Genomic DNA, 124,218 nt, shown 5'->3' on the forward strand with positions numbered 1-124,218 from the left:
TGTGAAAGATCAATGTTAATTCATCTAAAAATATAATTTTTTTAAATTTAACACAAATAAATCTTGCTAGTTAGTTCTGTCTTGCATATGATCCTTAAATGCTGGAGAAAAAGTCCCTCTTGCTGGGACCCGACCCTAACTTCACGCAATCAGCAATTTACGGGAATATATATCAATTATTAAATGAGGAATTACTTACTGCTGGCATTATACACAAACAAAACTCACAATTTACACATACAGTATTCTGTTTTTAACTGTGTGGAAAATGTGCCACTAGATCTCAGATGATGTGTTTATATATACAGTATTTCAAAGCTATGCATATATATACTGAGGTGTACATGATGGGCCTGTAGAAACAGTTCAGTATTTTTATATCATTTGTATCGTACCATTCATGAAGGCTCCAACATGCATTCATTGGCCATAGTCACCTAATGGTGGCTGTCTATGCTGCTCAATCTCTGCCAGCCACCCTATGACCTTGTCTCGTATTTTTTTCCCAGTCTGCCTCACAACCCTACCCCCGAAATTCACACTTCTCACCTTACGCACCCAATTGTTATAAAATTGCGGTGCAGGGCAGACACCTTCAGGTGGTGGCACTGATATAACCAAGCCATGTCCAGTGAAAAGGGCCAGATGCTCACTCACTGACCATTTAAGCCCCTGGAATCCTGACTACCTCACATATTTCTCCCTACATAAGTGCTTCAAAATTATCAACTCCAGGACTTTCCTATTCCAGACCAACACCACTACAATACCAGCTGGTGTTCTCAGTGCCAAAAATCCCTCGTGGCTAAACACACAGACACAGGACAACAAGGGGACTCTCAATGCAGAAAAACACGAACACATAAACCACCACCACAACCCAACAAGACCTCCACACAGAGTTATAAGGCTGCCTCCTCCCCCCAGCCTCACTATATACCGTACCTCTTCATAATAACTAATCCCATGAAACAGTGAAATTTTTAGTACTGAGACAGGAATGAGTCTCCATGATTACTAGTTCAACTGACCCTCCAGTCTGGCTCCACTTTGTCAGAGGAACATAAAAGCATTACGGCCATTCAAACCATCAAGGAAGTTGTACTAGACCTGTTACTTGACCACTGCCCCAAATTAGAAAGTTACCTAAATCCAAATAAAATGTGCAACCATTTTAATTTTTCCTCCTTTTTTTCTTATTTCCTTTTTTTTCTGTTAATAATTTATCCTGTACATACTGCCTACCTAGCCACTACAGCCATTCAAAGCCTATAACACTGCACGCCAGCACTACATTTCACAAGATATAGTCAATATTTTTTTTCTCGCCCCTAAAACGGCCCCCATTCAGAAGGAACTGTGCTGTGAAAATACATGGAATTTCACAGTACAGGTCATCGGCTCCGACCACCTGCACTTGTCGCAGTCCGCCGATGGCTGTGGCCGTCAACCTCTTATTTTATTTTTTATTTTTTTAATTCCAGTACTTTATTATTTCAGAGTGTACACAGCTTTTTTTTATAAATAAATATATATATATACAGTACTTTATTTTTATTATTTCACACTGTACCTAGCTACCTATACACACAAGGCCACTACAGACATCCACAAATCTGCAGCCAAACAGGACCCTTCAAAAACCATCACCAGACACCCACCCTTCACAAACAACCCTACCCAGAGAAACACGAATACACCTACTCTCTCTCACCCTCTCTTTACTCTAACTTTGTCTAAAAATGCCTTGTGCTCTCTCTCATGGATCTATCTATCTATCTATTGCCAGACGCCTTAATCCCGTACGGGATGGCCACAAACGTATCGCCTCTCTCATGGATGCTGGGTTGTAAGCATAGTATATAAACACTAAAATACGATGCTGGTTATGAAGAAGAGCTATGGAAGGCATGTACTAAAAACCTGCATTACAGAAAGTACTTAAAAAAAAATCTATAAGCCAAGAAACTGTTTACAATGCTGGGTGGTAACCATTTCATCAAACCATATGTGCTCCCTATGTGTCAACAAGTGGGTTGGTGAAGGGTTAGTGCCCCTCCCCATAAATAAAAGTCAAATGGCCCCCCCTTATGGGATTATGGCAGCTGGCAGTAGGCAGACAGATAGATAGATATTCTCATCCTATACCCAACACTAAAATTCACAAGGATACATATTTTCTTTCCTATCCCCTTAAAATGGCCCCCATTCTAACAGAACCATACTGTAAAAAACATACAGAATTTCACAGTACAGGTCACCGGCTCCGTCCACCTGCAATACCTGTAGCCGAAGTGCAGATCCACCAGTGGCTGTGGCCGTCATCCACTTTTTTTCTTTTCTCTTTTCTAACTTTATTTCTACTACTTCAGACGGTACATAGCAACTACCTAGATATACATGGCCACTACAGCCAAACAGAAGCCTTCAAAAACCATCATGAGACACCCACCCTTCAGACACAACCACAGCCAGAAAAACACAACCTATACTCTCTCTCTCTCTCTTTACTCTAACTTGGTCTAAAAATGCCCTGTGCTCTCTCTCATGGATGCTGTATTGTAAGAATACAGTATATAAGCACTAAAATATGACGCTGGTTTTGAAGAACAGCTATGGAAAGCATGTAATAAGAACTTACATTACAAAGAGTACTTACAACCTATTCTCATCCTATACCCAACACTATTCTTCAGAAGGATACATATTTTTTCCTACCCCCTTAAAACGGCCCCCATTCCAAAGGAACTGTGCTGTGAAAAGCATATGGAATTTCACAGTACAGGTCACTGGCTCCGACCATCTGCAATACCGGTGGCCTAAGTGCAGTCCAGTAGCCCAAGTGCAGTCCGCCAAGTGGCTGTGGCCGTCATCCACTTTTTTTTTTTTTCCTTCTTTTTAAACTTTATTTCTACTATTTCAGACGGTACATAGCTACTACCTAGATATACAACAGAAACCTTCAAAAACCATCACCAGACACCCACCCTTCAGACTCAACCATACCCAGAGAAACGCAACTCTAACTTGGTCTAAAAATGGCTTATGCTCTCTCATGAATGCTGAGTTGTAAGAATACAGTAAACAGGCATTAAAATATGATGCCTGTCACAATGAAAAGCTATGGAGTGAATGCAGGTCTAATGTTTTGTTTCTGCCAGTGGGACACGTTAAAAAAAAAATACCAAAACATGAAAATTTGTGCCAAGTTAGAGTGAAATGAGTATACCCAGACTTCAACACAATCATCATCTTTCTCTACTTCAATGCCAACACAATACACCACTCACACACAATGCACTATACCCACAGTGTAATGCTTCCTGCCACACCACACCACACTCACATTTACCACAGTGTAAGGCCTCCCCCCCTCACCACAACACACTACTACAAACACTCACCACCTGTACCCCAGTGTAGGCCTCCTCCCACACACCACACCACACTACCACAACAGACAATCCTTCAACATATACCTTTGGGGCTGCCACGGTTTCGGTAGTCAGTCAAGTGGGATTACAAGCCAAGATTTACTAATACATAGTATATAAATATTCTTCAAAACAGCATAATTTTGATATAATAGGTTTATCATCCACTGACAAAGGAATTCAATTGATCATGAGAAGTAATTTGCTGGAAGGGAAGGTTGTGACGGCCAATACAGGTGATAGGAGGGTCAGAGGCATGTAATGATTTTAGCACTACAACAACAGGGTCTCTCTATCTCTCATGACAGAAATATTTGAGGTGGCAGCAAAGAACAAAGAATAAACAAGCATTAAGGGAGCCAACTATCAGTACCATGCCTAGTGAAGTGGACTAATTATCATCTTCGTAACCAATTATTTTTCAATCATCGTAACTATTTTTTTTTTCTTTTTCAAGCAGTCACTCCTAACCTGTTTATTTTTTTTTTTTTACACATGGATAAAATGCATAGGGCCCATAAAGCAAAGAGGAAACCCAAGAGAGAGTGAAACTAACTGCAAGCCCAATGAAATGGCTCATACACTCATTCACTTACCATTCAAATCCTAGCATCTTACACACACACACACACACAAAACCATGGGGACATCACACATCCTTGCTCTCTCTAATCATAAACCACGACAACCCAACCCAGCAGACATCAACACCATCACAAACACCCAAACGATACACAGACCAAGAAAACGCAAGAAGGAGAAATATCAACAGCATAGCCTAAGAATCAGCATAACGATAGTAATTCCAAAAACGTATCAACCATTGGCTGTCATGTTGGAGACCTTGCAACTTTATACAACATCGTCTGCCATCATCCAATCCTATGTCACCCCATAAGGAGCGTATGAAGCCAGGGCTAGGCATACTGCACAAAATTATCTGCTCAACACATAATACTGCTGATTTCTGAGATGCCCTGGGTTGAAAGACGATAGAGACCTGACAGGCAAATTGGTTCTTGCTCATGCTTAGGAAAATATGGCAAATGACTGTGTGATAGGAAGAGATATATCAAAATAGCTTAGTCTATGGGCACCCTAGGATCTCTCCCTACCTAACTATCAATCTATCTGTAGCCTGACGCCCTAATCCATATAGTTATAAAATTTCAAACACGAGGCACAGTTTCCACCATACCGATAGGAGTATAACATATTCCAATTCAACATATGACTATAGTCAGTTTATTTCCATCTGACAAAACAAGGCAACTTTTAGCACTTCAGTACGCCTTAGTGATGGGGTATGGATGAGTCTCCTTGGTTATTAGTCAAATTAACTCTCCAGTCTGACTACACTTGGCCATAAAGCTAACGGTTATGAATCTCTGTCAGGTGAAGCAAACTGACTATAGAATAAATCAACAGAAATAAAGACACCAAAAAAGCACTCCCACATCAATATATAAAACACAGTCAGCCCACATGAAAAAAAATATAAAAAACATAAACCGTATTAACGATAAATGTTCGGATATATGTAGGGAAAAATCTTGTTAATCTCACCTAAATGAAGGGAATCAACTGCTATGTTTAATGAGGGGAATAAACTCAGAATGATTGTTATTCTTGGATATAAATGAAGGGAAACGACTCAAGTTGCTCATCAACCTTTGACATAAATGGTCGTTAACTAAGGATGCTTGTTAGTTTTAAAATCTCAGTGCTATTTAGGACAATACATTTTTCTTTTTAATGCAGAGAAGCAGAAAGTGAAGAGTGCAAGAAATAATACACAAAAGAGAGCCAAATGCAAGACATCTTACATCTGAAATTCTGGCACACATTGCATTTACAAGACTGGAGGTCACAGGCAGAGGGAAATAGAGATTGAGAAAAATAAATTCAATTTGACCTGTTGCTAATTACAATCAACCAAAGAAGGACAAGAGTACATATTTTTTTCAGCATATTTTTTCCTGTGGCTGACTGTGCAGTACATCACAATGACATGGTAATAATAATAATGCAAATATAACAAGAAAATGGGCATAACAATTGGCGTACAAATACAATAGCCAACATCAACAGTTCAGGAGGGATAATATATACAAAACACCCATTTTTATTGCTGGGTAAACAAGCACTATGGCTTTTTTGCAGAGTCCTTTTATTTGCCACAGTTATTTACGATCTTTTGGGCTGATAATACCTGCTGTTGTGGTGGTCCCTGGCTCATTTTAATTACTAAGAATCAGAGTCAATGCTGGAGAAACTAAATACTGGAATTTAATCAAAGAAAAGAGGCAATAACAGCTCCAAAATTCTTACAACCAAGATTAGCCTCCAAATATTCTTCAAACGTGTGTGTGCATCTTTCAGGAGTTTACTCTGGAAAATGACACGCATATATCCTTAGCAAAGTTTCATAGCTCATTTAGCCACATCTCATTCAAGAAGGTAGATGATCAGCACACACAGATAAGCTACAACCAACTGACACTGTTTTACTTAGGCAGCAAATACTGTAATGGCAAAAATGCTGAAATTGATGCTATGTTGGTTCAGAGAAGTGGTTTGATTACACCACTACTACACAGGCATATCCAAACACCTGCCACTGTCCTACTTAGCCAGGAGTACAGGACCACAGCAACAGCAGCCCACAATTTACTAAACCAAAATACAGGGCTGCCCATATATATCTGGTGCTGTCGGCTCAGTCTGCGGGTATGGGGGAAGCACATACTTTGACAACTTAATTATGCTCCGTTTAACTGGGTATTAAATTACCATCATTCCTTTGTAAATGCTAGTTGAAACATGACTAATATGGTGCTAGTCATGAAGAAGTGCTATGGAAAGGATGTTGGGCCACAGTGCTATCTTATTCTGCCAGTGACATGAAGGAACTGAATCTGCACAAGGACAAAAATCTTGTCTCTTTGTGTCATGTTTGTGTCATACCTTGTGCCATGCTTTTGTGTGTCATGTCTGTGTGTGTCGTGTTTCTGCATGTCATGTCTCAGTGGCTGTTCAATTTGTATATGGATGAAGCTATAAGAGAGGTAATAGGAAGGAATGTGAATATATTGGTATCTAGTGAGGGAGGGTAAGATGTGGAAACTTCCTGAGCTGTTGCTTGCTGATGATACTGTATTGTGATGAATGTGAACTGCAAGGCTTGGTGCATGAGTCTGAGGATGTAAGAAACAGAATCCTAAAGAGAATATACGTATGGGTAAAGTTATGGTCTTGAGGGAAATCACAGCATACAGAGTGAGACTGGATGGTGAGGAAATAGATAATGAAGGTGCATCCAAGTACTTTAGAGTGATGAGTGAGGATGGAAGGATGTGCTTGAATGGGTACAGCAGGGTAGAAAGGTTGCTGGATCACTGAAAGCTGTGATAAGACGTTGAGAAATGAGGCTTAGATCCTGTTGGAAGGGCACAAGAGTGAGAGCAGTGGAAATGACCTGAGGAATGTGTGGAATTTTATGGACAGACAGATATACAAATGAGGAAGTGGAAAAGTGCTGTGGTGCTATTAGAAGAAATACTTTTGAGATAGTTTGGCCATGTAGAGGATGGGGAATGAGAGAATGACTAGAAGGTATGTGTATGATGTGAAGAGGAGGAGAGACCATGGCAGAGACGGAAGACTGGAGTGGAGAGATACAAGGGAGGGAGGTGTGAGTTGGAGAGAGGGCAGTCAAATAGCAGATAACAGAATGACATGGAGTTAATTTGTTTGTGGCCTCCCCTTATGGGATTGAGATGTCTGGCAATAGATAAAAGTCAGTGGAGGGTAAAAATCTCTTCTTACCAAAATGAGTGAACTTTAAGGAATTACTGAAGCAAATGCAAGAGGAGATATTAAATTACTTGATAAAAAAATGCAACAAGAAAGGGTTATGGGAAACAGAAAATGATGCAGGGTAGTGATGGTAAAGCCGACTGAGCCTCCACCATATCAATCATCAAATAATCAAAATCAATATAATAATCATCATTCATTATTATTAAAATCATCACTGCAATCGTCATCATCATCATCCCAGCCTCTTCTTCCCACCTAAGGATGGGGTAAGGTATGGTTCAAAATGCAACAACAAAACACATGGGATCAGACATGTTATATATGAACCACCCTGTATTTTTTAGCATCTGTGGCACATAACCAGGACTTAACTGCATCTGTTTGTGATGTACAGGCATGTGCAAAAGTATGCCAACAATACTCTGCCAGCACTAACTTGTATTTCATATTTACCACTCTTCCCCAAATGACTAGAGGGTAACATTCCTTCTGTTGCCTGTTTTCCTGATGCCAGGAACAGACACCTTCATATGGCAATGATCATATATTGAATGTCAGAATAAAATAACAGCCTTCAGTTCCTTTACTATCCCCATACAGGAGAATGGTGGACTAGGAAAGAATAGTAACGTTGATGTGCAGTCCTTACCACATAAAATATTTCAAACAACACCTTCCATTCCTACAGCTGGCAGAGAAGTGTCTACATACTTTGCTCATGCTCAGGACAGGATTTATGCAAAACATTTCATAGCCAATGGTTGTGTAAGGCTGGCCAGTTGTCTATAACCTTAGTCGCTTTACTCGAATCTGGTGAAGACGTCTTCTTTCAGAGCTGACGGCAGCAGGTAAAGAAACTGGTTGTTTGATACAATTACTAATCAAAGTGGACATCTCGTGACTATCATGAGTGACAAGCCAAGTGGCTTCTGGCTACCCAGGATATAAGTTACTACACTTGGTGGTAATATACAACTAGACAGTCACATGGTGGTGTAAAGAGTTACAGCGCTCCAGCTGGATGTGGCAATATCCGGTATTAAATTAGTCAGTAGCTAGTCCCAGGTCTCTTCACAAAATGGGGAAACAAAACATTGGTGAATGACTGGGTGGCTGTGAATGTGAGGTCCAGCATCTGATAGATGTGAACAAAGTGTGCAACGTCTGGCTTGCAATATTCACTTAAGAACGTATGCCCAATCCTTGAGGCATTGCCTAGGCTGTAAAAAATAAACAAAAAAACTGGCCATCAAACACAACCCCCTCATAGAGCATTCCGCCCCCTTACTGTACGGCCACAACGTGGTTATTGCAAGCAAGGCCTGAGTGCATGTTTTACTTATAGAATCATCCACCTGTGTGCCACTTATCCTTCCAACATATGCAATGATGGACTCCTTCTCACTGTCCGACAGCCCCCATTACCGATGTCAAAACGAATATATAACATGGCACACAATGGTGGGTTGTGTGTGCTGTAAAAGTATTGACCCAACCCCCCAGGCATCCCCAATCCCCCAAAACCCCACTAGTACCAAAGGGACTTGGGGCCACGCTACACGACAGTATTATGGCAACTAATTCGGCACAAAATTTTTAAAGTTTATCTTTACGATGCAGACTTTTTGTTCATTTACTGCCGGCGTAAAACTTTAATCTCCTCAGTCTGACTTGGCGTTAATTTTTTTTAAAAGCATACCAGTACTTAGCATTCCAACTTCCACACAGAGGAATCGATGGGCCGAGGTTCGTAAACAATGAGTAACGCCAGAACTGCAGGGTCGATTGGTGTGGGTGATTTAAATGGACAACATAGCAACAATATACACATGTATCAAACAACTGGCCAAACCATAGGCTATAAAAAAATTTGTCCACTGTGCATCAATTACAATACAAACATCAACAAAATAATCAAGCAATAATCATATGCATAATTCACTTGGGTGTCTTCTAGGTGGCTCAGGAGGCTTGCTAAGAAATCACGTTAGGAAATCACCCCAGCCAGAAAGAAGACAAGCCACTTTGACTGAACTAACACCAGACACTGTTCAACTGAGAGAAACACTACTAGCAAAGGCATCAAAAATAACATGAGGAACCTTTCCATCACAAAATTCTTGCAGTATATCTATCTAGCTAACACTTACTGCAATATATCTACTATCTATGTGTATCTGTGTAGTGTTTACCTATCTGTGTACTTTATCTATCAGCTTGAGATATTGCTAAGCTGAGGCAACACCTTAGCAAGGAGACATGCTAATCATGAAGTGCAGGGGAAAGGTTTCAAAACTATCTGCTACTGGTAAACCTGGGGCATTTACTTACTGGACTCTAGTTACTCTACCCAGGCATAAAATAAGCATCTTAGCAATAGTTTATCAAGCAGAGTGCTAGTCATGAAGAAGTGCAGTGGGATGGATGTAGACATGTAGTACTGTGTTATTCTACCACAGAGATATATGAAAAATGCAGGTGAATGGACAAATCCCAGGCCACGTTACGGTGCAAGAAGTATGATAATTGAGCATAGACGAATATAAATAAGTTAAAAATCCATCCAATCCCACGTCGCCCCACAGAGGAGCGTAGGAACCCGGGGCTAGGCAAGTTGGTCCTGATATTTAAGATGAAAATAAGTTAAAAATAAAGCTCATTATTATCCTTAGACCCCCAAAGCATCACTCTCAGTTGAATAAAACCATCTGGTGTTAGCTGGAATAAAGACAGTTGCTCTCCCACTTACGAACAAGAGCTAACAAGAATTGCTGTTGAGATTAAACATTTACCGGCTTGAGATTTCATTCGGCTGTGTGGTTGCCAGCCTGATAGTGCCAGAGATTGACTCCTGGCACTGCATCATCCTAGCTTATCATCAATCATCGTCGTCGTTGATTGGCCAGTAAAATCAGCACCTAGACTAAGTTAACTGGCCTTCTATATCCTAGTGGTGGAATGATCTAGTTATGGAGCCTAGCACTAACTATTCTATCATCAATCATCGTTGTCGTCATCAATAGGCAAGTAAAATCAGTACCTAGACTAAGTTAACTGGTCTTGTATACCCTAGTGGTGGAATGATCTAGTTATGCAGCCCAGCAATGCCACTGATCATAATTAAAATCATCATTAGGCATTATCATCATCATTCCTGACTCCTCTTCCCACCCAATGATGGGGTCAGGAGTTCTCTATTAAAATATCGTAAGTAGGGGTGCAACTGTTATACTCTGTCCATCTCAACTTGGCTTAAAAGTGATCTGGAAAGGATGCGAGCCACAGTATTGCTAGCCTTGTCTTACTCTGCTTCTGTGCGATGAAATTAGACTGCCAAGGACAAAACTCTCCGCCAAGTCAAGGTGGACCAACCAAAAATTTCTAACTCACATTTCAGACGGGTGGTTGTGGCTGTAGTTGTAGTAGAAGGAACTGAGATGTGGACAGGTTTTCAAGACCAATGGCACTGGGAACCTCTATATCTATCAGAGGTATTTCCCCTGAGTTTTGTGGCCACTATTTTTCAACATTCACCACACAATCTTGTATCGCCCCATAGGCAGCGTAGGAGAACGGGGCTGGGCAACTTGGTTCCGACATTCAAGATGACAGTGACCAGCCTCACTCATCCCCGAGTGGCATTACGTTAACGATAAACCCCAACCACCCTTGGGTATAGCCACAGCATAACGAGAAAAATTCAGACAGCACCACCGGCTCCAGCAGGCAGCACCACCAGGATCACCTCCAGCACGGCAGCACCACCAGGATCACCTCCAGCACGGCAGCATCACCTCCAGCATGGCAGCACCAACACAGCAATCGCAGGAACAGCAGCCTGATTAACACAGACGGACCCTGAAAATAAGGCAAGGTTTTAGGAGATAATCTCAAGTGTGTTCATAACTTAATCCTTTTGTCTGTGGAGGAGTTCAATATGGCTCTTATTTAACCCCTAGTGTATTGGTGCTGGATGGGGGGGGAGGCCTGCCTGACTACATTTACACTTCTCAATGCCACAACTGTCCCGCAAGAGGAGAATGATGGACTACAGAAGGGTAACTCAGCCTGCAGTCCACTGGGATAATGTTCTGCTGTGCCTGGGGTTGAACTACTACTAGTACACAAGACCTAAGATGAACAAATCCATTTTACATCATCTGTCTGGCTCAATTCCCTGGTTATAGTCCCTCAAGTACTTCCTTATTCCCAGCAGAACAAGACAATCCTATGGCTCTACATTATTTACCGAACTCTTCATGACTGGCTTTATTCCTGTGTTAATCTTTTGTTACAACTCAGCACTGAATAAGGACAGATGGCAGTTTAGACAGATAGATAGTGGGAAACTGGGTAGTAGATAGATTCCTTCACAATGATGGCCGTCTCCTAATATAAATGAAAGAGTCTGGTGGTAGCAAGTATATTATGACAAGAGCAGAAGGCCCCATACTACAGGTCCCTTTGGCAAAATTTAAAAAACTCACAGCAGGACACTTACCTGAGCGGAGGCAGACGGTTGGTATTACCGTGATTTGGCAGCTGGCTGATATTAATTTGGCAGCTGGTTGTGGTTTTCTTCTCCCCTTTCTCAGTCTCTGTTGGCAGTTTCCACAGCTGGGTCAATTAACACACCTGAAAAAATAGTACACATTATTCTTTTCCTTGCAAACCTTGATTAACAAAAGTATCTGGTTAGCAGCAAGAACAATATAACCTGGGAACAGTAAGGTTTAATTACATGGCAGTAAGAATTTACAAAGTCTGTAGTAATAATAATAATAATAATAATAAATAATAATAATAGTAATAATAACAGTAATAATAATAATTGTTTCATTTTTAAAGGCTCCAACATGCTTGCATGAGTCAGCCTTGGTCACCTAATGGCAGCTCTCCACGCTGCACGATCCATTGCAGCCTCCCTGTTCAGTCCCTTAACCCTGAGGTCATACTTAATGACCTCGTCCCATTTCTTTCTCGGTCTACCCCTCATAACCCCACCCCCAATATTAACATTTCTCACCATCCTCACCCAATTATCATCCCCCATCCTCTTCACATGCCCAAACCATCTCAATTTACCTCTGCTCATCACAACACTAATACATTCCAGTCCCATCCTACCTCTCAACTCTTCCATCATAAACCCAGCCCCCCCAGGCCTTGCACGCAGGGACACACTACACATCCACCTAATCATTGTCATTTCTGTAAGTCTAAGCCTGCGAATATCCTCCTCCTTTACTGCTCAGGTCTCACTACCATACAGCATGACACTCCTAACACATGCTGCATACAAAGACACCTCTTAGCATGTAGGGAGAGTCCTCTCAATGTCATGAGTGGCAAGAGCTCCCTGAACTTCTTCCAACCACTTCTCACCCCAGCCACAGAGCTAGCTCCAGCCCCACCTCCAGCACACAACATGTCTCCCAAATAACAAAACTCTTCCACAAACTCAAGAGTTTCATCAGCAAGATCAATCCCTTCATGCCTGACAATCTCCATCTGCTCTCCCCGACACGCCGTACACATAAAATCAGCATTATCTTGCAGTCTGCCTCTGACAGCACTACATCTCTTGCACCCCCTTTCATTCTCTGCAATCAACACCAAATCATCAGCATGCAACATCTCCCACGGGAATCCGCTTTTGAAGTCACGTGAGAGGGTTTCAAGTACCATGATAAACAACATAGGACTCAAAACTGACCCCTGACGCGCACCAACGTTCACGGAAAACTCATCACCCAATCTCCATTCACTCTTACCTGGGTGTGAGCACCCACATACATAGCCATAACCAACCTAACCAGCCACTCCTCCTAGTCAAGCCTTCTCATTGCCCACTTTGCCACCTCTCTAGTGACTCTGTCAAAGCCCTTTTCCAAATCAACAAAAACAAATTACAGATCCCTTTTCTTACCAATATATTTTTCCTGAAGCTGTTAACAATGAATATGGCATCAGTGGTCCCCCTACCTGGCATAAACCCAAAATGCATCTCATCAACATTCACTCTCTCTAATCATACCTTCTAAGACTCTCTCCATTACCTTCATTATCTGATCTAAAAGCTTTATACCTCTATAATTTCCTCTTTCCAGGTCATCACCCTTCCCTTTATACACATTTACAATTACACTCTTCAGCCAATCATCGTGTGTGTGTGTGTGTGTGTGTGTGTTTCCTCGTCCTCTTACGGTACTCCTCCTCAAGAGATACTAATCTCAGGTTGTATTCTTAAGACGTAGGAGGCGCACATAAACCTCTTCCTTAGCGATTTATTTTGCATATTTCATTCATTCACTCACCATCCAATCCTACATTGCCTCATGAGGAGCATAGGAGCCCGGGGCTAGGCAAGTTGATCCTGACATTTAAGATGAGAGTGACCAGCCTCACTCATCCCTGAGTGGCATTACATGAGCAATCAACCCCAACCATCCCTTGGATATAAACCTTCACCGGCTCAATCCGATTGGAGCGCAATAATTACTCACTAAACCACCAGGCGCCAAAATTTGGTTATATGGTTACCACCCAGCGCAGTAAATGGTTTCCTGGTGTAGAGGAAACATTTGGCTTGTCACTCAGTGTAGAGTCACCCACAGGCAGAAGGAAGAGGAAATATTTATGGTAAAAATTTTAGTTTTGTTTTAAATCAGCATCATCATAATTTAATTCTCCATTTTTTATGTATATAAACATATTCACATATATTAAACAGGATGGTTACTAAGTTAAATAAAGAATACAATCTGCAGATTTTAACCATGGATTTAGTATATCAGTCATTTTAGTCCCAAGTGTCTCATAATTTTAATTCCTTTGCTACACTAACTTTGTGATACTTCAGTAATGCGTCAGCTTTTGAGAGGAGTGCTAAAGTTGTGTCTCAAGAAACACACAAAAACCAGTGCTCAAATATAGGCTTTAAGGAACAAAGAAGACAAACCATAAATGCAGTAAGGCCTTGATATATGTTGCCTCTTTTTTTATGCCTTCCCACTTTTTTTTTTCTTTTTCCCAGCACGAGAGAAAAAATACTGACTGTTAAAAGTTCCTTGGCCACTATTAAAGCTGACTTACCAATTTCACCCAGTTTACATTAATAGTTAAATTAAAAAAAAAATTGTGGTATTATGAAACATAACCATGACATGTAATAACGACCTACTGTATCTAAGACTAATGAAAAAAGATTGTGAAACTGCCAAACTAGCTTTAGGGCAATACTGAGTTCCTTTATTTTATTACTTTATTTATATTTTTTTGAACAATTTTAGACGTTATCACTCCTACCTGAACTGAGCAACCTAACTGCCACTGCCTAACAAGGTCTTGGCACAATTAGTTTTTCTAAAAGACATTTTTCTTAAATTTTTATATGTACAAGTATACAGATGTAGTATATTCAAGTGTGAAGTAATCCCCACATTGAATACCAATGAATGTGATTCATGTGAGAATTACTTCATGTGCAATACAACTAGAGTTTTATACTTCACATGAAATACATCGTGTTTTTTTTAACCATTCGAAGGTTGTTTGACATTGTTTGACATTGTTATAGTGGCTGTACCTAGTGAGTGAGAGCAATACAAAGCATGAATATCACCAAATGTAGTTTGTTTATCTGCTCACCATCCTCCCTCCTTCCCCTTAAAAATAAATAAAAGCTACATTCTCATCAGTGTAGAAGGCTAACTTACACCTCTTCCTTACCAGTCAATTTCCACAAATGGCATGTTATGAAAGTCAGCCAAGGGAATTCAATAAATTCTATTATTGCTGCCTCTATAAAACTACATTCAACTAAGGATGACTTTTTGAACTGGAAGAGCTGCATATAGTTTTCATTAACCCCTTCATTACTTGGGAATTTTCTTGAGTATATCTGTCTTGCAGTCACAAGAATAAAAGATGTCCTCAGACTGAACAGGTTACCAATCTCCTGTGTGCTATTTATGCATTATTAGTCCACAAAAAAATAAATACAAAGACAAATATTATATGAGAATATTATGGTAAGGAAGAGATGCTAGAAAGTCTCATTAGCTGATGGAATACAACATGTAGTTTGCTTACCTCCACACTGCCCTCCAACCTTCTCCATATACCGTACACCCTGCAGGCCCCACCACACTGCACTAAATACTCCTTGACCTTGAATCAGCATTAAGCACATCTTGACTGCTGCTGTTGCAATTGAGTGCTCCCTGGCTAGACACCTGTGGAGTAAGGATGAACTTCAGCACTTTTTAGTACATCACACTGGCTATGAGGGCCCCACACTCTCAAAATGAAATGAAATATTTTAAGAGCTATTGGCTCTGTACATACTAGCAGCAACATACATTTGAAATTTAATAAAGAGGTACATTACTACTGTAGAGTAATATTTATGGTTTGCTCCTATCATCTGTCAATTTATTATTCATCCTTTGAGTGATGACTGTTTACCTCTTTCATATTACCAATCAAAAACACTCTCTCATTCCTTCCAAACTTTTCCATGCACACTTCCACATTTGTCCAGAACTCTTCTCTCACTCTTCTTGCACGATCTTGCGTTGGCGCATACACGCACACAATTGCCCACATTTGTATTCCAACATTCAATCTAACCCACACAATCTTTGAGCCAACTGATCCGTACTCTCTTATGTTCTTCTTCAATCTTTTACTCACAACAATATACACTCCTTCTTTTGCCCTCTCATTGTCACCTACTCCTGCACATATATCCCATCCATACCCCCATTGTCTCTCACTCTCACCTCTTCATTTAGTTTCAGTTATTCCACATACATCCACTTTCGCACACTGAAGCACCTGACGGAGTTTAGGAAATAACAGAGGAATTAGCTGGAGAAGAACAGGAAAGCTTTAGGAAGGGAAGAGGTTGTGTAGATCAGATATTCATTCTTAGATCTTCAGTGGAAAAGTTTCTAGAGAAGGGAAAGAAGTTGTACGGTAGGCGGCCTTTATGGATTTGGAGAAAGCATATGATAGGGTGGATAGACAAGGATTGTGGAAAGTATTACGAATATATTGAGTAGCTGGGAAGGTGTTGAATGCTGTGAAGAATATGTATGAGGGTGCTAAGGCTGCAGTGCATGTGGATGGTGAACTGAGTGAATTTTTCTCTTTGAAGGTTGGGTTGAAACAGGGATGTGTCATGTCTCCATGGTTGTTCAATCTGTATATGGATGGGATTAGATGCAAACTGTACTTTAACCACAAGTATATCATTGCTTGGTGAAATTCCAGTAATTCCCATAATGTCTGTCACTTCCTTACACGTGTAATTCCACCCTGTCAGAATAAGAAGTTACATTTCTGTATCTACCCTCTTCAGCCTAACAAAGTTAGATTCATCCTTTCTTTCTGCAATGATCTTACCACACACTAAGATTGCAGTCACGGATGGAGGTCTGTCTTCCTCCTGTTTTGTGTGCTTAGAGGTTGTATTATCTCGGTGAGAAGCAGTTTTCTTGTGTTTTGTTAGCCTCTCTTCGTCGCCCGAACGCCTATGCTTGGCGGGGGCGGCCATCATGGACACCGGGTTATTTAGTTTTAACACTTGTCATTTGTCAAACATAGCATTAATTTGAAAAAATGTTAAAGGAAAGAAGAATAAATTTCTTTATCTACACTCGAATGATAGAAAAAATTACCATGCGTTTTCGGTCTTTTTAAAGAAAGTGGGTTATTAAACACATATGGAGAGGCCCTACATTGGTCCCTACTTTACACACTAAGGAAAGCACGAGCAAGCCCTCAATTTTTACATGGTATGCTAAGAGAACATTAAGGGAAAGGGGGTGGTTGGTAGCCCTGCGTGACCAGTTGGTACGTCGGAGGTGCTCTCGTGGGAGTCGCCGTGAATATTCTTATCCAGACGATGTCAATCAGCACAAAATTAAAATAATTTTCAGTCATTTTTTTTTATATCAGCACTTATTTGTACGTATACTTTATATACTATTATAGTAGTAAACTTTTCAATCAATACTTATGTTGTAAATATGATAGCGCTGGAGATAGGTCACGTTAGGTTAGGATAAATTTGGGTAGGTTACCTTAAAAACTGGTTAGGTTAGCTTCAAACAAGTTAGGATAAATAAGGCAGGGTTGAATTAGGAAAATTTATGTTAGGTTTGGGTAAATGAGCACTGATAAAGGGCAATTTCGCTGAAAAAATAGCGTTCTAAGATGGCGTTTATCAGACTTCGCGCACAGATTAGGATAAGTTTGGTTGGGTTAGCATAAAATTGGTTAGGTTAGTCTCAAATAGGTAAGTAACGTTAGGAGAAATAAAGTTGGGTTGTTACGAAAGTTTTGGTTAGGTTTGTTTAATTAGGCCTGCAAGGGTAATTTCGATTGTACAGTATATGGCGCTCTAAGATCTTCATGCACAGCAAGACAGTGGCTGTCCATGAACAAACACCGCTTTTTAAAGCATTTTTTACCCTATTTAAAAGAAACGAAAAACACTAACTTAAAAACACAATTCGAGAGTACATGAAGAATTCCATGAAGGGCTAAAGCAAGGAAAAAATGCAAAATAAGGCGGTCCTATGTCTCCTTAACAATTATCAAGAATTATGAACAGAATGCTGCTGATATATAACAAAAAATGATATAAGAAAATGAAAAACAGTTTGGGGTGCCTGAGATGAAAATGCAATGATGATCCAATGCTGGCACGACGCTTCATAGTTTGGCCTATGATACTAACTGATTGATTTTTTGATTGAAATGTTTATTTTTTTGTTATGCTGGGTGTTTTTAGTCCAACTTCTCATTCTAAAGACACCAGCGACTGAGCGGGGTCCTCTTTCTAGACCGGAAATAGAACACTTACAAAGGAACAGGGCATAAAAACTCGGCAAGACACCTTAACACATAAATTGCCTTAATCCAACTTCCTTACAACTCCTGAATGTGGAATGGGTATAGTGACAGGTTAGTTAATACTGGTTCACTAAGTTATATAGACTGAAGAGAGAACCTGTATTTTTACACATGAAAAATCATCAGAGAAATTACCAATATGCCGGGACTCGAACCCGGGACTCTCAGGTGAGAGCCAGACAGCATACCACTACACCACGACCAGGTTACTTACGTTGTCACGATCTTGTAACCAACGTCCCGTCCCTCCGCCCCCTACTGTGGGCCTGAAGATGGTGAGCTAACCCCCTGGCACTCGGGCAAGTAGATGCTTTTAATCTATCCCAAGCACTTACGGCAAGTCAGAATGAAGACAGAACCTGTATTTTTACACAGGAAAAATCATCAGAGAAATTACCAATATGCCAGGAATCGAACCCGGGACACTCAGGTAAGAGCCAGGCAGCATACCACTACACCACGACCAGGTAAGACTGTATTACATTGTCACAATCTTGTAGCCAACGTCCCTCCGCCCCCCTACTGTGGGCCTGAAGAGGGTGAGCTAACCCCCTGGCACTCGCGCAAGAGTCCCGGGTTTGATTGGAGACATGAATGGCAAAGTTGGGAATGTACGAGTGGATGGAGTGGTTGGTCAGTGGGATGTGCCAGCTGACGTAGATGGGAATGGAAGTGCTTTGGTGGACATCTGTGCTTGTAAGGGGTTGGCAATAGCCAACACCTACTTTCGGCGTAAGATGATCCACCGGTATACATGGAGAGTAATGAGGAGGATGGATGGTGAACTTGTTGAACGAAAGGCAATGATAGACTACGTGTGTGTGGATGAGCGAATGAGAAGACAAGTGTTGCATGCAAGAGTGTGGAGAGGGTGGGGGAATGGAGTCTCGGACCATCACTTAGTGATGGCAAAGGTAAAGCTGCAAAGAAAGTGGTTGAAGAGACGAAGGGGAAGACAGGAGGAAGCAACTCCTGTGAGAAGAGTGGAGAAATTGCAAGATAGTGAGAAAATGACAGAGTATAAGAGCATAGTGGAAGAAAGACTGGAAAGGTATGAGCTAGAGCAGATGGAAGGGGTGGAAGACGTAAGATATTCACGGAAGAGATAGGCGCAGCGTGTGAGGCGGTTTGTGGAGTGAGGAGGAGATGCAAGGGACAGCATGGTGGAATGATGAGGTGAAACGAGCTGTGGAACAAAAGAAGAAGGCATATAGTGAATGGTTTGCGAGTAGAGGTAGGGGAGAAGATGAGAGAGAGAAGAGAGAGGTATATGTGAGCAGGAGAAGGGAGGTTAAGAGACTGGTGAAGGAGAGTAAAAAGAAAGTGGATGAGGAGTTTGGGAGGAATCTGAGTGTGAAATGGAGGGAGAGTAAGAAATTGTTTTGGAAGGAGGTGAAGAAAGTAAGGCAGTGTGAAAGGGCAAATAGTAGGGGAGTGAAAGATAGGAATAATAGATTGTTGGTGGAGAAGAGAGAGAAACTGAGGAGATGGAAGGAGCACTTTGAGGATTTGTTGAATGTGGAGAGCGAGAGCAGTGCGAGTATAAGTGGTTGGGGAATGACTGGGAGAAAAAGAGATGAGAGGAGGGAGGAAGAGATCAGTAGGGCGGAAGTAGTGGAAGCGATGAAGAATATTAAGTTGGGAAAGGCCCCAGGAATTGATGGAGTGTGTGGTGAAATGCTCAGGTATGGGGGTGAGATTGTTGTGGAGTGGATATGGAAGTTGTGTAGATTGGCTTGGGAAGAGGGAAGGGTTCTGGAGGACAGGAAATCAGGTATAATTGTTCCTTTATACAAAGGAAAAGGAGAGAGAGAAGTATGTGGTAACCATAGGGGTATTTGCCTACTTAGTGTGACCGGTAAAATATATGGTAGAATACTCATTGATAGGGTTAGGCATATGACAGAGGAGCTAGCTGGAGAAGAACAAGGGGGATTTAGGAAGGGAAAAGGGTGTGTAGATCAGATATTTGTTCTAAGATGTTTAGTGGAGAAGTATCTAGAGAAGGGAAGGAAAGTGTATGCTGCCTTCATGGACTTGGAGAAAGCTTATGACAGAATAGATAGTTAAGGTATGTGGAAGGTATTAAGAATATATGGAGTGGAGGGGAAATTGTTGAGTGCTGTGAAGAGTATGTACGGGGGAGCGAGGGTTACGGTGCGAGTGGATGGTGAGCTGAGTGAGTTCTTTGATCTCAATGTGGGACTGAAACAGGGTTGTGTGATGTCTCCATGGCTGTTTAATATATACATGGATGGGGTTGTAAAGGAGGTGCAGGGTAGGGCAGTGGATGTGGGGGTGGCTCTAATGAATGAGGGTGAGATTTGGAAGCTTCCGGTGTTGCTGTTTGCTGATGATACAGTACTGTTGAGTGAAGATGAATGGGAGTTGCAAGGTTTGGTGAATGAATTTGGGACAGTGTGTAGGAGGAGGAATCTGAAAGTTAATGTAAACAAAAGTAAAGTAATGGTGTTTGAGAGGAATGAAGTCACAGAGTGTGCGGTGAGCTTGGATGGTGAGGATATGGAGAATGTGAGTGCATTCAAGTACTTGGGTAGTGTGATGACTAAGGATGGAACTTTGGGGGATGAAGTGCGTGAAAGGGTACAGCAGGGAAGGAAGGTTGTTGGTACACTGAAAGCAGTGATGAGAAATAGGGAGGTGAGTATGGAAGTTAAGAAGTCACTGCATGATAGTATTGTGATCCCTACCCTGACGTATGGAAGCAAGGCATGGACCTTGCAAGAGGGGAACAAGTCAAGAGTGAGAGCAGTGGAAATGAGTTACTTGAGAGAAGCATGTGGAGTGACATGGAGGGACAGGTTGACGAATGAAGAAGTGAAGGAACGCTGTGGGGTGGATGTGGATGTGGTTGAGAAGATTAGGAGAAATACATTGAGGTGGTTTGGACATGTGAAGAGAATGGAGAATGAAAGACTGACTGAGAGGGTGTATGTAGGTGAGGTGGAGGGAGGGAGAGGGAGAGGGAGACCAATGATGAGGTGGAGGGATGGAATTGAGAGGTATATGAGGGAGGGGGGGGTGAGTTGGTGGGAGGGTAGTCAAATGGTGGGTGACAGAGCGACTTGGAGGCGTTTTGTCTGCGGCCACCCTTTGCGAGATTAGGGCGTCGGGCTATAGATGGATAGATAGATACATTTTTTAGTCTGTATTAAACCATTTCTTTATTTTCCTTTCTGTTTCTTTGTGCAGTGGGATGTAATTTTGGACTCCTATTTCAAAAAATTCACAGAATTTTCTATACATAACATTTAAATCTTGTCCTCTAAACTCCTTTTCCCAATCACGCGGGGTAAGGCATTGTCCCCACCTGGCCTCAGGTAGAGGAAGGTGTCCTGAGTATATGTACCAAAAATCCAACGTGAAATTTGAAAAATGTGCAAATGACAGTCCTTGCAATTGCAGCACGTTTATAAACGTCAATGGGAGTCACAGTGACAAAACGTTCAGGCATATATGTATGTCAACAGGACATGGCAGGTTAATGTTATAATTCCTCCTCCTTTTTTTAAATCCCTATCTCTTCTCCATATATTGTATTCCTCTAAGTTTAGGGTACCATTTGATATCCTTGGGGTTACATTCGTTTCAGGTAGGCAAATAATATGTGGTCCCTTTTCTTTGGTATAGTCTTTGGTATAGGGTGTGTGTGTGTGTGTGTGTGTGTGTGTGTGTGTGTGTGTGTGTGTGTGTGTGTAATTCCTATCACAGTACGTAGTTGATGCAAAGAACTGTTCTTCTCTTACAAGGTTCATGTGCTGTGATCAATGCCGCATTTACAATTTTAAAATCCAATTTGACCTCTCCATGCATGTCGGTACATTTATAATCAGTTATTCCTCTCTGCCTTTCATAATTTATCAACAAAACAATCCTCTTTCTTCTGCCCAAATGTGTTTATACCTGACCTTACACACTTTACACCTGCTCAATTATTTCACTCCCTTCCATCTTGGTCTCACATAGTGCCATCACATCATACCTTGCATCCTTGAATACATTCATTACTTCCACTCCCTTATATTCAACATTCATACCTCTAACATTTTACAGAGTCATCTGAGCTTGCCTATTTCTTCCTGCGGCCTGAGCCATATGGTAATACTGTATCATTAATTTCTTACCTTGTTTTGGAGAGGGAATGAATGTTTCCAAAAAAAAAAAAAAAAAAAAAAAAAAAAAGGAAAATGGTTATGAAAATAATTTCTTGCTGAGTGTTGTCCCACTGCGTAGTTACACTGCTGTTTATTGGGTTATCCATCCATTTATTGCCTGTTGGATAGCCTTAGAGTTCATCCTTGACTGCCATGACAGAAGCACCTCCATGCCATCTGATAAGAAATGATATTAACTGAAACCAATGGGCACAATATTTCACACTTGCAGTTAGCAACAATTCCACCTTGACCTCACCCTCTCTGATATGTAGTAAAGTGGTATTAAAGACTATTATATACCAATCGACCTCACTCTCTCTGATGTGCGGTAAAGTTGTATTAAAGACCAGTGTTGGGCAGCACAAACGACGAAGGACTTTGCACAAGCGCAATGCGCAATCCACAGTTCACTACCTTGCAAAAGCGCAAGTGCGCAATCTGACAAATATTTAGCTTGCACAATGTCGCAAAGTGCAAGTGCAAACCATTTGCATACATTTGTGGGAATTACTGTAAAATATTGAGATATTTAAATAAAATGGCATACTTACTTACTTTTATTTATTATTATTTTCTATTATTTGTAATTTGCGCTAGTGCGCAATCTAATATTTAGCTTGCGCAATGTCACTACGCGCTAGCGCAAATCATCTGCTTATTTTGGGGGGAATTACTGTAAAATATTGAGGTATTTAAATAAATTAGCACACTTTTATTATTCTATCTATCTATCTATTGCCAAATGCTTTAATCCTGGAAGGGGTGGCCACTGGCCACAAACAAGCAACAAATCGCCTCCATGTCACCTTGTTCCCCACCATTTCACTGCTCTGCTTCCAGTTCACAACCCCCTCTCTCATATACTTCTCCACTCCATCCCTCCATCTCATCCTTGGCCTCCCCCTCCCTCTTCCCCTTTCCACTTCACTCGCATACACTCTCCTCATTAGTCTCTCACTCTCCATCCTCTCCATATGACCAAACCACCTCAGAGTGTTTCTCCTAATGCTTCCTATCACATCCACATCACAACAATCCTTCACTTCCTCATTTGTCAGTCTCTCTCTCCATGTGACTCCACATGCTCCTCTCAAATAACTCATTTCCACAGCTCTCACTCTTGACTTCTGTCCCTCCAACAAGGTCAAAGCTTCACTTCCACACATTAGAGTTGGTATCACAGTACTGTCATGTAGTAACTTTTTCACTTGTGGAAGTTCAAACAGAGGAGTGAGCAGGCTGAGAAGCAGAGGGACAGGGAGATGTGATGTTGCCAGTTTTCCTTTTATCTGCATTTTTGCAAGACTTTTTATTTAATAATTTAATATGGATATACAACAGCAGATGTAATTCCTTACAAAAATCATTAAACAATATTTGATCTAAATAATATGTTTTGATGATTTTTGTAAGGAATTGCATATGCTACTCTTAATAAATAATGTATTTTTAATTTAGTATTATTTACTACTAATAATAATTTTAAAAATATTAAAATATATTATCTCTGTTGAAGCATTTTAAGAAATGCTACTACCCTCCGTCCCTCCCACCTCCCCCAGAACCCTCGCAACCAGCCCGAGCCTCCCCCATCCCTTGTCTAGACATATGGGACACTCCCAAGACCACGTGTCCCTTGGATTGCGCAATGCGCAATCCACAGGACAGGTGCGCAAGGCAGGTGCACAAGCGCAAATTTAATTGTGCAAGCACAACTAAAGTTGCGCTTGCGCACCTGCCTTTTCACGTGCGAAAGAGCAATATTGTGCATGGTTTCGTGCAGTGCGCAATGCACAAACGATGTTCACCGAAGTGCAACGGTGTGCAATTGCACTTTGTGCAAGTGTTTGCGCACCTGCCCAGCACTGTTAAAGACAATATACCATTCTTAATTTCAAACTTGCAAACAACTTGTGGAGACATGATGGAAATGTGTCACAGTACTATAGAGTATACTTTTTTTTTTTCTTTCTTTTTTCTTTTAAGCAGAAATTCATAAAGTTATTCTAAGGATAATTTTGAGTAAAAGTACTATATCAACATGAGCTCAGTTCTCAACTATGACAGAACTACAATTACTGATGACCGTATTGGTGAAAATGGTCTCTCTCACAATGAACCCAAAAGGATAACATCAATTGTAGCTCTGTAACAGTTGAGAATTGAATCCACACTGATATAGTATTTTTTTACCCCAAATCAGTCCTAGAAAAAAAAAAAAAAAAATCTAAAAAAATCTTGTGGGACACCCTGTAAAGTCAATTTCCATCAACAAAGGTAAACGGAACAAGTCTTAAAGGATTTTATTATTGTAAAGTTCAGGTCAGGTTGAAAAAAATTCAAGTCTTGGATACAAAGCAAATAAATATATATTTCTGAGGAGAACAGGGTTAACCTTGGCTTGGAATGCTGCATATAATTTTAGCACCATTAGATAAATAAAACAAGGCAAGCAGTTGTGTATTAAAGACAAAAGAAATGGATAATTAAAACAATGCATACTGTGGCCAGTTAACAGATGGATTAATACCACACATTTTCTAAGCAGTGTAATTTCAACAAAAACTATAGTTTACACAAATGTCCTATACACATTTATTGTATATAAAAGCACTATGAACAGTTCTCTGACGATCTCATTATTCACTCTGAGAAGTTGATATACCGGTGTGTGTGTGTGTGTGTGTGTGAGAGAGAGAGAGAGAGAGAGAGAGAGAGAGAGAGATTAATGTCCAAGCCTGGAAGCTGTTAAATATTCAGTATATAAAAAATGGGCCACTGGTGTCATGGAAAAGTCATCATGTAATTATCAAATTCAGAACTGATATGAAAATGTACAAAGGATACCTTCCACTGAAGAGGACTAACAAGACTTACGTAATTCCCAAAGCCTGTTAGTCATGGACCATGCTGAATGACTGATATTAGGATTTCCAAGATGGCTTCTGACACCATGTGGAATTAAGGATCTATCTGACAAAGTTCATGGTGTTGTTGCTAGCAGTGTCACGTGACCTTATAGTGTTGTCTGGATCTCCTTCTCCACTAGTGTACGGTACTCATCAAAGCCACCTTCCATGCACTTGACTTGGCCACCTCCACATACCCATAACTCTGTGCACACCATTCGAATCAGACGTTCATCGTGGGACACAAGCACAACCCCACCCTGTAAATACAAAATGTTAGAAAATCTTAATTTGTGTATATATATACATATACATCCATCATCCAATCCTATGTCACCCCATTAGGAGCATAGGAACCTGGGGCTAGGCAAGTTGGTCCTGACATTTAAGATGAGAGTGACCAATCCCTCTCATCCCTGAGTGGCATTACATCAGCAATAAACCCCAACCACCCCTTAGATATAAACTTACACAGGCTCAATCCAACTGGAGCACCTTAATTACTCACTAAACCACCAGATGCCATAATTTGGTTATATGGTTACCACCCAGCATAGTAAATGGTTTCCTGGTGTTCAGGAAACCATTTGGCTTGTCACTCACTGTAGAGTTACCCATAAGCAGAAAGAAGAGGAAAGCATGTTGGAAAGAAAGACAGAAAAGAGGGAGTTTAAAGTCACCCACCGGCAGAAGAAAGAGTGAAGGAAAGAAAGACAGAAGAGGAAGGATGGGAGAGGTAAGGGCAGACACCCAAAGCAGCACTACATCGAATGAGTGGTTGGTGAAAGCCCTCATCTACTCCCCTATCTATATATATATAACAGGTGCTGAATGAGGAGTTTGGAACAGGAAAGGTCTGGAGTCAGCAGACCCAGTGTTTGGTCCTTGGCCTTGAATGATGTTGCTACTGTGAACAAGGCTGTCAGACAGATACAGTAGGGGATGTCGGTGGGTGTGTTCACAACCAATTAAGAGTGAACAGAGATTTGAGTTATGTGTTTTCCATGAATGATGGCATGCATCAGAGGTTAGTCCTGAGCCCTTGTTGTTTATCATGGTGCCTGACGCTCTCTCATGTGACTTCAGAAATGGACTGATGTGTGCTGATGACCTGGTGCTAATTGTGGATAATGCGAGGGACGTGGAGGAAAGATTTGGGAAGTGGTGAGATGCAATGGGATGCGAGGGTTTGAGTGTAAAAGCAGGCAAAACAAAAGTGATGTTATCTACAGCTGGAGGTGGTACTGTCAATGCAGAGGGAGTGTAGCTGTGTAACGTTGGTTGGAAAGGTGTGGGGAAGTAACTCCGTTTTGTACAGTGTTTGTGTTACGTGGATGTAGTGGTATTAGAATTAGGCTGTGAAATAATGCTCATTTTATATGTGTGGTGTTTTGGGGAAAGCATGCAGATCCATACGTTAGAGTTGGTATCACAATGCTGTCATGTAGTAACTTTTTCACTTCCATGCTCACTTCCCTGTTTCTTATCACTGCTTTCAAGGAACCAGCAACCTTTCTTCCCTGCTGTACCCTTTCAAGCACTTCAACCTCCAAACCTCCATCCTTACTCATCACACTACCCAAGTACTTAAACGTACTCACATTTTCCAATTCCTCACCATCCAACCTCGCTGTACATTCACTGACTTCACCTCTCTCAAAAACCATCACTTTACTCTTCCCTACATTCACCTTTAGATTCCGTTTCTTACACACTCTCCCACACTCATCCACCAAGCCTTGCAGCTCCCCTTCGTCTTCACTCAACAACATAGTATCATCTGCAAACAACAGCACAGGGAGTTTCCAAACACTATCCTCTCTCACCAGGGCCACTCCAACATCCACTACCCTACCTTGTACCTCTTTTATTACCCCATCCATGTACAGATTGAACAACCATGGAGACATGACACATCCCTGTTTCAACCCAACTTTCAAAGAGAAAAATTCACTTAGTTCACCATCCACACGCACCACAGCCTTCGCATCATTGTACATACTCTTCACAGCATTCAATAACTTCCCATCTACTACATATATTCTTAACACTTTCCACAATCCTTGTCTATCCATCCTGTCATATGCTTTGCACTGTGAGTTATAACTGTTTAACACTGCACATTGTTCTTAACTGCACCACGCCAGTTTCAACCGCCAATTTGCACTCCACAGTTAATCCTTTGCACTATAAATTCTAAGTTCTTAACACTGTACAACACTGTAAATTCCCATGTGGTCTAGTGGCGAGGTATTGCAGTTTATTCACAAAAAACGAGCACATGTGGCATCCACTACGATAAGCATCTACTCGCGATCGAAGTTAGGCAGTAACTGTTGCAAGTGTTGGTGACGGGGAAACAGAGTTGCCAGATTGCAATGGCCACATTACCAAACTCCTCAATTTTCATTACCAAATTTAACTCTTCATTGCCAAATTCGTAAAGCTAGCATTTATTCTTCACTAATTATATATACAAGTGGAAATATATGTGATCACTCTCCTTATGATTAACAGCATGCTGATTATTTTCACACTATGTAGGCTAGCAGATTAATCAGAGAGAGCAAACAATCCACCATCTCCATCCTGTGTATCCTCATACATGTGAAAAATCCGTTTGGTAATGCATTATTCTGATTCATTACCAAACGAATTTTTCATTTCCAAACTGGCCCACATTTGGTAATGGAAAATACCAAATGGCAACCCTGACAGGGAAGGGGGGCGAGGGAGGAGGATGGACAGGGTGAAGCGGCCATGGTGTATGCGTTCAGCACCGCATGGCAATTTCAAATTACGGGTGGGAAAAAATTCGGATTTTGGGGGGATTTTTTTCTTTTTTGGGCCATTTTTAGGTTCTGAAGGTCCAGGCCCACAATGTCCAGTAAGTGGGGTGTCCGGAAAGAGGGCGTCCGGACAGTACGGGGATTACTGTACTCTAAAGTACCATACCCTGGGAAACAATTATGTAAGGGAGGTGTTTTGAGTTCAGATTGCAGATGGAGGAAGAGGAGAAAGCAATAGAGGAGACCCAAGAAACTCTGCTACAGTGATGCTGACACCACCATCAGTACTTATTGCTTTAAATTATTTTAGTGTCACTCTTTTGTGTCGGCTTTACCTCTATACAGTAGCTTATGCTCTAAGGAGGCATACCTCTACTCTAGTTGTGGTCATAGGTCTTTAATGGGTAAGTTGGTTTGCTGTCAGAGGGTTGGTTAACATATCAGATTTGATTTTGTAATGGGTTATAGATTTCTGGGTGCTCAGCAATCTACATTAACACAACCTATGCATGCAGAGGGGTCACTCTAACTGTGCAACTAAATGATGGCGAGGGATGCTAAGAAGCACCCAACTACAAAGTACAACAGAGGAACCTAAACGATGGTAGTGACAGGGAGCACGCCATCAAGAAGAGCTGGAATTGCTACTCTGAGCAGATGAAGCACAGCGAACATGTCCAAGAATTACTTATCACTTTGAAAGATCTGACAAGATATTAACAACTCTTTGGGAAGGTCTACATGCATTGTGATGAATTTTAACTGAGGAGCTGAAAGGATGCATCTGCTCTTTAGCTCTTTGAATCTGGCAGAGTCCCTACTATCACTTAAAATACTAGTAACAAGGTAGTGTTATTAGATGGATGCCTTCAAAGAGGGCACATGGAGTGAAAGATGAAGCTAGAAGGTGGTGATGTCTGGAGGCACAGCACAAATAAGAATGTGGCTTTCCTGCTCTGTATGGAGAAAGTGTGGGAGGTGTGTATTAGACTGTTCACTTTAAACAAGTAGACAAGATACTGATGACCCTGTGGAAAGACTGATAGTTTTGGGGGTCATTTTAACTTCAAGCAAAAAGTAAAGTACATTTTCCTAAGCTTTCTGATTCTATGGAAATTCCTCTGCACAACACTTCCAATACCCAGGGTGCTGTTTTAAGATGGGTGAAATCCTTTTGCCGTCTGGATGTTGCTACTCCTCACCCTGCCCTAGGGTGGGAAAAGAGGTCCGGATGATGATGATGATGATGATGATGATGATGATGATGATGATGATGATGATGAAATCCTTTTACTCAGGGTGCCTCCAAAAAAAGTTAAATAAAAAGCTTGCTGTGTTTTGTTTAAATATTATACTCCTCCTACTGCCAGACAATTCATCTCAAGATACATCCCTTGTGGTGAAGGAGTTCGAAACCAAATTCATCAAACCCTCCAGTACAATAACATTTTTATTGGTTTGTTCACTGAACCTCAAGACAATGCTGTGCAACTTAAGCATGACTCCTAGTAGCAGTGGGGTTAACTATGACCTACTGCCATAACACAAATGAATTATCCAAATGCAAAATAAGCACTTACCTTGAACTTGCCAATGGCTTCCCCTAGAGCCTCTATGGTCTCAATATCCAGGTGATTTGTGGGTTCATCAAGAATGAAGAAATTTGGGTTGGCAGCACACATAAGGGAGAAAGCCACACGTGATTTTTGGCCTCCAGAGAGGCTAGCAAGTTGTTGTAATGCCAGGTCCCCTGACACTCCAAATGCCCCCAGCTGCCGACGATACTCCTCTACTGGCTTGCCTGAAGTGCATAATTTGATTACGATGTATCTTGGTAAAACATCAACACACACTTTTTGAGTAGGGCAACTAATTTATGGATTGTGTTTTGGATAATGAACTTAGGACACCTCTTTCAAACCTACAAACTAAGAAGTAAATGTATGTTTCTTGGTGAAAAACCTTTTTTTTTTTTTTTTTTTTTTTTTTTTTTTTTAAGCAAAGAAGAAGGAACCAAAGCCCAAGAGTCCACAAATTGTTCCCTAAAAAAAAAAAAAAAGATAACAGAAAGCCAAATTCAAGATCCGTACATTTCAAGATGTCTGGAGACGCTGCATTTGAAAGGACAAGAAAGCCAAAGCCAGAGAGTAAAGAATTCTTAATATTCAAGTTCAGGAACACGTGAGCACGATATGTCGTCACATACATATACACGTCACCTTTGGCTCTGAAACAAGTATGGAGAAAATAGGAGGATACAGAGAAAGGTTTGTTTTCAGCAGCCTCAGACAGCTGAGTCTCAGTTAGGAAGAGAAGGTGAGGTTTAGAGGAGGAGAGGTGGTGCACAACAGAGAGAACATCTGAGGAAAGGCCTTGAATGTTGCAGAAATGAAGAAAAAGTGAATCAGACAGTGGTTCCAGGCACCTCGGTGGGTCATCACCGGGAGAGGATTGGATGGTGGGGGCGTTTATGGTCTCCCTCCCCCTGGGGACTCAGAGGCTTGGTTATTAGATGCCATTGTTTTTTATAAATTTTGAATAGGAAGTGGAGTAATGTGCATGTAGTTTGGTGCTGACAGTAAAAAGAACTTGTATTGGAGAGCATGCTGGCCTACTCTCTGCGTTACTGAAACAACGAAAAAGTTCAGTAAAGGGCGATGGTCGGAGTTAGTCCCAAGGGCTGATGGTACAGGAGCTCCAGCTCTCCCTGTAATCAGCTTTCCATCCACCTTGGGAGTACCGTCCTGCTCGACTGGTGCTACAGTCAACTTCCACTACATACTGTATATGCTACCAACAATTAACCAATTCATATTTTCATTAATGCATAAAAGTTTGTCTACAGCTCTCCATCTTCACTCCATCTGAATGATGACCTTTTTATTTGTGAATGCCTGTGAGCTTCTTGTTTTGAAAGTAAATAGTGTTATGAGGGTAGTTATGGTTGTGAGGGAATGTGACAGTAAGATGTGCTAGTCAATGGAGAGAGACAAATTGGTAATGGAGAATATATGTACCTTAATGCAGTACATGAAAAAACATAAATGTGCAAAGGATTTGGAAAATAGAGAAGCACAGGCAAGGAATACAGCTGGTACTGTGAAGGCCTTGGTACTAAAGTGAGGTCTCAGTGTGGAGACTGCAAGATGATTGCATGAAGATATGCTGGCGTCCATATTACCACATGGGTACAAAGGAAAGCAAACAGCAACAGACCTAATTGTCCTTTCGAGGTTGCTTGTTACAGAGAAGACTATCACTATGATATCATAGTAAGGATAGTAAAGCCAGAAGACTCCCTCCCACCCACCAAACCCTTCAGTTGAAGCTGGCAGGAAAAAAGTAAGATGAACCACCATGCAGTATGGAAAAGCTGACATGGAAATTTCATAGGAAGACTGAAAAGTGGTAAACTATATTCTGACCTACTATATCTATACACTACAGATGTCAATAACCTAGAGGTATCATCAATTACATAGCATTTCCCTGCTATACTTTCATCACCATCTAGAGAAAAACAGCTTACATTATTATTCAGTCATAAATGTGTTTATCTGGGGATTCGAAGTGAGATACTTATCCAAGCGATTATTGAATGTCACCACTGTACTGCATTCAATGACATCCCTGGGCAGTTTATTCCAAATGTTAACAACACTGTTAAAGAAAAAATGCTTGCTTCATTAGACTGGAAATACTTTCCAATAATCTTATACCCATTACCTCTAGTATAGTTTGAACGATAAATTGTAACGTACTTGTCAACATCCATATTATCAGTTCCTTTAATAATCTTGAATACTTGAATCAGATCCCCTCATAGTCTGTGCTTTGATAGGGGAGATCTTGTTTCAAATGATACCAAAGGGTCAGCAGTGCAAGCAGTGGCAAAAGGATTACTAAGGAATATGTCAGGTGTTCACAGCAGACTGGATAAGTAAATGTGATTTCCGAAAGATGAGGGGTATCGGTGTTCTTTGATAACTGGCTAAAAAGGAGTGTTTGGATGGCATGTTCACATACTTGATATGTGTCTGTTGCTCTGGTAAACTTTGCCCAATGACAGTACACCTAATGGACATGCATTAAGTGTAAAAAAGGTGCAGTGGAATAGCAAGACAAACTTTTGTCCCCAACTGTACATGGTGAGGAGAGCAATCACCATTCTTTTTTCAATGACAACATGGGATAATGAGAATCAATTAGAGTACAATATAATGTGTAAGAAAATTAACAATTTACTAAGACATTATAATCCCTTAAAAAAACTGAAGGTGAGGCACACACTGACCTGGGAATTTGTTCTGAAGGAGTTCAACTGGACACACTCTCATGTCCAACTGATCCACATGATGCTGAGTGAAGTAACCTATCCTGAGTGACCTGAAATTTAGGGCAAACATAACGTCACTATTAATCCTCTCGCGAACCATAAGTTTTCATCTACCAACCATGAGAATAAAATAAACGTGGCATCACCATGGAGAATGGGTTACAAAGTTTCAACAGTCACTTACAAGAATATGGCCAAAAGAATATCAGAAAACAAGACTATCATACCTGTTGGCAATTCTGTGGCCACTGGTGGGCTCCAACTCCCCAAGCAAGATCTTAAGCAGTGTTGTCTTTCCTGTTCCATTTTCTCCGACCTGAGGAAAATACAACAAAAGTTCAAATATTTGCAGGATCAAGGAAATGGCAGATGAATACAGGGCCAAACTAGGGGAGGAGTTTGAATCAGTGAATTGGAATGAAATGGACCTGGACAGCCTGTGGTATGCATATAGGGATTGCTTAGTTGCGAATGCTAAAGTGGTGTGTGGTGTGCCATGAGTAACAACAAAGAAGAAAGGTACAGCATGGTGGGATGAAGAGGTTAAGAGAGCACTGGAGGAAAAGAGGAAGAAGTGGCTTGAGTGGTTACAGGACAGGGATTCAACTGAAATAACAACTGAATATACTGAGGGCAAGATAGTGAAGAGGAAAGAGGAGGAGGTAAACAATGATCTAGGAAGAAAAGTGAATGCAAATTACTTTAAAAATAAAAAGTTATTCTGGAAAGAGGTGTGGAAATGTAAAGTGACAGCAGAAAGAAATGTGAATGTGTGAAGGATGAAAGTGGTACATTATTATCCCATGGGGATGAAGTAAGGACCATACAAAATGAATATATTGAAAGCTTGATGAATGAGAATAGAGAGAGCAGAGCTGCTGTAAATATGCTTGGTTTTGGGGGAGGCGGTGCAGAGAGGGAATGCAGTGCCAGGAAATGTGACCCTCACGCTGGTGAAGAACGCTGTGAAACAGCTGAAAGATAGGAAAACAGCTGGAGTTGATGAGGTGTATGCAGAGATGATTAAGTGCAGTGGAGTGAGCAGAATGAAGTGCTTGTTGGAGATACGTAAGAAGGCACAGATGAGTGAAACTGTACCAGTAAAGTGGAAAAAGGCTGTGATTGTACCTGCGTACAAAAATAAAGGTGAGCGAAGTAAGTACAAGAATTATCATGGCATAAATCTATTGAGTGTTGTGGGGAGGGTATATAGAAGAATTACAGAAAAGTATGAGAGATACCAGAAGTCCTGGTGAGTGATGAACAGGGTGGCTTCAAGAGTGGCAGAGGATGTGTGGATCAAATATTTGCGGTGAGCCAGATGATTATTTGAGAGTTATTCGAAAGAAGCATGTGGATTCCCATGGAAAGAAAGACTGACAAATGAGGATGTGAAGGAGCATTGTGGTGTGGATGTAATGGGAAGCGTCAGGAGAAACACATTGAGGTGGTTTGGCCATATGGAGAGGATGGAGAGTGAGGGACTGACGAGGAGTGTGTGTGTAAGTGAGGTGGAGGGGGGTAGAGGGAGGGGGAGGCCAAGGATGAGATGGAAGGAAGGAGTGGAGAGGTATATAAGAGAGGGGTGTGTGAGCTAGGAGCAGGGCAGTGAAATGGCGGGGGACAGGGCAAAGTGGAGGCAATTTGTTTGTAGTCACCCCTTATGGGATTAGGATGTCTGGTGATGGATAGATAGACAGAGAGATGGTGAAGAATGCTTGTGAGGACTATAAGGCATTTATGACATTTATGGATCTGGAATAAGCATACAACAAAGTAGACAGAGAAGAATTATGGATGGTTTTACGCATGTATAGTGTAGATGATGAGCTGCTAACTGCTGTCGAGTTTTTATGATGGTAATGAGGCATGTGTAAGGGTAAATGGACATCTAAGCGAATGGTTCATGATCATTGTAGGCATGCGACAAGGTTGTGTGATGTCCCCATGGTTGTTCAATATATATATGGATGAGGTGATGAAAGAAGTAAAAACACAAGTAATGGAGAGAGGGATGGCATTGGTAATGAATGGTGCTGGATGGAATATCTCAAATTTGTTGTACGCTGAAGATGTAGCGCTACATGCAAATATTGGACTCGCGCAGAGTTTTGTTGATGTCTGTGGGCGTCGTGCCTTCAGAGTAAATGTAGAAAAGAGTAAAGTGATGGTAATCGAGAGAGAAGGTGACTCCAAGTGTGATGTTACAGTGAATGTAGAGAGACTGGAATACGTGAGAGAGTTCAAATACCAGAGTTCAGTGATAGAAAAGAGAGGAAAATGAGCAAAAGATGTGGAAAGTAGTTTGACACAGGGAAGGAAAGTAGTTGGCATTATGAAAGCCTTGATAAGAAACAGAGACTTGAGTGTTGCAGCTGCATGAGGCTTGCATGAAGGAGTGTTAGTGACAACTTTAACATATGGATGTGTGGTATGAAAATGAAAAGTCAAGAGTAACAGCAGTAGAGATGGGACTGCTGAGGAATGTATGTGAAGTACACAGAGTGGATAGGATACAAAATAATGTGATTCACGAAAGATGCGGAGCAAGGAAGTCTGTGGACACCAGAATCAAAGAGTGTGTATTGAGATGGTATGGTCATGTGGAGAGAATGGATAACAATAGAGTAATGAAAATGGTATATCTGAGCAAATTTGATGGAGGAAGGAGGCAAGGCAGGCCAAGGAGAAGGTGGAGGGATATGGTGGATGAATGCGTGAGGAAGAGAGGTATGGAAGTCGGTGAGGCCACTGACAAGAGATTAAGCTAACTGGATGAATGTTGTGAGAAGAAGAGCATGATCAGGGATTTGGCACCTACTTTTAACGTGACAGCATTTGGACTGACTCAATTAGATACGTTTATGTGAAGCTACAGAATGTGGTGAAAGCTTTTTGGCATATCAGATACAGCCAGGATTCCGGGGGCTTGAATGATGAGCGAATGGAAGCGTGGCCCATTGGCTTGGGTAAACTTGGGCTGTCTGGACGTTGCTACTCCTCACCCTGCCCTAGGGTGGGAAAGGAGGTCTGGATGATGATGGTGATGATGATGTAAATTATATAAGGCTATTTTCAATTTATGCTTACAATACCATGAAGTTAAAATGAATGAAAGCTGTAGGGCATCTTGTTTCTAGGAATATCCTCCTCATCAATCCTTTGGCACTAATGCCCACCATCTATTTGAAAATATGCTAGTCTGTTTCATTCAGGACTGATGTAATGGTAGCTGTATTTTTAAGAAATGTTAACAGGTCTCGTGGGTGATCAGTAACGATTATTTTAAAGGTGTTCAAATCCACAAACTATTTCTTGCCCCAGTCATTGATTGATTTTATATCTATTCAAGCACCAGCCCTGTGTTCTATCCACTCCAGTCACCAATATCACTAAGCAGATATGAAAATAAAATGAAAAACCCAAATCTAAGTCTCCTTAAAAAAAAAAGGGGGGGGGGGGGGGGTCAAGTATATGTTGATATTATATGATTAATTTACAGCAGGTATATTAGTCAGTTCACAAAATGGTACAAGAATTTTATGTGATGGCTTTAACATAATTTTATTATTCTTGGTCGCTTTAACAACCATTATATTAGACTGAAACAATTACAGTGCACTACAGTAGTATAAAAACTCTACCTAAATAGAGGCCTGAGGAAAATGGAATTACTGTGTATTCACAGGAATCTCCCAAATACCTTTCAAAGAATATAACACGTAAATCTTTCTAACATATCAAGACCTTTATCCCAAAAGGTAGCAAAAGAAACTCTGAAGTGTGTCATGCTGCACGTGTGGTTCTGAAAGCTAATTAAGTGGGGACCTTCAGACCACAAAATATCAGGCAGTGTATGGCAAGGACAGCCCTCTTTAACCACAAGACCAACCGTAATAATTCCTCACATAGACATTTCAAATGACTGGGTGGTGTTATAATTGGTGCTATGTCTCTTCCCTTATGTGACCCCAATGAAGGAACACAGAGTGAAAATTTTTCTGGACTAAACACTGCATAAAACTTACTATACATATCCGGGAGTCCATGGCAGCTGAGAGATTGACACCTGAGAATATGGTTTTTCCTTTGGTGTAGTGGAAGGATACCTCATCCAGCTGCAGTATGGGGGTGTTCAGTTTCTCCACATCAGGGAATCTTAAAGTCACGCCACTTTCCTTTTCAATAGGTTTCAACTCCGGTCTGGCATAAGGAAATTCATGATAAACATATTCCGGTACTCTTGGCTACCTCGTGTTTGCCTGTTCTTTTCTGATCTAGGTACTCTAAGCATTTACTAACTGTGGTTATTTTTGAAAGTCTTCAGAATATATGTATGTGCAAGAAGGTTTAATGAGAGACATTCTATATTTACCCAGTGAAATGATACACTAATGCCTACTTTAACTGAGCTAGGTAATACAGTACATGTTTCAGTAAGTTTAACTCTTAGAATGGCTGGATAGTCCTAATACAAGCTGATATCCCCACCCACATAATCTATTAGGTGAAAAATGCTTGGTTTCAAACTTCCAATACAGATGTCCAGGTACAAAAATAGATTACAGTAAACCCTCGATATAATGAACCCCGGTATTGCAAATTTCGGATATAACGAACGGCCAAATCGCGGCCGAACTTCCTCCGGATTTTGCAAACAAAGGTTGCTAAAGAAGGGGAAGGTTCGGGAATCAGCCCATGGTGACAACAGCATCCCTTCCCGGCATGGTAAGTATACTGTAACAGGACAACACTAAACTGTATTCTTATTCTAGGTATTGTATTTACATGTACAACTTCATACAGTATTATATTTACAACTTCATAAACCACTGAACTCTCCATGTAAAACTTCACAGAATTAGTTTAGGTTATGTCTGAGCATGCAGGACCGAATGACTCCCTTTATATAGCGAAATGAGTTAGGTAAGCCCTCGGAAATACCGAGCCCTTGTATACATCGAAGTTTCAGATACAGCGACCCACCCCTCCCCCCAATTAGTTCGTTATATTGATATATTGAGGGTTTACTGTACCAGCATTTAGAAAAAGAAAGAACATGTACAATACAGAAACACAAAATGATCTTACAGCTTTTCGAGCATCTTGATCTTGGACTGGACAAGGGAGGCGCGTTTGGCATTGTAGCGGAACTTGTCAATAAACTCCTGGACATGAGCACGGAACTGAACCTGTGCTTCATATTCCCGTTGTTGGTTCTTTTGACGCTCTCGCCGTGTTGTCTGGAAGCTCTCGTAATTCCCGCTGGGTGGGTATGGTGAAAAGATTTTTAATCACAATGGACAAAAAATAACAATCAGCATAACAATCTGCCATAATTTCAGAGGGTCATGTAGGATCCACAAACTGGAAACACAAAAATTAAAAATGAAATGGAGAAATGGGCTGCCATATTTAATCACTTATTTTTCATGACTCCAAACTTCTCTACTTCATCCCAGAGATTCTATGACTTAAACATCAATCATCTTTCTCACATTAAGGACCCATGAGGAGTATAGCCATTTCCTGATTGTAAAAAAATCAATAAAGATATCCTTGTATAACTTACTCATTCACTTCCCATCTTTGTCATTTCTGTTACTTCTTCAAAGGCCACAGTTCATTTCCTCATATAACTTACACATTAACTCCTTCTTTTCTGAAAATGTTTGTTATAAAAGCATATGAACATCAGAATGTCTCACACCATACTGACTTCATAATTGGCTTATGCACAAAGGACAGTTCCATAACAGTGGAACATTTAGAAACTGAATAAAGTCAGTTTTGCTACTTTGGCATGTTTCAGTGTGCCTTATCAGTTTTTGTTTTGGCAACATGTCATATGCTAAGATGATCTGTCATGATTACACAATAAAAGATTATAAAAACATCATAACCCTTGACCAATAGCTTGCTTCACCCCTAAGACGTAATATTCCATTCATTAACTCTAATGTATGGAAGTGAAGCTTGGATGTTGTTGGAAGGACACAAGTCAAGAGTGAGAGCAGTGGAAATGAGTTATTTAAGAGAAGCCTGTGGAGTCACATGGAGAGACAGGCTGACAAATGAGGATATAAAGGAGCATTGTGGTGTGGATGTGGATGTGATAGGAGGCATTAGGAGGAACACACTGAGGTGGTTTGGCCATGTGGAGAGGATGGAAGGTGAGAGTCTGATGAGGAGTGAGTATGTGAGTGAGGTAGAAGGGGGAAGAAGGAGGGGGAGGCCAAGGATGAGATGGAGGGATAGAGTGGAGAGGTATATGAGAGAGGGGAGTGTGAGTTGGGAGCAGGGCAGTGAAATGATGGGGGACAGGGTGACATGGAGGTGATTTGTTTGTGGCCACCCCGTACGGGATTGAGGCATCTGGCAATAGATAGATAGATAGATTAATTGTACTTTTTTTTTTTTTCCCACCAACTTCTGGTGAATCATTTCTTTCACTCACCAATACTGAAGATCCTCATACATATTGTCAGTTAGCCTGTTGAGCATGTGGAGACAGAGTATATGCGGTTTTACTACAGCATCCAACTCTACCCCATTTTCCCCAAAGACCCAGACTACACACCTTTCACTTACAACCAGACGAAGCACATCATTAACCCCTTAACTGCGGGGCGTCACTTTCGTGATGCATGGGAGCAAGGGATCATACCGCGGGGCGTCGCTTTTGTGATTCTGTGTTATTTTGAATTCACCCGGGCTTCCAAGTGGGGGCTTGTATCATCTATCAGTACTGCCAATGTCCAACACTAGTCAGCACTCCTAATCTCATCTGTACTCCCATCCATTGTTGACAATTTAGCCATTTCTCCCCGTTCTTGGCTCCCCTCCCTACCCCCCTTCCATTACCCTATCCTCTCGCCTGCCTGGCCGTGCTACGCTAAGTAAATCTTCCCTGGAATTTTTCACTGATTTCATCCATTGAAATAAGCCCTATGCCCTATTCTTATACCAAATAATGTATACAAGAAAGAAATAAGGTAAGTGAGAGTGCCATACACCTGGAATTGGCTAATTATCACCTGAAACACTTCACGTGCACTCGTTCGCTAATTTTCGCTGTTTATTTCCCCTTGAAATATGCCATATAATCTATTTTCGTAATAAATATACATATAAGGAGGGAAGGGAGAAGCCTAAGTGATATTTACATTCACCTGGAACTACCTAATTTATAATGTATTGTCTAGATTTCCTGCCAATCATTTCAGTGCTATAAATAGCTGTGTCAAGAGGCTAAACGTTGGCAGTACTGATTTCCCTAGGTAGGCCTCCACCCTGGCCCACCCTTATCAGTTCACTCTCATCTTCCAGTGTGGGGGTATGTCTGTTCGCTCTTGCTAGCTTCAGGGCCTTTTCACCCCCATGCAAAGGGCCCTGTGACCTTTACCCCCTAATAAACCTAGTGTAGAAAGAGGTAAAGGGATGACAATTGATAAAAGAGTAACTACGATCTTTCTACTGAGTAAAACAGTGCAAGTGGAATTGTAAATAATGTGTAAACAGCAAGTGAAAGTAATGAATGTAAATATACGTGAACAGTGGAAAATAGTTTTATAAGTTACTTCAAGTGACAGTGCATAACACAGTGTAAATAAAATAGAAATGTAAATAACGTAAATAAAATAGAGAATGTAAATAGAAATGTAAATGAGTAGTATTATAAGAATACGAGTATATACCCTAGGAGTAATGAAAGTGAAAGTTTCACTCTAGCATGTCTGAATACTATGAGTTATGAGAGTGAAGATGAAAGTGACATTCACTCTCAATGCTAGTATACAGGACGAGAAAGTGAATGCTATGTATTTTACTGAAAGAAATTGAATCCCTACAGTGACAATAAACTAATACTACTGAAGGAAACTTATGGATAAAGACTGTAGATATATATAAGTGTTATATAGTAATAGAAATATAAAGTGTGAGGGGTTTTATGAATAATAAATGACAGAGTACCAAGAGCGAACTAGCGCAAGTGCGACGGTCAGACGCGCTCGTACTTTTCATTGCTTTCACAGATGTTTTTTTTTTGGAGTATGGATCCCAAACTACTTGAAAATCATAGAGTAGTGTTTATAGTGTTAATATTTGGCTGTGGTAATCATATTACGGGTTGTCAGGAAGTGTAAAGTGGAGACTTCGTTACCCAACTTCAGAGGTCTCCACAAGTCCTACGGTAACCGACGAAGGCTCAACAAACATCCCAGGAGAAAGCTGAAGGTATGTGCAATAAGCATATGTAATTTTAATATTCTAGGACTAATAACTGATTTTTGGCAAATATTTTTTGAGAGTGTCGGAGCCCGAATAACCCCGCGGCACACGCAAAACATTGGTAAACATGCCCGCGGTGTAGGGGTTAATTACCCAATAAACCATCAGGCGTCAGTGTTTGCTTATTTTGTTACCACACAGTGTAGTAAATGGTTTCCTGGTGAATAAGAAACCATCTGGCCTGTCACTCAGTGTAGAATCACCAAGTGTAAAATCTGAAAAACATTTTGTAAATCTTTGTTAACACTGGCCCTGGACCCAGTCCATCCTTCAATCTTACTTACAAATACAGGCATACCCTGGTTTAATGATGCAACTGGTTAAGCAAAAACCCATCACTAGGCAGGGTATCATATCTCATGGTAGATTTAACACGTAAAGTATAGGGATGCATTTTTGAGCCTTGGGTTTCCCCCCAACAAATCCTAAACCCACACAAACAATTCCAAAAACAAGTTTCTAGCTAACCCAAACCCCTAAATACTTTTAAACACAAGTTGAACTAGGCCTAAAAGCATTTTATAACTCACCTAAACCCAAAAATAAAATCTGGAAATCATCAAATATGTCTGGAAAAAATCAAACTTAGTAAACTGTACCCCAAAATGACAATGTTCACCCCACCTATGACTAAAACACATTAATCTAAATCCAAAAACAGTTTATAAATGAACCTAAATAGAAAAGTTAAGTTTAAAATATCATCAAAATTGGCAAAAAAAATATTAAAACCCATCATTAAACCGGGGTTTGGCCAACGTTCGGCAGGGTAGGGTGGTATTTCTACCCCCATCGCTAATCTGGGGTATCGCATAAAAGGGTTTTGTAACTCGGGGTGTGCCTGTACATTCTTCACCAACTTTAACATACTCATTCTCTGTGTGTAGCCTGCTGTCCATTACCAAGACTTGATCCAATACTGCAGATGATTTAACATTAACCCTTATTGAGCTGAATACCTCATACAAGGCACATTGAAGGTCTGCATGGGCCAAACTGCAAGCCTCTTATGAGGTATAATTTACATTGGTTATATGGGAATGATTTAGGGGTGATTAACTACCTTACAAAGTATCTGCTCGACAGAGGCTGACTGTGGAAGCAATAAAAGTTTTAAAAAATTCCAATTTCAGTTGTCTACCTAACCCTTCTTAAGCTGCAGATCTCATACGAGGCACAATGGAAGCCTGCATGAGCCAAGCTGCAAGCCTCCTATGAAGAACAATTTACACTGGTTATAGAACAAAGACTCAAGGGAGGTAACCTAACTTACGATGAATTAACCCGGTAAGAGTTAAGTCAAGTACTGTACACGGCTGCTAAATATTACCAAAGATCTGGAGGGCACTACATTAACAAACCAAGCAAAAAATGCTGACACTTACCGGTACATGTCGATAGTCTGAGAGTGCAAGTGAAGAACGTCTGTGGGAACAATATCAAGGAAATGTCTGTCATGGGAAACTACCAGTAGTGTGGAGGGCCATCCCATGAGGTATGTCTCTAGCCAGATGATTGCTTTCATGTCTAACATGTTTGTCGGCTCATCTAACAACAGCAGATCAGGTCTGGAAGCAGAGGAGGAAATACATAAAGTTAAACGATCTCATATTTTAAGGGTTTCTAATGGAGATATCTGTATACTGTTGCAATATTACTTAAATTACAAATATGCCAAGACATTTTGACAGTACAAGCATACCCTGATAATCAAATACTGTAACTGAAAACCGACAATTCACTCTTTCAACAATACAGAATACAGGACACAGCCCAGATAACCACTGTGTTGTGCTTCACTTGCTTTGCTCTCCCAACTATCCAACCAATGGCAATTTGATACGCAAAGGGTTCAGTTCATGTATTATTCAACACTGCAAAAAGGCATGTTGTATTTATTCTTGTACAAGATTCAGCATCAGTCTTATATATATGGAAAAAAAAAAAAAAATCTATCTATCTATTGCCAGACGCCTTAATCCTGTATGGGGTGGCCCAAAACAAACCACCTCCATGTCGCCCTGTCCCCCGCCATTTCACTGCCCTGCTCCCGGCTCACCCCCCCCTCTCATATACCTCTCCACTCCATCCGTCCATCTCATCCTTGGTCTCCCCTTCCTTCTTCCTGCCCCCCTTCCACCTCTCTCACATACACTCTCAGTCTCTCACTCTCCATCCTCTCCACATGGCCAAACCACCTCAGTGTGTTTCTCCAAACGCTTCCTATCACATCCACATCCACACCTCAATGCTCCTTCACATCCTCATTTGTCAGTCTGTCTCTCCATGTGACTCCACTGGCTCCTCTTAAATAGCTCATTTCCACTGCTCTCACTCTTGACTTGTGTCCCTCCAACAAGGTCCAAACTTCTCTTCCATACATCAGAGTTGGTATCACAATACTGTCATGTAGTAACTTTTTTACTTCCATGCTCACTTCCCTGTTTCTTATCACTGCTTTCAAGAAAGCAGCAACCTTTCTTCCTTGTTGTATGATTTCAAGCACTTCACCCTTCAAACTTCCATCCTTACCCATCACACTACCCGAGTACTTGAATGGAGTGGCCCTGGTGAGAGAGGATAGTGTTTGGAAACTCCCTGTACTGTTGTTTGCAGATGATACTGTGTTGTTGAGTGAAGACAAAGGGGAGCTGCAAGGCTTGGTGGATGAGTTTGGGAGTGTGTGTAAGAAACGGAATCTAAAGGTGAATGTAGGGAAGAGTAAAGTGATGGTCTTTGAGAGAGGTGAAGTCAGTGAATGTACAGCGAGGTTGGATGGTGAGGAATTGGAAAATGTGAGCACGTTTAAGTACTTGGGTAGTGTGATGAGTAAGGATGGAGGTTTGGAGGGTGAAGTGCTTGAAAGGGTACAGCAGAGAAGAAAGGTTGCTGGTTCTTTGAAAGCAGTGATAAGAAACAGGGAAGTGAGCATGGAAGTGAAAAAGTTACTACATGACAGTATTGTGATACCAACTCTAACGTACGGAAGTGAAGCTTGGACGTTGCTGGAAGGACACAAGTCATGAGTAAGAGCAGTGGAAATGAGTTATTTAAGAGGAGCCTGTGGAGTCACATGGAGAGACAGGCTGACGAATGAGGATATAAAGGAGCATTGTGGTGTGGATGTGGATGTGATAGGAAGCGTTATGAGGAACACACTGAGGTGGTTTGGCCATGTGGAGAGGATGGAGGGTGAAAGACTGACAAAGAGAGTGTATGTGAGTGAGGTGGAGGGGGGAAGAGGGAGGGGGAGGCCGAGGATGAGATGGAGGGATGGGGTGGAGAGGTATATGAGAGAGGGGGGTGTGAGTTGAGAGCAGGGCAGTGAAATGGCAGGGGACAGGGCAACCTGGAGGCAATTTGTTTGTGGCCACCCCAAACGGGATTGAGGCGTCTGGCAATAGATAGATAGATTTTTTTTTTTTTTTTCCCTATATATATACTGAATATATATATATATATATATATGCACTTGCAGATAAAAATATACCACAGTAGTGAGGTTTTTTTTTTTTTTCCCAAATATAAATGCATGTATAAATCAACACAAACTAAACTAACTGTGAGAAAAGTGCACGTGCAAGAGCTATTCTCATTCGCCATCCGCCAGAAAACTCCTTGGTAGGACGCCGCTGCATCTCCGGGTCGAATCCAAGGCCAGCTAAGATTACACTGGCCCTGGCTGGTGCCTTGTCTGCCTCAATAGCTTGTAGTTCTGCATACACTGCTGATAACTGATCAGCTAAATTCTCATCTGCTCCCCCACCATCCCTGTGTGGGCAAGGGGAAGATGTGAAGTGGTGACACGAATCAAAAGATAATAGAATGCCGAGATATTGTAAGAGGAAGAGTTATACCTGAATATGAGGCAAGGGACTGGATGATGGATGGAAAAATGAAAGGATTTTGTGAGGACTGTGACTGGAACTGCTATATGAGGTATAAGTAGATGCTGAAGAAAGAGTTTCGTACCCAATCAGACATTGAATTTACCTGATAAGTGCAAAAGCACAGTTTACAGTACACTATATTATCCAACCAGAGAGTTCGCTGAAGCAAATCTCCCCCTAATTCATGAGGTTTTCCTTGTTTATACTCAGCTGATGAGGGTGTATTCCTTTTACAACTTCCAATATTAGTAGTTCAAGGCTTAATGCCAAAACAGACTTTCTTATACACTGATCGCTTGGTTATCACACACTTGTTTATGCCAGTTTTTTGTTATCACTGCAAGGTAAAAATCTGCACTCCTGACGTTATTGTGCATGTTCAGCTAAATATCACTGTTGTTGTGCACCTAAGCTAGTTTCTGCTGATAATGATGATGCAGTACCTGGCTTCTAATGTCTTTGAGGGTTTCAAAGACGAGGCCTTACTTGAGTTAATCCCAGGTGGTGGAGACCACTATCTCTCCATCCCTTAGCCTCAGAACCCCTTACCTGAAGCCCACCACACATCTCTCTATGGTATATGTTTCTTCATTACTGTGCCTAACCTAACCATGCTTATGTGTGTTTCTGGTACTTACTGTAACAGTACGTATGTATTTAGTGCATAAAAATTGTTGTATAAGGGAAAATATGGGCTTAAGATGAGGTGCCTGATATAATTTCAGATAAATCCCACAGGTTCTGTGCTTTCATTACCACGCAATTTCATTACCATGCACTAGGCACGTTACCAATTATGCCCGATAACCAAGGGATCACTGCACAACACTCTTTCTACTTCTCTTGCACCTTCAAATTCCAGTGCATGATTGAAACAGCAGCAGGGTAAGCTACTTGATGAGCTAGGCTTAAAAGGATGAAAAGGATCTAAGAGGGGTTCATTACTGAGAAAAATGTTCTTTATGACACTGAAGATTACTCTTTAGGAGGCTATTTTTTCAGCAATTTCATGTCTGTCTATCTGGTGCAAAGAGCCAAGATAAAAGGCACAGTACTGCTTGTAGGTACTGGACCTCCTTGAGTCATAAAACAGATTATTTTAATTACTGAAGGTTCTCACTTTGTAAATGAGCATTATCAATACCTGTTTCTAGTCTAACAAGTAGAACCTCATTCATCCAGGCTTTCTGGCAAATTTTCCCACCCAGTTCACTGCATTCGGTCAACTATGGTAAAACCTCACTATAATGAACAAATTGGGTCCCAAGCAATTCCCCTCCAAAAAAAGTTAAATTCCGATAAAGCTGACATCCAAACTTCCCCGTTAATCTGGACTTCTTCCGATGCATCAGACATTCGTCCAGATCACACCAATGGTTTTTAAACTGTTGTCATTACCACTGCAGTACTGTACTGTATTATACATTCACCACAATAATCAAATGGTCTATCTATCTATCTATTGCCAGACGCCTCAATCCCGTTTGGGGTGGCCACAAACAAATCGCCTCCAAGTCGCCCTGTCCCCCGCCATTTCACTGCCCTGCTCCCAACTCACACCCCCCCTCTCTCATATACCTCTCCACCCCATCCCTCCATCTCATTCTCGGCCTCCCCCTCCCTCTTCCCCCCTCCACCTCACTCACATACACTCACTTCGTCAGTCTTTCACCCTCCATCATCTCCACATGGCCAAACCACCTCAGTGTATTCCTCCTAACGCTTCCTATCACATACACATCCACACCACAATGCTCCTTTATATCCTCATTTGTCAGCCTGTCTCTCCATGTGACTCCACAGGCTCCTCTTAAATAACTCATTTCCACTGCTCTCACTCTTGACTTGTGTCCTTCCAACAACGTCCAAGCTTCACTTCCGTACGTTAGAGTTGGTATCACAATACTGTCATGTAGTAACTTTTTCACTTCCATGCTCACTTCCCTGTTTCTTATCACTGCTTTCAAAGAACCAGCAACCTTTCTTCCCTGCTGTACCCTTTCAAGCACTTCACCCTCCAAACCTCCATGAATTTAAAAAAAATTTCAACTGTCCCATTATTTAGATCCTTTTCTTTTCAAATACAAGCACAAGTGTATCTGCTAGGTAACACTTACACTTCTGGCTATACTTACGGCATCAAATTATAGTAGTGCTTTCTCCACAGATAAAGTATCATCAAAGTACTTAACACAAGTTCCTTCTATACTTTGTCTTCAAGATGTTTTCATCACTAATGCCGGTTCAACTGAACCAAATGATTTCTTACAGTATACAGTGGACAGACAACAAAAACTATACTGGTACCTAATAATCACTCTACAGAACAATATCTTCACTCCACACTCACCCCTGAGCTATTCTGGCCTGAATCTGCTTCTCCTGGTTAAGTAAAGAGGCACGATGGGTGTCACACTCCAGAACACTCTCTAGGGCTGTTGTGTCATCTCCTGTCACCTCCTGCTCCACATATAGGATTGAGATGTGGCTTGGAATACGCAAGATCCGGCTGTTGCAATGAGACAATACATTGATTTATGACATGAAAACAGACTGAAGAGAATTTTGAGAGAATAGGGAGATTATATGGAGAAAATACAGGGAATGACAATGTGTGGTAGGTACCGTATTGATGGTTAAGCTCGTGAGGTGATATCACAATTCCAAGGGTCTGAATGATATGTAAATGACTGTGTGGCCAATTCACAGGCATACTGTTGATAGTTATCCCATTTTTGTCTTCTCTTCCTTTGCCTCTGTATCTTCTCTCACCCCAGCTTTACATGGAAGAGGGTCAGGATGGCTTTTTTTTGCGGGGTGTATTTGTGTCCATATCTGTATTTGGCCACTTGTATTTGACCCCATCCCTGCTATATATATGATCCAAAGCCACAAAAAATATATATACAGTATATACATTTATATATATATGAGAACATACTGTAGTATCACTGAAAAAATCGAGTATGGGCCTAGTAAGTGACTGATTCGGCTAGATCTAACATCAGGCCTAACCTACACTACAGTGCTATGTTGTCTCTCTACACTGTAGCATTTTTTATAATAAACAATTGAACTGAAGTGAATTGCTTAAGTTACAGCATTCATTTAGAAATCCATTGTAATGTGGATGAATAAGGGTAGTGTGAGAAGAAAGCAGAGAATGGGATGAGCTGAAATATTAGTGGGACAGATCCAGGGTAGCACACCTTATGAATGTGGTGGAGAGGAGAAGGAGGAGGTGTAAGCAGGATATAAAACCCTAAAACCCTAAACTGAAAATTTTCATATTGATGTTTGTCAGTTTTAAAATGGCATTTCCTCACTTCAACACTACAAAGCTATTCCTGCAAATACTGTGTTATTTATATTGCTACTCATGGAGTTACCTGGCATCTTGTAATTCAAACAAGAAATTATCCAAATACCCATCCTAAGTACTCAAATCCAAACTCATCCAATGGTACCTACTTTGCAATCATACGCAGGAGTGTGGTCTTGCCAAGTCCATTTCTCCCTACCAATGCATATCTTCTCCCATATGCCATTGAAATTGTTGCATTTTGGATGAGCACCCTGAAATAATCAAAATTTGAGTATATATCTAGCTAAATGGAAAAAAACATCAACATACATTTACCATACAAGATCTTGAGGGGACAGGATGATTTTCTCACAAAATTAAATGCATTAGCTCCCTCAATTAAATTTAAAGTTGATTGGGAAACTATACTCAGTTTTTTTTTCTGAGGCGAAGATGCACTTGACAGGTTGGCGATGACTGGCTGAATGCAACATGTCCAAATAACATTTACTAACCCAAATTTCTTCCTCTGATATATGTTCTTAATTAATGATGCTGAGAAGTAAAGAGATTATGAAGTAATGCTGCATTCAGCCAATCATCACCAACCTGTCAGGTGCATCTTTGCTTAAAAAAAAAAAGAGAGAGAGAGAGAGAGAATAGCCGTTCTCTTCCTTTTCTACATGTACTGTACTTGTGCACAAGGATGGTAATGATGAACTCAGCTTTTCAGTATATGAGAAATCTACTCAGTACAATTTGTGCAATCTGCACTATTAATATTCATATCATCATACTTCTGAAATGTCAGTCACTTCGTCCATGTTTCTCTGGATGCATGGAAAACACTACAATATGGAAAAAGTTTTTTGATCCAAAATAACCCAAGTGGTTTATAAAGCAAGCTTATTTTAAAGCCAGGAAAGCATTTTTAACCCAAACCATCATCACAAGCACAAAAAAATTGGCTATCTAGTAAATTCTCAATTATTTGGCATCACAATGTCTGGCCAAATGCAATATCTGGTGCTGTTGGCTCACCTCTATTAATGCAATATTGAACAAAATTATGCAATATCCAGTGCCGAAACGAGAGGTAACCTGCAGTTCCATGCAATATTCGCCGTTGAGCTGTATCAGCTGGCTCGTAAGAGGTATCCAGCTGGTGCTGTATTACTGTACTGTATCATTATTTTATTGTACTTTATGCTTAATTTCTGTCTTTTACTCATGAGAAAGTTTTCATGACAGGTTCGAGACGAAAAGTAACGCAATATCCAGCACAATGCCAAGTATTAAGCTGATGAATGGTTTTATGCAATATCTGGAGTTTTGCTTTAACTGGTGTAAGGCTTGGCTGAATTATGCCGGATAACTGTGAGTTTACTGTATATCATTCTACCATACGTGTCAAGCCTTAGCCTTCGCGAGTCATGATGTAAACAGTCTATCTATCCATCTAGATGCCATAATTCTTTAAGGGGTGGCCATTTGTCTTTGAGTTAGTTGTTTTACAAGGAAGGGTGCTCACCCTTCATCAACCCACTTGTTGACATGTGGAAAACATATATGGGTTAGTTATATAATTACCACCCAGCAATGTAAATGGTTTCCTGGCTTATGGGACACCATTAGGCTCATCACTCAATGTAAAGCCACCTGAAGTGGAAAGGAGAGTAATAAAAAGCGACAGGAAAGGTGAGAGAAATACGGAGAGGAGGGCAGACACAGAAAAAGATTGATAAAGGTGATGGAAGAAGTTGGGAGCACTACATCAAGTGAGTGGATGATGGTCACCACCACCTACCACACTATAGGCATACTTCCATTACAGGATTCACATTAGCAAGAAGCAAACTCATGAGTAATGAAACTGCAGGGGTGTACAGAATTCTATCTATCTATCGCCAGATGCATCAATCCCGTAAAGGGTGCCCACAAAAATAAATCACCTCCATGTCGCCCTGTCCCCCGCCATTTCATTGCCCTGCTCCCAGCTTACACTCCCCTCTCTCATATACCTCTCCACTCCATCCCTTCATCTCATCCTCGGCCTCCCCCTTCCTCTCCCCTCTTCCACCTCACCCATATACACTCCCCTTGTCAGTCTCTCACTCTCCATCCTCTTCACATGGCCAAACCACCTCATTGTGTTTCTCCTAACACTTTCTATTACATCCACATCCACACTACAATGCTCCTTCACTTCCTCATTTGTCTGTCTCTCTCTCCACGTGACTCAACAGGTTCCTCTAAAATAACTCATCTACACTGCTCTCACTCTTGTCTTCTGTTCCTCCAACAAAGTCCAAGCTTCACTTCCATGCATTAGGGATGGTATCTCAATACTGGCATGTAGTAGCTTTTTCACTTCCATGCTCACTTCCCTGTTTCTTATCACCACTTTCAAGGAACCAGCAACCTTTCTTCCTTGTTGTACCCTTTCAAGCACTTCATCCTCTAAACTTTCATCCTTATTCATCACACTACCCAAGTATTTAAACATACTCACATTTTCCATTTTCTCCTCATCCAATCTCACTGTACATTCACCGACTTCACTTCTCTCGAAGACCATAACTTTACTCTTCCCTACATTCACCTTTAAATTCTGTTTCTTTCACACTCTCCCAAACTCCACCAAGCCTTGCAACTCCCCTTTGTCTTCATTTAACAACACAGTATCATCTGCAAACAACAGTACAGGGAGTTTCCAAACACTGCCCTCTCTCACAACAGATGCTCCAACATCCACTGCCCTACCTTGTATCTTTTCTTTTACGCCATCCATATACAGATTGAACAACCATGGAGACATGATGCATCCTTGTTTCAATCCAACCTTCAAATAGAAAAATCTACTCAGTTCACAATCCACAAACACTGCAGCCTCAGCACCCTCATTCATACTCTTCACGGCCTTCAGCAATTTCCCAGTTTGGGTTTATGCCAGGTAGGGGGCCCACTGATGCCATATTCATTGTTCGACAGCTTCAGGAAAAATATATTGGTAGAAGGGATCTTTATTTTGTTTTTGTTGATTTGGAAAAGGCCTTTGACAAAGTCCCTAGAGAGGTGGTGAAGTGGGCAATGAGAAAGCTTGGCTTAGAGGAGTGGCTGGTTAGGGTGGTTATGGCCATGTATGTGGGTGCTCACACCCAGGTGAGAGTGAATGGAGATTTGAGTGATGAGTTTTCCGTGAATGTTGGTGTGCATCAGGGGTGAGTCTTGAGTCCCATGGTACTTGAAGCCCTTTCACGTGACTTTAGAAACGGACTCCCGTTGGAGTTGTATACTGATGATTTGATGTTGATTGCAGAGAACGAAAGGGAGGCGGAGGAAAGGTTTAGGAAGTGGAGAGATGGTATGGGGCAAAAGGGTTTAAGGGTAAATCCAGATAAAAAAAAAGGGATGATATCTAGGGTTGGTGGCAGTACTGTCAAAGATGAGGGAGAGTGGCCATATGCAGTTTGCCACAAGGGCGTGGGAAGTAATTCCATCTTGTGCGGTGTGTGTGAAAAATGGGTGCATAAGAGATGTAGTGGTATCAGAGGTAGACTGCGAGATAATGCTGATTTTATGTGTACGGCGTGCCGGGGTGAGCAGGTGGAGATTGTCAGACGTGAAAGGATTGAACTTGCAGGTGAATCTCTTGAGTGTGTGGAAGAGTTTTGTTATTTGGGAGACATGTTGTGTGCTGGAGGTGGCTAGGGTGAGAAGTGGTTGGAAGAGTTCAGGGAGCTCTTGCCTCTCCTGACATTGAGAGGACTCTCCCTACGTGCTAAGGGGTCTTTGTATGCAGCATGTGTTAGGAGTGTAATCCTGTATGGTAGTGAGACCTGGGCAGTGAAGGAGGAAGATATTCGCCGGCTCAGACGTACAGAAATGACAATGATTAGGTGGATGTGTAGTGCGTCCTTGCGTCCGAGGCCTGGAGTGGCTGGGTTTACGATGGAAGAGTTGAGAGGTAGGATGGGACTGGAGTGTATTGGTGTTGTGATGAGGAGAGGTAGACTGAGGTGGTTTGGTCATGTGGAGAGGATGGGGGATGATAATTGGGTGAGGAAAGTGAGAAGTGTTAATATTGGGGGTGGGGTTATGAGGGGTAGACCGAGAAAGACATGGGACGAGGTCATTAGGTGTGACCTTAGGGTTAAGGGACTGAACAGGGAGGCTGCAATGGATCGTGCAGCGTGGAGAGCCGCCATTAGGTGACCAAGGCCGACACATGCAAGCATGTTGGAGCCTTTAAAAACGAAATTAAAAAACGAAATGAATCCTTGTCTATCCACCCTGTCATATGCTTTCCCCAAATCCATGAAGGCCACATACAACTTCTTTCTCTTCTCTAGAAACTTTTCCACTAATGATCTAAGAATGAATATCTGATCTACACAACCTCTTCCCTTCCTAAAACCTCCCTGTTCTTCTCCAACTAATTCCTCTGTTATTTCTCTAACTCTGTCAATATCCATCCTACCATATACTTTTCCTACTACACTAAGCAGACAAATGCCCCTATGAATACCACACACTTCTTTTTCCCTTTTTCCTTTGTACAGGGGAATAATTATACCTGACATCCAATCCTCCGGGACTCTACCTTCCTCCCGGGCCAATCTGCACATCTTCCACATTCATTCTACTACTATCTCTCCCCCATGCTTCAGCATTTCACCACACACTTCATCAATTCCTAGGGCTTTCCCCATTTTAACTTTCTTCATTGCTTCCACAACTTCCATCCTACTGATTTATTCCTCTCCTCTCACATCCCTCCTTCTCCCAGCCATTCCCCAGCCACTTATACTTGCATTACTTTCATTCTCTATATTCAACAATTCCTTAAAGTGTTCTCTCCATCTGCTCACTTTTTCTCCCTTCTCCACTAGTAATTTACCATTTTTATATGAACGAAAGGAACTCATCTGCCATGAGCAAGAAAACCGAGTTACGAGTATAGTTGCCAGGAAATTGTGTTTGGATGATGAATGGAATGACGTGGATTTCAATTTGGGGGTTTTACTGGGAATTTCATCAAATTCAGCCATTTGCTGTGACGGATAAAGATGTTATGTCACATTACGCACTGATGGATAACTGAGTTTACCTCATCCTAGACTACTTAATACAGTACTAAGAAACCCTGATCCAATCTTACCGATCCCCGTATGCAACATCAAAGCTCTCTATCCTGATGTCTTTGGTGTTGCAAGTCCCCTTAGCATCCAATGCTCGATCCTTCTTGCTCACCACCTGCAAAACCCACCAGTTAATGCAGTATTGTTTTATGTTTTGAAATATCCACCACAAACACCAGTGTCTTTAACCACTTTTAACTGAATTTGAATGCAATCAAGAAATATATAAAGAGTATACAAAAAACATTAAAAAACAATTATAAGCAAAACTACACAATCAACTTAAGAAATATGGTACAGAATATATATAAAAATAAAATGCATCACAGCACTGTACAGGCAAATAAACTGTGCTCAATTTTTTTTAAATAAACAGCACATGATGAATGAACTTGTATAAACATTTGCATTAAAAAACACAATATTACTGTAATAAACAAATCTGAACCTCAAAACTATGCAATCTGGTTTCCACTCCTTCCCTGAGAGAGGGAGAGGAAAAAAGAAAAAACTTTATCAACTTTGTCTGAACCCTTTTGATGCTGGGCAATTTGTAATTTTCTATACACCTCACACTGCAATGTCATGGATTTTTTAGTCTTTGGATTATGACTTTCTTGGCCCACTATTATCCATCACGGTAAGACACACCAGACTCCAACAACAAACATCCTGTTATCTTCCAGCATGGGTTATCAGAGTTTGTAAGAAGACTTTCCTGATGCAGAGGGGAAACTATTATGGCAGATTTTTTTTTAACTCTTGCTCAAACATGCTGAAAGGTCCATAAAATAAGAAATCATGTAAAAATTAACAGCTATGATGGCAAATATATTTCAGTAATAACTTTCTTTACTACTGTATATAAAATTTCTTTCCCTTTCCAAATGTAACAAAATAATGTGAATTCTGTACTGATATTCTCCCATTATGATGCCAAAATTACTCTCCTTTTAGTATAAACTTGTTTTAGAATAAATGTACTAACATTGTTGGGAAAAAAAAAAAAAAACTGATCTACAGTATTTGTATGAAAAGAGATACAGTATGGTCTTGGGTTATGTCAAGGTTACATTCCTGAGATACCGGTATGACTTAAGCTGACTTTGTATGTAACTCAGATGCAGATGTGTTCCTCATAATAGCATTGTCAACTATACATTGTATAAAATTCATACCAATAATATAAATTAGTTTGTATATGAAACAAGATAGTAGTAGGTGGGGGTGCTCAACATCCACTCACTCGATGTAGTGCTGCTCTCGGGTGACTGCCCTTTCCTCTCTTCCTTCCTTCCTTCCTATATTGTCTTTCTTTCTTTCAGTCTTTCCTCTTCCTTCTGTCTATGAGTGACTCTACACTGAGTGACAAGCCAAATGGTTTCCTGTACACCAGGAAACCACTTACTATGCTGGATGGTACCCTCATAACTGAATTATGGAACCTGGTGGTTTACTGGGTAATTAAGGCACTCCAACTGGACTGAGCCTGTGTAGGTTTTTATCCAAGGGATGGTTGGGCTATATTGCTCACATAATGTCATTCAGGAATGTGTGAGGCTGGTTACTCTCGTCTTAAATGTCAGGAACAACTTGCCTAGCCCCAGCTCCTTTGCACCTCATGTGGCAACACAGGATTAGATGATGATGATGATGATGATGATAATGATGATGATGAAAGAAGACCAATACAGTAATGATCTTTACTGAAAAAAAGAATCTGAATGGTCAAATTGACATTCATCGCAAGAAAATCCTTGTGCTGTCCAGCTAGGCCATCCACCACTGAACTCCTTACACTTGTCTCACTGAGTGTACTGTCCAGCCCAGCCACCTCCTCACCCCTCACCTGCCATCATTCGCCTTCTCCATATGTGTGCTGTCTACACCACCTTTCCACTCCTCACTACCATAACACAATTCTGTTACTGTATACTAATGTATCTAAGCATTTTTGTTACTCTGAACTAAAACTGTGGAGTGTTGCCAATTTTCAAAATTAACACAATTATTGTAGTAATAAGTACACCTCAACTTTAACACTGTTTGCTCAGATACTGTAATCAATGAAATGAACACGCAGAAGTTAATTCTACCTCACCCTCATATATGAACACTTTTGAAACTTATTAATGGCAGACAACTACATCGGGTTTAGGTGGCTTGGAAGTGACGTGTGACAAAATGCCTGGATGAAGAAGAGGCTGGTCATTCAATTTTCTTGAAATACTAATAAACTGAAGATTGTTTTGTTGCATACTTCTATTTTGTGGCATACTTCTTTTCACTGCATATTTAACGACTGCATGCAACTGCAGACTATGGTGAACTGTTCTGCTTTGTGATCCTGAGCTTTGAAAGCAGCCACTGCCTTCTCCAGGAAGCAAAAGAATTTCCCAGTCTTCAACTTAAGCTCCCCTAACAGTTTTGTCCCTGTCTTCGCCACGTGCCTCATGATCTTCAGATTGTTTTGCTTGTTCTTGAAGTTCTTCGTTGGGTCAGCTCTTGGCCATGAGAATCCAGGAGTTCATTTATGCCACCCTTATCAGTCTCAAGATGTGACTGACCACCTTATGTCACACACCTGCATTTTATTTTGCTCACACTCTCTTCAACTCATTCACGAATTCAAGGCACATTTTTCCCCATACACCATTCATATTTGACTGTGTCACCTCAGCACATGACTCTGCAATGCTTTTACTAGTAATGCAGATCATGAAGTCTTTTTAAAAGCTTCTGAGTGTTTTCTTGCCACCCTCTGTTCCCAAATCACTTGCCTAAAATATCAAAACAACATCCAGGACACGATACCATACACAAATACTGTCATCTCTCCCCCCTCGCCCACCTCAGACCAGCTTCCAGAACCATATCCACACTCAGATCACTCGCCGCTCCATTCAGTCACTTAAAGACAACACACAGCTGCATGCACGGCCTCCTGACATCCACCCTTCTGAATCCTATCTTCCTCGTGAGGACAGGGTCCACCTGGCCAGGAAGATGTGGGCACCATCCAGCCCTCTTAAGCTACCAGAAGAGGCTGGATGACTCCGTCGCTGATGCCTGTCCAAGATGCAACACAGCACCCCGTACTATTAAGCACATTATGGAAGACTGCATTGCACACAATCACCTACGCCAACAGCACAACATACACTCTTTGAGAGCTCTGTGGGAACGCCCGGTCTCAGCCATGGCCTTCCTAAGGGACTCGGGGCTGTTCAGCCAGACTGCCTAGGGAACAACTACTACTACTACTACAGTTTGGTATAGGAAAAAATGCAAAAGTCAGTGATATCTTGGTCATGCAAATCATATCGGTTACAACATTAAAGGAAGGTGGCAGGGGGTAATCACTGGTTAGAAGGGTAGAAGGAAAGGTGAGGATTGGTTAGAGGGGTAGGACAGAATGTAGGAGAAGGTGAGAACTGATTAGAAGAGTAGGAGGCAAGGTAAGGATTGGTTAGAGGAAAAGGGTAGAACGTGGTAGGGAATGAGGTCTGGTTACATGAGCAGAAGAAAGGGATGGGAGGGACTTATTCATAACATATATGTCACAAAATAACAAGTAGTCAACTGACATCTCAACCTAAATTTAATTCAAGGATGATCTTGGACGTTCAACGGTCCAAGCTGTGGGTAACAACCATGCATTTTATCAGCTTGACATATGGCTTGCAAATGACAGGTCAAATCAAATCTTATGAAGTACCGTAACAATGGAGGGTATGACTAAAGAACAACCTGAGAAGCAGTAGCCATCTCCAGGATGATGGGTGATTGCGTGTCTTTCTTGTCTGTGTTAGTTCGCTTTTCCTTCTTCTCCTTCAACTTTGCCTCAGCCTTATCAAGCTTCCTTTGATCAACTTTCTGAAAAACAAAAATCTGACTAAGCACAATCATAATAAATTAATATGAATACAAAATTACTTAACACTAAGTACACTGAAAATAATTATTGAAAAATATATCAGGAGTGTATGAGGCTGCAGTGTTGTTGATCTGGAGTGTATGAGGCTGCAGTGTTGATAATCTATCTCTGTGACCTACAATATAACTTGGATTAAGCCAGTATCAAAGGATAATCAACTGAATCCTGGAAATATCATCCCTTCCCTTCAATTTGAAAGAACTGTTTGTGGCTAATGTGTTAACTAGAACAGCCTCCTCAACCTATTATAATAAAGTGAATGTCTTAACGGTGGTAGATAGTGACGACCTATCATCCACTCACTTGATGTAGTGCTGCCTACTTCTTCCTTCACCTTTATCATTCTTTTTCTGTCTGCCCTCCTCTCATTCTACATCTCTCACTTTTCCTGCCACTTTTCATTACTCCTTTTCTTTTCAGGTGGCTTTACATTGAGTGACAAGCTTAATGGTTTCCTGTATACCAGGAAACCATTAACAACACTGGGTGGTAATCATAGAACCAAACCATACATGTTCCCTATGTGTCCATAAGTGGGTTGGTGAAGGGTTAGTGTCCCTCCCCACAAAACAAATAACTCAGAGTTAAATGCCCACCCCTTATGGGATTATGGTGTCTGGCTATAAACAGATAGATACATTGTGTTAACCAAATCTCTAGTCTGACTGCCACTTTCCCATTAAAAGCCATACTTTACTTGATAACTGATCAGTGGCACAGTCACAGGGATGGCCAGGGTAGCAATGGGCATTCCTGAAACATGCCAGGCCATCCCAACTTCTCGACAATAACCCAGGACTCCCTTAACCCTTTCAAACACCAGGGGCCCGGTGAAGAATCCAACCGCTCACACTCTTTCGAAACAGGATTCGTCCAAGTGAAATACAACCGCTTGCACTCTTTTGACTCAGGATTCATCCAAGTGAAATCAACCGCTCACACTCTTTCGATGTAGGATGAGTCCAACCAAATAATTTGCTTTTTTTTTTTCACAACAGTTTGTTGATGTGAAAAAAATACAGTGTGTGAGTACTACTGTATATATGAGTATATGTCAGTGAGTAAATGAATCCATTACTGAACAATAAAGTATGGTGTTTTATATCCTTTATATATATATATATATATATATATATATATATATATACATGTTTTTCTCATTCATTAGGAAGCTCATTTATTAATTTGTAACATGTATCAGTTTCATAACAATACAGTTAAAAATTAGGGCAGGGGAATGAAATGATTGTAATTATTTTTCAATGCTGCACAAATCACTGAGTGAGGAATGTGGGGAGCATGAGGTCTGGATGGACGAGACTGAGATGACAGGAAACAGTTCACTCAGAGTGGCCAGGCGAGATGAACGACTATTGTTATTCTGTGGGCCATAAAAAATTTTATAGTATAGCTAGAGGTGTCATTTTTTTAAGAAATGGATCGCAGATAAATGCTCTACAATATTCTATAATCACTGCTGAAATGTTTATATGTGTGTGAGTAAATAAGCACTGAATAAATAAGTGAATGATACAATATGGTAATTCCTTTTTTTTTCCAGATTTTTTTTGGGTTCATTAGGAAGATCATTCATTAATTTATAACATAGCAGTTTCAAAACAATACAGTTAAAATAAGGACGGGGGAATGAATTGATAGAAATCAGTTTCTGATACCGCACGAATCGCTAAGTGAGGAGTGTGGGGAGCGTGAGGTCTGGGCTGGCGAGAGACTGTCACTCAGGACTTGGAAGTGGTTGGACTCAGGTGGCGTCGAAAGAGTGCGAGAGGGTTAAGTGATCTCCCAAAAACAGACTTGACTGCCTCTTGGTCACCCCATACTTTAAATTCTTACTATTCTTCTGCTACTGATATGCCTTCTAAAGATATATAGAGATCAGAGATATAAAACAGTGACATTAAAGAAGTTTAAAGCAACAACTACTGTACTGGCAACTACTACCATTATCACTACTTCATCTAACATCACTACCACTATCAGAACTATCATCACTATAATTATCACAGCAATCATCACTTCGTTTCATTTTTAAAGGCTCCAACATGCTTGCATGCATCGGCCTTGGTCACCTAATGGCAGCTCTCCATGCTGCACGAGCTACTGCAGCCTCCCTGTTCAGTCCCATAACCCTGAAGTCACACTTAATGACCTCGTCCCATGTCTTTCTTGGTCTACCCCTCATAACCCCACCACCAATATTAACACTTTTCACCTTCCTCACCCAATTATCATCCCCCATCCTCTCCACATGTCCAAACCATCTCAATTTACCTCTCCTCATCACAACACCAATACACTCCAGTCCCATCCTACCTCTCAACTCTTCCATCATAAACCCAGCCCCCCCAGACCATGCACGCAGGGACGCACTACACATCCACCTAATCATTGTCATTTCTGTACGTCTGAGCCTGTGAATATCCTCCTCCTTTACTGCCCAGGTCTCACTACCACACAGCATTACACTCCTAACACATGCTGCATACAAAGACCCCTTAGCAAGTAGGGAGAGCCCTCTCAATGTCAGGAGAGGCAAGAGCTCCCTGAACTTCTTCCAACCACTTCTCACCCTAGCCACAGAGCTAGCTACAGCCCCACCTCCAGCAAACATGTCTTCCAAATAACAAAACTCTTCCACACACTCAAGAGATTCTCCAGCAAGTTCAATCCTTTCACGCCTGACAATCTCCACCTGCTCTCCCTGACACGCTGTACACATAAAATCAGCATTATCTCGCAGTCTACCTCTGATACCACTACATCTCTTGTGCACCCATATGTCACAAACACCGCAAAAGATGGAATTACTTCCAACACCCTTGTGGCAAACTGCACATGGCCACTCTCCCTCGTCTTTGACAGTACTGCCACCAACCCTAGATATCATCACTTTTGTTTTATCTGCATTTATCCTTAAGCCCTTGTGCCCCGTACCATCTCTCCACTTCCTAAATCTTTTCTCCACCTCCCTTTTGTTCTCTGCAATCAACACCAAATCATCAGCAACATCTCCCACGGGAGCCCGTTTCTGAAGTCACATGAGAGGGCTTCAAGTACCGTGATAAACAACATGGGACTCAAAACTGATCCCTGATGCACACCAACGTTCATGGAAAACTCATCACTCAAATCTCCATTCACTCTCACCTGGGTGTGAGCACCCACATACATGGCCATAACCACCCTAACCAGCCACTCCTCCAAGCCAAGCTTTTTCATCGCCCACTTCACCACCTCTCTAGGGACTCTGTCAAAGGCCTTCTCCAAATCAACAAAAAACAAAGTACAGTTCCCTTTTCTCTCCTATGTATTTTCCTTGACGCTGTCAAACAATGAATATGGCATCAGTGGTCCCCCTACCTGGCTTAAACTGCATCTCATCTATATTCACTCTTTCTATAATCATATCTTCTAGAACTCTCTCCATTACCATCATAATCTGATCTAAAAGCGTTATACCTCTGTAATTTCCTCATTCTAGGGCACTGCCCTTCCCTTTGTACAGATTTACAGTTACACTCTTCAGCCAGTCTGGGACAACACGCTCATATATAATCGTATTTATCAAGTCAGTGACTAACTTCACTCCTGTATCCCCTGAAGTCTTCAGCATTTCAGCAGTCAACCTAGGCAGGGGGACCACTGATGCCATATTCATTGTCTGACAGCTTCAAGGAAAATACATAGGAGAGAAAAGTGAACTGTACTTTGTTTTTTGTTGATTTGGAGAAGTCCTTTGACAGAGTCCCTAGAGAGGTGGTGAAGTGGACAATGAGAAAGCATGGGATCGAGTAGTGGCAGGTTAGGGTGGTTATGGCCATGTATGTGGGTGCTCGTATCCACCTAAGAGTGAATGGGGATTTAAGTGATGAATTTTCCATGAATGTTGGTGTGCATTGGAGGTCAGTTTTGAGTCCCTCATTGTTTATCATGGTACCTGAAGCCCTCTCACGTTACTTCAGAAAATGAATGCCAGTGACTTGGTATTGATTGCAGAGAATAAAATGGAGGCGGAGAAAAGATTCAGGAAGTGGAGAGATGGTATGGAGGCACAAGAGCTTAAGAGTAAATGCAGACAAAACAAAACTAATGATATCTAGGGCTGGTGGTGGTAGTCAAAGACAGGGTAAAGTGGCCAAGTGGGGTCTGCCACAAGGGAGTGAAAAGTAATTCCATCTTGTGCAGTGTTTGTGACAAGTGGCTGCATGAGAGGGGTGCATATGGTATTAAAGGCAGACTGAGATAATGCTGATTTTATGTGTGAAGTGTGTCAGGGAGAGCAGGTGGAGATTGTCAGGCGTGAAAGGATTGAAGTTGCTGGTGAGTCACTTGAGTGTGTGGATGAGTTTTGTTTACTGGGAGAAATGTTATGTGCTGGAGGTGGGGCTGGGGCTAGCTGTGTAGCTAGGGTGAGCTGTGGTTGGAAGAAGTTGAAGAAGCTGTTGCCTCTCCTGGCATTGAGAGGGCTCTCCCTACATGCTAAGGGATCTTTGTATGCAGCATGTGTTAGGATTGTAATGCTGTATGGTACTGAGACCTGGGCAGTAAAGGAAGAGGATACTCGCAGGCTCAAACATACAGAAATGACACTGATTAGGGGAATGTGCAGTGCGTCCCTGAGTGCAAGGCCTGGGGGGGGGCTAGGTTTACGATGGAAGAGTTGAGAGGTGAGATGGGACTGGAGTGTATTGGTATTGTGATGAGGAGAGGTAAATTGAGGTGATTTGGGCATGTGGAGAAGATGGGGGATGATACTTGGATGCAGAAAGAGAGCAGTGTTAATATTAAGAGTGTACACACAAACCAGGTTAAGTGGAATGTCAACTGTAATACACAGGGAGTTAAGACATTAACTACGGTATTTAAGTGATGGGTCGGCTGTACAGATTTTTAAAGCTAATTAAAAATTACCAATTATCTCTGGGTGGTTTTTGATAGTTAAAAAATAAATAAATACATTTTAAAAACAACTCCATGAGTCACAAGCAGGATTAAGTAAGGAAAGGGTGTTAATTCATCAGGTGCAGCTGCTGATCAACACCAGTCTGTCTCGCCACGCAGACCCATCAGCAACAGGCAAGCAACCGCCCCTGCTGGGTTGTCCCATTCAGTGAACTAACATTCCCTTAAAGCTGAGTGCACCTCATCAAAGCATGGTATGGGGATTAGTGTGAAGGTTTGGTTCCTGGATGGATGCCACACTTGAACCTCTTCATCCAGTTAACAGGGGTACCATAGCAGGTTCAAAGCCACCTTGTAATTTGGCTATATGGTTACCACCCTGCACTGCAAATGGTTTCCTGGGTTACAGGAAACAATTAGGTTTGTCACTCAGTGTACAGCCACCTGAAGTGGAACAAAAAGTAATAAGAAGTGACAGGAAGGAGCAGCAAGAGAGGACGGTAGACACAGAGACAGAATGAGAAAAGGGATGGAAGAAGTAGGCAGCATTACAATAAGTGAGTGGATGATGGCTGCCACCACCTACCACCAAGTTAATTCATCAGTAAGATAAATAAATAAAAGTACTACACAATATAACTTTAAACAAGGATCAACCGTATTATAATCTGTACACTGACCAGGGCATCATCCCTTTCCCGTGACCAAACAGAGCGAACCTCTTGTTCCTCCAGTTCCATACTGGCAGCCATCTCTGCCAGCTGTACCGGTGCATCCAGGGCTTTATGTTCCCCAAGGGTACCATTGGGGGTTGACAGCTGCCCCATCACTTCCTCACAAAGGGCCCTTACATAGAAAAGACAATAACTGCAGTCTAATGCAATATAAGGCAGGGTTGGCAAAAAAAAAAACAATTTTTTTTTTAAAGCCCAACCCACCTGTTTCCCCCCCCCCACAAAATACCCCCCCAAAAAACGGGATTTTTTTTTTTTTTTCAAAGTTTACCCTAACTTTATATAAAATAATGTTTCCACTACACATAATTATGAATAGCCCAATAAAATCTTACATTTCACACAGTTATTTGAATGAGAGAAATGAGCACAATCCTGTTTTGACCTGTTTGGCTGTTATCCTTGGGCTGCCTGCTACACAGCAAAACATGCTTCAACATATAGGCGCAAGTATTCAGCCAGACTATTTGGTATGAAGGTATGAGGGACTTGAGAGCACTGCACAACTCATGAACTGGCAAAGATCAGTCCACACTACACAATAGTAGCAGAAGGAATCATTTGCCTTGCTAATCTCCTTTCTTTTTGTTGACCATATATTTGCATTTCTCAGTTTTCTCAGAAATTGTTACTGAAAATTCATATTTGCAAAGAGCATGTTTTACTTATGTTGGTGATGGGAAATGTAATTTTTTTTTTTCCTAATCACTAAGATTATGCTTCCAAGATATCGATGTTTTGTTTTTTTAACCAGTGCCAACGGCCATACCACGATGAGTACACCGCTTCCCGTCCGATCAGCGAAGTTAAGCAACGTTGGGTCTGGTTAGTACTTGGATGGGTGACTGCCTGGGAACACCAGATGCTGTTGGCATCCCTACGTGTCAAGTGGGGTTGGTGGAGGATTAGTGCCCCTCCCTGTAAAACAATTAACTCTAAGCCATTGGCCACCCCGTCTGGGATACATGGCGTCTGGCAATGAATGAATGAATGAAATGAAATAGAATATGATTAAGTAGCTATTATTTACTGCTGATACTGTGTGCAAAAATATAACCATTTAATCCAATAAAACTGAATTTGTTATGAAATACATTATTCTTAAAAAATCCAGTAAAGTAGGTAAAATAGTTTTTTTTTTTTTTTTTTAAGTGGTTTTACTGAAAAAACCCGAGTGGGTAAAACTGGGTTACCCACTTTGGTGCCAACCCTGATATAAGGTACCAGTAAGTACCATCAGACCTATTTATCCAAGTTTTAACAGGTGAAAGATTCATCATGCAGTTCCACATGACACATGGATGCATGCATGTATATGGTAATTAAAAGGTAGAATGAAAAGGAATGCTGATGATATACTGAGGCAAATAAAAAGAAGGGTCTATGATGAAACAGATGTAGGAGACATGAGAAAAAGCAAACACACACCAACTCAGTACAAACATCCATAAATAAAGTGAGATGCTGAAATGAAATTTGAAAGGGATATAATCATGCCAAGAATGCACTGAGGAACACCTGCAGTTTAAAGTCCTTGAGCAGAGGTGAACCAAAGCCATGCCTGTTTTTCATGAACTAATGATGCAACACCATAGACAGTCATTAAGCATCAGAGACTAACCCAAATGCTTGATCAACATAACTGATGGTATCTTGTTCAGTTTCTTCCTGTGGCAGTCATGAATTTGGTTCCGCTATGCTCAAGGACTTTTAGCCGTGGGTGAACCTAAGCTATGCTACTGCTACAACAAAAGTATTATGAAAATAGGCCCTAAAAAAAAAAAAAAACAGAAAGAAAGGAAATGGACAGTAGACACGAATTATCTGCAACAGAGAGGAGGAAATGTGAGGAAGTCTTGACAAAAATTTGCATTAAAATTCAAGGAAGATGATTCTTCCTTTGAAAATACTGAGTTACACACTGTAAAACTTAAAATGGATGTTATTACCACAGTGCTATAGTCATAATACAAACACAAAGTGAAGTTTTTCAATAAAAAAAATTAACATATGCTATCCAGTACCTTATTTCTCCATCTTTTTCTACACCAACAGCATCTGCTAGCAGACCCCCAATGGCATCATATACATCATCACTTGTCTCAAAATCTTCAGTACTTGTGAGAACACCTGAGGGCAAAAACATATCTGTTCAGTTAGGATTAGTGTATAGCTGAAGCTACTACAATAGTCTCTTACCTTTTTTTTTTTTCCCCAGACTTCAGTAATATTTTTCACTTATTATTTTATAACTCCAAATACATTTCACGACAAGTCTATACTTTTCAAACAGTTTATATCTCATTTTTGCAACTCATATCAATATAGTGCTGGAGAGAGGAATGCTTTCACGTGGTGGCATCGATATGATTGGGTGGCTGTACTACCCGGGCATATCAATGTCCCTCAGATCCACCCCTAACCCCTGAAAGGATGATGGTGAACTGCAGAAGGGCAACTTCAGCCTGCAGTCCACTAGGTTCACATTCAGATGAACCTAGGGTTGCAACTACTACTACTGACAAATACAAATTTAATACAAACCTATCTATCTATCTATTGCCAGACGCCTCAATCAGGTAATCCTATCACTATATTTCATATTCACATGATGCGAGGAGATCCTGACCACAGATTTTTGACTCGTGGGAAACAACCCAAAATACAGCAGAAAAAACACCCCACATACTATCTCCTCTCCTGTGGCAAAGAGTTATGAAGCCACAGTGAACCCTCATTATAAAAAACAAAGCACATGATAAACCTTTGCATTAATGGACACTTACCATTTTAAAAAAGTCCATCTGAACTGTACAGACTCCAGGAGCCTGTGATCTCCATGGTAGCCTGTGTTCCATATAGTGGAGCCAAACTCCATGATGGGTCTGATGTGGGATTTGAATAAAGTCAACACAAAATCTCGGTCTCGACAGAGGGTGGACTTTAATAAATTATTTAACAGGCCTGCTGCCTTTTTTACAGTATTTCTTATGTGCGAATGAAATTTCAGTGAACTGTCAACCCAAATACCTAAGTCTTTGTGTGTAGTTTCTACGGAGAGGCTGGTGTTGTTCATGTGATAGTACTGAAGTGTGCCAACAGAATTCCAGTCTACTGGGCCTCTCTGACATCGCAGAACAGTACACTTATCAAGACTGAAATGTAAACCCCAGGACTCAGCGACATTGTAGACCATATCAATGTCCTTCTGGCATGTACTTAAATCTGCAGCTAATGTGGAACAAGTGTTTTGGCGCAACTTGAGGTAAATCTTCATGTCGTCAGCAAAGAATTTACATTTGGAGCGTATGTATGAGGGTAGAAAGTTTATATATATCATAAAGAACAAGGGGCCTAGAACAGATCCCTGGGGAACACCACTGAGAACATTCCTTGAGGAACTGGCGCAGCCGGACACAGACACTTGCATGGTGCGGCCGGACAGGAAGTCAGAGATCCAAGTTAGCAAGGAACCACTGACCCCAAGTATCGAATGGTTGTGTAATACTTCCCCATCTTATATAGCACTGAATGGTATGACATAAAAAGAAAAAGAGGAAAAAAAGTCAGTTACAGTCAGGAATGGAAATTTTAAATTTAGCCAGAATATTTAACTAAACTTCCTTCGAAAATTTGTGGTGGCACTGTCCCTCAACCAATACTGTAATATTTCATCTTCAACCGCCTACTATGGACGATACGAGCGGGACTGGTTATCCTTCACGGCCACAACTCCGTTGGGCAAATAAGGAATAATCATAAAATATGCTTCCATACTGCACGAAGCGAAAAATTAATGCAAATATAGGGCCTTGTTCTCCTGTACAACTATGAATACCACATTAGCATTTTTAACTAAATATCAACTTCAATATATCTTGCCATCTATTTAAAGCACTAATATGGAGATTACCTTCAACATATTGGAAAATTTCTTCATCTATATTGGGAAACCTCTCCCTCACGAGTTGACTGGGGACTGCCATGTTTACACTGAGGTAGGAATACGATCATCTTCCATTCTGTACTGTCCTCAGCCTATCGCCCCTACTTTTAAAATCCTTTATGACAGTCTTTGTAGGAAATATTAATTGCAGACTTGTCAATATGTTTTATAATAAACTGATTAGCCACCTCTCCTTGTTTGGTTCAACTGTGTTATGTATTGATATAAAAACGTAATCTGTGAATGACTATTTTCAATCACATGGGGACCGTGCGGCAAAGTATTAACTAAATAAATTCGTTAGTGGGTGTATGGCTGCGCCACACTAGTCTGTATATGACGTAAATATACAAATGAAATATGTACTGGGAAAGTAATCAATACAGCATTGGCTATATTCAGCATTAATATCGGAAGAACCCGGATGCAGAACTTTTGAGCTAAAGATCAGTCTTTTCACTGAAGGGTATCTCAACACTGCAAGGAATCCATATGTGAAGTGGTCTTTATGTTGTTAGGCTACGTGATCAGAGTCCAACTCCTTGATCTCTGGACACGAGCGACTGATGTGGGGTTCCCTTCGATGTCGGGTCTAGAGCATGACTAGAGGAACAGGGCATAAAAACTCGGTTAACCAACCTTGCACGTATATTGCTAGAAAGACAATACAGTGCTTAACACAATACACCGTACAGATTAAACGATATTGCAAACAGCACGCACTTTAGACCAGCGTCGTCAGTCCTGGCAGAATGCAATAACCATTCAACATTATGTATGTTAAAATCACCCAAAATGGCTATTTCGGTGCTAAGGGCAAGGTTGTTACTCAACTGTGTGGATATGGAATCAAATATATATATATACACAAACAGTAAATATATATGTACTGTATATCAATAAGAACATTAGCAATAATTAATTTTCCCCACCTGTTGTTAAATGAGTTGGAACGATAATAATTCTTCTCTTTAAATCATATCTTATAATCTGTATTGGTGGGAAACGCACTGCATCGAAAAAAAAACAAAAAGAAAAAAGTGATTTCAAATGTGGGGGGGGGGGGCCAAAAATTGACTGGGGGGGCCCCAAGCCGCTTATTTTTTTTCAACCGGTATACTTAGTCATTCAGGCATATTGGCAACCTTGGAATGAGTTCAGTAAGAAATGACTCATCAAGATCACATCTTTACTCAGGAATACTGTAGATGATACAATTCGACTAAAACCATAAAATCATCCGAAAAGCTGTGTTTTGACATTAAACCAACCTATACCTAACTCAGCATAACACCTTATTTTGCTTAGTGGGAATAAGGAAGGTGAAGCATTGCTGAGTCTTCTCTGGAGGCACTTGATCCGACGTTGCCAACATGACTGGATGACCAAGTATACCAGGGAAAAAAATTTTGTGCCTGGGCCCCCCAGGCACCCCTGTAGCTACACAACTTCCAGAGTCTTGAGCCACTTCCCTCCTATCAATCCCCTGTCTAGGAGGTCCCCACACAGGGTTTCATCCAATGTCTTCCCTGGTTTGTCTCTGGGCATTCCTCCCTCCACCTCTATGCTATAATGTGTGTGTGTGTGTGTGTGTGTGTGTGTGTGTGTGTAGCACAGCCAAAACTGGAAAAAGGGTTTTGTGAAACAGTAGGATGGTTGAAACTGGGTAACAAACAGGTCTATGTTGACTAAAGTTTTCTAAATGGGTGTTTTGGCCCTTATTAACTGTCCTCATTGGTGTCCCATTATGCAGAAAATGCCATGGGTCATACCATGGAATTTCTGCATCTCTGCAGGAGCAAATGTTTCGTGGCCCTATTAGGGCGTGAAGCATTTGCTCCTGCATTGACACATAAATTGTTGGTTGCATGCAAAGTGAAATGCAGTTCAGAAATGGCTCTCATTTGGGCAAGTGTTGAATAGCCCAATAGGACTGTAAAGCACATTTTCATACTTATGACACTCAACCAGTTACCCTCCCCTTTCCGATCAACATATCCTACCAATTTGCAACACTTCTCTACACTAATATCACATTCCAAATGTCTCATATTACACCATTCTCAGTTCTGTCATTTGCTGATGTATTACTCATCCATATCAATACCTGTGTACTCACTCTTGTACATTCCAGCCTGCTTGTATACTCATCACTCACCGGCAAAAACTATCATACAATGTAACACATCTTACACATTAGCAGAGTGTACCCTTGGGACAAAAAATTGAGCTTACTCAGAGAACTGGGCAGCAAAACATTGCTGGGGACCCACAATTGATTTTATTTGTTTTGTATATATCTGATTTTTTATTATTATTTTTTTTATGTAAACCATAGACACGAAGGGGTGGTGACACCAAATGAATTAAAGGCAAAAGCTGGGTTCCCAGAACATACTGCAGGGGAAGCATATGATGGATGCTCACTAAAGTCTAACAAAACCTTTAACCTCTCCAACCTGAAGATGTCACTGATGTTTAATTCTTGCCACCAAGAGATTATTTTATTTAGCTTCAGAGAAACTTTCCTGAATACAGTAATGGGTTTTCCTTAACCTCTTCAGTTAAAGAGGCAATTCCTGTACTGAACAAAATTACCTGGAAGCAACAAGAATAAACTGTTATCTGATTCAATAGGCTAAATATGAACTTGGATTATTGTTAAAAATGGAAAAGAATATGTTAGGTATAATATGGAAACAAAAAGACTTTCTTTGGTATGGGAAGTGGCAAAACAGAGAATACAATTACTATGTTAGGTATAATATGGAAACAAAAAGACTTTCTTTGGTATGGGAAGTGGCAAAACAGAGAATACAATTACTATACTTAAAAACAGAAATGTATATGGAAAGGTCACACTTTTCATAGAACAAGTACCAGAAGAGCCATATTAACCACAAAGCAACCCAGAGATAGAAACTGACTGAGGATAAAATAGAGAGATGGAATTCTCTAAGCTGGGATGGGATGGATTAAACTAACAACAAATTGGTCAAGGTGGATGACAACCTTTCCTTCATTCAACATACAGTGGTGCTACCATGTGATTCTACAGCTCATTGAATGACAAGACAAATTGCTTCCAGTGACCCACAAAATCATTTACTGTGTTGGTAATAATGAATGACAAGTGGTCCCATATGATGAATGGTAGTTGTATTTTATGCACAACAAATGTATATCTCTAAATTGCTCATAGTGTTCATATTAGAAAGCAGGTTAGAAAAACTGCTACTGCAGAAATGATTTTATGTATTTATCTACAATAAATAAATTTTCCATTCATCTAAAATTATTCAGATTTCTTTGCTTACAGAAAGAGCTTGCTGATTTCAGATGATGATATAAATACTTAGCAGATAATCTGCAGGAATTAAGCATTTTTCCAGAATTGGATATTTAATTTGACTCTCTTTCTGAAAGGAATAACGTTCAAGCAACTTCTGAACACACAGCATTAGTATTTAACTTATATTTCAAAATACAGTATATAAAAACCCTACAGTAAAGCTGAATCACTAAATTACACAGCAAAATTTCACTTTTATGGATTAACAGTCTACTGAACATTCCTTCATTACAAAATGAAAGTGACAAAAAAGACAGTTTTAATGAGTTTCACTGGTAAATTTTAATTCTACTACAGTGTACAGAGAGTTTATGTAGCTTACCTGTGGATGATGGTTCTGCTTGGCTGGACAGATTGAGGTTACGCAACACTGACACTTTCACACTTCATCATCATCATCGTCCGGACCTCCTTTCCCACCCTAGGGCAGGGTGGGGAGTAACAATGTCCAGACAGCCCATATTTGTCCAATCCTATGGGTCACGCTTCCATTTACTCACCATTCAAGCCCCTGGAATCCTGGCTCTATCTAATATGCCCAAAACATTCACCACTTACTGTAGCTTCACAAAAATGCATCCGATAAAGTTGATCCGGACAGTGTCACATTAAAAAGGGGTGCCAAATTCCACATCATGCGCTTCTCCTCACAATATTTGTCCAGCCAGCTCGATCTCTTGTTATTCCCCTAGCCTTACTGACTTCCAAACTTCTCTTCCTCACACACTCATCCATCATATCTTTCCACCTTCTCCTTGGCCTACCTCACCTCCTCCCTTCATTCCACCATCACTTCTACATACTGGCACATTTTTATAAAACAGTTTCCTATTTTCAGAGTAATCTGCATTCATTTTTCTTCCAGGATCATCATTAATGTATCTTTTGTTTCCTCTTTCCTAGTCTCATATAATTTCTAAAGAATGATGTCTGACACAATGTATACTTCAAAAATGGAATTTTACTGTACCCATCTGAAGGAAAGGTTACATTTTTGGGCTGCACTGCACCAAGATATATCTCCATTGCACATGATCCACATGCAGTGTCTCCCATGCTCTTCTTGGGAATACTGGTCACCAATGATCCTAACTACCTTTACTATACTCATACGCAGTATAACAGTAACACATTAATGTAAAAATTCTATGTAAGACAGCGCTCCACTTTCAGTATATTAAACTGATAGCCTGTATACTGCAGCTACATATCTTACTCATCTGCCTTGGCTCTAGAAATGAAAACATCACAATTTTTAACACATTGTACTAAGTGGAATACATGATTTTGTTAGTGTTAGAACATACTCATTTTCTTGGAAAACCTTAAGTTGTTAACCTCTAACAAGCCATCAGGAATACAAGCAGCTATGCCTATGCAAACAATGTAGGAAACAATGCTCTTTAAGCAGACTGCCTAAGACAATTCTTAATTTAGACAGACTCTCTGTATGGTCTGGGGATAGGAGAAATTATTTTGTTTTATTAAATACATATATACATACATCATCTAATCCTATATTGCCCCATGAGGAGCGTAGGAGCCCAGGACTAGGCAAGCTGGTCCTGACATTTAAGATGAGAGTAACCAGCCTCACTCATCCCTGAGTGACATTTTGTAAGGAATAAACCCCAACCAATCCTTGGATATAAGCCTACACAGGCTCAATCCGGCTTGAGTGACTTAATTACCCACTAAGCCATCAGGCACCACAGTTTGGTTATATGGTTACCACCCTGGGTAGCAAATGGATTCATGGTGTACAGGAAACCATTTGTTTTCTTAACTTCTTGATTTCATTCTTGCTAGTTTGGGAAAGGCTTTTTGAATCTGAGGAGTTAAATATAGCTTCCATTAATCCCATTAGGTTTAGAGGTCCTTCCAGAGCTTCATAAAGACTGTTTAGTTGTCACTTAAAATGAAAAGTATATCATCATGTTTCTGAAAGCATTATTTGTATACCAAATGTGAATCTTGCAATGGTGCTCCCCAGTCACAAGAAACAATTTGCAAAGAACAATATAGTGAACAACATATCTACAGGGCCTGTAGCGGACCAAAAATATATTATCTGTCCCTCCCTTCCTTATTAAATCTCCTCTACCAAACAATTTTCTGTGTATCATCCATAATTCTAAAGGGTAGACCACCTTGCACCTGCACTCTACTGAACTGAAATGAAAGTGGTATCTGTGTATCTCAGTGTTCTGTCATTCACTGCTTAACACCAGTTCAAATATGTATTTAGTAATTTTATACTACCTTAGGCTTGACCATTATTTTCCTTATCTTGCATTACAAAATTACCTATTCATACTGATTCTGACCACTTTTAATTCACAAAGTCTGGCAGTTCTCTACAGAATGTCATATTTGCAAAATGCAGTTCAGTTCAAATTGGAATTCATTTTACTTCCTTCACAACATCATCTTTATCAGTGATGTCATATTCCTGACATACTGCACACTTTCAATGTCATTTATAAAGTCTGTATGCCTTTTATATATATGTAGGACTTTGGATGTGGGGCCTGACTGTTAGCATACACACTTTGTGATGAACATGCCTCAAGTCTAGGGTTTAAACCTAGGCTATGGCATACATTTATAGTGGGTGCTGGTAGTATTTCCTTTCATATGGTTCCATACCTTTACACTGCCTATTCTACCAATGGCATATTGCATTTCAACTTTCACATGCATCACTCTTCCTTTGGACACCCCTTCCCCAAATCCACTTTGCCAACATGGGGATGGGTTAATGCTGGCTATCACTCCTACAGAGACAAAGGGCCTGTCTGGAAATGCAACTCATGTTGAACGAAGATATGGAATACAGATATAGATGTACGATCTTACAGCCACTCTCCAAGTCACACAATCTCATGCTACTTCCAAACTGATCTCTTAGGTCTCAGATTGTCTCTCAGCTCCTCTGTTTCAGGTTTTCATAGGATCATTTTCGTTAGTTTTCAATTTTACAAGGCTCCAACATGATTGCATGCATCGGTCTTGGTCACCTAATGGCAGCTCTCCATGCTGCTCAATTTCTGGCAGCTTCCCTATTCAGTTCCTTGGCCCTGAGGTAAAGTTCAGTGACTTTATCCCAGGTCTTTTTCGGTCTATCTCTCGCAACCCTACCCCTAACATAAACACTTCTCACTTTCTGCACACAACTATCATCCCCCATCCTCTTTACATGCCTAAACCATCTCAATCTACCCCTCCTCATCACAACACAAATACACTCCAGCCCCATCCTACCTCTCAACTCTTCCCATTTTTCCATCCACATTCATATGCTCAAAAAGATTATTTTTATTACATATGCTTCAACCATCCTAAGCCAAACTCTACGCATACCAATCTTCTACAGCACAAAAGGATTATTTGTACTAGTACAGTGTGACTCACCAGCTGCAAAATTGGGCACTCATTACTGATTCAGCACAATAACATTAGAATCCATGCTAAAATTCTCCCACCCTCATTTATCCTTGTTCTCCATCAACCCTAGCTCTCTCATCTTGTTAATATAATACTTTTCTAAGTTATTGGCACACTTGTAGTATTCCGTCTCAGGATGATTGTAGAAGCGGCAGTTCTTGAAGATCCGCAACATGTCTGCATTAAAAAGTCGTGCATTGACGTAGTAATTAGCCTTGAGACGCTCTGTCATTGTCTTCAGGTCTAGAGAAAGAAGGCAAGATTAACAATGCATGAGTACTATACAATGCATCATCATCATTATCATGATCATTATCAAAGCCTCTTCTCCCACCTAAAGATGGGGTAAGGTAGGGTCAAGAAAGTAAGAAAAAATATATAACGGGAGAATTAAAGAACAGCATGTCCAATGAAATGGATGACACACTCACTCTTGCCATTCAAGCCCCCAAAATCCTAACTATACTATGCATCATGAAATATTACTGCATTAAAAGCAAAGCATAGAAATAAACAGATTTCTAAACAAGATCCATCCATCATCCAATCAAGATACAGAACATAATCATCATTATCATACCATTTTCTAAGTCTTGTTTCCTACTCTCATGTATGAGGTTTGTCAAAAATGAAACCAAACTTTTTAAATAGCCCGCACAGCATGACAGCAATTTGAATGTTGTGTAAGGGTGACTCTGAGCTTTAATCTAACATCAGTCACATCATGCCACATCACTTAGTCATCAAGGTACACGCACTTCAGAGAACATGTGATTAATGCACTTGGCAAATTTTCCTCTAGCATCTTAAATCGGCGACCTTTCAGGACTGATTTCAATTTGCAACAAATCACTATGTGCACCATACACATGTTCACTCATGCGTGTGTACCTCCATGACTAAGTGATGTGGCATGATATGGCTAGTGTTAGGCTAAAGCTCAGAGTCAATGATACACAGCACTTTTGTCGCAATCATACTATACCAGATAGTTGATGCACTATTTAAAAAGTTCAAATGCTTTCCGGACAGATCTCATAGAGTTGGGAGCTCACAGATTACAGCACAGTTCCATTACTGTCCTACTACGACATAAGAACTATGAGGCTATTTGCAGCACACACAGCGAGTTATGCGCAGATAAGAACAATGAGTTTTAACTTTTCAGATTATGGCTGACAGGGAATAAACTATCATGTATCTCACCAGTCAGACATAAAAAATGAAACTTACCCATTGGATACTTGATATGATCATAATAATCTGGCACTTCATTTGGGTCAACTGGGACTTGAAAGGGCCAAGCTGAGGCATGGTTTTTGACCTGCAGGTAAGTTAAGGGGGAAAGGCTTAGTTAACTGAAAAGGTTATTCCTGTAATATTTAACCTATGGCATGCAGTTTATCTCATATGTGTCACCTCAGGGGGGATGCGGCTTACTTCAAATGAGCAGAATTTTTAACAACACACCATGAATTTTCTCACTGAAGCCTCAACACACAGTTTTTGTGATAGTGTATCTATTATCTCATCCCCACCCCCAAGGGTGGGGCAAGAAACAAAAGAACAGTGGCTACTATTAACAATACTTCATGCACGTCCTGACCAATTTACCATGGTGTTAGTGCCCAAGGAAGGCTCAAACCTGGGTAGAAAAAATGGTTTTTGATGATGTAATCAAAAGCAAAGGAAACTGTTGTTAAGGGACAAGCAGGAAAGATTAAATAAATTACTGAAGGCAGGATATTATGCAAAAGTTATTGGACTAACTGGCAACTCACTCTGGCTTTGACAGGAGTGAGTCCTGTTTGCACAGTTGCCAGTTTCCCACCAACTGGGAAATTTCTGACCACAATAACACCATGGTGAGTTAAGCAAAAATATTTCGTGGGTAGGTACTCTATCGTACTCTACGACGATGGTATTCATCTGAATTCATTTTGAAATGGTCGCCAAAAAAGCCATACTGCTGCACCACAGAGCCTGTTTTGTAACCCTCCTACTGCAGTCCATGGGTTAAAAGCAAGGTTTGAGTAATACTGTGTCTTATAAAGAGGAAACTACTTCAATACTCTCATTATTTTCCATGAGTGTTTGTTTCTGCATTCACTATTGTGCTGACAACAGAACTACACAAAATTACATTATTAAGGAGTGTTTTAAGCAAGCCATGTAGGTACTCCACTGTGTCCTGTGGGTCTTGGGCTGGTGGTGATCTGGTAGGGCGGGAGCTCGGGTGGGTCTGTGCAGCAGGGGGGGGATTTGGTGCACCCTTCCATCCTGCCTCTCGGATCCCTGGAATGCTCTCAATGGGGATTTCCCGTACTCCATCCCTGAAGCACGTCAATCCTGGGTGCACCTTGCGGATCTCACTCTGCTTCCTCTCAATAAGTTTCTTGATGATCTTTGAAATAAACCAAGAATTTATATATTCAGTACTGTTAATACTGTACTGTATTCTCAATATAAGAATAGCAAAGAAATGTGCATGCTGCATTACTATACGATGGGAATGTTACCATTAACATTCTTTAATAATCATCCCCACCTTTTTTCATTTATAGTACACACACACACATACAAGTAATCCCTCTAATATCTGAACGCCCAATATCCGAACATCCCCATTAACCGGACATAATCGTCCCGGGATCCAATATTCCCAAAATGGTCCGAAAACCGCAAAAAAATTGGAAAAAAAAATAAACAATTTTTTCCTGCCCGTAATCTGAACTTGGCGCGCGGGGCGCGGGACAGCTTTGTTGTGGTGCGTCATTCCTCCGACGTCCGCTAGAGTGCCCCTGCATCCTCCCCACTTTCCGCCTGTCTCTCGTCGCAAGTGCACGCTCGTTGTCATGGCTGCCCACGTGCTCGCTTTTGTGGTGGTGCCTTACCTGCTGCAGGCTCTCCTGCTGCTCTCGTCCCTCTTCTTCGTGTGTGTGATGATGACCCCTAACTCAGAAAAACACCTATACAACTCCCCCTGGACATGCATAGCACCTATTTAAGACCCAAATCACACCAATAAGGGACATAAAAGACTGAAATAAATGCAAAAGAAGCATAAAATGAGGTTTTTGAGGTAGGTTCATACAATATTCAACATTCTGGGTACTTACAAGTCACTGGCTCCTGGACTGGTAGTTATGGACCCTAACCTAGCCTAACTCAGAAAAACACCTCCCTACTGCACATGCATAGCATCTAAGACACAACATATTCACACCAATAAGGGACATAAAAGAGTGAAATGAGGTGTTTGAGGTAAGTATAGTATGGAAAATACAGTAGAGTACAGTCTGAAACATTCTGCCTACTTACAGCAAGTCCCTGGCCATCTCGATGAATAACCACCTCCTCTCAGACTCTGACAGTAAGAAGGATTTCCTAAAGCACTTGCAGTACACTGTTCATGAAGTCTTGCACTTAACTTAGTCATTCGCACTCAGAAGTCCATTCTCTTCACAGTGCACACTCTTGTCTAACTAATGGCCCATTGTAACTTAATAAGTGTTGCACTCTGCACTTTAAGTCTTTCCACTCTTATAACCATTTTCTAAAGCAAAAACACACGTCTATTTACGTTAAATTTAGTCCAAAAATTGTTTGTCTTTTCACTCACAACTGTAAATCCTTAACACAATGCACTGTTTTTTTCACTGCACAACACTGTAAATTCCCATGTGGTCTAGTGGAGAAGTTCTTGCAGTTTAATCACTGTCAGAGTCCGAGAGTATCACTGGCAGGTGACCTAGCGGTGCGTCACTGGGTCGTGGTGATGGCGTACCCACTGCAGGCGACTCTGAAGACAGACGCAAACTCACGTCGAGCGGTGACTCCACCGTGGCTGATGTGCTGGGCTGTGGCTCGGAGCATGAGGGCCTGTCTTGGGGAGGCAACGGAGTGGAGCCAGGGCTGGGCACAGCGGGGGTCACGGGCCTGAAAAAACTGTCAATCGTTGACTGACGCAAGGAACGATGATTCTGACGATTAATGATGCGCTGCCTGAAAGCACGCACTTCCTCCACAAGTCCCAAGCGTCCCATCTCCTTGTCGCACTCCGGGTGTTCCAGGTAGTCCAGAACGAACTCTAGGTGTTCCCAGAGTGCGCTCAGCTTGGGAATGGCTGGAGTAGTGTCATGCTGAGAGGAGTCCGCATCATCGTTGTCGTCCTTGTCGGAATCTTCAAGCTGGGTACTGACACCTGCAACCGAAGATGCGATCTCGATATCAGACAGGGTCTGAAACCCAGGATCGCCCTCGTCGTTATCCAACCACTCACGCACGTCGTCCACATCAACATCGTCGCCATGCATACGTAGACGTGCATGGAAGTCATCCACGTCAAAACCTAGGAAATCGTACTCCACATCCGTTCCGAGAAGCAGACAAGAGCAACCATTTTCATCCGTTCCGAGAAGCAGATGAGAGCAACCATTTTCATCCGTTCCGAGAAGCAGACGAGAGCAACCATTTTCTAAAGTCTTGACAGGGATTTCCTTCCATGCACTGGCCCAGTTGTAGATTGCAGACTTGATGTTGTAGTGGCGAAGGTTTTCCAAAGTCCGCTGGCCTCGCGTGTCCCGTCCCTCCCTGCGCTCGTCCTCGTCCTCGAGAACAACCATCACCTCGTCCACGAACTTCCGGTGGTATAGGTGCTTCATTGCCACGATCACTCCTTGGTCCATTGGCTGGATGAGAGCAGTAGTATTAGGTGGCAGAAACATGTACCTAATGCAGCCATTCTCAGCCACCAACTCCTTGTTGCATGGGTGGGCAGGTGTATTGTCGAGGAGAAGGAGGGCCTTTACCTGGTCACGTGGGATTCCCAGTGTCTCCGTCTGGTAATGTATGAGCTCCTTGACGAAGTGGCGGTGGAACCAGTCTTTGAAGATCTGGGCTGTAAACCATGCCTTCAAAGAATGGTACCAGATGACAGGAAGGACATCCATCACTCCACGAAGACACTGAGGCTGCTTTGCGCGGCCAACAATAACGGGCTTAAGCCGGTGCATGCCGTTAGCATTAGCACAACACAAAGCAGATATCCATTCCTTGGAGAGCTTGCGGCCAGGTACACACTTCTCTGTCTCCTCGGCTAGAGTGTTCGTTGGCAAAGAGCGATAGAATAAACCAGTTTCGTCAGCATTGTAGACTTGACCAAGAGTGAGGCCCTCCCTGTCAATCTAGCCCTTCACCTTGTGCCGAAACTCATCAACTCCATCCTCGTTAGCGTCCAAAGCTTCGCCATGAGCTTTACGGCTGGTAAAGCCATGCCGTAACTTGAACACGAAGGGCCAACCCTCGGATGCCTTGAAGTCTAGGGCGTCGTGAAGCCAGGCGAACTTCTCAGCAGCAGCCTTCAGCTCCGTACCACGTACCATCAAACCAGCAGCACGTTGCTGTCGATACCAAATCAACGTGGAGCGGTCGACTTCAGCAAACTTGGGAGTAAACATCATCTTCCTCTCCACGTTGCGTTTGCAATGCCACTTAGGGATGGGTGAGGCTTGTCACTCTCATCTGAAATGTCAGGACCAACTTGCCTAGCCCTGGGCTCCTATGCTCCTCATGGAGTAACACTGGATTAGATGATGAATGAATATATATATATATATATATATATATATATATATATATACACGCATACATACATATATATGTGCAGGAACCTCCTAAATCATACCTCGCCATACGTCACACCGGTGTGGCAGTCCACCACAATAAACTAGATGTCAATATGCTTAGGCTTTTCGTCCATCCATCCATCAACCAATCTTACACTGCTACATTATTGAATACAAAATGTTTGCTCTTCATGACTGCTGAGCAGTAAAGAATATGACCAAAAATAACTGAAGGAGTGGAAAGCTCCTCTTTTTTACTTGTGTACAGAGATAATGCATTCACTACCCAGCCGATGATCATTTAATAGCTGTCTTGGTTGTCAGATCGACTGTTGTGGTATCACAGTGCTTGTTTTCAAGTAACCCTAATTTTACTTAATAATGGTCCCAAAGCCCAAGGGCAGTGATGCTGGCAATTCGGATATGCCAAAGAGAAGCCGTAAAATGCATCCTTTAAGTGTATATGTAGGGTTCGGTACTATCCGCGGGTTTCAGGTATTCACTTGGGGTATTGGAACATATCCCCCGCAGATAAACGGGGCGTACAGCATGTCCACTTTTGCGCCCTCAAGCACCTGGACTCTCTCTCTCTCTCTCTCTTTCACTTCATCATTTTGCACCCCTTACATTCCACTAAATTTTATACTTCCATAATTTCCTCTTTTCAGGGCATCCTACTGAGGCCTTCAACATATCAGCAGTCAAGCCAGACACACCTGCTGCCTTTGCTTTTACTACCTCCTCCTTAGATATCATACTGTTCATGAAGCTCTTTTTCATGAAGGCCACCTGGTTCCTTCCGTTCATTAGTTCTACCTATTAACTGTTCTTAAGTTTATTCCTCTTGTAATACCATCATGGTCATCAATCCCTTCTTTTCCCTTCTACCCACTACCATCTTTTCTGCCCAAAACATACCTCTTTCTGTCTCCTGATGACAGCAGTAAACTCTGTGTAAACAATGTTGGGATTCAGTTCACAACCCATGAGTGTGGCTCCCTCATAGTCCTTGATGTAGCCTTGATACACACTTCTTGATAGTTGGATATCTTTGCTAAATCCTTGTTTCTTGAAATAGCCTGAGGAAAAAGAGAACTAAGATTTGATTCCAGTGTTTGTTGTGATGATACAGATGGTGGTTACAGTTTACAGATGTGGAGACAATGGCCATTGTTAGCAGGTTGGTGCTAGTAGTCACTGTTGGCAGCTACAAAATCTGTGGTCAGTTAGTAAAGAATTTATGAATTAAACTGTCCAATACCTCTCTTGATGGAGGAAATTAAGGCACCAAAGATAAGTCAGCATCTGCTGCCCTTACAAGCACCACTAAACACAATGGGGTTAAGGGAAACAACTAAACTTAGTTACACATCGCAGTATGAGATGCAGAAGATTTGACTGTGAAATGTGTCAGTAAGTCATATGAAATATTTGAATTTCTGACTTTTGTAAGAGTGTTCAAGTCTTGTGCACCCTGCTCTTCTGGTACCAGAATGAGTTCATATGTCCAGCACTGTGGGAAGTTTTGCGTAATTTATCAAGCATGGTGGAGTTCGATATACCTCTCGTCTAAACATGTTTGAACTGACAGTTGCCCCTTAACTCGAACAAAATAGATGCTGTAACTATCTAACAAACACAGAATATGCCATGCTGAAATAAACCATATAATGTCAAATATCATGGCAGTGGCAATACAAGATAAAATAAACCAATAATTATGAACATCTGAAAGTAAAACTAACATCAAGAACACAAAAATGCAAATCAATCATTTGTCAGATCCATTATACATACATATATATATATAATGGCACCTGGTGGTTTAGTGAGTAATTAATGTGTTCCAGATGGATTGAGCCTGTGGACGTTTATATCTAGGGAGTGGTTGGGGTTTATTTGCTCACGTAATGCTACTCAGGGATGAGTGAGGCTAGTCACTATTTCCTTACATGTCAGGGCAAACTTACCTAACCCCAGACTCCTAGGCTCCTCATGGGCAACACAGGATTAGATGATGAATGAATGAATAAATGAAATATACACACACACACACACACATATATATATATCTATCTATCTATCTATTGCCAGACGCCTCAATCCCGTTTGGGGTGGCCACAAACAAATCGCCTCCACGTCGCCTTGTCCCCCACCATTTCACTGCCCCGCTCCCAACTCACCCCTCCCCTCTCATATACCTCTCCACCCCATCCCTCCATCTCATCCTCAGCCTCTCCCTCCCTCTCCCCCCCATCACCTCACTCACATACACTCTCTTAGTCAGTCTCTCACCCTCCATTCTCTCCACACTACCAAACCACCTCAGTGTATTCCTCCTAATGCTTCCTACAACTTCCACAACTTCTATCCTACTGATTTCTGCCTGTCTTCTCACCTCCCTCCTTCTCCCAGCCATTCCCCAGCCACTTATACTCGCATTACTTCCATCCTCTATGTTCAACAATTCCTTAAAGTGTTCTCTCCATCTGCTCACTTTTTCTCCCTTCTCCACTAGTAATCTACCATTTTTATCTTTCACTCCTCTGCTAACTTCAAATCCGCCCTGTCTTACTCTCTTCACCTCTTTCCAGAACATTTTCTTACAGTCCCTCCACTTTACACTCAAATTCCTTCCAAATTCCTTATCCACTCTCTTCTTACTCTCTCTTACTAATCTTTTCACCTCTCTCTTTCTTTCTACATGTAACTCTCTCTTCCGCCTCTCAACTTCTTCCACGCCCCTATTTCTCATCCATTCATTGTATGCTTTCTTCTTTTGTGCCACAGCCTGTCTCACCTCTTCATTCCACCACGCTGTACCTGCACACCTCTCCGTCTTCTCTTCCTTCCACCCACCACATCACATGCTGCGCATATTTCTTACAGCTGAACTGAGCCTGTGGAGGTTTATATCCAAGGGGTGGTTGGGGTTTATTGCTCATGTAATGCCACTTAGGGATGAGTGAGGCTGGTCACTCTCATCTTAAATGTCAGGACTAACTTGCCTAGCCCCAGGCTCCTACACTCCTTATGGGGCAACACAGGATTAGATGAAGAATGAATGAATGGATGAATGAATGAAACATATATACAGTGAGCTCTCACATAACCTGCAAATATTGTCCCTGGAATGTCCCACTTTATGAGATTTTCACATTACAGGCCCATACATTTACGTGTTAAAGAGTTTCATGGTACCAAAGCCAGCCCCAAGTTCACCTTTAGGGGCAAATTTTCAGGGATTTTTCCCAGGACATTTACGTACCTAATAATGGCTTCATTCCATAATATATATATATACTGTATATATATTAACGGCCATACCATGTTGAGTACACCGCTTCCTGTCCGATCAGCAAAGTTAAGCAACGATGGGTCTGGTTAGTACTTGGATGGGTGACCGTCTGGGAACACCAGATGCTGTTGGCATCCCTAAGTGTCAAGTGGGGTTGGTGGAGGATTAGTGCCCCTCCCTGTAAAACAATTAACTCTAAGCCCTTGGCCACCCTGTTTGGGATACATGGCGTCTGGCAATGAATGAAATGAATGAATATATATATATATATATATATATACTGTATACACACACACACACACACTGTACAATGACAGAAAGCAATAATAAAATTCCAAGACAACAAGCAGAGGAGTACAAGCTTTTCACTGACCTATAGCAAACTCATCAGCAAATGTGAGAAAATGCAGGACATTATTCTTGACATGATAGTCCTTAAGATGGTTCATCATATGTGTCCCATAGCCCTTGACTTGTTCATTGGAGGTCACTGCACAGAAGACTATCTCAGTGAAACCCTGAGAAACAAACATGCGGAAGCATATGCCTCCTATTGGACGGTTGTCTTTGATCAGGGCTAGGGTTCGGTGTTTCCTGTACAAAAAGATACTGCTTTAGAAACATTGCATTACAACTTGGTTTGCTCATGAATTACTGATGGCATACGGAAATACCCCTAACAGCAAAAACCAGACGCTAAAAAACATGAATGAGAAGTGAAATGTAAGGTACAGTAGAGCAGCAACAAACACTATGTATTAGTCAGTACCAAAATACATATTATGGACAAGGAAAGTTTCAGGAAACTAAGATAATTTAAGCCAGATAATATTAGCTTGTGGAAATGTAACCTCTGGGCATGTTCAGTCAGCCTATGGCAATTGAACCTTGATATGCATAGTACACCTTGAGCACACTTTGGCCCTGACTGGTGAAACAAGCATGGCTGTTTACCTTCAAAGACTGACCACTGTGGTATTTTATATCATATTTTGGCTGAGGCCATGTCAGGTGGAGCGGTTACATAAATGTGTGTTGATCACATATTGTACTAAAGGGATAAACAGGACAATAATGAAGAGGTGCAGGGCCTTTCATAACAAACATCAAAGTGGTAATACTGAAGAATTTCAACAGTGTGATTCAATCCCTCTTTTGACAAACTTCTGCTCTAATGTAACTTTTTACTGTAATACAAACCCAGGATTTTTGTAAACCATGAGGTTATTTCTGCCTCTGCCATGCAAAATTCATTATTGTGTCTATACAACATATCAGAGTCCATGAATTCCAGCAAATACTATGAATCAATACTGTACTTTATACATGTATTAGCTTCTTTCATTTGCAGGAGCTTGATAAATTATAATTCACTACACCTGTACCTCATGTTCTGTCAATGATATAAGGAATGAATGATTACAAACAAAAACTGTGGGAAGAACAGGGTACTCCTGACATCATTCTCTCCAACTTTCCTCACCAAGAACAAGGACCATAAAAAACTTACGGGTCAAACACAAGGCGGGTAATGTAGTCCTTTGGCATGCGGGGCAGCTGGTGCGAGAACACATTCTGAAGTCCAATAAGCCACAACATTGTCTGTTTGGACACCTTCTGTGTAAGGGAGTTACCAATCACATGGAACTCTATGTTGCCTTTACGTTCCTCTAGCTGCGTAGGATTAGAGAATGAATAATCATTATTAAATTTCATCTCTTCTTTTGCTTCCTCAGCTTCCATACCTCACTTTCTCATGCGTTCACTTACTGTATCAAACCATCCTCTTGGACTTCCTCCTATTCAAATACTCATTTACTTTTCACCTCCCTGGTTATATATTTCCCTTCTATGAGACCTTACAATGTAATACACTCCTACTCTTTGTTAATTTACTTTTCACACTTTAAACCTTCAATGAAACTCTAGATGTTTTATCCTACCCAGCCTATGAAGCCCACATACATTGCTTAACAGTCCCACTGAACCCCTCCCGTCTGGGTGACATGTATACATGTCTGGGACCGTCTGGGGGTTGTGTATACTTGATCTAATGTTTTGTAGTATTATTGTTATTGTATTACTATTATTATCATGATTATAGCATTATATTATATTATAATTTTTGCTGAGAAATTATGCTTTAAATAAAGGCGATTTTTAAGAATAACACCTTCTGGTGGTCACATTACTAATACACAAACATAAAACATTAGGATATGTAAAAAATGCAGTCAAGTCATCTAAGGTGTGGCTAATTGGTTCTGGACTGCACCCATGCCACAGAAAACTGTGCCATACAAATAACTAAACCTATGGGAAAAATGGAATTTGGTTCTGGACGTGTGCCCAAAGTCCCCCTTTTCACCCCACTTTTCCCCATTTTCCCCCACTTTTCACACACACACAATCAAGCAATCAGTCAATGCATGTATTACATGTAACAATAGGATTGCACAAATTTTGAACCCACATATCATAAAAACCTATGGAGATAAATCAACTTCAAACACAAAAATATAAAACTTTACAACAACCCATAGAGAACTGTTAGCAAAGCTCTTTCAATGTGTACAACTCTACACTGATATGCAAAGGGAGTAGAAAGAAAAAGTTTTCTGAATCCAAACAGAAGTTTACCCAACTGTATAATCTAAGACACAACTACTGTATCTTCCCAGTTCCGTCTAAAGAAAATTTACACCTGACGAAATACAATGAAAACCCCATCTCTACTAGTGCGAAAGGTTCAATTTTTCTACTCTCTATCTATCTATCTATCTATCTATAGCCCGACGCCCTAATCCCGCAAAGGGTGGCCGCAGACAAAACGCCTCCAAGTCACTCTGTCACCCACCATTTGACTCCCCTCCCCCCAACTCACCCCCCCCTCCCTCATATACCTCTCAACTCCATCCCTCCACCTCATCCTCGGTCTACCCCCCCCCCTCCACCTCACCTACATACACCCTCTTAGTCAGTCTTTCATTCTCCATCCTCTCCACATGTCCAAACCACCTCAGTGTATTTCTCCTAATCTTTTCAACCACATCCACATCTACCCCACAACGTTCCTTCACTTCTTCATTCGTCAACCTGTCCCTCCATGTCACTCCACATGCTCCTCTCAAGTAACTCAATTCCACTGCTCTCACTCTTGACTAGTTCCCCTCTTGCAAGGTCCACGCCTCTACTATATACTCATCAAATTTTGGAAGACAGTTGTGTCTTACACTGTACACCTGTAAGAACCTTTTATCATTAGAAATTTGGTCAAAAGATATGCAAGACATAAACTGAAAATCAGACCAGTAAGGTGGCATGATAAGCTTGATGTTCCATTATCCATGCATTTCAATCCCTCAAAACTATTTCTTTTTAAAAAGAACATCAGAGTAAAAAAAAAAATTACTGGTTCATTAAAGGTAGTGACATGGAATAAGGAAGTGAGCATTAAAAAAAAAAAAAAAAAAAAAAAAAAAAAAAAAAGTACTGAATGACAGTACTGTGATTCCTGTTTTAATATACAGTACAGATGTAAAGCTTGGACCCTGTTGGAAGGACACAAGCCAAGAGGAAAAGCTGTGGAAATAAGGTTTCTGAAAGGAGCAAGTGGAGTTACATGGTCAGACAAACAAGCAAATATGTTGGTGTGAATGTAACTGTGGAGAGGATGGAGAAAGAAAGACCAACTAGAGGAATATTTGTAAGTGAGTTGGGGGGAAGCCAAGGGAGGGATGGAGTGGAGAGATATATGAGTGCAGGGGTGCGAGTTGGAGGGAGGGCAGTTAAATGGCAGAGGACAGGGCAATACGCAACAATGTGTTTAATCCTTTACAGGATTAAGGGATCTGACAATAGGTAGATAAATGCATAAGATTAAATATTGAAATCATGTTCTGCTTCCAGATTTTGTCTTAAAAACTCAACTTAAACTTTAGTAGGCTATATATATATATATACATACATAAAAGCATTCACATCTCCCTGATTTTTCAGCTCCATGTTGTATCCCATCCATCTTTTCACACTCCTTTCTCTATTACCCTCTCTTACTTCATATCCACTTTCTCTCTCCTCTTGACATCCTCCTCTGATCTCCCTTTCCAATACCTCTATTCTTTTTCTCAAATCATGTATCCTCACTTCACCTCATGTCCCAACTCAGTTTTCCACCTTTATCATACCTTAGCAGCCTCATCTCTAGCAGCATTTTCTGAAAATAAGACCTCTGGGCCAACCATCTTCCTGGGATCTGTTATTGTAGCAACAACTTCTGCTACAGTTTCCTCTCCTAGGTCTTCACTTGTCTCTAACTTTATCTTCTTGTTGGCAAGTCCCTCTGATGTCACGAGTTCATCTCCCTCCCGCTTCTCACCTCTGATGGCAAGAGACAAGTCAAAGGATATTAATATTAAGGATGAGGGAACCACAAAAAGTACAATACTGTTCTGTGCAGTGAGCTTGTTTCTATATTTATGTCAGAAAATACAAAAATGTTTTGAAACATAAATGAACTTTCTCTGCATACCTGTCCTCCAGCCTTGCCCTCCTGATAGCAGCTGGATTAAGGCTGACAGTTGTGTAATGACCTTCTCCAGGTGGAACTGACAGTCGTTCAAACTCTCCACGTGCTATATTGCTCCCTGGGGAGTTAAAGAACCTGATACGATCCTTAACCGTAAAGTAAGAGTTGTGGAACACTTAAACATTACAGATGCTCTCAGTGTTGTAATAAGCAGGATGTCATGGCAATGTTAAACTCCTTAAGTATGTGAGGCAGAGGTAACTCCCAAAAATTGTTTGGCAGCAGTCATTAAAAAAGAAACAAAAATGCTCGACTGGCAAGCCCTTAATATCATACTCTTTAACTTGACAATGAAGGCAGTATGAGCTAATAGAGTGAGTGCTGTCAAAATACTGTACACTCAAGTTCTCTTAACCTCCCCATAAAGTGGTTACAGATTCAATACTTGTCTGCATATGTTCCTTGCCTGTCTCAGAATGTCAAACTACCTTCATGAGCCCCCTCATTGCAAGGGGTCTCACCTAAATGGAATTAAATCATTTATTCAGTACAGGCATACCCCAGTTTAATGATGCAAATGGTTAAGTAAAAATCCAATGTTAGGCGGGGTATCGTATCTCGGGGTAGATTTAACCCGTGCCGTCCCGGCGACGTGAATTAACGAGGCAACATTGCAAGGTCCCTAATTTGCACAATTTTCAATTTTCGCGAGTGATTTTTGGCACGTATACACGGGACACCTTCCTCTATTCCTCTACAAGATGCCAAGCAGGGACAATGCCTTACACTGCATAACCTCTCTCCCCCCCTGCACGCCATTGTCTCGGCAATTCACCTGTTACCAGTGACCTGGCCAATAAAGACATTCAGGGCCAGAGTGATTCCCCAATCGATGACAATGTGGAGGACAAAGTTTACATAGCATTAGAGGAAGAAACAGTCAGAAATGATGATCAGGTAATGTGGCAAAAAAAAGGTCATGAATGGTGATGAGTTTGTGAGTGAAACAATGCTTATAATGCCTATTATTACTGTTTGAAAACCAATATACTCTTGTACTACATATAAATTCATACCAAGTAAATAAATAAATACTGTTTATGTGTGGATAAAATAGTTACCCTCCCATAGAACTCGTTTTCTTTGGTGCCAGCCTGTTAGAAAGCCCAGTCAGGTAAGGAAGTACAGTAATCCCGCATATTTCGCGGTAGTTACGTTCTTGTAACCCCCGCGAAAAGTCAATTCCGCGAATACTCTATTAACAATTGAAAACTTGCACTTGTGTCCACCATGCTGCCCATCATACAGTCCATGTCCATACTGATTGCGAGACAATTCGCCGTCAGACAATTCCCCGTCAAAACATGGACGATTCCCCTTCAGAACAATTCGCACCCTGGACGATTCCCCGCCATTCTATAAATATACTAATCAATACTTTCATCAATATACTTATTATTAATTAATCAATACTTTAATAACTATATTTCAGGGGGATCCAGCAAAGTCTATGTTCAGTAGCGTAGGTTCTGGATATTATTTATTAGTTGCACCTTTAGTCAATAATTAACTTGTTTCTTCCTCGCTGTAGTCGCCTTTGAATTATATTCTAGCGTCACCCACAGCTATCTTCATTAATGAAGGCGAATTGTTTTGTGTTTGTTGTGACTGCGAATTGTCCCGAAACCTCCACACTCATCCCGAAATACCTTCTTACAAGATTGAAAGCACATACTCCATTATGAAGGAAAAACGTAAACACCGTACTGTAATACACAATTATCTACACATTTATTAACAAAACAGTACAAAATAAAAAGATGCATTAACTGGTGATAGCAAACACTCGCACGGTCGTTTCTTAGCTTGTCCAGTAACACAATTTTCTCTGCTGAGGTCATAACTTGATCGTTTTGTCACTTTGGAGTTCTTACTAATTGTATTATTAGCCTTTGGTGAGGCTGGCTTACGTCCTGGGGCCATGTGGAAAGCAAGTGGGAGACAAGAGGCTCATATCATAGTGTGGTTACAACCACAACGACCACTTAAGGCAGTCAGGCGTGGACTGAAGAATGCGAGGCAGAGAGCAGTGTTGCCATATCCAAACAACGAAATTATGCTAGGGCAATGAAAAAATTATGCTAGATTGAGCATATTTGTTCCAAGTAAAAAATGAATTATGCTAACTTGAAGCTAAATGATAAAATTCTATACATATTCGTGCAACATTTTAATTATATATTGTTTACTATGAAAATATTAAAATGAACCTACATACAGTAAGAGGATAAATATCGGTATCTACCCATACTGCTTTTTCCCACGAAACTTACGTTTTTCTGATGGATTTTGATGTGATTCGTTCGATTTTGAGCATCATTTCCGTCGGAAATAACCAGATTTTGAGATATGACCCCCCCCCATCCCCCTGAAATAATGAGGGATCTTTGGGGAATCGGGGGTTATAGGGAGGGGGGGAAACACAGAAAATGGTCATTTCCGACTGAAATGAAGCTGAAAATCGAATGAATCATACCAAAATCCATCGGAAAAACCTAGGTTTCATGGGTAAAGTACAAAGCTCAAACTTATCCTAACCTAACCGAACCTAACCTAAAACCTAACCTAACCTAACCTAATCCAACCTAACCTAACCTAACCTAATCCAACCTAACCTAATCCAACCTAACCTAATCCAACCCAACCAAGCCCAAACTGAAAGTAACCAACTATTCAAACATCTTCTTACCTTATTCGTCTCTCTCTCTCTCTCTCTCTCTCTCTGATTTGTAGCTTTTATAAAATTATTCTAAAAATATTCCATTCCATTCTAAATTATGCTAGAATGATTCTAAAACTTCTAATATGCTAAAAAATATTCCAGACTCGAAAATTTGATCAAAATTATGCTACAAGAATAAAATTATGCTAGATATGGTAACACTGGCAGAGGGGCCACGGGAAAGGGACAGAGGGTGGCGTGAGTTTACCGCGCTACAATTGGAAGCTGCGGGAACTTCAATTTTTTTTTTTTCTGTATATTCAAGGATATTTTTGTTGAACTTATTAATGCTAAGAAAATCCGCGAGAGGGCAAAACCGTAGACAAAAAATCCGCAAAAAATGCGGGATTACTGTACTCGTACCTAAATCCGGTACTTTAAACCTCAGGTGAGCGATTTCTCTATGAATTTTCGATGTTTCTCACCAAAAGCGGATGTTTGAGTAAAAAAAAAAAAAAAAGGTTCAAAAATGTCGGGATGGGGCAGGTTAACATGTAAAGTATAGGGATGCGTTTTTGAGCATAAACGCATTGAGTTTCCCCCCCTCAACCAGGTCCTAAATCCACCTAAATGAGTCCCCAAAACAAGTTTAAAGCCAATCTAAATGGCCTAACGGCTGTAAAAGAAGCTAACCTATTATTAAAACCAGTGCCCGTCTCGCTTGTACCCAGGTAAGGTTGCTGGAGAATGCAATCTCCGACTCGAATTCAAACTCGGTAGAAAAGAAGCTAATATGATTTTTAAAAAGGGATGCAAAATCCCTGATCATGCACTTTTCACAACATTTATCCAGCTGGCTCGATCTCGTCAGTCCCCTGGCCTCACTGACTTCCATACCTCTCTTCTTCACACACTCATCCATCATATCCCTCCACCTTCTCCTTGGTCTATCTCAACTCCTCCCTCCTTCAAATTCGCTCAGTTATACTGTTTGCACCACTCTATTGGTATCCATTCTCTTCACATGACCAAATCATCTCAGTACACTCTCCTCGATTCTGGTGTCCACAAATTTCCTCACTCCGCATCTTTCATGAATCGTATTACTTCATATCCTATCCACTCTCTGTACTCCACATACATTCCTCAGCAGTCCCACCTCCATTGCTCTATCTCTTGACTTTTCATTTTCATGCCACGCCATAGTCTCACATCCGAATGCTAATGTTGGCACTAACACCCCTGCATGAAAGCCTTGTGCAGCTGTTTCTCATCAAGGCCTTCATAGCACCAGCTATTTTCCTTCCTTGTGTCACTCTACTTTCTTCTTCTTTTTCACATTTTCCTGTCTTTTCTATCACTGTACCCAGATATTTGAACTTTCTCACCAATTCCAGTCTCTCTCCATCTGCCGCAACATCACACTGGGAGTCACCTTCTCTTTCCTTAACCATCACTTTACTCATTTCTACATTTACTCTCAAGGTACGATGCTCACAGACTTCAGCAAAACTTTGCACTAGTATATCAAGTTCTTGTCCGGTTTTTGCAAGTAGTATTGCATCATCAGCATTCAATTAATTTGAGATATTCCATCCATCACCATTAATTACCAATGCCATCCATCTCTCCATTACTCGTGTTTTTACTTCTCTTATCACCCCATCCATATATATAGTGAACAACCATTGGGACATCACACAACCTTGTCGCACGAACACAATGATCCTGAACCATTCACTTAGAAGTCCATTTACCCTTACACATGCCTCACCACTATCAAAAAAGCTTTTGACGGCACCTAGCAGCCTACCATCTACACCAAACATGCGCAAAACCTTCAACAATCCTTTGTCTGCCTACTCTGTCGTATGCTTTTTCCAGATCCATGACTGCCATAAACACCTTACGGTCCTTCTCACAAGCCTTCTGGATTATCTGTCTCACTGCAAATACTTGACACACACATCCTCTGCCACTTCTAAGGCCACTCTGTTCATCACTCACTAGGACTTCTGATATCTTATTTTCTCTATAATAATTCTTCCATACACCTTCCCTACAACACTCAATAGACTCATGCCATGATAATTCTTGCACTCAATTTGCTCACTTTTATTTTTGCACAGGGGTACAATCACAGCCTTTTTCCACTCTCCAGGCACAGTTTCACTCATCCATGTCTTCTTTCACAACTCCAAGAAGCACTTTATTCCACTCTCTCTACTATTCTTAATCATCTCTGTATACACCTCATCAACACTAGCTGCTTTCCCATTTTTCAGCTGTTTCACAGCATTCTTCACCTGTGCAAGTGTCACATTTCCTGGCATTGCATTTCTTCTCTGCACACCCCCAAAACCAATTATGTTTACAGTGGCTCTGTTCTCTCCATTCCCATTCATCAGGCTTTCAAAACACTCTTTTCATCTGGTCCTTACTTCATCCCCATGGGTTAATAATGGAACGGTATAAAATATATAATAATACTGTACTGTACACTTATAAACGTATCTTTTATTTACATTATTGTGGTGAACATAGCTGAAGTCGCCAGGCAGTCCAGACTGTTTCTGGCTTTATCGTACTTTTTCTGATAGTATAGGAATTTAGTTCAGTAGCTCCTCGATTCTGAAAATAGTGAAACCTGGTCTACTGAAGTTCGTTATATCAAGGCTTTACTGTAGTATGCTTCTTGTTCCTAGCACCAATGAATTTTTGCAACTTCTTTTAATGGTGGCCAAAACAACGGGAGATAATAATAAACTGAAAATCACCGAAGTGTGTGTGAAGGACAGGCACAAGTAGGTAAACAATGACATGTTAACATCACATGACCCAGACAACTCATCACCTGCCACTAGAATAGATCTGCTGTCAAGGGGCTGAAACTTGGTGCACAGCTTGAACAGAAACTGAGTGGGAGATTCAACTAAGTCAACTTTCAGTCCTGGATTCTTGATATTTTGGGATTTATAAAAGCTAGATTTTTTACACTAAACTGTACTCTATGCACAAGTTACAATACCTAATACTACTTTGTTAGACTACTAAACATTTTAACTGAAGCTCACTACAACTGACCTCTTTCAGCAGTCTGGTTGTGAAGGTGTGGGGGTAGCTGAGGGCGGTAGTCTGCATCCCATATTGGTGAGGAGTTAGAATAAACTTCTTCCTCAAGCATGGAAAGAAATCTGCAAAAAGATGGAGAAGGAATAAGAATTGAAATGGGAGAAATTGAAAGGAAAACTGAGAAAAGAAAAGAGGGAATATTTGAGAGAATGATAGAAAGGATTGGAAGAAATGGAAGAATGAGAAATATAACTTTCTGCAAGGCTACAATTCATTTTTCAATAGCTGTAAGTGACTCTGAAGGCTCCCTACAGATACAACAATGCCACCTGAGCATTCAAGACACAAATTGATGAGCACAGGTCATTTCAGCACTACGAGTAAATCACATCACGCCCCTTCCTCCAGATCAGTCACTAAACTGTAATGTTAGTGTAACATCAGAAGATTTTAATATAATTTAAGTACCTGTACTAAAAATCAAATATATGGATACTGGAATCCCTTCACATATACTGCAATTAACCTAGGCTAAATTCTTTGTCTGCAGTCCCCTCGATCCCTTAACCTGGTGATGTATTTTAACTCTGCTACCACTAAAAAACGTTACTCAACTTTAGAAGAATCGCAATAGGTCAAAGGTTAATCTACATTGGCCTTACCTCTCTGACTGGAAAGTCTCCCATAAGGTGAATACAACTGTCTAACATTAGCTAGAATTATATACCAGTAATTACACCATCAGACTGAAGGGGTTAATACTATATAATTGTTCAGGACACATTTTCATATCCAAACTGTTTGCCTGCATTCTCCCTTCACAGTGTGTATAACGTTTCTATTACTATGGTACTATACTGTACAATGTTACTGTTTTGTTTTGACTTCATTTTATATCATACTGAAGATGATATAATGAAAGCTGAAGTTCTTTTCATGTTGTTTGTTTTCATTTCTGAAGACTCCAACATTCTTGCATGCATCAGCCTTGGTCCCCCAGTGGTGGCTCTCCATGCTGCTCAATCTCTGGCAGCTTCCCTATTTAGTCCCTTAACCCTGAGGCCACACTCCATGACCTCGTCCCAGGTCTTTTTCAGTCTACCTCTCACTACCCTACTCCTAACATTAACATTTCTCACTTTCTGCACCCAATTATCATCCCCCATCCTCTCCACATGCCCAAAACATCTCAATCTACATCTCCTCATCACAACACCAATACACTCGTCCCATCCTACCTCTCAACTCTTCCATCATAAACCTAGCCCCCCCAGGCCTGGCACTCAAGGACACACTGCACATCCACCTAATCACTGCAATTTCTGTACATCTAAGCCTGTGAATATCTTCTTCCTTTACTGCCCAGGTCTCACTACTAAACAGCATTACACTCCTAACATGCCATACAAAGTTCCCTTTGCACAGAGGGAGAGCCCTCTCAATGCCAGGAGTGGCAACAGCTCCCTGAACCTCTTCCAACCACTCCTCACTTTAGCTACTGAGCTAGCTCCAGCCCCACCTCCAGCACATAACATGTCTCTCAAAGAACAAAACTCTTCAACACACTTAAGTGACACACCAGCAAGTTCAATCCTTTCACACCTGGCAATCTCCACATGCTCTCCCCGATACACTGCACACATGAAATCAGCATTATCTCGCAGTTTCATTACTACTACTACTACATCTCTTATGCACCCACTTATCACTAATGCTGAACAAGATGGAATTACTTCCCACGCCCTTGTGACAAATCGCATTTGGCCACTCTCCCTCTTTGATGACAGTACTGCCTCCAGATGTTTATGAAGGCACTTGTCAATCTGTTTTTGAGACAACATATTCAGCCAAAAGTTTGTTATGCATTCCTGAATGATTACTTTCTCTGTGCTACGAAATTATGTCAAAGGAAGCACATTGTGGAGAAGTACTGCATTCTATCCTTAGCTCTTAAGAGTCTGGGGTGATTTTTTGTGTCATCATTTAAATTGCCTGAGGGATGTTGCATGATGGCTGAAAACTAATTCCTCATGATGTCACCAAAGTAGGGGTGTAGAGCGTGTAGAGTGGGGAGGGGGAGAGGGAGGAAGTGTAATTAAGAGGTGAAGAACTGTTGTATGGATGAAGAGAGAAAAAAGAACAAAATGGGGGAGGTGAGGAGAGAAAAGAAGCCATGAAGCATGAAGTAAGACTTAGGAAAAGGAGAAAATTAAGAACTATATGGGAAACATATATATTTTTAAGTAGTACATACAAAGGGAAAAAAAAATAGTTAACCAAGAAATTTATTCAAAGAATTGAAGTCCAAACTCTCATTACAGGATCAGTCACAGACTGAGTGGTTCTCAAGTTTTACAGCTCACCTGGGGAAGTGGTTAAGAAGCAATAATTTCTTTTCAGGTGGCATTTTGTCCTTCTCAGCACGAAACTTATCTAAGAGTTGCTTTCGTAGGGTGTGGAAAACCGCTCTGAGGAAGGTGCGGCCGAAGATGGCAGTGGTCTCATGGTGGGGCAGGGAGTCACATAGTTGAGGAACATAACTGAAGCACAACCACCTGTAAATTAAGAGAGCTTATAGCACATAATTCTTGTGCAGTTCAATAACTTACTAGCATCTCAACTTGATGGCGACCTTGACCCATTTGTTGCTGAGAGTGCAGCGTCACTAAGCTCGCTACTAATTTCCTCCTCCTCCTCACTCACATCAACCTCGCTATCATATTCAGTATCACAGTCATCTACTGACACATCAGACACTGCTGCGTCATCATCTGATATATCTGAATAAGTATCCTCATGAGGAATAAACTCGTCACTATTGGAATCTGCCAGAGATGCCATGAGAGAAAAATATCCTGTACACCCTCTCTCGTGGTCAAGTGCGCGATAACCGACTCTCTCAGGCAGGCCAAGGGGTGTAAATTTTGCCGTATGTCAGCAGAAAATATAGTATGATATCTGTAGTAGAAATTATAAAAAAAAATAATGATTGGCCTAAAAGAGCTTACATCGTGGATAAGTAAACAAGCCATTGGTGTCACCGCAACTCAGTCATGACGTATCTTATGATGTCAGAATTTGTCAGAACTTCGTCACAGTCTTTGTTGTCAAAACACAGAGCTGTTGCTAACATGAGGTCCTCAGAAACAGCCTTACCGGGCTACTCTGAGGCCCATCAGCTGCCATTCATTAGAGGATGTACCAGCGTACCACGGTAACGGTTCCGGTGTCTCACGGGTGTTTACAGGCGATGTACGGGGGTACATCAAAACACATTTTTGGTAAAGAAGGGGTTAAGGCAGCTGTCAACCGGTACCGAGTTAAGTATGCCTCTGATTTCTGTTCCCATCTGATTTGTCAGGGCACCAGCGCCACTCTCTGGTTTCACAATCAGTACATGCTGACTATGAATGGCCTTTTTCTGGCCATGAGCACTGATCTCAATCACGCCCCCGACTTATATTTCAAAAGCATTGTACTGAATACTTTTAACTTCATGTCCTGTCTATCCACTGATGGTTCAGGCTGAAAGCCACTGCCCAGAATCCAGACACATGCCTGTTCAAGTCCTGTCTGTACACTACTACACTACTGGTTAAGGCTGAGTTGTCAGTGGTAATCAAGACAGCATATTCCAAACCTGATTATATTACCACACAGAAAAATCTTCAGCTGATAATTATTGTGACATGGCCTTAAGTGACCAAGCATAGAATACCTAGTCATATGGCTTTGGTTTTTGATTTATGGCTCATTATCTCAGATGTATAAATAATTTCAATACTTAGTTACACAAATGTAAAAATATTTTTTCTGTCATACAATGTAGCAACTTCTAATGGCACCATTCTCTAAATTGCTAACTTAATGCTTAAGTATCTGAATAAATGAATGCCAACACAAAGTTATACACAACTTTTATAAACCTTCAGATTTTATTTTTGTTAATTTTTAGATAAAAAAAATTATATATATATATATATATAGTATAAATAAAATCATGATTTTTTTTTAAGCATAAAAATCAATCATTTAATCACATGATTATATCAATTTGATTTAAGATCAAGATGGGGAAGGCCCCAGGAATTGATGGAGTGTGTGGTGAAATGCTGAGGTATGGGGGTGAGATTGTTGTGGAGTGGATATGGAAGTTGTGTAGATTGGCTTGGGAAGAGGGAAGGGTTCCAGAGGACTGGAAATCAGGTATAATTGTTCCTTTATACAAAGGAAAAGGGGAGAGAGAAGTATGTGGTAACCATAGGGATATTTGCCTTCTTAGTGTGACTGCTAAAATATATGGTGGAATACTCATTGATAGGGTTAGGCATATGACAGAGGAGCTAGTTGGAGAAGAATAAGGGGGATTTAGGGAGGGAAAAGGGTGTGTAGATCAGATATTTGTTCTAAGATGTTTAGTGGAGAAGTATCTAGAGAAGGGAAAGAAAGTGTATGCTGCCTTCATGGACTTGGAGAAAGCTTATGACAGAATAGATAGGCATGGTATCTAGAGGGTATTAAGAATATATGGGGTGGAGGGGAAATTGTTGAATGCTGTGAAGAGTATGTACGAAGGAGGTAGGGCTACAGTGCGAGTGGATGGTGAGCTGAGTGAGTTCTTTGATCTTAATGTAGGACTGAAACAGGGTTGTGTGATGTCTCCATGGCTGTTTACTATATACATGGATGGGGTTGTAAAGGAGGTGCAGGGTAGGGCAGTGGATGTGGGGGTGGCTCTAATGAATGAGGGTGAGATTTGGAAGATTCCGGTGTTGCTGTTTGCTGATGATACAGTATTGTTGAGTGAGGATGAATGGGAGTTGCAAGGTTTGGTGAATGAATTTGGGACAGTGTGTAGGAGGAGGAATCTGAAAGTTAATGTAAACAAAAGTAAAGTTATGGTGTTTGAGAGGAATGAAGTCACAGAGTGTGCAGTGAGCTTGGATGGTGAGGATATGGAGAATGTGAGTGCATTCAAGTACTTGGGTAGTGTGATGAGTAAGGATGGAACTTTGGGGGATGAAGTGCATGAAAGGGTACAGCAGGGAAGGAAGGCTGTTGGTTCACTGAAAGCAGTGATGAGAAATAGGGAGGTGAGTATGGAAGTTAAGAAGTCACTGCATGACAGTATTGTGATCCCTACCCTGACGTACGGAAGCGAGGTGTGGACCTTGCAAGAGGGGAACAAGTCAAGAGTGAGAGCAGTGGAAATGAGTTACTTAAGAGGAGCATGTGGAGTGACATGAAGGGACAGGTTGACGAATGAAGAAGTGAAGGAACGTTGTGGGGTGGATGTGGTTGAGAAGATTAGGGGAAATACACTGAGGTGGTTTGGACATGTGGAGAGAATGGAGAATGAAAGACTGACTAAGAGGGTGTATGTAGGTGAGGTGGAGGGAGGGAGAGGGAGGGGTAGACCTAGGATGAGGTGGAGGGATGAAGTTGAGAGGTATATGAGGGAGGGGGGGCGAGTTGGGGGGAGGGTAGTCAAATGGTGGGTAACGGAGCGACTTGGAGGCGTTTTGTCTGCAGCCACCCGTTGCAGGATTAGGGCATCGGGCTATAGATAGATAAATTTAATCAATGCCAACCCTGTCCACAGCATTTCTTTGTGACCAGTATCATATTCTGGTGTTAATCTACTGCCATAACTCAGCATTCATGACAGAAAGATGGCATTTTTAGACCAAGAAGTTAAAGTGAGAAGAGTATAGTTTCGGGGGTATGGGGATTCTCAGTCCACACACTCTCCTCTCTTTTGGTCAACACCTTGCAACACATAAACTTGATATTTTTTTTCTTTTTTTTTATATGAGGAAGAAGGAACCAAAGGCCATGAGCCTGCATAACTGTTCCTTCCAAGAGAAAAAATACAAGAGAGAGCCAAATTCAAGATCCATTCATTTCGAGATGCCTGGAACTCTGTTTCAGTGTACCATACTGTGCTTGTGGCTAGGTTTTTTCCTAAAAGTGAATATGTGTATGGCTAGCTGCTAAGCTTGTAACCACAATTCCATTACTTGGGAAAATTAAGATTTCATTTCTGAGAACCAAATCCAATAATGACAATAGGTGCTCCTCTTCAAAGAGTTCCCACAGAATTTTTTAATACCTTATAGCATTACATACCTCATGTAGTTGACTTTATAAGCACTGCTTTCCTCTGGGGTTGCATGGGCACGACGTACAGATGGAGTCTCCAGACGCCAGTGATTGAGGCAATGTAGGAACATCTTGCCTAAGTCACTCATCATCTGGAAGTCCTGGAGCAAAGACATAAGACAGTTACATTCAAAATCAGACTTGGAATGGATGAAGGAGGGCAAGTACAGTAATATGAATAGTAATATGAAACCACTAACAACGGAAAGAAATGTGAAAGTGCGGAGGATGTAAGTGGTAGATTATTACCCCATGGGGATGAGGTAAGGACCAGATGAAAAGAATATTTTGCAAGTGTGATGAATGGGAATGGAGAAAACAATGCGACCGTTAACATGACTGGTTTTGGGGGTGTACAGAGAAGGAAAGCAGTGCCAGGAAACATTACGCTCACAGAGGTGAAGAACGCTGTGAAGCGGCTGGAAAACGGGAAAGCAGCTGGGGTTGATGAAGTGTATGCAAAGATGATTAAGTGTAGTGGAGAAAGCAGAATGATGTGCTTGTTGGAGATATGTAAGAAGGCATGGATGAGTGAAACTGTGCCAGTAGAGTGGAAAAAAGAGTGACTGCACCCGTTCAAAAATAAAGGCGAGCGAAGTGAATGCAAAAATTATCGTGGCACAAGTCTACTGAGTGTTGTAGGGATGGTATATGGAAGAATTATTATAGACAAAGTATGAGAGATATCAGATGTCCTAGTGAGCGATGAACAGGGTGGTTTTATGAGTGGCAGAGGATGTGTGGATCAAATAACTGGAGTAAGGCGATAATGGAGAAGGCATGTGAGAAGGACTATAAGGTGTTTATGGCATTTATGGATCTGGAAAAAGCATACAACAAAGCAGACACAGAACGACTGTGGAAGACTTTGTACACATACAGTGTAGATGGTAGGCTGCTAGGTGCTGTCAAGTATTTATGATGGTAGTAAGGCACGTGTAAGGGTAAATGGACATCTGAGTGATTGGTTCACGGTCAATGTGGGCATGCGACAAGGTTGTGTGATGTCCCCATGGTTGTTTAATATATACATGGAAGGGGTGATGAGAGAAGTAAAAACATGAGTAATGGAGAAAGGGATGGAGATGGTAATGATTGGTGATGGATGGAATGTCTCAAATTAGTTATATGCTGATAATGCAGTGCTGCTTGCAAATACTGCACAAGAACTTGGTAGACTGATGCAGAGTTTTGTATATGTCTGTGAGTGTTGTGCCTTGAGACTAATGTAGAAAAAAGTGATGGTTACTGTGAGAGAAGGTGACTCCCAGTGTGATGTCAGTGACTGGAGAGAGACTTGAATTGGTGAGAGAGTTCAAATACCTGGAAGAGGGGAAAATGTGCAAAAGAAGTGGAAAGCAGAGTGACACAAGGAAGGTAAGTAGCTGGTGCTACGAAGGCCTTGATAAAAAACAGACTTGAGTGTTGCAGCTGTGCAAAGGCTTACATGAAGGAGTGTTAAAGCCAACTTTAACATACGAATGTGAGACTATGGTGTGGCATAAAAATGAAAGGTGAATAATAAGAGCAGTGGAGATGGGACTGCTGAGGAATGTATGTGAAGTACAGAGAGTGGATAGGATACGGAATAATGTGATTCATGAAAGATGTGGAGAAAAAGAGTCTTTGGACACCAGGATCGAAGAGAGTGTACTGAGATGGTCTGGTCATGTGGAGAGAATGGCTGACAATGGCGGTGAAAAAGATATATCTGAGCGAACTTGAAGGAGGAAGGAGATGAGATAGGCCCAGGAGACGGTGGAGGGATATGGTAGAATGTGTGAGGAAGAGAGATATGGAAGCTGGTAACTGACAAGAGACCAAGCTGGCTGGATGAATTTTGTGTGGAGAAGCACATAACCAGGGATTTGGCACCCCTTTTGAAAGTGACAGCATTCAGAATGACTCAACCAGATAGGTATATGTGAAGCTACAGAGTGGGGTGAAAATTTTTTGGCCTATCTGATGGAGCCAGGATTCTGTGGGTTTGAATGATGAGTGAATGGGAGCATGGCCCATTGAATTGGGCAAACTCAGGCTCTCTAGATGTTGCTACTCCTCACCCTGCCCTAGGAGGTTGGATGATGATAATGAACCCACTGAATACAGAACATGCTGAATTTTATTCTATCACCAAATAATATTATTATGCTAACTTAAGTATCCTGACCCTACATGAAGGATAGTATAATTTGGGATTTAATTCTATTACCAAACAATCTTAAGAAGCTGAGGGATGAACACCAGCTTCTAAGAATTGGACTTTTTACTGTACTGTGTCTGCCACTATCATACATATTATGCAGCTGATGTACTTTAACACGCTCTTTTTGTGACACTGTTTGAAAGCTGGTGGATACTGCATGATCCAATATGACTACCATATTTTGCGTCCAGCCACAAGAAGGAAGCACAGGTGAATCACCATACCACTCATGATCACTCAGTATCCTACTGTCTGTCATGATGGAGGGTTGTTTGTCATTTACCTCAGATTTGTTCACCACCTTTCTCTCCCCCAATGACATCCATCCAAGATTTTTTTGTTCTTTTTGTTAAATTTCCCACTGTTTTCCATTTTACAGCCTCTTATTGACAAAAAATTGAATTTCTTGAATTCTTATAATTCATACATTATTCCATTTTAGAAAAGCTAAAAATTATAATTAATGGAAAATATGAACACAACCATACTTTCTCTAAACCAAACACTCAAAAATTTTTCAGTACCTTTTGTTGTAAGTGGTTGAACTTATGGAAGACAAAATTTGTAACACCCTTGAATATGGACGGCCGCTCAAAAGGAGGGGTGCCGAGGGGTCCTTCAACAGTTGGGGGGCTGACCTGGAGAATACTCTTGCGCAGGCGACGGAAGAGGTACGAGTAAACCTGCAAGAGAAATGTGTGGATAATTCATACAGTGCTTGAAATTAACCTGACATTTCCTTCCTCTGGTCTGGTTTAAGTTCTCTGAATATGAAGTATCCTCCACTGCATTCTTTTAAGTTTCAGTTATAATTAAATCATCATCATCATCATCATCACCTCCCACGATGCAATGCTCCCTCCTAGGAGCTTCATAACACAGGGTGGTTGTGACAGAACCACTTCTGGGCTAATTTACATATACATGCTTGCCTCATTCTCTATATTATTCCCCTTCCTCTTCCTTCTTTCTCTCCAAACTGTATCATGTTCCACTCTTTTCATCCAAACCAAACATGATTTTCCTCTACCCCACAACCTCGATTTTCTATCTATCTATCTATCTATTGCCAGACACCTTAAATCCATTATACGGGGTGGACACAAACAAATCGCCTCCATGTCACCCTGTCCCCCGCCATTTCACTGCCCTGCTCCCAATTCACACACACCCTCTCTCATATACCTCTCCACTCCATCTCTCCATCTCATCCTTGGCCTTCCCTTCCCTCTCTCCCCCTCCACCTCACTCACATACACTCTCCTCATCAGTCTCTCACTCTCCATCCTCTCCACATGTCCAAACCACCTCAGTGTATTTCTCCTAATGCTTCCTATCACATCCACACTAAAACGCTCCTTCACATCCTCATTTGTCAGTCTGTCTCTCCATGTGACTCCACAGGCTCCTCTCAAATAACTCATTTCCGCTGCTCTCACTCTTGACTTGTGTCCCTCCAACAACGTCCAAGCTTCACTTCCATACGTCAGAGTTGGTATCACAAGACTGTCATGTAATAACTTTTTCACTTCCATGCTCACTTCCTTGTTTCTTATCACTGCCTTCAAGGAACCAGCAACCTTTCTTCCTTGTTGTACCCTTTCAAGCACTTCACCCTCCAAACTTCCATCCTTACTCATCACACTACCCAAGTACTTAAATGTACTCACATTTTACATTTCCTCATCATCCAACTTCACTGTACATTCACTGACTTCACCTCCCTTGAAGACCATAACTTTACTCTTCCCTACATTCACCTTTAAATTCCGTTTCTTACACACTCTCCCAAACTCATCCACCAAGCTTTGCAGCTCCCCTTCGTCTTCACTCAACAACATAGTATCATCTACAAACAACAGTACAGGGAGTTTCCAAACACTGCCCTCTCTCATTAGGGCCACTCCAACATCCACAGCCCTACCTTGTATCTCTTTTATAACCCCATCCACATACAGATTGAACAACCATGGAGACATGACACATCCCTGTTTCAAGCCAACCTTCAAATAGAAAAATTCACTCAGTTCACTATCCACATGCATTGCAGTCTTAGCACCCTCATACATACTCTTCACAGCCTTCAACAACTTCCCATCTACTCCATATATTCTTACTACTTTCCACAATCCTTGTCTGTCATATGAGGCATCTAGAGGCAGAGTGACATATGCACCAAAAATGGCTGATGGTGAGTTATTCCTGCCAATATGTAGGTGGAGCCTTCTAGATCCTCCCTATATAATGCTATATACAAAAGGGACCCTTATGGCTGGCTGGCAGGTGGGCAAGAGTCGCGTGTTTTAGGCCTTGAAAACCCATAGAGGAAGTCTGCTCCCACATGGCAGGAGGACGTATGCACCACGAGCGGCTAGCCATTGGGAGGCCGTGTCTCAGTACTGGCCTCCAGCCTCAGCCAGTCCCCCACCAGTGTCCCCCTGAACATCGCATGTGGTTGATGGGCTGCACTGTCCTCTGCCCATTTTGAGTGCTTTTCTGTGTTTTTGGGGGGCATTATGACATCCTCCGACTCAGAGAGAGTTATAGATAGTTCCAGCCCGCCACTGAAACAGCAGAGACGGCCACAAATGTGGTCTCAACATGTGAAAAAGAAGAAAAGAGACAGTGGTGAGGCCTATATCAGCCACTCTACGAAGCAACAGGTTGCTGCTCGATCCACAGGACCTCCTTGTCAATGTAAAGATGCTTGTTTTACTAAGATTGGTGAAGAGAACATTAAGGAAACATTCAAAAAGTTTTGGGGCTTGCAAAGTCATGACAAGCAATCACAATACATTAACTCTAGAGTGAAAGATGTGGAGGTTTTGGGGGAGGCGGTGGCTCAATCGTTAGAGAGGTGGCGTGCGGTCCTAACGGACCCATGTTCAAATCCCGGCTGGGGCAGGGAACAGTTTACGGATTTGAATTTCATTAAAATCAGGCTTTACTGATCTACCAGAAGACCCGCCGACATGTCGTAAAAATACCCCTGCCAATACCAATACACCAGTCCTGTATGAGACAGCCCTAGCATGTATTCAATATGGACGGTGGGTGTTAGCGCCGAAGTGGTGACATGTAGAGGTGTATGGTATGTAGGAGGACTGCTGGGCCTTGATAGCAGGCTCTGAAGCCTGTGCCCAGAGTCGGACACCCACATTCCTTACTTTACCATTCATATCATCAATCAAAAACACTCTCTCATTCCTTTCAAACTCTTCCATGCACACTTCCACATTAGTCCAGAACTCTCTCACTCTGCTTGCACAATCTTGCTGCACCTCTGAATCCATCAAAGCCATCAGAAACCACAGATACTACACCTTTATTGTCAACAGAAACCAGCTCAGGTGTGTGACTACACAGTTTTTCAGCAGAAAAATGTGTTATAACGGCAGAAATGAAGATTTTCATCTTGCAGTGATAACGAAAACTGCTATAAACAAGTGTGTGATAATCAAGGGATTACTGTACTGTTTCCAACACCTTGGCTGTCTTTGAGAACATAAGGAAAGATGAGCTATTTATTCTAGTTTCAGTGTGTACAGAACTTCGGGGTAGTATCACAGTTTTATCTTGTACATGGTCATGTTTCAATCACCATAATTATCTCATAACAAGTGCACACACAACCTACTTGCGGCTGTATTGTTATGTTGTGCACTTTTTCCAACATTTTTCATATTTCACTGTGATGTAATCTTTGTGCACTGTACAGTGCACAAAGATTACATCATGGATGGTAAGACAGTTACTGTCTACTTTTGATATCTTGCATATGATGTTATGTAAGGGTATAAGATAAATATTAAGGAAATTTCCCTGATGGATGATGCCTGCCAACACTGTGGGTTTTCTGAGGATACTCATTTTGTTTACTTTTGTTCCAGTGCCCTGAGCTGAAGAAAATGCAGTATTTGTTGCTTTTTTGTTTGTTACCTTTATGTCCCTATATTCTGCTTTCCTTTCACATTCAATATCAAATATGTATATCCCTCCTCCTCAATATATTTCATGCCATTTCTCCTCTACTGTACCTCATCCCAAATGCTGACAAAGTGTTGGTCTCTCTCTTCCCCAAAAGCCAATGCTCTCTTGCCAGTAACAGCAGCCATACTGCCAATCCTACATGGGCTTTATCAATTCTCCTGCTACTTCCTGGTTAGTTTACTCACCCTAACATCTTTAGGTTTTATTTCTGTCACTCATGCCTCACCCATCTCTCTCCTCATGCTTGGTTAGGTCTACCTATCCTCTTTCTGTCTGCACTGCTAACCTGACTCACCCTCTCTAACTCTGCCTCCAGGAGAAGGGTGTAAAATGTGTGGACAGTGCATTGTACAGTATAGTACTGTACTGTAGGGTAAAGTACAGTACAATGACATTTTATCATGCATATTACATTATTTAAAAGTAAAGTATTCTTCTACATCTGAATAGTTATACCGTACAGTACAGTTGTAAGGCTTTATTGGGGTTAAACCCCCTGTGTGGAGGTTTACAGAGAGTATTACAGAAAATTCCATCAGTAAGTCCCCTTCCAACATCTACTTGGTTGCTGTACACTGGATAATTGAGAGTTTACTGTATTTGAACTTTAGATGTGTCCAAACCTAGATGTTCAAATTTTCGTGGGTGCACTGTACCAGGGTATGATTATACTTTTCTTCCACTCCATGCACTCTCCTTTGTAACCAACCTAATCTACACTGTCTCTAGGTCCAGTTTATAACTACCTCTCCTCCCCACCTCATTTCTTTGCTCAAATCATCTATCCATCATCCAATCCTACGTTGCCCCATGAGAAGTGTAGGAGCCTGGGGCTAGGCAGTTGGTCTTGACATTTAAGATGAGAGTGACCAGCCTCACTCATCCCTGAGCGGCATTACGTGAGCAATAAACCTCAACCACCCCTTGGATATAAATCTTCACTGACTCAATCTGACTGGAGCACAATAATTACCCACTAAACCACCAGGCGCCAAAATTTGGTTATATGGTTACCACCCAGCATAATAAATGGTTTCCTGGTGTACAGGAAACCATTTGGCTTGTCATTCTGTGTAGAGTCACCCATAGGCAGAAGGAAGAGGAAAGAATGAAGGAATGTAAGATACAAGAGGGAGAGCAAAGTCACCCGTAGGCAGAAAGACGAGGAAATAATGAAGGAAAGAAAGACAGAAGAAGATGGAAGGAAAGAAGGCTGGAGGAGAGGACAGGGCAGACACACGAGAGCAGCACAACACTGAGTGAGTGGATGGTGAGCGTCCCCACCTACCACACTCAAATCATCCACTGGTTATAATATGCTAATTTCTGTACATGGCATAAAATTATCAAATTTTTATTTAGGTAACTATTGTACATTTCATTTTATCCATACCTTCAATTTCATACCAGACCTCAAGCAAGCTACTCTGTCACAGCACAAACCATATTTCCCATCGAGAAACTAACCTGCCTAGTGTCAGAGTCCTCCTCACGATGGACGCAAATGAAGAGGTTCTCCACATCAACAACAATTGATAGGAGGCGGTCCAGGTCATCATCTCCGGCTGTCTCTAGGTGGCTCACGTGATCACCTGTACGGGAAGAGGGTTGTATGACAATTATTCAAATACATACACAGGCAGGACCTGGTTATGTAATGTTCTGGTCATCCATTTCCCATTTTAGTCAAGCCCATTTTTAACACCCTGTCCCAGCAAAATGGCTGGCCTGTCTTGTTTTGACAATTGCCATGATGGGGGGAAAATGAAGCTCAGTACTCCTGGGTATTGTTTTTCATATCCCAAATGCACATCATGATTGTCAACTGTCAAACAAGGTGGCTTTGTTTACCAAACCATCCCCGTTATCCTAGCACCCGCCATTCGTATGTTCACTACTAGGTCACTCATTTTAGTCATAGTCATATCCAGCACTATACTGTACTATTTCTGTGGCAGCAGTCAAGCGTTGTGGTGCCTTAGGTGATTATGGACTTATCATCAAGTTGGTCTTGGGTCTGGGTAAGGCCTGGTAGTCATATGAGTAACCTTGGTTGCCCTCCTTAACGCATTTAACCCACGTTACAGACATCCTGGTACAGTGCATTGCCAAACTCTGAAATGATTCATATCAGAAAGCTTTCAGAAAATAGGATTTTTTGGAAAACTGGAAACATTTAATTACTATTAATATTAGTCACTATTTCCTTTGTCCTTCTTAGTTCTTCCCTTTCTCTTTCTGGCTTCACCGTCATTGTTTTTTCTTTCAAACCTGAGATAATCGAGCATTTTTTCTTGTCTGCTGCATCTCTGACAAGTGATTCTTTACTTTGTGATTTTAGATCGCTCACTTCTAACGGCACTGCCTGTACAACGAAAGTCCACAAAGTCATGAAACCTAAATCACTGCAAAGCTGAAGGTTAGTACTTTCTAATGGTACCTTACTTTTTGCTCTAGCTTTATTCTGTGCAGAGTTACAAAGGTTTAAAGGTTTGTTTACATTTTGGCTGGAACCCCCGTGGGGGGGGGGGCAGTCGAGTCAAAACAATGCCTTCGGTTAAAGGGTTAAGGCACTCCAATCAAACTGAACCTGTGTAAGTTTATATCCAAGGGATGGCTGGGGTTTGTTGCTCACGTAATGCCACTCAGGGATGAGTGAGGTTGGTCACTCACACCTTCAATGTCAGGACCAGCTCGCCTAACCTTGGGCTCCTCCGCTCCTCATTGGGCAACATAGGATTGGATGATGGATGGAAGGATTCTATTTGTGTTATCCATGATTTTAGTATCCCATTCATACAGGAAATTGATTCAGAGATACAGAAAGTGTATTTCTACTTTTCTATCGACCTATCTAAAGCCAGATGCCATAAACCTGTAAGGAGCGGGTCATTTGTCCATGAGTTAGTTGCTTTAAAGGAAGGGACACTAACCCTTCACCAATCCACTTGCTGACATTTATGGGTTGGTTATATGGTTACCATCCAGCACTGTAAATGGTTTCCTGGCTTACAGGAAACCATTAGGATTGTCACTCAATGTAAAGCCACCTAAACAGGAAAGACGAGTAATAAAATGTGACAGGAAAGATGGGAGAAATAGGAAGAGAGGAAAGCAGACACAGAAAAAGAAGTAGGTAGCTCTACATCAGGTGAGTGGATGATGGTTGCCACCACCTAAATCTGTGATTGCCATGCAGTAAGATAATCATTTGTACAAGGGTTTCTTCTAAACCAATCCAAACTAACCCCTGCCCAACTCATCACCTTTTGCATCAAGGATGCATGGGGATATTTCAAGGTAATTTATGACAAAAAAGGGCATCTATGGTACATTACGAAATGATTTACTCTGTATCAGTCAATATAACCATTACCAACACTCAATGGCAAGTCCTTGCATTAAGGAAATGTCATGCAAACTCCATGTATTAAAGCTCCTTGGTTAGAATAATCATCGAACTAACAATAAATTTTTTACCCAGTGTGTGTGTGCAACTGCGGCAAGGTTGGGTTGGGGGGGCAGCAGGCTGGGGGGTATCAGGACGGGCGGGGTGGGCTGGGGGTGTTGGATTTTTCCATCCATTGCACTTGCAGTTTTCATCTGCCTGTAAATAAAAAATTAAGAATAATTGCAAATGTGTCAGTATGTACTTAGCATGATACCACAACACAGAACTATACTGTACAAGAATCAAATACTGTATAGAACCAGTATGCGTGAATCAGCCAAACGGACTGGACTGGGAGATTAATTTTAAAAATTTTCACCTGTGATTTCCCTTAATTACCTTCCATCTTATGCTAACCCCCCCTCCCTATCCTTTGTCCTCTCTCTTGCATTTTTTCCTCTCCTTCAGTCTTCTCTTCTATCTTATGTGTATATGTTTAATTTTTGGCTGCACATACAGTTCTGGGGTAGATTAAGGAATATTTTTGTGACAGGATGCTGGTATATTCTGAAGAAGAAGAAGAAGAAAAGAAGAAGAAGAAGAAGGAGGAAGAAGAAGAAGACGATGAAGAAAGAAGATGATGACGAAGAAAGAAGAAGACGATGAAGAAGAAGATGATGAAGAAAAAGAAGACGATGAAGAAAGATGAAGAAGAAGAAGACAAAGAAGAAGAAGAAGAAAGAAGGAAGAAGGAAGAAGAAGAAGAAGGAAGAAGAAGAAGAAGAAGAAAAGAAGAAGAAGAAGAAGGAAGAAGAAGAAGAAGAAGAAGAAGGAAGAAGAAGAAGAAGAAGAAGAAGGAAGAAGAAGAAGAAGAAAGAAGAAGACGATGACGAAAGAAGAAGACGATGACGAAAGAAGAAGACGATGACGAAAGAAGAAGAAGAAGGCTGTAATTTTGTTTTTAACCCCTCCGTGGCTGCTGGCGTCGAATGATGTTTACCCGATAAATGGCTGCTGGCGTCGTTTGAGCGTGGCCTGTAAAAAACTGCAAAAATTTTTGGGAAGTGAATGAACATTCTGAACTTCTTCATACTGACCTACACTAAATTCCCATACACCCCATCAAGCAGTTCAGAGCCTGCTGCTGTGATGAGTGGATTTTCTATTTTTTCGCTCCTGGCCATTCTCCAGATCAGACTGGCTGTTACTAAAAAGATGTTCAAACATCACCAATACACAAGACCAAGAAATCAATAACCAAATACTCCACAGAGGTCTAGCTGGCCAAGGTCAGGCCTATCTAGGAGGCCCAATTTCAGATCTATATGCTTGTGGAGTCAGGACCTAGCAATACTGATCCTGATTCAGTTCATAAAATATTTCATTATGACTTAATCAAATCTACTCTTTGTGCTACCCAGCTGTCTCTAAAACCAACAAAACTCTTCATCAAAGCACAAACAGCATACTTCATCTTAATGAGAGCTATCACACTAAGTCTTAAACTCCTAGTGTGATAATAACAGCTTACTATCACAGAAATCTTACCGACACTGAAGTACGATTCTGACACTGTTGTAAGTGGTGGTGAGCTGTGGCCCTGGTAGGGTTTGTAAGTGACCATTTTATTACTTTATGTAACTTGCACACGATCGTCAACCAGTCCACTGGCACTGTGCTTTGTGCGTGATAATGAAAGCACAGAACCTAAGAGATTTATCCTAATTGGTACTGGACACCCCACATGTAAACCCAAATTTTCCCTTACACAAGATTTCAGATCCACTAAATACATACCATACATAGCTACTGTTATGGTTAATATCAGAAACACACACAGACACAGTTATGTTAATAGATAATGAAAAAAAGGGTACAATAAGAATGAAACACATACAGTACCATATAGAGACCTAAGACAGACTTGAGGAAAGTGGTTCCAAGGACAGGGGAGGGAAGTTAGTGGTCTCCACAACCTTGGATTAACTTTTCTAGTAGGGACTCATCTTTGAATCCCTCCAAGCCATTAGAAACCACTGATTTTGCACCATCATTATCAGCAGAAACCAGTTTTGGTGCCCAATAACAATGTTTTTAAGCCAAAAAATGCACAATAATGGCAGGAGTGCAGATTTTCATTTAGCAGTGATAACAAAAACCACTATAACCAAGTGCATGATAACCAAGGGATCATTGTATTTTCCTTTGTCATATACGGTACAGTACAGTGGTGAGTACTTGTGTTATATATTCATGATCAGTAGTGGTATACATTTGTGGGTTTTGGCCATTTCATCCAGCTTACCACTGCACACCTGAAATGATTCAGCAAGATATTTGTTGAGAGTGAATGGTAAGCAGGATTAAATACATCCTCCAGGCTACCTTATTCTCACATACCTCTCTCACTCCCTCAAACAAACCTCTTCCTTTTCCTTCTGTTTCACCAATATACTGCTCCAATCTCTTCCTCCATATCACATAGGCCTAAAGCCTGCTGCTACCAACACTACCCTCAATCACACTTCTACAGTCAGGTCCCACTATTCATGGGGGTTATGTACCAAAGCACCAAATGAATGCTGAATTCTGCAAATAGCCCAAAACTACCAGAGAACTAACTGATTTCAATGTCTGAGCTATTCCTATTACCTACAAATGCATTATAACACTTGTAAATGCATTTTCTGGCACATTAGTACTTCCTAATAAGACAGTACTGTACAGGATGATACACAAGCTCTTCTGGATACAATGTACTGCACTTACCACACAATGATGACGATAAGAGTTTGCTATGTGCTGAGCAGCACATATCAATACCTATACAGGGTATATGCACAGTTTAACTGTACAGGACAGTATTTCTCACACAAAACATGCAAAAAAAATCACTTACGAACCACTAGGAACAGCTGGTGCTATGGGAAAACCAGCAAATAAGTTGAAATAATTTCCCAGAAAAATCTGTGAAGGTGAACCCGCAAATAGCAATCCTGTGAATAACGGGGGTTGACCGTACAAACTTTCTTAGTACTGTATATGTCCATGACATTCCAACATATTCCTTCTATCAACTCAGTAATTTCACTTCTCAGTCTGACAGCTCTTTCTTTCCATACCATAACACCCATAAATTTCACTATTACAGTACAGGTATTTATATCCTCCATCCTCACCATGCCTAAGGCTGTTCGGAGAAAGGTCACTTGATCTTTATACTTATTCTTAATGTCAAAAGGACAGCTGAGATACTTTATGGTTTTATGCTAGCTACCTTTGAATTAGAATAATCAGCCGAGGAATGCATCTCACTCTTTATGGGTTACCAGTATAAAATTTAAAGGAAAAAAAAAAGAAGGTTGCTAATTTTGGGAAATTAAGTCAATTTCTGTAAACCCTTCACTACAGGGGATCTTTCATATGTTGACTACTGTAATTTCATTTGGAAGTAGGAAGAATAATATAACAGATATCACTGTACTGAAACACTGACATTAATGATAAAGTTTTGGCTAAATACAGTATTAAAACTTACCCTACATGAAGAATATATAGCCAGTTTCTCAAGTTTCTTGTCACGTGGCCAGGCTCGCACCTGTGCCTTCTTCTGTTGAATGCGCTGTATATTGCTGACCCTCCCCGCCCCCTCTGCTCCTGCTTGTGAGCCCCCAGCAGGGGCTGAGCCCACAGCAGCCCCTCCTCCTCCTTGTCCTACTACTGCTGTAGCCACCCCTCCTGCCCCTGCTGCTCCAACCACTGTCATTCCCTGAGCCTGGGAGGACACCGGATGTGATGCTGTGCTGGGAGGAATGCCACTCACACTCAGGTTTCCACTGTCTCGTGAGGCCATTACTGTCAATAAAGTGTCAAATTTAAAAACTACAACTGTCAAATCAGTTACTGTGGATGCAAAATACAACTGATTAAAAAAATTATCGATGATCACCTTGTATGGAACAATATGGCACCACAGACAACAGTTATATATTGTAACATCCTGATGACTGTACCTCAAGTTAATAAATACTGTATAGCTTCTTAAGGATGCAATAAATTATTTGACATTTCCTAGTCGTTACTGGTCCTGTTGACATAAGCAAATTAATATGATAATAGAGTAATTACCTTGGAACATTATTGTACAAGTTATAATGGTCATTTTGGATATCATCAGATGACACTTTTTTGACCGCCTGTACTTTAACTGAATACAGTATATCACTCTTTCCATTACTAATATAATAACTGGGTTTTATAACTTCAATTACATTCTACAAGTACCGGTACTGTGAAAGAGCATACTTAAGGGATACCAGTTTGCCCAAAACTCTTCATATCATTACATCATTCCTCTGATCTCACTGTCATGCTACACTGGCTTGCTTACATCAAAACTGCCATGCAATGTCGTTGTCCATTGAGCATAATTTGAAAAATTTTGGAATTACACCCAACTAATGGATGCTGTATCAGTATATAACAGGGTTGGCATTGATTAAATCAAACTGATTCAATCATGTGATTAAATCATTGATTTTTTTTTGCTTAAAAAAAAAAAAAAAAAAAAAAAAATTAAATCTACAAGTTAACAAAAATAAAATCTAAGGGCCTCCAAGTCGCCCTGTCCCCCGCCATTTCACTGCCCTGCTCCCAACTCACACCCCCCTCTCTCATATACCTCTCCACCCCATCTCTCCATCTCATCCTCGGCCTCCCCCTCCCTCTTCCCCCCTCCACCTCACTCACATACACTCTCTTCGTCAGTCTTTCACCCTCCATCCTCTCCACATGGCCAAACCACCTCAGTGTGTTCCTCATAACGCTTCCTATCACTAAGTACTGTACTTTAAAATGCATCTGTGATTGATGTTTATAGAAGAGAAGTTGCTTAGAATGGTTGAAGTACCACAGTGAACTTATTAAATACCAGGGTTAGTGATTTTTTTGATGTTTTTAAAAATAAAAAAAATAAAAAAATAAAATATTTATTGTTTCTTTGTTTGTTACTTATTTATTTGATTTTTCTGTTCAGTTTATAGCTAATATTTCAAAAGCATTATACTGAATACTGTTAACTTCATGTCCTGTCTATCCACTGATGGTTCAGGCTGAAAGCCACTGCCCAGAATCCAGATAGCCTACATACCTGTTCAGGTCTTGTCTGTACACTGCTATCTTTCCTTCCTAAAACCTCCCTGTTGTTCTCCAACTAATTCCTCTGTCATTTTCCTAACTCTGTCAATAAGTATCCTACAATATACTTTTCCCATTACACTAAGACAGATCTATGTATCTGTCATCTGACGCCATAGTCCTGTAAGGGGAGGCCATTTGCCTTTGAGTTAGTTGTTTTACAGGGAGGGGCACTAACCCTCTGCCAACCCACTTGCTGACACATTAGGGAACACGTATGTGTTGGTTATACGGTTACTAGCCAGCATTGTAGATGGTCTGGCTTACAAGAAACCATTTGACTTGTTACTCAATGTAAATCTATCTATCTATCCATAGCCCGACGCCCTAATCCCGCAAACGGTGGCCGCGACTAAACGCCTCCAAGTAGCTCTGTCACCCACCATTTGACTACCCTCCCGCCAACTCACCCCCCCCTCCCTCATATACCTCTCCATCCCTCCACCTCATCCTCGGTCTACCCCTCCCTCTCCCTCCCTCCCTCCACCTCACCTACATACACCTTCTTAGTCAGTCTTTCATTCTCCATTCTCTCCACATGTCCAAACCACCTCAGTGTATTTCTCCTAATCTTCTCAACCACATCCACATCCACCCCACAAAGTTCCTTCACTTCTTCACTGGTCAACCTGTCCCTCCATGTCACTCCACATGCTCCTCTCAAGTAACTCATTTCCACTGATCTCACTCTTGACTTGTTCCCCTCTTGCAAGGTCCACGCCTCGCTTCCATATGTCAGGGTAGGGATCACAATACTATCATGCAATGACTTCTTAACTTCCATACTCACCTCCCTATTTCTCATCACTGCTTTCAGTGAACCAACAACCTTCCTTCCCTCCTGTACCCTTTCACACACTTCATCCCCCAAAGTTCCATCCTTACTCATCACACTACCCAAGCACTTGAATGCACTCACATTCTCCATATCCTCACCATCCAACCTCACTGTACATTGTGACTTCATTCCCCTCAAACACCATAACTTTACTTTTGTTTACATTAACTTTCAGATTCCTCTTCCTACACACTGTCCCAAACTCATTCACCAAACCTTGCAACTCCCATTCATCCTCACTCAACAATACTGTATCATCAGCAAACAGCAACACCGGAATCTTCCAAATATCACCCTCATTCATTAGAGCCACCCCCACATCCACTGCCCTACCTTGAACCTCCTTTACAACCCCATCCATGTATATATTAAACAGCCATGGAGACATCACACAACCCTGTTTCAGTCCCACACTGAGATCAAAGAACTCACTCAGCTCACCATCCACTCGCACTGTAGCCCTAGCTCCTTCGTACATACTCTTCATAGCACTCAACAATTTCCCCTCCACTCCATATAATCTTAATACCTTCCACATACCATGCCTTTCTATTCTGTCATTAGCTTTCTCCAAGTCCATGAAGGCAGCATACACTTTCTTTCCCTTCTCTAGATACTTCTCCACTAAACATCTTAGAACAAATATCTGATCTACACACCCTTTTCCCTTCCTAAATCCCCCTTGTTCTTCGCCAACTAGCTCCTCTGTCATATGCCTAACCCTATCAATGAGTATTCTACCATATATTTTTCCAGTCACACTAAAAAGGCACCTGAAAAGGAATGAAGAGTAAGAAAAGATGACAGGAAAGATGGAACATATTGGAAAAGAGGGCAGTCACAGAAAAAGAATGACAAGGGTGAAAGAAGAAGTAGGAAGCACCACATCAAGAGAGTGGATGTAGTGCTGCCTACTTCTTCCTGCACCTTTATCATTCTTTTTCTGCATTTGCCCTCTTAGACACATGCCCCTGTGATTACCACACACTTCCTTTTCCCCTTGAAAACACACTCACAAAATACTAAAAGAATCCCATGAGGTACTTTGTTAAAGAAGAAAAAAATAAGAAAACTGAAAAACTGGATGGTCCTGTCTCCTTAAGGATTATGGTGCTGAAAAGTTAGTAGATGAGAATTTCCTGATTCTGCAGTGGATCAAAAAAGGAAATAGTACTGAGTTTCTTCTGGTACCGGTACTTTTTAAGTTCGATGTCAGTTGCTTAATGTAATGACAGTTTGTAATTACCATGAAAAACTGAGTCCTTTCCTATGTATACTTTAATATTAAGACAACAGCATCATGATGATCAGTCTTTCACTAAATGCTATGGTAAACAGGAATCATTATGAGTACATTAAAGGGGTGAATCCCCAAGCTAGGCCTAATGGACTGTACAGCTCTGGAGGGCAAGCCAAATCCTTAGAGAGGCTGCTACATCTCTCACCAAAAATATACTATCCTGGTGCTGGCTCAAACAGCCAATCCTAAGGTCATGAGGTGCGAGAATTACCAATGAGCTATTCTGGCCCCTATGAGAGCATTTATGAGTTTCCAGTACTATCGAGTGTATGCTTGAAGGTAAACTACATCAAGTTCCCATCCAAAAAAATTTTCAATAATGCAAAATGGTGGCGATACTATATAAGGCAATAAACAAACTGAGTGTGTAATAAAGGGGTATCATGCGTGATAAACCACCATATAATTCAAACTGGCCAATTTTCCAAAATTGATATCTACCATTAAAGAAACTACAGTGGCAATTGAACTATCAGCTGTCCGTATTTCCATACACTTGTCCCATTCACTTACAGGACTCTGTCTACAGGAACCTCACTACACTAGGGAACTTACCAATATAATGCCCTTCAAATGCATATTCAACAGCAGTAAACAATAGCGTTCATAAGTACAGTATCCTCTACAGCGGCGTCCCTTGTTTACGAATTCTGGTTAGCTGATCTTACTTTTCGTACTTTAGTTTCACTATATACTCAAAACATCAGAGCTACAATTTTTCAACATCACTAACGATGAACCATATTCAAACTATAGTCATTAAGCTTCACAACGATAAATGTACGGCGTAGCTGTCTATGTTCAAACATTCTTAATGTAAGATAATTTATATGTCGTAGCTATCGGAGCGTCGAGGACGCAAGCGTCAAGTGAACTAGGGTGGATAACTCGATTTTTTTTTCTTTTTTTAAGGATTGAAATGTTTACTGTTGTAAAGGCATACAGAGTACAGTAAAACACGCAGTTTTATGTAATTTTGCTTATTTTTCCCCGTACTCTTGCTTGAGCTTTGCCCAGCCCCACTGTAACCATGGGGACACGATGGCTCAGTGGTAGAGCGCCTGACTTACGACCAAAAGGTCGAGAGTTCGAACCCCGCCCGGGTAGCTGCCCTGCTGGGAGAGGAAGCGCTCTCCCGTCACCTAGTGGGGCTATATGATCTATCAAGGTCTAGCTCGGGGAATTCCCCAAATAAAAAAATCCTAAATTCGAGACCAAAAGATCTGAGAGTTTGCACCCTGTCCGGATTGCTGCCCTGCTGGGAGAGGTAAAACTCCCATCACCTAGCGGGGCTGGATGATCTGTTAAGGTCTAGCTAAGTCCTAACACTAGAAAACGCTTTCTACAGGGTCACTGTAGATGAGATAAACATACTCGCAATCAACTGCCACTGCTGTTGTTACTCCTGGTTCATATACTGTTTAACAGCTTTCCTTTGTGCTTTAATCTTTCTTTGTTTCTTGATTCTATCTTACTCATTCCTTTAGGTGAGAAATAATAAGAAGAACAATAAGAACCTAGTGCCAAAATCCAGCACAAAGCCGGATCATCGGCTACAAGTTGTGTACGTTGGGTGGGCCAGAAGAAATAGGTCAATGGAAGGAATATATCATATCACAGATGGGGCTATTGAAATAAGGAACGGAATTAGATGTCGGAAAGAAGACCAATAGAGGTAAGGAAGGACATGATATTATGGAGGGAAAAATACGATGACTCTCGGAGAAAGTCTGCAAGAAGGGGGGGACGTTGGAGGTGAGACAAAAATGGAAATGCAATACGTCGCTGTAGTGTGTAAAGTGGACAATCAAGGAAAATATGGCGTACAGAAAGAATGGTATTGCAACGAGTACAAAGGGGAGGGCGACCACCAGACATCAAATAAGAGTGGGTAAGTCGTGTATGACCGATTCTGAGGCGAGCTAAAGCCGTCTCCCACCTCCTATTACGGTGGCAAGGGGTCAACCAAGGAGAAATAAACGGTTTAACAACACGTAGTTTGTTATTAGTGATAGAGTCCCAACAAGACTGCCACCGGTGCTGAAGGAAGGATGACAGAGCAGGAAGAAGGTCAGAGACTGGAATGAGGAAGGAAGGAGAGACATCCCTGCTAACTGCCATGCGAGCCAACTGATCAGCACGTTCATTGCCTGCGATGCCCACATGTCCTGGGACCCAACAGAACTGGACTGTTTTACAACGGGAGGAGATACGGAACAACCATTCCAAGATATGAAGAACCAGAGGGTGAGAAGCCAAAGGTGACTGAAGAAGGGATAGAGCACTATATGAATCAGAGAATATCACAAATGAGGAAGAAGAGGCATGACAAATATACCGCAACGCAAACAAGAGGGCATATAATTCTGCTGTTAGAACACTTGCATAGGTAGGAAGGCTAAAATGATAAAGAGTGTCAAGAAAGAGTATCGCAAATCCAACGCCAGCAGGAGTTTTTGAACCATCAGTGTATATAGGGACTGCAGAGGAATGTTGGGAGAGATGGTCTGAAAACCGAGAACGAAGAATGAAAGGAGGAGAATTGGACTTGGAATAAGGGAAAATGGAAGAACAAATGTGGGGTCGAGGAAGTAACCATGGAGGAAAAAGACAAGTGCGGAAAGGAAAAACATTACTAACAGTAAGAGAGGTGAGAAATAAGAATAGGCTGATGATAAGTACAGTACAACAAAATACTGTAGGAAGGGTGAGAAAAAAGTAAAACAATTTTCTCCATCAGTTATTCATTGATAAACCAATACAATGACAGCTGATTAATATAATCGTAATTATAGGCCTACATGTGCAACATGCTAACATCAGGGAGCTGTCCTGCCAAAGTAACTCAAGCCATTGTTTAAAGATTCAAAATATACTGTAATAGTTAAATTAATATAAATCCGAAATTCTGTGCATTTGTAAAATCAGCACAAGCTCATGCAATATTTACAGTGACCAGTTTTATTGTTCAATAGCATTATGCTATGGGAGTAGTAAAAAAATAAAAATCTTACCTGCTATCATATTAACCCCTTCAAGCACTCTATCATCAGTGTTCATGTCTGGTAATTTTGAGATCACAACTGACACCGAATGCAGCTAGATGCATCAGTGGACTCGTAATGATTTTTTCAAGTGTAATTTTTATCAAACATGTATTATTTGTTACTGCACCATTGCCATTTCTGCTTATGTGCAATGAGTCTGCCATGTTATCCCTATTTCTCTCCCTCTTCTAGGAAACAGCGAGTTTAGTGACAGTTGCTCTAAATTCTGGAGCATGGGCAATAAATCAGTTGATTATCAACCAACTGCATTAAGATGCAGCAACATTCCCCGGCTTTTCATCAAATATTGCCAATACCTGCTGTATCATTAAATAGAAACTGCTATTGTAATGCTTATAAAAATCCCATACATATTGAAATAAAAAAATAATATACTTCCTAGGAAACAGTTTGATATCTTGTAAAGACTCACTGTACTGTATGGGCATGAAAAAATCCACCAAACAGATATACTGTACAGTAATCCCTCAATTATCCAGATGGCCACTATCTGGACCATTCATTATCCAGATGCTGTGACCTGGCTGTTCAAAACCATTATTCGTACATTTTTCCATTTTATCCAGACAAAATGCTTGCATCCGGGAGGAAATTATGGCCGCGTGAACATTTCCACCCAGCTGAGCTGGATTTCTCAGTTTATTTTAGGGCCATGGTGATTGCTTACCTGAGGTTGCTGGGTCCAATCTGACCATAATTATTGCTTGGCGGTGGTTTATAGATCTGCTTGATCAGACAGAGTAGTGTAAAACACCAGAAATAAGTGTTGTACAATGTACTGCAGTGGCCTTTTACAATGTCTTTCAAAGTTAGGGTATGTAAAAAGGGAGGGGGGGGGGGAGAAATCCACTATCCTGAAAGAGCCACTCTGGACATGCCTTTGGTTCTAGTACGTTGGATAATCGAGGGATTACTGTATTCTGATCTGCAAATTTAGGGCAGAAAACAATTATGGGTTAGTGTCTGGGAGGGCTGACTGCAATATTACTCTCTACAGGTAAAAATGCATGTTCATATGCTGTACACATGTGACTGCAACACCAGTCTCTCTCTCTCTCCTTCTCTTTCTCTCTCTCCCTTTGTCTAACTTTTCATGGCTTTATTTTAAATTTTCCTTCGAAGTTTAGTTGCTTATACTGTGCAATTAGACTTTACTTAATGTGCTTCACCCAACTGTCTTATTTTTAAAACTCTATACACTCTATATCCTCTCCCTTCAAAACCTATATTTCTTTAATAAATCTACAACTGGTAAAAATGAACTGAACAAGATCATCTGCTTGACTACAGCCATGTACTGCTGATGTATTTTTTTCTTGTGAGATCCCATAGTACAGAAGAGTTTGCTCATTGAAGCACTTCTTGTATATTACAGTAAGACCTCACTATAACAGACTAATTGGGGCCCAAGCCATTCCGAAAAAAGCGAAATTCCAATAAATGCGACATCCGGACTTCCCTGTTAACCTGGGCTTTTCCAATATATCAGACATAAGTCCAGATTGCATCAACAGTTTTTAAACTGTTTTTATTACCACTGCAGTACTGTACTGTATTATACCTTCACTACAATAATCAAATGGTATAATATAAATAATTATACTGTACTGTACACTGATAGACATGTCTTTAATTTACCTTCTTATGGTGAATATAGCTGAAGTGGTCTGGCAGTCCGGACTGCATCTGGCTTTATCGGACTTTTTCCAACATATAGAAAATTAGTCCAGCAGCTCCTCGATTCTGATAAAAGTGAATTCTGGTCTATTGACGTCCGTTATATCGAGGTTTTACTGTACTCGCGTTAGGGTCTCCGTATCTGCTCAGTATATGCTTTAATATTCAAATTCAAATAATTTTCTTTGGCACTTGCCTCTGATATTAGGAAACGAATATGGTTAAGAACAGCAACAAAGCACAACAACAACTCATGAATAACAGTACTTGGTATGTTACCATTTTGAACAATGGCAGTTATTAATTATAAAAAATAAAATCAAGACATGAACAGCTCCCCAAACAGAGTTCTCATTGTGAGACCCAAACCTTCCCAACCCAACCTAGACAACTAGATTATTTACTGTCCCTTGTACATTCCTCTTTCACCTTACTAAGGTGACTAAATGCTGGACTTAGCAAGTTGGGTGGTAATGGTGGTAGTACAAGTAGTGGTAGCAGTGGTGGTGACAACAGTGGTGGTTTTGGCTGAAATACTGCAATTAAGTAAGAGCAACAGTAATTATATCAATACAGGTAGTAGTGGTAGTAATATTAGAGGCAATCTGAAATATCAATAAGTAAGAATACTGATACCTGATGTGATAGAATCAGCAAGTACCTGCAAACCTGCTGAGAAGCCATTAAAATTTCTTATTAAAATTTACTTCACCTCTACACAACCTTCATTAAATAAAAGAAGCCTGAGTTGCCTCTCACAGCTCCTTCCATCATTAGAATGCAAGCAAAGTATACAGTCGACTACACTCCTCAAGTGACCATCAAATAATCTCAAAAGAACCATTGGTCCATGAGACATTTTATCATGTATTCTTCTGAAGCTAAATTTCTGAGGAGAGAGCAAATGAAAGGCAAGCTCTTTCAAACTTCTTGCAACGATACTGACCACAAGTACACAGCAAAGGGTCTGAGTTCCACTACTTGAAAATTGTACACAGGACCACAACACATATACAATATTATCATGCTATATATATGTCACACAAGAACCATATATAGAAATTCTACACCAACCCATAGAAAGGATTTCATAATAGAATTTGCACTTTGCAGAAAAAACAATTAGCTTCCCATGGGAAGTAGGTATATATATGTTAATACACAGTAAATCATTGACCTTAAGACATGATAAAAGCTATTAAAGTTTTATCAATTTGGGAGTTCCTAATATAGGCTCAGCATATTGCACTAGCAAGATGTAGGGCTTGACTTCCGTGGCTTGATGTTACAGCCAGTCAGTGGGTACTCTCATGTCTAACAGCATAAGCATCACACCAAAAATACAGTACATTTTCATCGCAAGTTCAGCAGTAAGGGCATATAAATTACACCAAACAAAACCTGCACAGTAAAAGTTCAACAAGTCTTCTATATAACTGTGTTATGCAGTTAACACTGCCCAAACAACTGACAATTTTGCCCATTCTTTAAAATCAACTTCCCAAAACACATCTTGCTAGCTGACTTGAGTTTCCAGGTGTGTGTCATTAGTGTTGATACTAACTTCCCTCTCTTCCCTGCTTGAAGTGCATGCTCAGATATATGTTGCAGTTTAGAAAATGAGGAACATGAGATGCAAATCTGTGATGTACTATACCTTGTACTCAGCCTTACTTACATCTCATTCCCCACCTACCCACAGAGAATATGCAAGCACTATTTTTACCAACATAAACCTTACATAAATGAGCTCTTCAAGCAGGGAAACACACACATGCGAGAAAGAAAAAAAAAATCAGTGCCTTGCCTATCCACAGTCACAAAAATGTAAATGTTTATAATGGCAAACACTGTTTACAACAGCAGGGTAGTTATCCTCTTGGTTACTCTCTTGAAAATTCTATACAATATTATACACACTATTCCAATATGAAACACACACAGGTCATTCATCATGGCAAACATTAATTATTAATATTATTAGATGATAAACATATCTTTTTTTGTGATTATTTGTAAAGAGGCAGTGATTTAGTTTACATAAGCTAGTATTACAATTTAAGTTTCTAATAGCTTGTAAGGGTGAATATAAAGCATAAATTCCACAAGACAGAAGGCTGCAAGTGAACCTCTCACCTACTTCAGCACAAACACAAATTACCTGTAATGATACAGACCAATTTTGTCATATTTTGAAAATTATCTGACAGAATCCCATTTAATACCACAGAAAATGCATTTTTCTGTACTACCACAATATTCACAAAAAATGTCTATGAAGTGAGTTTAAAGAACAATCAGTTGTCATATTGCACTCCTCCTGTCTTGCAACTAACACATAGTTAATATACTGTACATGTTGCTTCTCTTCCCAATATAAACTGGAAAACCATATCTAACTTCCACCCTCATGTCTCTGGCAATGAAGTGAGCACTTAAATGCAAGTACTGTGAGTCATATCACCATGTGCAAAAAGAAATCAACCACAATCATCCTCACTTCAACATTATCACTGCAATCTCTACAAATGTAATAACTGACATCAGTACAACTCCTGACCAAACTGTCATTACAATTTAATATCATCTAACAGTACACTACACTGTACTCAACACTAAACAGCCAAAATGATTGCTCACATCACTTCCAGAGGCATTATGCCAACATGTAAACAATGCATCACTCCCTCTCTAACTACTGTACATATGTATATATAACTCCTCTATCTAGTCTAGCAGCAGGCAAGATTGATACAAAAATATAAAAACCTTTCACAAACCTGTACAGACAAAGATACAAACTGTAGTGCACAATGACTAAGATGCATAACAGAAAAGGTGCTTTGTTAATGACGAGATGTTTGTACTGTAGCTTCATCTCTTTGCCAATATGCAACAAATCTGCAATGCATCATAGACACCACAAATGGAAACATCTATGTTGGTAGAAAATGGGTTTGTTTCTCAGTGCATTCACTATAAAGCAATACCATAAGTGGAGTTCTGTGCCTCATTACTGAAAATAATAATCTATGCACATCCTGGTTCATGCTAAATTGCAGCAACAAATATTACCTAAAAGAAATTGGCTTTACACAAGATAAATTATTTTCCAGTCAGATCACAGTACTGTATGTATAAACTACAGCATCACAGGGCCAGAGACAAGACTTGAAACCTTTGCTGCATTTAGTGTATGGTCTTAATTTAATTATAAAACAATTAAAGATTAAATTACATATCTTTATGGTCAACACTAATACACAGGGAAAGAATAACATTATATAAAATTTGGCCAAAAAATGCTACAAATGACCTAGAATCACATCACTACTGACAGTCTGAACAATGTCTGACTGCCTGTGTTCAGAATATGGTGAAATTAAACTGGAAACAAGACAGTATGGTAAGATGATGAATAAAACTGAATAATATTTCCAGTTAAAGACTAGCAAACTTAAGGTGGATGAGGTGAGAAAATGACAATGATTGCAAAAAAAAGGAAAAAAGTTAACTGTAAAAACAAGTGTCTTTCACCATGTTTCAAGACAATGTACCATCATCATCATCATCATCATCATCCAGACCTCCTTTCCCACCCTAGGGCAGGGTGAGGGTGACAATGTAGACAAATAAAATTTCAGCTTTTCAAAGTAACCCCCAGTATCCTCTGCTATGTAGTCTATACATGTTATAAGGTTTATCTTGTGCTAGCAACCACAGTACTACAAATCTCTAGCAAAGCAAAATACAAAAGACAAAAAGAGTATTAAAAAAAAAAAA

General features: G+C 41.0%; 2 protein-coding genes, 1 non-coding gene and 1 pseudogene across 4 annotated transcripts; 2 read left to right on the forward strand and 2 right to left on the reverse strand.

Moving 5' to 3' along the window:
* Positions 1–24,715: 24,715 nt before the first annotated feature.
* LOC145402356 (ATP-binding cassette sub-family F member 3) lies at positions 24,716–66,605 on the reverse strand. 2 transcript variants are annotated; one of them, XM_080274510.1, is made up of 15 exons: positions 66,529–66,605; positions 64,640–64,745; positions 62,562–62,727; positions 56,772–56,897; positions 53,042–53,136; positions 48,048–48,152; positions 46,927–47,085; positions 44,248–44,457; positions 42,072–42,254; positions 37,486–37,659; positions 36,423–36,597; positions 32,622–32,710; positions 32,353–32,444; positions 29,639–29,859; positions 24,716–25,529 (listed from the first exon to the last, which is right to left on the reverse strand). In XM_080274510.1, the coding sequence occupies exons 1-15, from the start codon at positions 66,599–66,601 to the stop codon at positions 25,377–25,379; spliced, it is 2,127 nt and encodes a 708-aa protein (XP_080130636.1). In that variant the 5' UTR covers positions 66,602–66,605; the 3' UTR covers positions 24,716–25,376. The 2 variants fall into 2 exon arrangements, with proteins under 2 accessions (XP_080130636.1, XP_080130642.1); XM_080274516.1 differs by lacking the exon at positions 56,772–56,897.
* LOC145403234 (5S ribosomal RNA) lies at positions 63,371–63,489 on the forward strand. The gene has a single exon (XR_013897952.1). It is a non-coding gene; the product is annotated as a 5S ribosomal RNA (ribosomal RNA).
* Positions 66,606–73,265: 6,660 nt separating the features above from the next.
* Gcn5 (Gcn5 acetyltransferase) lies at positions 73,266–112,059 on the reverse strand (the record flags this gene model as incomplete). The annotated part of the gene is made up of 15 exons (XM_080274517.1): positions 73,266–73,603; positions 74,594–74,684; positions 75,504–75,764; positions 79,906–80,066; positions 82,659–82,879; positions 83,796–83,959; positions 86,473–86,665; positions 86,817–86,931; positions 92,620–92,729; positions 94,971–95,162; positions 98,737–98,870; positions 101,500–101,658; positions 106,433–106,557; positions 108,446–108,572; positions 111,895–112,059. Coding segments are annotated over 15 exons (2,421 nt in total), but the record flags the coding sequence as incomplete, so codon positions are not given.
* Positions 82,301–82,419, forward strand: LOC145402716 (5S ribosomal RNA; annotated as a pseudogene).
* Positions 112,060–124,218: the final 12,159 nt, after the last annotated feature.

Source organism: Coenobita brevimanus, chromosome 6 (assembly GCF_032717465.1).
Source record: "Coenobita brevimanus isolate Jiangsu-jjx chromosome 6, ASM3271746v2, whole genome shotgun sequence".
In the NCBI taxonomy this organism is placed as follows: Eukaryota; Metazoa; Arthropoda; class Malacostraca; order Decapoda; family Coenobitidae; genus Coenobita; species Coenobita brevimanus.

Excerpts from the sequence above, each read along its gene's own strand:
- LOC145402356 (XM_080274510.1), bottom strand. The coding sequence starts at position 66,601 with ATGGCAGTCCCCAGTCAACTCGTGAGGGAGAGGTTTCCCAATATAGAT. Across the intron at positions 37,660-42,071 it reads CAGACTATCGACATGTACCG|CGGGAATTACGAGAGCTTCC; the intron begins GTAAGTGTCAGC and ends ATACCCACCCAG. Across the intron at positions 29,860-32,352 it reads CCTTCAGAACAAATTCCCAG|GCAAGCCAGTAGAGGAGTAT; the intron begins GTCAGTGTGTGC and ends TATGCACTTCAG.